Genomic DNA, 144,179 nt, shown 5'->3' on the forward strand with positions numbered 1-144,179 from the left:
AATTTTATGTGTACGTAAGAATCTCATGTCAAAATTCCTTGCAAGAAGTAATCTATAATTTGTCACTTGAATTCTAACGCCCTCTCTAAAGTAGGTCAAATTACTTTCTCTTGGCTTAGTAATATATTATCGACAAAGGCCATTTTTAGATCTAGGTTCGGAATGTAGAGTGCTGTTGTTACGGCTGGACTCCAATTGTCTTCCATGTATGGACTTCCATTCGGACCTTTACCCTTCTTACTACTCACGCTTCCATTTTTTGACGAGAGGTTAGAGATGATTTTGTAACCGAGCAATTCAGTATGCCTATCTTCCAATCTACTTTTGGTATTCTTAGGACATACTTCAGTAAGTAGTGCACAACGCCATCTTCCAAACTTATCACAATTAGTCAAAACTCTACCTTTTTAAAGTAATAATAAACTTTTGTGTAAAAAGCAGGGCAATGGGAGGGGACAGCTCCTTTTATATTAGTACAAAAAACATTTTTTTGTATTTAATTTCTACAAGAATCCTTAGTTTGGCATAATATTAGTATGTTGGAGAAACTTTTTTTTTTTCAATTAATTTCTGTTCGTTTTTAATAGCCTAAGTTTCGAGTTTTTCAAAACTATCATTTCAAAATAATTTTGTATTCCAAAATAAATTAACGGTTTTTGCAAGAACTAGTATTATTTAACTGAATTTTCTATTCCTTGATCCACTAATAAGCACAAATAATATGGATAAGTGTTCATAGTGCTCCCACGTTGTGAGCATGACATTGGAAACACTTTTTGCTTTTTACATAAATTGTATTTATTAATATTCTTGGTATTTATACGGTATTTAAAATAGTATATGGTATATAATTTATACTTACATAGAATATAAATGGTATTAGTTATATGGTATTATTTAATATAATTAATATATTTAATATAATAGTCAATTATATATTATATTATATTTTATAATACGTTTTATAATTTAATATAGTTATATAGTTAAATGGTATTTATTAATGTTCTTGGTATTTATATGGTATTAAAAACGGTATATGGTACATAAATTTATATTTATATGGTATATAAATACGGTATACGGTATATAATACAACTAGTATATAACAAGTATATACGGTATATAATACAACAAGTAATAATATAAATGAATAAATATATCTTAAAGCTAGTAATTCTTTGATTGAATATGAAAATCAAGCTTAAAACAAAAAAAAATATTTTGCCATTGAAGTATAAATGAAACTTAAAACGAACAGAAATTAAGTAAACAATCAATGCCAACAAACCTACAATATATATTAATGTAAATGAATAAATAAATCTTAAAACAAATTAAACTTAAATTGAATATGCAAATCAAGCTTGAAACGAACTAAAATCACTACAAAAAAGAGTTTGGGTATCGCTTCCTTCTCTCACTATAAAAGTCTAAAACCTATTACGTCATTGGCGCTTTAGGGAACACCAATTTCATCATAAATATTTTCTTTTGTACTTAATATTGAAAATAAACATTTGAATTATAGTTAAATTTTGAACTGATCAGCTTTCAGCAAATACTATCATTATACGTCAAATTTTCAGTTTAATTTATTAGTTCTTTCCAATGTTGTTCAAAACGCATATAGTTTCACTACAAACAAGAGTTTGGATACTGCCCCCTTCCTTAATTGTAAATAATAACCAAAAGACTACTGCGTCATTGGCGCTTAAGTGAAAACGAATTATTTTACAAATATTTTCTTTTCCAGTTCTTACAGCCTTGAAAATAAAAAAAATTACAGTTAAATAAGTTCTTAAACCGATGGATCTTTCAGCAATTAATATCATTATACATCAAATATTCAATTTGAAGTTTTTATACTTTCCGAGAATGTTCAAGACGCATATAGTTTTCAGTAAAGCGCCAATGACGCAGTAGGTTTTAGACTTTTACAGTGAGAGAAGGAGGCAATACCCAAAATCTTGTTTGTAGTGATTGTTGGTCGTTTCAAGCATGATTTGCATATTTATTTTAATTTTCACTCGTTTTAAGATTTATTTATTCATTTGCATAAATATCCATTGTATGTTTATTTACATTGATTGTTTATTTAATTTATGTTCGTTTTAAGTTTCATTTATACTTCAATAGGAAAATATTTTTTATTTTAAGCTTGTTTTTCATATTCAATCAAAGAATTACTGGCTTTAAGATATATTTATTCATTTATATTATTACTTGTTGTATGTTTTTTGCTATGATTGTTTAGTTAATTTGTGTTCGTTTTGGGTTTCATTTATTCTTTAATAGTAATTTCTGGTCGTTTTGAGTTTGAATTTTAACAGGTATTTGTATCTGCTGAGCTTAAGTTTAAAATGGCCTTTACTTTAATTGAAAAACTTATTTTTCGAAGAGTTTTTTTTTAAATTATTGTTTTAAAAAACCCACTAATCCATATTATTTGTGCTTATTAGTGGGTCAAGTTTTATCACCATACCAAGAAGTGTTTTATTGTGAAAGATTTTTATTGTTTTAAAAAATAAAGTTATGAGAAAGAGCCAAACTTTAGCGTAAAGAGCGAGGCGTTGAGGAGGGGACAGCCCCTTTCACCAGATGAAACCCTAAACCCCTTTCACCGACTCACATTATAAATACCATTTATTTACCATATATATGTTGTTTACATACCATATAATACCATTTAACTGTTTACCGTTTATAACTAATACCATTTATATACCATATAATTATAAATTTATATACCATATACCATTTTTAATACCATATAAATACCAAGAACATTAATAAATACCATTTAACTACATAACTATATTAAATTATAAAACGTATTATAAAATATAATATAATATATAATTGACTATTATATTAAATATATTAACTATATTAAATAATACCATTTATATTCTATGTAAATATAAATTGTATACCATATACCATTTTAAATACCGTATAAATACCAAGAATATTAATAAATACAATTTATGGCGAAGCTTAAGTTTAAATACAATAAAATACAATTTATAATAAATTATATTTGTATCTCCTGAGCTTAACTTTAAAATGGCCTTTACTTTCCTTTGAAAAACTTATTTTTAGGAAAGTTTTTTTTAATTGATTTTTGTTCATTTTTCATTGCAATACGTTTCAAGTTTTTGAAAATTTCTTATTTCAAAATCAAACTAAAAAAAAAATTGTTCATCGATGTAACAAAACTGGTATCAAAGTAACAATATCAAAGTGAAAAAATCGGCTTGTGTCAACCTCGGAGTTCTTATTATCTGATGTTTGAACTATTTTTGAAAAAATTGCTATCCCAAAATTTGTAGTGGTTGGGTTTTGGCAAAAAGGGCGGGAAGGGGGGGGGTGCTAGTTGCCCTTAACTCTCTTAACTCTAAAAAGTGAACCAAAACTTTCAATTTCCAATAAAATGAGCCCTCTATGAAGTTCATATAAACCTCCCTTTCATAAGAACCATACATACCTTTTGAGCAAAACTTAGAACGCCTTTCCCCGGGCCCTGGGGGGTTGTATTGACGCCGGGATTTTTCTTATCCGACCTTTGAACTATTTTTAACAAAATATCGATCTCAAAATTTTCATCAGATGGGTCTGGAAAAAAAAGGCGTGGGGGGGGGGGGTTTAGTTGCCCTTGGATCCCTTTTGACAATTAAAAAGTAAGCTTGAACTTTCAATTTCCAATCAAATGAGCCCTCTCTGAAGTTTATACGAGCATCCCTTTCATAAGAACCATATATGCCCCAGGGCATAATTTGGGGGTGTGTCGACACCTGAGTTTTGTTATCTGACTTTTGAACAATTTTTAACTTAATGGCTATCTCAAAATTTTTATCAAATGCATTTGGGGAAAAAGTGGCGTAGGGGAAGCTAGTTGCCCTCCAATCTCTTTTGACTCTCAAAAACTGAACTAGAACTTTCAATTTCCAATCAAGTGAGCCCTCTATGAAGTTTTTACGATTATTCCTTCCATAAGAGCCATATATTCCCCCCCAGCATAACTTGCAACGCCTGTCTTCGGGCCCTGGGGGGCTATGTCCGCCCCAGAATTTTCGTTATATGTTTCTTTGAACTATTTTTAAAAAATGGCTATCTTAAAGTTCTTATCGGATGGGTTTGAGGAAAACAGGACGTGGAGAGGGGGACTAGGTGCCCTCCAATCTCTTTTGACTCTTAAAAAGTGAACTGGAATTTTCAATTTTTAATCAAATGAGCCCTGTTTGAAGTTTATACGAGTATCCCTTCCATAAGAACCATATATGCCACCATGGCATAACTTACAACGCCTGCCCTGAATACTGTGGAGAGAGTGTCCTGCTCAAAGATATAATTTCCAAAACTTTGAACTACGTTTAACAAAATGGGTATCTCAAAATTTTGATTGGATGTGTTTGGGGAAATGGTGGGCGTGGAAGGGGTGATAGTTGCCTTCCAATCACTTTCGACTATTAAAAAGGGCACTAACCATTTAAATTTCCAATCGAATGGGCCCTTTGGAAGTTTCTACGACAACGCTTTCTATAAAAACTTTATATGGCCACAGGGCATCACTTACAACGCCTACCCCCTGGGCCCTGGGTTGTTGCGTTGATACCAGAGTTTATGTTACCTAATTTTTGAACAATTTTATTTGCCCTTAAATGTCTTGACTCTAAAAAGCAAACTAGAACTGTCAATTTCCAATCAAATGAGCCATCTATGAAATTTATACAAGTATCCTTTTCATAAGAACCATACTTGCCTTTAGGGCAAAACTTAAAACACCGTCCCCCGGGCCCTGGGGGGTTTTATTGACACCGGAGTTTTCTTACCCTACCTTTGAACTATTTTGAAAAAAATATGTATCTCAAAATTTTCATCAAAAACAAACAGAAGATGGGGGGGGGGCTAGTTGCCCTCGGATACATTTTGACTATTGAGAAGTAAACTCGAACGTCCAATCTATGAAAAAATGAGGACTCTCTTAAGCTCATTCAAGCTTTTCTTCTACTACAACAAAATAATCCCACGGTCACTGTTTGAAATACCTACCTCCAACCCATGGGGGGTTGTGTCGAAACCTGAGTTTTTGTTATCTGACTTTTGAAGAATTTTTACTTTATGATGATTTCAAAATTTTTATCGGATGCCTTTGGGGAGAAAGGGGCGTGGGGAGGGGGGGCAAGTTGCCTTCGAATCTCATTTGACTCTCAAAAACTAAACTAGAACATTCAATTTCCAATCAAATGAGCCCTCTATGAACTTTTCACGAGCATCCCTTCCATAAGAACCATATATTCTCACAGGGCATAACTTACAACGCCTGCCCTCTTGCCATGGGGGCTGTGTCCACCCCGAAATTTTTGTTATATGGTCTTTGAACTGTTTTTAAAAAATGGCTATCTTAAATTGCTTATCGGATTGGTTTGAGAAAAACGGGCTTGGAGGGAGGGGGGGGGGAGGGGCTAGGTGCCCTTCAATCTCTTTTGATTCTTAAAAAGTGAACTGAAACTTTCAATTTCCAATCAAATGAGCCCTCTTTGAAGTTTATACGAGCATCCCTTCCATAAGAACCATATATGCCCCCAGGGCATAACTTACAACGCCTGTCCCGGGCCCTGCGGGGGGGTTGTTTCGACACCGGGGTTTTGTTATATAATCTTTGAACCATTTTTAACAAAATAGCTATATCAAAATTTTTATCGGATGCATTTGGGAAAAAAATGGAGGAGGGGGCTGGTTACCCTCCGATATCTTTTGACGCTTAAAAAGTGAACTAGAACTTTCAATTTCCAATAATATGACCTCTCTTTGAAATTTATACGAGTATTCCTTCCATAAGAACCATATATACCACCAGGGCATAACTTGTAACCCTTGCCCTCAAGACTGAGGGGGGACTGTCCTGCTCAAAGATATAAGTACCAGAACTTTCAACTACGTTGAACAAAATAGATATCTCACAATTTTTATTGAATGTGTTTGGGAAAATGGTGGGCGTGGAAGGGGTCTAGCCATTTCATCACTTTCGACTATTAAAAAGGGCACTAGCCATTTAAATTTCAAATCGAATGAGCCCTTTTTGAAGTTTCTACGACAGCGCTTTCTATAAGAACCTTATATGCCCCCAGGACATAACTTACAACCCTTGCCCTGAGGGCTGTGGGAGGGGAGTCATCCTCAAAGACCTAATATCCCAAATTTTCAACTACGTTTAACAAAATGGCTATACATAATACATAACTTACCTTCCTTGCCCTGAGGGCTGTGGGGGGTCATCCTCATATACCTAATTTCCCGAATTTTCAACTACGTTTAACAAAATGGCTATCTCAAAATTTTGATTGGATGTGTTTGGGGAGAAAATGGGTGTGAGAGGGGGTTAGTTGCCCTCCAATACCTTTCAACTATAGAAAAGGGCACTAGCCCTTTCAATTTCCAATCGAATGAGTCTTTTTTGAAGTTTCTACGACAAAGCCTTCTATAAAAACCTTATATGCCCCAAGAGCACAACTTACAATCCTTGCCCTGAGGGCTGTGGGGGAGTTTCCTCCTCAAAAACATAATTTCTACCTGGAAATCAATTACGTAGAGCAAAATGGCAATCTCAGAATTTTGATTGGATGTGTTTGGGGAAATGGTGGACGTGGAAGGGGTTTTAGTTGTCTTCCGATCACTTTTGACCCTTAAAAAGGGCACATGGGCGCCCATAGGCTGAATTCCAGGGGGGTCAAACCAGGTCTATTTGTACTTTTAATGCTATATAATAGAAATCTCAGAACAAAAATATAAAACTAAGACAGCATAATTCAGCCATGGGGGAGGGCGCCCCCCCCCTTATGGGTGTCCATGAAAAGGCACTAGAACGTTCGATTCCCAATCGAATGAACCTCCCTTGAAGTTTATACGACGGCCCCTTCCATATGAAGTGCCTCTGGGAAAACGAATAATAATAATAATAAAACTTTGGAGCCGTATGGCCTTTACTATAGGTAAAACTATAGCGTTTCCCCTGATATTTTTATTTAATTTCTATAAGAATCCTTAGTTTGGCTTAATATTAGTATGTTCGAGAAACTTCCTTACGAATTTTATTCCTAACACAAATAGTATTGCTTTATTTATTTTTTTTTCATTAATTTCTGTTTGTTTTTAATTGCCTAAATTTCAAGTTTTCCAAAACTACCATTTCAAAATAATTTTTATTCCAAAATGACAGTTTTTACAAGAAGTAGTATTAATAAACTGAATTTTCTCTTCCTTGATCCACTAATAAACACAAATAATATGGATGAGTGCTCATAGTGCTTCCACATTGTGAGCATGACATTAGTAACACTTTTTCTGCATTTTGTAGTAGGCTGGTAAATTATGGTTCGATGACAATAATATGGATGAGTGCTCATACTGCTTCCACATTGTGAGCATGACATTGGAAACACTTTTTGTCCAGTTTGTAGTAGGCTGGTCAGTCATGGTTCTTGCTATTTACATAGATGGTTCTTGCTTGCTATTCAAATAAATTGACAGTTTTTGCAAGAGCTAGTATTATTAAACTGAATTTTCTCTTCCTTGATCCACTAATAAACACAAATAATATGGATGAGTGCTCATAGTGCTTCCACATTGTGAGCATGACATTAGTAACTCTTTTTCTGCATTTTGTAGTAGGCTGGTAAATTATGGTTCGATGACAATAATATGGATGAGTGCTCATACTGCTTCCACATTGTGAGCACGACATTGGAAACACTTTTTGTCCAGTTTGTAGTAGGCTGGTCAGTCATGGTTCTTGCTATTTACATAGATGGTTCTTGCTTGCTATTCAAATAAATTGACAGTTTTTGCAAGAGCTAGTTTTATTAAACTGAATTTTCTCTTCCTTGATCCACTAATAAACACAAATAATATGGATGAGTGCTCATAGTGCTTCCACATTGTGAGCATGACATTAGTAACTCTTTTTCTGCATTTTGTAGTAGGCTGGTAAATTATGGTTCGATGACAATAATATGGATGAGTGCTCATACTGCTTCCACATTGTGAGCATGACATGGGAAACACTTTTTGTCCAGTTTGTAGTAGGCTGGTCAGTCATGGTTCTTGCTATTTACATAGATGGTTCTTGCTTGCTATTCAAATAAATTGACAGTTTTTGCCAGAGCTAGTATTATTAAACTGAATTTTCTCTTCCTTGATCCACTAATAAACACAAATAATATGGATGAGTGCTCATAGTGCTTCCACATTGTGAGCATGACATTAGTAACTCTTTTTCTGCATTTTGTAGTAGGCTGGTAAATTATGGTTCGATGACAATAATATGGATGAGTGCTCATACTGCTTCCACATTGTGAGCATGACATTGGAAACACTTTTTGTCCAGTTTGTAGTAGGCTAGTCAGTCATGGTTCTTGCTATTTACATAGATGGTTCTTGCTTGCTATTCAAATAAATTGACAGTTTTTGCAAGAGCTAGTATTATTAAACTGAATTTTCTCTTCCTTGATCCACTAATAAACACAAATAATATGGATGAGTGCTCATAGTGCTTCCACATTGTGAGCATGACATTAGTAACTCTTTTTCTGCATTTTGTAGTAGGCTGGTAAATTATGGTTCGATGACAATAATATGGATGAGTGCTCATACTGCTTCCACATTGTGAGCATGACATGGGAAACACTTTTTGTCCAGTTTGTAGTAGGCTGGTCAGTCATGGTTCTTGCTATTTACATAGATGGTTCTTGCTTGCTATTCAAATAAATTGACAGTTTTTGCAAGAGCTAGTATTATTAAACTGAATTTTCTCTTCCTTGATCCACTAATAAACACAAATAATATGGATGAGTGCTCATAGTGCTTCCACATTGTGCGCATGACATTAGTAACTCTTTTTCTGCATTTTGTAGTAGGCTGGTAAATTATGGTTTGATGACAATAATATGGATGAGTGCTCATACTGCTTCCACATTGTGAGCATGACATTGGAAACACTTTTTGTCCAGTTTGTAGTAGGCTAGTCAGTCATGGTTCTTGCTATTTACATAGATGGTTCTTGCTTGCTATTCAAATAAATTGACAGTTTTTGCAAGAGCTAGTATTATTAAACTGAATTTTCTCTTCCTTGATCCACTAATAAACACAAATAATATGGATGAGTGCTCATAGTGCTTCCACATTGTGAGCATGACATTAGTAACTCTTTTTCTGCATTTTGTAGTAGGCTGGTAAATTATGGTTCGATGACAATAATATGGATGAGTGCTCATACTGCTTCCACATTGTGAGTATGACATTGGAAACACTTTTTGTCCAGTTTGTAGTAGGCTGGTCAGTCATGGTTCTTGCTATTTACATAGATGGTTCTTGCTTGCTATTCAAATAAATTGACAGTTTTTGCAAGAGCTAGTATTATTAAACTGAATTTTCTCTTCCTTGATCCACTAATAAACACAAATAATATGGATGAGTGCTCATAGTGCTTCCATATTGTGAACATGACATTGGACACTTTTTCTCCAATTTGTAATAGGCTGGTCAGTCATGGCTCTTTCTATTTACATAAATAGTTCTTGCTTGCTATTAAAATAAATTGTCAGTTTTTCCAAGAACTAGTATTATTAAACAGAAAAACGAAAACTGAATTAAACTGAATTAAAAAAAAACTATTAAAAAAGAGAAAATGAAGGGTTATTGCTTGCTATTTAAATAAATTAACAGTTTTTGCAAGAACTAGCATTATTAAACAGAATTTTCTATTCAATGATCAACTAATAAGCACAAATAATATGGATGAGTGCTCATAGTGGCCACATTGTGAGCATGACATTGGAAACACTTTTTCTCCAATTTTTAATAGGCTGTTTAGTCATGATTCTTGCTCTTTACTAGTTCTCTGCCTGGAAAATTATCCTTTTCTAGATACTTTCATTTTTTTTAAAAAGAACTTGTTTTCTATTTTATTTCTGATTATTTTATATCTGATGAAAGGGGCTGTCCCGTCCTCAACGCCTCGCTCTTTTTGCTTAAATTTGACTGTTTCTCACAACTTTATTTTTTAAAACAATAAAAAACTTCAACAATAAAACACCTCTTAGCATGGTGATAAAACTTGATCCACTAATAAGCACAAATAATGTGGATAAGTGCGTTTTTTAAAACAATTTTTTTATTTAATTTCAATAAGAATCATGGGGGGCTAGTTACCCTCCAGTCACTTTCGACTATTAAAAAGGGCACTAGCCCTTTCAATTTCCAATCGAATGAGTCTTTTTTGAAGTTCCTACGACAAAGTATTCTATAAAAACCTCTCGGGGGAAATAATTATACCCCCAGGGTATAACTTACAACCCGTGCCCTGAGGGCTGTGGGGGAGTGTCCTCCTCAAAAATGTAATTTCTATCTGGAAATCAACTACGTAGAACAAAATGGCTATCTTAGAATTTTGATTGGTTGTGTTTGGGGAAATGGTGGGCGTGGAAGGGGTGTTAGTTGCCTTCCAATCACTTTTGACCCTTAAAAAGGGCACAAGGGCGCTCATAAGCTGAATTCCAGGGGGGTCAAACCTGGTCTAATTGGCAATTTTAATGCTATATAATAGAAATCTCAGAACAAAAATATAAAACTAAGGCAGCATCATTCAGCCAGGGCGCTGGGCCCCCTGCCATCCCCCTTATGGGTGCCCATGAAAGGGCTAGAACTTTCGATTTCCAATCGAATGAGCCTCCTTTGAAGTATATACGACGACCCCTTCCATATGAAGTTCCATACTATAAGCAACACTATAGCGTTGCTTCTGATATTTTTATTTGATTTCTAGTAGAATACTTAGTTTGGCTTAATATTAGTATGTTTGAGAAACTTCCCTACGATTTTTAATCCTAACACAAATAGTATTGTTTTATTTATTTTTTTCATTACTTTCTGTTTGTTTTTAATTGCCTAAATTTCAAGTTTTTCAAAACAACCTTTTCAAAATAATTTTTATTCCAAAATGAATTGACAGTTTTTGCAAGAAGTAATATTATTAAACTGAATTTTCTCTTCCTTGATCCACTAATAAAGACAAATAATATGGATGATTGCTCATAGTGCTTCCACATTGTGAGCATGACATTGGAAACACTTTTCCTCCAATTCGTAGTAGGCTGGTCAGTCATGGTTCGATGACAATAATATGGATGAGTGCTCATAGGGCTTCCACATTGTGAGCATGACATTGGAAACACTTTTTCTACAATTTGTAGTAGGCTGGTCAGTCATGGCTCTTGCTATTTACATAAATGGTTCTTGCTTGCTATTCAAATAAATTGACAGTTTTTGCAAGAACTAGTATTATTAAAAGGAATTTTCTATTCCTTGTTTCACAAATAAGCCCAAATAATATAGGTGAGTGCTCATAGTGCTTCCATATTGTGAACATGACATTGCACACTTTTTCTCCAATTTGTAGTAGGCTGGTCAGTCATGGCTCTAACTATTTACATAAATGGTTCTTGCTTGCTATTTAAATAAATTGTCAGTTTTATTCAAGAACTAGTATTATTAAACGGCAAAAAGAAAACTGAATTAAAATAAACTATTAAAAAAGAGAACATGAAGGGTTATTGAAAAAAAGAATATAAAGGGCTCTTGCTTGCTATTTAACTGAATTGACAGTTTTTGCAAGAACTAGTATTATTAAACTGAGTTTTCTATTCCTTGATCCACTAATAAGCACAAATAATATGGATGAGTGCTCATAGTGTTTCCACATTGTAAGCTTGACATTGGAAACACTTTTTCTCCAATTTGTAGTAGGCTGTTTAGTCATGCTACTTGCTCTAGTTCTCTGCCTGGAAAATAATCCTTTTTTAGATACTTTCATTTTTTTAAAGAACTTGTTTTCTATTTTATTTCTGGTTATTTTATATCTGATGAAAGGGGCTGTCACCTCCTCAACGCCTCGCTCTTTTTGCTAAAGTTTGACTCTTTCTCACAACTCTATTTTTTAAAACAATAAAAAACTCCAACAATAAAACACCTCTTGGTATGGTGATAAAACTTAATCCACTAATAAGCACAAATTTTTGGATAAATGCGTTTTTTAAAACAATATTTTGATTTAATTTCTGTAAGAATCCTTATTTTGGTTTAATTTTAGTATATTGGAGAAACTTTTCAACGATTTTTAGTCCTAACACAAATATTATTGTTTAATTTTTTTTTTTATTAATTTCTGTTCATTTTTAATTGCCTAAGTTTCAAGTTTTTCAAAACTACCAATTCAAAATATTTTTTTATTCCAAAATAAATTTAAATTTTTGTTAGAACTACTATTATTAAACTAAATTTTCTATTAAGCACAAATAACATGGATGAGTGCTCATAGTGGTTCCACATTGTGGGCATGACATTGGAAACACTTTTTCTCCAATTTGTAGTTGGCTGGTCAGTCATGGTTCTTGCTATTTGCATAAATGGTTCTTGTTTGCTATTTAAATAAATTCACAGTTTTTGCAAGAACTAGTATTGTTAAACTGAATTAAAAAAAAATTAATTAAACTGATTAAAAAAAAAAACTATTAAAAAAAGAACATAAATGGTTCTTGCTTGCTATTTAAATAAATTGAAAGTTTTTGCAAGATCTAGTAATACTAAACTGAATTTTCTATTCCTTGATCCACTAATAAGAACAAATAATAGGTGTAATGTTCTCTCCTTTGTTTCTTTATTTTATGCATTTAATGACCCAAGCACCTGCAAAAATAAAATAAAACACAAGAATTTAGAATATTAGAATATCTGCACCTCCTCTCTTCCAAAACCAGACAGTCACAGTGTTAGATCTTCCTGTTGCGAACGTAACTTTCCCAATCGATGCTGAGGTTCATATGTGTCACAGGCTTCACCGTCCTTCCGGAACGGGTAGTTGTACAACATCCAGCAGTTGATGTAACCGGGTTGGTCTCGTTGTCGGGGGTAACTTCTCTGCAGTGGTTGTCGAGTGAGTCACGGGGTAAGGAACTGGTTGGTTAGGTGTCACTGATGTTGTTATCAGATAAGTTTGGACAAGAGAAACCTCCGAATGGATATTTGTAGGTTTTTTTTTGCGGGTGTTATTATCCTGGATATCTGTTTTTCTAAAGCGGATATATCGGCGATTGCGCCTAATCCTACCACCGCTATCTAGAAGTACGGTATAAGATCTAGGAGGGTATGGGAGCTGTTCAGTTACAATTGATTTTTTCCATTGTTCATCTTCTTGCAGCTTCACCCCGACCTTTTCTCATGCTCTAGTAGGACTGAGATCTTTGGCTGATCTGTTGTAACACATCTGCTGGATTTTCTGGGCATTTCTCCTTCTTTGTTCTATCTCTACCGGATTTGTGTGTTTTGGTATTAACGCTCGTGGTACAACTGGCAGTATGGACCGAAGTTGTCGATTCATAATCAACTGCGCTGGAGACTGGAATCCATCGACGGGTGTGTTTCTATACTCCAATAATGTAAGATATGGATCGCTTCTGCTGTCCAAAGCTTTAGCCATAATTTGCTTTAATGTTTGTACCGCTCTTTCACTCATTCCATTCACCTGTGGATATCGTGGACTCGAGGTTATATGTTCAATGTTCCAGGTTTCAGTGAATTTCCGGAACTCTTCCGAGGAAAACTAGGGGCCTTTGTCAGAAGTCATTCTTTCAGGTATTCCATTCCTTGAGAAATGTGCTTTAAGCTTGACTATAACTTGATGTGAGCTGGTATAACTCAACTTATCTACTTCGAACATACGGCTGTAGTAGTCAACAGAGATGAGATATTTCATGTTGCCTTATCAGAGACAGAGAATTAAAGATCTAACACTGGGACTGTCTGGTTTCTCTGTCTCTCATAAGGAACGTGATCCAAACTCCACTGTGCTTTCATCTGCTATCAACTGTGCTCCAAAGTCATGCTGTGATACGTCTGTAATAATTTCTACATCGGTAGCACTTTGATCAAAGTATGAGAGGTTGTCTCAAATTGCTTTCTGGATGGCTTTTCTTGCAGCATTCTGCTCTTCTTTCCACTGGAACTCCTTAGCCTTGGTTAGCTCTCTCAGTGGCTGATTCAGGGTTGAAAAATTCGGAATGTAGGCCTATTTAGATAGATAGTTGTACATACCCATCAGTGTTTGGAGCTCTTCTTTGTTTGATGCCGATGGCATTTCACTTATAGCACGTGTTTTGCTTGGATCGGGTCTGACTCCCATGGTTGTCAACAGGTGCCCAAAATAAAGTACACTTTCTTGGTCAAAAGTGCATTTGTCTTTATTAAATCTCACTTCTTGCTCTCGTGCTCTCTGTAGCACTGACCGTAATACCCGACTCTTTCTCACAACTCTATTTTTTGAAACAATAAAACACCTCTTGGTATGGTGATAAACCTTGATCCACTAATAAGCGCAAATAATATGGATGATTGGGTTTTTTAAAGCAATATTTTTATTTAACTTCTGTAAGAATCCTTAGTTTGGCTTAATATTAGTATGTTGGAGAAACTTTCCAACGATTTTTAATCCTAACACAATTACTGTTGTTTTATTTATTTTTTTAATTAATTTCTGCTCGTTTTTAGTTGCCTAAGTTTCAAGTTTTTCAAAACTACCATTTAAATTTTTTTTTCCGAAACAAATTGACATTTTTTTCAAGAACTAGTATTATTAAACTGAATTTTCTATTCCTTGATCCACTAATAGGCACAAATAATATGGAGGAGGGCTCATAGTGCTTCCACATTGTGAGCATGACATTGAAAAACTTTTTCTCTAATTTGTATTCCTCATATTCATCAATAATCTTTTTATTGCTGTATCTGAACAAGCTAAGCGAAGTTGCTGCAGTATTTGTGATCAGAATTTTGCTCCACCCAGTGAGGCAGCTCAAGACCCAGTGCTATTTGCAGATGATAGTACTCTTGGCTTGGGTGTTCAGACATTAATGATACTTCCCTTATCAATAAATGCATTTTGTTTTTGGCTGCCAGTAAAACACCTCAGCAATATATCGAGAACGATGGGGGGTATTAAGTTGAAACTTTTGGGGCTACTACTATTGCTGATTTTGCTCTTTCAATTTAAATAGATAAAATGAGTATGAATGTATCCAGGTTGTCAAAGAGCATAGGCTGAATCTTTTGGGAAAGATATTAAGTTTTATTTTTCAGGTCAACTTAAAAGGTTATAAAATTAAATAAAAAAATCACTGTTCGTACCAGGATTAAAAATTGTTGAAAAAGTTTCTCCAACATACAAATATCAACCTCATACTATGGATTCTTATAGAAGAAAACTGAAAAGATATAAAATATATTTTTTCATGAAAAAAACCATGCCAATAAAAAACAAACATAAATTAATTTAAAAAACTTTCCACAAGACAAGTTTTTCAAGAAATAAAGAGCTACATTAAGACAAACAATGATCATAAATAGCCATTAACATAAGTACTGTTGCTTGGCTTTTGCTAAAATTGTCAGTAATGAGCAGCTGAAGACGACAGTAGTATAGCGTAAACAAGCAACAAGGATAATTTTTAAAATAGATGTAAATATTTCTCTACGTTTTTGTTCCAGGAATCCCGGCCCATCCTTCAGCCACCGCGCCCCTCCGTGGGGGGGGGGGTGTTCTTTCCTAAGTGCTTTTAATCGTGTCGTTGCATTTGTTTAATGTTTTTTTTTCAAGTGCCTATTTTTTGTAAATAAAAAATTGATATACAAATGTTTTTTAATTTTTGTAGTGCATTTATTGTAAATAAACAAACATGTATTACTCTTATTTTTTGTGTTTTCGAACATAGGAAATTATTATTTATTCAACAGATAGATGTATTTTACAGTGAGAGAAGTTATATGTATCAATTTAAAACTCCATTCACATGTTTTTTTTTACGGACCATCAATGTCTGGCAAAATGACACTTTTAATGAACATAATTCAAAATCATAAAAATATGTTTTTAGAAAATCCAAAAAACATCTACAATTGCTACATCGTGTGGCAGGACTCCTATGATAAAATAAAGACTATAGTGCCAGACACAGAATTTATACAGGGGGTTGATGTGTTTAATATTATTGAACCAAACTCATATTTGGGGTCATATGGTCCGTATGGGCGATGGCAGGCTCCCTCATAATGTTTGGTGTTGGGTCCTCCCCCCCGGCATTAAAAGACGTGGACAACTCTTCAGAGGTTGTCGTGGAGAGGCACCGTTGTCGCCTTATGCGCCAGCAGTATGTAAACTCATGGTTGGTTATTGATGATTTAGCTGAATCCATTGAAGAATGGTCTCTGGATATACTACAATTATTCACGGTGCGATCTCATCATGAACCAATTTTCGTAACAGTCGTCCTGCACAATCTCTTTCATCAGAGCAAATTTTTGAGGACACTTGATTTGAATTGTGCTTATTATATCATCTGCAAGGCTGTTCATGATTCAAGTTCCCTCATAACTTTAAACTGACAAATGTGTCCAGTGAAGCGAAATCCTACTCTCAACATATAATCAGGCTAGGAATAAACCCTGTGGTTACATTCTACTGGATCTTAATCAGAACACACCCAAAGATTTACGTTTAAGTCACCTATATTTTCACCTATATCTACCAGTGAACAGTAAAAAGGGTCATTAATTGCCATCATAACACTGAAGAAACTACATGAAAACACATATATTTTCCGTCCTAGGTAATTCAAAACCAAGGCTTTGGAAGGCTAAATTCAAACATGGCCTGCGGCAATGTTTTTGGGGAAGGGACAGTGCTATGAAGGGGACACCGGATTTCCCAGCATTATTTAACAAAACGATCAGAAATTAAATATAAAACAAGTTTTTTGACTGAGAGTAAGGAGCAACATCAAAAATTAAAACGAACAGAAATTATTACGTATATAATTGAGTTCGCCCCAAGTCAATACCGCACTCTTTAAGCTAAAGTTTTTTTTTTGTACTTTCATAAGAACTATTTATTCTAATTAACGGCCTTTGTGATTAAGGCCGTTTCGCTTTGTTCCATTCTTAAAGAATTGGAACAAAGCGTAAAGAGCGAGGTATTGACTAGGGGGCGAATCCTCTAATATACGTCATAAAAATATACGAATATAGAAGTTTGTTACGTAAATTAATTCACAAGTTACGTATATTTATTTCTAATAAAACGTTTGTAAATAAAATTAAACAACTCTCGAGAAAGCCATTTAACCAAAAAAAAAGTAAAATTAATATACAAATTTCGTTTTAATTATTCATGTGCGGTGAGCCAAAATCAAAACCTGCATTAATCCAGAAACGTTCAGAAATTAAATGAAAAAAAGTTTTTTTTAACTGAAAGTAAGGAGCAACATTAAAACTTAAAACGAACAAAAATCATTCCGTATATGAAAGGGGCTGTCCCTCCTCAATGCCTCGCTCTTTACGGTAAAGTTTGACTCTGTCTCACAGCTTTATTTTTTAAAACATTAAAGAATTTTAGCGTAAAGAGCGAGGAGGGGACAGCCCCCTTCATATACGGAATAATTTATGTTCGTTTTAAGTTTTAATGTCGCTCCTTACTTTCAGTTAAAAAAAAACTTGTTTTTTTATTTAATCTATGTAAAAAGACCATATTGGACACTTTGTTGATGAACGATGTAAAGTTCGGATCGACAATGCTTCGAGCACATTCTTTTGGGTGGGTTACGTCACAACGACTCCTATTTCGCTCACTCTCGCACATTTTACCGAAGGCTGAATTTCAAATGAGCTTAAAGATTTCATTTTCAACCTTCGTTTTCGCTTCAGAAGAACGTCTTCAGATAAGGCTTTTCGTGAAATTGGAGGGCCGCATGAGTCTTTGTGACCTTAAAACCGTTGGCTAGTATCAGCTCAAGAGCATGTAGTGTACGACAATGTTTTGTTTCGGATGAAGGTCGGCATTCAATTTTTTTTTTAAGGTGTCCAGCGCACACCCCGGTGGTCTACCAAAGAAACATTATATGAATTCAGTGAGTCTTTAGACACTGGTCTGTTTATGCACGGGAAAACTAGGAAACAGGCATCTACACTCATTTCTGAAGACAAAGCAAGACCAAATAAAAATTTTACAGAGGGAGGGGAGAGCATTCAATGTTTGAAAATTTATTTTATTTTTTACAGAAGTGCCTTATTTCTAATCCTTAGACAACTGCTTACAGTACTACCTAGAAAACATCTTTAGTGGGGCAAAAAAAAAAAAAAAAAAAAAAAAAAAAAAAAAAAAAAAAAACCGTGACTATATAATATCTACCAAGAAATTGCTGATAACTGTAATATAACTAATTTAATTTATTATCTGTAATAAATAATTAGACTAATAAATAAATCGACGGAGAACCAAAGATTTCAAAAAAAGACAGAATACACAACAGTACACAAAAAAAAAAAAACTGGCAAACATTAAAAGCAGCTATTTTTCTGAACCATAATTTAGGAAAACCACTGAAAACTGCAAAGCAGCAAAGACACATGCAATAAAGCCTCTTCTTCCCGAACTCTTGATATTTGTATACCATTAATTTTTTATCATTTTTAAAAAGTATTTCTTATCCAATTAAATTTGATTAATTTATTTAGTTAATTAAATTTATTTAATTAATTAAATTTTAGTTAACAAAATTTAATTAAATATTTTAACATAGTTCCACAAACTTTGCCCATTTTCGCTTGCATTTTTTTTTTTTTTAATGTAGAACTCCCCACAAAAATACACTTCCAGGCAATAGTAATATTTCCAATGTCATCTGCTTTAAGTATTAAAATGATCAAATTAGTCCCTATTCAGAAATTTAATAGAATCTGAAACCTGGCAATTCAACATGGCCGAAAGGCATAATAAATCCTGACAGTGTATCGTTATACAGGCAGAAGATATTTCAGATATTTGCTACCAGTAATTGAAAAGGTTACGACCTTGGCCGGAAAACTTAAGAAGTTTTCAAGAAATAATTTACGAAAGTGATACTACTGAAACATCAAAATTGATTGAAATGACAAAAAAATAGAAACAAAAAAGCAACAAAATGATGTTGAAACATGTTACTATATTTAGTGATGGCATAACATCAAGGCTGTATCCAAGATTTTTTTCGGAGGGGGGGGGGGGGGTATACAAAAAAATTCAAAAACGCATAAAAATTTGAATATCGCATTTTTGCTACTTTTTTTATGAGTCGGACAAAACTTTATGGTGGGGGGGGGGGGGTCAAACTGAATCTTGCAATTGGCTTTACGGTACACACTGAGGCCCATATTTAACAAAAGCTAAAAGCAATTAAAAACAATCCTGGATATTTCAATCACATGCATGTGCAGTGATCGTCATTAGCAGAAATACTGCTGATGATTAGGTATATGATGATTAGAAATACTTTTTAGGTATTTCCGCTGATGACCGTCATTGCACATGTGACCAAAATATCCAGTATTTTTTTATTTTTTTTTTACTATCACTGTCTGTTAAAAGGATTTACCCCTGTTCGAACTTTTATTTACCGTCATGGAAAGGCAGCGTGGTCTTAAATTATATAGGACCTGAAGAAATAAAAGCAAGCGAATTGGGACAAAAAATGTAATGAAATAAACTGATAAAATTTCACTAATATTATTTATATTAATGTTTCATTACTACTATGAAAACCTTTATTAATTTAAATTTTGTCATTAATACCATTAACATAACATATATTTGGCATTTTCTTACAAAATAATCAAACTTTAAAGTCCATTCTATAGTATACGAGAAGGTTATAAATGAACATTAAATTGGCAAATAAAAAGAATAAATGGACCAAAAATAAATTTATACGTTTAATAAGAGGTGTCAAAATAACAGGGTCTGGCAAGAGAGATTATAAATGAAGATGGGGAGAGACAAATAGAGTAACATTGAAATTGATTACACTTGGTGTAATGACCCTGGCATTAAATGATAATTACACAAATACAATATGAAATAATATAACCAGTATACTGAAAATATAATATGATTAGTAAGCTTAATTGTTTATTTTTAAAGCAAGATGCAGAACTATACTGTGTTTACTGTTGAAACTGTACTTGTTGCTTGAATTTAAGTTGCATTAGTATAGGAAAATTCAGAATTAAAGTGGATTAACTGATGGCTTCTGATTCCAGAATAAATAAATCTGATTCAGGAGACAAATTAGCAACATTTGCGCCAACAAAAAAGGTTGGGTAAGAAAGGGACACAGAGGAAGCGTGTGGGGGAGGGGGGAGGGGAATAGGAAAGAGAGTAAGATTGAGAGAATTAAAGTGGCATTAAGATTATGTAAAATATTAAATGCTATTGAATCTGATCATTTAACCTCGGTTCATACTGACGGAATTGGAACATTGAACCTAATAATATCAAATCTAATGATAATAGTATATTAGGAATACATTATAATAACTACGGATGCGCCACATCACAATTAAAATTAACAATGAATAATTCTTTTGACTGATCTGTTCTGCGTCGCTGAACTTAAAGAGATTTGGACCCACCCATTAGTGTTTCTGTTCTGCGTCCATAAAGCAATTCAAGTTTTCCGTATCTAGCCAGGAGTAAAATTACAAATGTGAGGACATAGTAAGTCTTATCCGAATAGAAAGTTGATAGACCTCAGTGTATAGAATATAGCAGCTAAGACTCTTGATGTCCTGCAGTGGCGCGATGGGTTTGATCTCAGCTTGATGATGCGGGAACCCGAGTTCAAACTCAGCTGTAACAACACACTGACTCCGTTGATGAGATTATGCAAAAGCGTCTCCATATTAATCCCAACAAGATAATTTCTGAGACCACACTGGCTAATCATGATAAAACAAAAAATTGCTAAGAAATGAAGAAAACGAGGACAATTAACAGCCTGTGAAAAAATTGAAAAATTATGCAAATATTTCGGTCAAGACCTCAAACACCAAACACCAAACTGAAAATTGGACGACCCTTTCCTAGTAACGGTGAAAGGGTTGAGTTACCCTTTCACCGCTACTAGGAAAGGGTCGTCCAATTTTTAGCTTGGTGTTTTTATTTTAAGGTTTGGTTTTTATATTTTTATCAATTTTAACCTGCACTGAGGACGGTCAAGCGGAGGTCTTGACCGAAACATTTGCATAATTTTTCAATTTTTTCACTGGCTGTTAATTGTCCTCGTTTTCTTCATTTCTTCGCGATTTTTTGTTTTATCCCAACAAGAAGAAGAATCTTGAGATTAATATGCAAGAATATATTCTCTCACAGATTTTATCAGAACACTTTCATCTTCAGTCTGATTGGCTATTTGACAGCAAAAATCTTTCTATTGGGCTAATTAAAGATTTCTAACTGAATATTTATGGGAAGATTCAGCATTAAACTGGCTGAAGTGTAATTGAACAAATTCTCAAAACACGAATACTCCAACACGACTGAAACTCAAGATATTTCAGCAGTTGCTGAAGGGCTCTATTAATAACTTATTTCCTTTCAGAGTGGAACAAATTCATCTGTTTTTTCTATTCTCTGTTTCTAATGGAAGGTTACTGCATGGGAAGTTTCCAATTTCCTCTTTATAGATGGTTTATGTATAGAGAGACAGTCCAGTGTGTTTGAATTTACGATACAGAACTTATCATTCAATAGATTATTATATACTATTATTATCACTCCAACGCAACTGAAAATCTAGATATCTTGCACGTTATTTTTCTTGATTTCGTCATCTTTAATAGTGAATAGTTAATGTTCCGCTTAACATAGATGTACAATTGTATGACAAATTTGGACATATAAGAGAGAAAAAATACAAAAAAAAGAAGCAAAAATAGGAAACTTTAGAATCGACAAGATAATACTGGAAACGAATATTCCAATCATACACTGAAGAACGCAATAACAGATAATATCAATATCGTTCTACCAAATTTGGTAACAGTGGTGTCAACTAACAAAATTAGGGGAGAGGGACGTAATGTATTTTTCACAGTTTGAATAGGGGCAGTTTTGTTGTTTTCTTTAAAATTTTTCCAATGAAAATACCAAAATAAGGCATTTTTCAGGGAAAGTACAAGAATATATTTTTTAAATTGCAGGGGAATTTAGGAAAAGGGTTGGGGAACAAATGTCCTAACTAACCACTCCCTTCCCTTAAAGCCAGTGTTTGGTAATATATTCAAGAATGTTTGTAGTTTGTATGCGCATAAATGTAAAAAATAAATGTTGGTATGCGAAAATGTAAAAAATGAAAAAACAGACCAAGGTCGAAATAGAACGAAAGACCTATCAAGACCCTGAATCCTCCCTGATATTTTTCCCATCAGATATTCTAAGACGAATATGTTATAGAAAACATAAAGATTATTTTTCATCTCCCATTGTGAGGAATATCAAAACACTTATCGTCCAGTGTTTAATTTTTGTATTGATAGTTTCACCAAATACCCATTAAGTGATAAATGAAAGACCCGACAGGACAGGTTAGCTTGGGATCAAATTAAATGAAGTGACTAAAACCTTGAAGTCTTTTAGGCTAGGTAATTAGAATGGTTAGGTGACCTTGAAGATTAGATTAAGTGATAAAAGAAGGAAGCGGGATAGGGGAAGATTGTTCACTACTGTTTTCAGACGCCCGATCATAGGGACAAGTTGCCAATACCTCAACGAGCAGTACCAGTCAATATTATTCACTGTGAGACTTGCTTGGATACAGGACGTCAGACTGTATCTATAAAGATTAGAAGTGGTTGAATTAGCTTCTGTTTAAAATAAACTGAATAACTTCTTTCAAACATCCATTTTTTTTTTTACAAGAAACTTATATGGCTTGAACTATTGTACAGAGACTATTCCCTTATATAAAGGGGATTATTCCTTTGTATTCCCTTAGATCCCCTTATTTTTTTAGGAGGGGCATATTTGAATAAACAGCAAGGAAGGTTCATCATGTAACAAGAATAAGAATTCTCAGTGGAAATCATCAATTTTGGAGGTAGTGGTGGGTGAGGGTATAATCAAGAGACTGGAGACACCCCTTTAGTTTGTTCCAATAAGAACACTTTCATCTTTGTTCAATATCTCTTACTGTACCATATATGATACAGTAAGATAACTGCCTTTTACAGGATATGACATGTCTCGAAGTTATAGTATCAGTTGATAAGATCATACATCATCAGGTTTTTACACTCGACATCTCGTTCCAATAGTCGAAACCAAAATTTGGCTCAAAAGCTATGGTCGGGCTATTTGTAAGTTTTCACTTTTCTCTTGAGGAGAAAGAGTAAAGTTTTGACCATGTATAGTCGCTCTTTTAGTGAAATTTTATTTGCTTCTTTTTTTTACGCGGTGAAAAAAGTTAAAAAAAAATTGTATTGTAGTACGCAGTAATTGGCCAAAACTTCCATGGTATATTGTTTCCAGAGATTATTCTGATTTGTCTCTTGATTTATTGACCTATCTTGTTTTGTAATGCTTCTCTTCTTCTTGTAGCTAAGATTACATTATGGAAAATTAAATAAAAGAAGTCTTGGACTAAAAAAAAAAGCTATGGTCGGGGGCAAAATTGTTGTTCTTCCGATGTTTTCAATGGAAATACTAGGCATTCTTCAAGGAAAATTCAAAATAGGTGTTTTCAAAATCTAATGGAGGGGGACTAGGGGAGCATGACCCACTTCTCCCTTCCCTCAATTGACGCCACTGATTTGGACAATTATAGATATCCGAATCAAATATTGAGCATTATTGATTATTCCTACACAATCATTCAGCGGTCAAACTCTCGTAAAAGAAAACAGGAAAGTGAAAAAAAAAGCTACCAACACATGATTTAGCTAACACCAAGGCCGTATCCAGGGGGGGGGGGGTTACCGGGTTTGAACCCCCCCCCCTCCGAAATTTTTGACCGACTCGAAAATAAGTCGAAAATTAGTAAAACCTAGGTAAAAATCAGTAAAATTAGTCGAAAACTGAGTCAAAAATTAGTAAACCCCCCCCCCCAAAAGTCAAAAATTAGTAAACCCTCCCCTGAACAAAAATCCTGGATACGGCCCTGGCTAACACTGCTTGATTTAAAGACCTACGATTAATACGAAAAAAACGATCAATAGCATTAGAAATAAAAAAATAAAATCTTATCACAAGAAAAAACAGCTTTTCGGATTCTAAAAATACCCTAATGAAATATTTCCTATACCACTCATATCCTTATTCATATTCTAGGATCTGCTTATGATAAAACAGCAAGTACCTGAAAATAAAAAGAAAATGGTTAACATCAAAATCAGACAATATACGCATATTAAAATTATAAATGTAAAACAAAAGCAATGGAAGTAATGTACCTCTAACCTCTTTCCGTAAGAGGCTATGGTCAATGCTTAACACCATTACCCTACGTTAAATGGTAATCATCAAAGACAGGAGACAGGAGAGTTATCCCCTCAGGCCATGTCTGGATAACCCCTGAGCTATTCCACAGGAGCATGTCTCTTGACATGCTCTCTTTAAACGACACTCTAAGGCTCGGGTTTATGTGGTTCTGTAGAATGATAGATATTACCAAAAAAATAGAGTATTATTTAGTCTGAAGTTTTCGAGTTTCCCACAGGGGTGTTTAGGTCAATATTAGAGGAGGAATTCCCTTGTCCTACATCACCAAATAAAACACAATTAGCCAGAGTTGCATCTTTTTTTAATTTTTTATTTATTTTTTTTTTTTTGGGGGGGGGGGTTATGCACCCTCACTCATAGATGTCGTTTTAATGTCGTTCATAGATTTCGTTTTAATGGATAATCAGGCTAAGAAGACACACAGAAAATGAGCTCCAAGTCATTTAAAGGACTATGGTTACTACTATTCTTGCTACCAATGGGATTATCATTTCCATTCTTGACCTCCATGCCTATCAAGTGTCAGACTATCTAATCCTTTCCATTATGATCATTGTTTTCATGGCAATATCATTACCAGTAACACCAACAATATCGTCATTTTCAATGTCGTTATCTTTGTTGGTAAACTTCCATCATTATCAAAAATTGTCAATATTTTTCTACGTCATTGTTATTACCTTATATATCGTTCACGTCATTCCTAGTATCATTGTTACCATCACGATCATTTAACCAACTGAAAAATACATCTCATGGCTTGAACCACCTATAATCTTTTCAATTTTGCCGAGTGAAAAAAAATTCTTAAGTTTAGTTGCCCATGAGTTCACTTTTGCTGAGCTAAATGTTTCTGGATTTGACAAAACATTTACTCATGGAAATAATTAGGGAGGGGGTGAAGTTCTTAGTATTTTACTTTATGTGGATAAAATTCTCCAACATGCTGAATGTCCAGCCAGGGTAAATTCTGTCTCATTTTTTTTCTTGCATTAAGCCCAGAAGAACTGTGACTGTTCAACCAGATTTAGTACAAGCAAGGGCGGATCCAGGATTTTTTTTTATAGAAGGAGGCGCAAAATTGGTGTATCCGATAAACTTGCGTTAGGAGTAAGTTTGATTAACGCAAACTTTTGTTAATTAAGTAAATTATATTACTTTAAACTACGTTAGGGGTGCGCCCGCCCCCCTCCCCCTGGATCCGCCACTGAGTACAAGGGAGCTCTTTCTGATTTATATTTCTGGATTGCGTACAGCAAGATCATATTTATGGGTTGAGTATGACAAAATTAGCTTTCCAAAGTTTATTTTCGTGTAAATAGCGGATAAATTTTTTTTACAAAGCTTATTTTCCAAAGTTTTCCAAAGTTTTTTTTCGTTTAAATAGCGGATAAATTTTTTTTTTTTTTTTTTTTTTTTTTTACGATGGATTTTCATGCAGGAAGTATTACGAGTTAGAAATATTTTGTACTGCTTTATCTAGATTTCTTTATTGACTCGGTCAAGACTATCCTTATAGACTGGGTAATTATTGTTCCTGTCCTATCTATATAGCTTTGATCACAATTCATATGATCCGATAGAAATTCGCCTAGTATTTGATTCTGGGGACGGGAAAGCGTCTCCAGAACAACCCAAACAAGAAGAAGAAGAAATAAGTAAGCAATCCAGATAGCCATTGAAAAAATCCCAGTTACGTTTACAAGCAATTTATACTACAACTGTTTCATACATATTGCTAATAAAAAGTAAAACAAGTTATTATTAAACATTATTACTATACGATATACCCCCCCCCCGAAAAAAACCTCGCGTAACCCCCCCCCCCCGAAAAAAATCCCGGATATGCCCCTCCCCCTCCCCCTAAAAAAGTATTATACTCAATTTCCACGCCATTTCTTTGTAGAACAAATCAACATATACCATGCAATCAGAAAGTGCTACCAAACATGAATTAAAAACAATCCCAATTTCAACAGGTAACTCACATCCCAAGAGTTTCAAGGTTGTCGACTTATTTTCTAAATAATTAAGACAAAAAAAGTCATACCCTTGGCTATCTAGAACCTCTTGCAACTTCACCTTGGTAATCTGGGCGTCATCACATTTGTACCACTCGTTAGCATGAAGGCGTATATAATTTGTATAGTGACCAGAGTCAAGAGAACCGACGTGATTCACCACAGCAAACAAAGAATATCTAGGAAGAAAAGGGAATTTCCATTCATAATCATTGTCAAGGCATAATAGTATAACTGCAGGAGGGGGAGCAGCTACTAAGGTTGAGCCCTAAACAAAAACAAAACAAAGTTTTCACGTTGAAAATACTTATAAATAGTTTTTTTCAGGCTTAGTAATTATTCTACTCAATGACAAAAAAAAGAAGAAAGATGGCAAATGAATCTCGAGACAATAGAAAATATTATTTAGTTTATTGAATATTTATCAGCTTCGAAAAATTTCACTTTGCTATTATTGTTTTATTTTGTTATAAAAAAAAATCAGTACACTTCCAAACGGAAGGGCCGAAGGCCAAAGTGACCAGAAGAAGACAACAAAAGGTTGGTGAAACCGATTTTTGGCAATCTATATTCACGATCCGAGTCTCGACAAATTCGTCAAAACCTCTCACACAATAATCGAACCAGACAGAGAGTAATAAAAACCTTAGGCAAAATTTTAAACAATACAAAACCTAGGAAGGATATTTCTATAGCTTTCCTTTTACCCTGTATAATTGCTTGCTCTTTCAAATTTTGTTGAATTTAGTCTCCCTACGGAATTTTCCCCTCTAGTAAAAAATCCTTAGAAGCATCTGTACCAGCTGAAAACACGCTGGCTGCAGCTGCTTCGGTTTTGAGCTGCTCTTGATCTCTAGAAACAATGTATTCGAGATTCTCTGAAAATTTTTCCCTAAGCAAGAAAAGTACAATTTTGGGGGGGAATAAATATACAATCATCCCTTGTAAACCTATTTTGCCGAAATTAGGCAGAATAAATAACAGCAATAACAAAATAGTAAATACAAAACTAAAAACGAAACAGATTAGAATTTGGAAGCATCAGATAAAAACCTGAATTTAAGCCTAATGATAACAATCTAAATTAATGAATCAGGAACAAGGCCCCTTTCCTCTAAAAACTACATGATCTTTGCGATTCCCAACAAACTCCTATAATTTTTATATAATTATATAAACTTTATAAAAATTTTATTATTTAAATTTAATTTAAAATTTGTATTTCAATTTTAGTATTTAAATTGTTTTAAATTATTATAATTGTTATTATATAAAAACTTATACAATTCGCCTATTGTCATTAATATATGGAGAAGATTTGGCAGTAACGGCTTCAAATAACTAGACGAAGAACCTGTTAAGCAGACAAAGTGAACTAGACGAAGAACCTGTTAAGCAACACTTCAAAGTCACTACTGAATTTTACTGACACTAAGAATTATATTAAGTAATAAAATATAACTTAGCTGTATAACTTAATTAATATAAGTTAATATAATTTAATTAACATAAATTGATGCAACTTAATATAAATTATATTAAGTGGACCTTGAAGCCGTTTTACTACCTCGATATCCTAAACTTTTTAACAAAGATGGTAGATTTAGCAAAGATGAAAAAAGTATAACAGCCATGGTACACGGTTTTGTTTTTTCATAGTTGAAAAAGTTTGGAAGAAAAGTCAGGAAAACAAGAATAGAATATTGGAAACTGCGCTTATGATAGAGGTCAAGCATGGTTCTGAAACTTGGAAGCTTTGAAAGACGGAGTAGCATTTGTTAAATGTATTCCAGAGGAATTGTCTACAGATAGTTTTGGGTACCTTTTTGCTTTCCATATGTCAAACAATATCGTGTTTTGAAAATTCAGTTCTATCACTCTTTTTAGACCTATGATGAAAGAAAGGTTGAGACAGCTAAGCCCCGTTTAGCCGATAAAAGATGACATATTGTCAAAACAGTCCTTTTTTTGCCAATAAAAGATGTCATATTGTCAAAAACAGTCCTTTTTAGCCATCCATCTAGGGCCAAAGGAGAAGCAGGTCGTCCCCGAATGGGGTGGAAAGAGGTCATAAGGAAAAAGTTAAAGGAAATTGGGACTTAATGGGAAGGGGCGAAGAGTGAACCTTTGGAAAGATTGGGATGGAGGAGGAGAATCTGTAACTGCAATGACCTCATACAGCTTGGTGTTAAAGTGAGTTTTCAGCAGCAGTAGTAGTAGAAGATGCCTATTTATTATTACGACTATATAGTAGATGCCCATTGCAAATAATCCTTATTTTTCTAAATGCAATTTGTTAGCAACTGATCTATACCCGACACATCTTCATACTAAGGTACAAGTTTATTTGACATGTAGTAAAATTTGTCTGACACAAAATAATTTTTCTTATTTTATAATACTGACAGAGTACATCGCCACAAGACAAAATTTCTGACAGACGGAACCTATTTTTTATTTACTGAAGAGACAAAAAAGGCTTTTCAAAATCTAGGGGACATGGGGGTAATTTTTTTTATTTTATTAGGATACCAAAAAGAGTATTTTTAACAATGAAGGTGATGGAGAATCCCCCCCCCCCACAGACAAACACAAATAGCGTCACTGTTGTAAGTTATGTTTGGAAGTTGACAACATCCATGGAATATTGACGAGATGATCGATTTGTAGATGAAACAGATGAAAATACAGAAGAAACAGATCACTTCCTGTTTCTTGATGAATCTTGATCCAAATATTTGTTGATGGGTCAAAAATGAATGAGAAGGTAGCAAGTGGTGCTTTCCTGCCTCACCTGAAAATTGCAATGGGCGAGAGATTATATAATAATTTATCTATAATGTCTGCTGAGTTAAATGCCATAATCATGGCATTAGAACACCTTAAGGAAAACCAACCTTTGATTACAAATTCAAATAATATTATTGTATATTCCGACTCTTTATCAAGCCTTGAGTTGCTGGCCTCAGCTCCTCAAGATAAGTTGGACATTGACACTTATCATTGTCTCAGTATTATAGATAATCTTGCTTCAAGTGGCATAAGAACTTATCTTCAGTACATTCCTAGCCACTCTGGTATAAGTGGTAATCATCAGGTTGATGAAATAGCAAAAAATGCTATAAATATTGACCAACCAAGTGGGAGACCAATCCCCATTAGAGATATTTACCGATGGAGACTATCAGATATTAATTTTAATAAGAATAATCCTATCCTTTCCCAATAAGTATCTGTCTAAAATTTATCATAGAATTCGTTCTGGAACAAATGGACTTAATTTTCTTGCATTCTCGTATAAGTTTTCTAATTCAAGTGGTTCAATTCCCCTGTCCCCTCTTTGCAGGCATTGTAATATGAATAATGAAACAATTGACCATTGCCTATTTGAATGTAATATGCTGACGTCTGCACAACATACCTTGCTTTGTAAACTGCTAAATTGCTTCAAACACCACAAAATCTCACTATCAGCCAAGAGCCTAGCCAACTATACCTGCAGAGAGAGTATAGAAATCGACATCTATCATCTCATATTTGAACTCCTAGAGTCGAAAGATCTACTGAAAGATATCTGAAATTATCTAATAAATATGAGTCAATCAAGCCAGTAGCTCTGTAGCCCACAGATTGAATCAAAAGGAAAAGGGCTAAATAGTATTACTGAAAAGCCCGCCTGCTGTTAAATAGAAGAAGAAGATGAACTTCCTACGTTTAATCTTTGTTTTGTTTTCCGATTTTTCTTGCAAAATTCACCACGGTAAGATTATGTGTAATTGTACAAAACCCTGTCGCAGCTATAGTAATAAAAGCAACAATATTCCTCACACAATATTTCCAATAGATAAAACCTATGCTCTGCTTCGCCGATATATACCAGCACCATCTGAACTTCTATGTCGACCTAACAAAAACAAAAGAACGAAAATCGAATTGATTAAGAGACTCATTTTGGGTATGCTACATCAGTAATTAGTTTATACAAAGAACGATCATGTAAATTTCGTATCTTACGATTTCTCTTATTATTCCTGTTCTATATTTCAACCATTAAATGCGGTCGTACCATTTTACAGTGTTTGTGCTTAATATAATTATTCTTACATTCGTAACACAACTGATATACGATAGGTAGCGTCGACACTAGAGTGATGTCTAACTTAACGCAACTTTGGGATAAAAGCAGAGGCGTAGCTTGGGTCTTCAGTACCCGGGACAATATCAATTTTGCCCCCCCCCCTCCCGCCATCACTACCACATTATATGTAAACAAAAAAAGAAAATCAGTTAGCCCCTCTGAGGCTGCACCCGGGGACAGCCGTACCCCATTGCCACTCTAGCTATTTCACTGAATAAAAGAGCAATAACCTCTTGAGTTTCGCCCAAAGGACTCCTTTCACAAAAAAATGTTTATAGAACTTAAGCATAAAGAAGCGATATTTTCGTACTTTTACCCCCGCTCTACAAAGAAAACCCTTCCCCATCCTCTAAAGGTTGAATATCTGAGCAATTATGTTAGCGGGTATCAAGATTCTAGACCCTAGCCCCTATGTAAACAGTTAAAATTTTTCGTATTTAGCTGAGTCGTGATTTAGACTAAAAAAACAGTGAAATATAGGTATATGTGTTTTATTTTTGCGCAATCAATTAGCACTAATAAACAAATAAAATAAACTTACAGTTGATCCTTCCGATCATTCCTGAGATTCCTAAAATTACCATTGTTATTCAAATTCCGTTGATGAGAAAGAAATGGAGTCATATCCAACGTCTCTGGGAATGATATAAATGTTGAAATCTTTTTATGGAAACGATTAAAGTGTTCGAAACGCTAAAATGAAAAACTATTTATTTTAGCTTCAAAAACACTTGGTCGACAAAACATAAAAAATTAATATAGAAATATTAAATTCAATTTAATTTTGAGGATTAGCTAACAGATTAGCTCCCGCTGTTTTCTCACCATCATCAAAAATTGGAAATTTTTGTATTTTACTGTAAATAATAACAAGAAAGTTAGTTTTTGTGGTCAAAATCGTTAATCGTGGGGAGATTTGATCTCCACAACCTAAAGCTTGAAATTTAACAATATTCCCACAATTTACTGTATGTATAAAATTTCCAAGTTAAATCTGTAACTTTTTAAGGTTAAAATCTTTAGTTTTTTAAATTAAAAATTAAGCAATAATTAAACATTATCATAAAACAATGAAATAAGTTAAAGAGATAAATATACAATTAAAAAGTTCAATCTTTAATTTTATTGAATCTTAACGTTAAAAAAAAAGTTATGCAATTTAACAAGTGATTATCTAAATAAGATATTTCAAACTAGAGTAAAGTCAAAAAAGTATTACCTGATTGATTCGGCTGTAATAATTAAAAGGGCAGCATATGCCATTTTGTTCAAACATGCGTTATGAATGTGCCGTGGGCAAATTCAGTACGAGGAATCAAATGGTGTACGCACAATTGTCCTATCTTGTACCGTTACGAAGATAGACAGACGCTACTTTTGACAGAAGAGCATTATCTTCTGGAGCTATAACATGGGGGCCTGCTATTTGTCTCCTTTTTTGTCAAGGAAAAAGGAGACATACACCAAAAAAAGGATTAATTTTGAATTCGCTCAGAATACGTTTGACAGAAGAGGACCACATTATCTGAAGGAGACATACGCCATAAAATAGAATCATCTTGAATTCGCTCGAAATATTTGAATCTAATTTACACTACTGAAAATAGCATAAAAAGTTGGTTTAAAATATGTTCCCTTTATCTCCATTAGCCTCATCCTTAAGAGCGTCCATAGCCGACCAACTTTTTCCATTTTTTGGCTCGCCTGAAAAGTTACAAAACGGCGTATGTCACCCTTTTAATTTTCACAGCCGCATTGCTATTGGTCTTAATTTATCCAATGTTGGCTAGAGATGTTAGGAGTCTTCTGTTAAATTTATTGGAATTACAAGATGGTAATCTTACAATATATTTATTTACGGAACAGGCTAATAAGATACCCTCACAAAATAAAATCCCCCTAGATCTTGAAATTTAAAAATATTCCTGCAATTATCTATATGAAGTAAAATATATGCGTAATTGCCTATCTGTGTATTTATTCCATTATTTCAAATAAAAGGTTCATTGGTATTCTAAATAAGATTGATTAAAATCAGACAACAAATACACGGCACTAATTCCCATATAAGCTCCGTGGCCTGTATAAGAGGGGGAAAATACGCATTCTATTTAAACGTTAATCCATGAACAAAAAGAGAAAAAAAGGGGGGGGGGAGGGGGGTAAGATTTCCTCAATTTATATGAATTTACTTTGATCACTCAGCAAATACTTAACCGATTGCAATGGAAGCTAAACGGTTATTACAGTATAAGTGAAAAGGTTTGTTATTTTTATTTATAAAAAAAAATAAAAAATAATAAACGGAATATTAGTTTAGGAGTTAGGAGTCTAACGGAATAATAAACGGAATAAATAATAAACGGAATAAACTTAATAAAAAATAATAAATGGAAAAAAACGAAACCAAAAATACATTTTATACGTATCTTGAAGGTGCCAGACAAGTGTTATTCTCGAGCTGAATCAGGAAGGGTATTCAAACTAACAAGATATGTAAAAGCCACGCATAACAAGATAGAGACTCAAAGCCAGGGGAGCCAATTCACGAAAATGGGGATAGTTATGAAGATAATTTTTCAAAATCTATGAAGAGCAGTCTTTTTTTTTAATATCAATGAAAAACCAAAATAGTTTTTTTTTAATTTGAGGGGCAGGTGATTACGTAACACATAAGAGCAAATGGATAAGATTTTCAAGCTATAGCACGATATAAAATTATGCGAGAAAAATTAGCTATAACTAATTAATTAGATTTTAAAAACTTGTACACTGAGTGCTGACTAGAGAGTGTACTCAAGTTTGTCTCTAAAAATAATAACTGATACTATCTATTTTACCCAGCCGAATCATAGTTAATAAACGGAAGAAAAGCCGGAAACCAAAAACATATTTTTATAAGGTTTTTGAATGTGTCAGAAGGGTGCTATTCTCGAGCTGAACAAGGAAGGGCATTCAATAGAACAACACTACTAACAAAAGAATTAAAGTCAGATTTTCCTGACTCTAGACTCAAGGGCGGATCCATTACTTCTTTTTTTTTGGGGGGGGGGGGCAAAAGAGGTTTGACCGAAAAACTTGCGTTAGGAGCAAGTTGGATTAACGCAAAATTGCGTTAATTAAGTAAATTACACTACTTTAGACTACGTTAGGGGGGGACGCCCCCTAGTCCCCCTGGATCTGCCATTGTCTTGACTGTAGAGCCTGTTACTGATTGTAGAGTCTGTATAACACGAGGGCTAAGTAGGTCAGACACAAAAGACGAAGTCAATCTGGTAATATCACCGCAAGGTACAAGAAAGCAATATACACAGAGAAGAATACAGAGTTGTTTAAAACAAAATAATGGTTTAGTTGCTGAACAATTTGTTTCCTGGATCAGATTTATGGCTTTATATAAGTGTTAGAAAGCAATTTAATGTAGACATCCATATAATGGGGTAGTAGAAAACATATGAATCAACTGAAGAAGATCCTAGAATTGGCTCGTGAGTACAATTTTTCAGCTTTCTTAGAGTACCAAGGTTTCTGCATACCTTTCATAGTGAAAGGTATGAAATACCTTTCATAGAAAAGGTGTTTAAAAATGGGATTTTCATCGAGGAAAATGCCTAATAAAAGAAGAAATGGCCATCCTTTGGCTATTAATAGAGTCTATATAAAAAAGAAGATTTAGAAATATTTATGTCAAAAGAGTAAATTAAACTAAAGTAAAACAATCTCAAATGGATCAAATAAATTTGTACAGAAATGTTCAAGTGTTCAAGTACAAAAATGTTCTTCTAGAAGTAATAAGGGTTATGCCATCGGCAACAGAAGCCAAGCTAAGGTCATGACTGCGGGAAAGTGCAGCATGACATAGACGACTCATATTTTGGTCTTTAAAATGCAGGTAAAAGACTGTTTCTCCTAAAATACTAAAGAATATTTTAGAAATGATTTTGTTAAAAAAATTGAAAATGCAACAAAATTCCCCTCCCTTAATTTTGAAAAATACACCCCAGTGTATGGGTGTGGAAGTGTTACACAAAAGACAGTTGATTTTTATCATTTCGTTTCTTTTTTTTAACACAAATTCGACAAAAGTTCTCTGAGACGAACCAATTGAGTCTGAAGAAGCTTAATTCTTTAGTCATTCTTCAAAAGAAAATTATCGCCTCTATGGAGAATACGCTAGTGTCATCTCATATCTTATTTTCTACAGGTAGCGCTAGATGTAAAATTATGTCTGAAACTTATTCAGATGAGTGGGCAGTTACAAAAACACCTTTCACAAGTCCTTGATTGCTTTTGGAATTTACGTTAATCTTAAAAAAAAAAAATCATAGTTGTTGTTTTCTAAACCAGAAAATAAGGTACTAGTTTAGTGGCTTACCTAGGAGCCACTGTAAAATTCCGAGAACCATGTTCAAATTCAAACTTGCAAATGTGAAGTATTAATGAAGTAATAACTGTATATATATACATTAAGAACAATTTTTTTTCGAATAATGACACTATAATTTTTCTGAAAATTGGTAAACTACCATTTTCCGGTATAAAAACAACAACAAACGACTAAACTTTTGTCAAAACTTTGGGAAAACTAATTTCCCCTCCCATCCCCTTAAAAAATTTTCATAAATTTTTAAAATAAATTTCAAAAATTTTCGTCTGCTAACTGAAATTAGAGATTCTTGAAGGTTGAAAGTCTTGACAATAAGTAGGAGTAGTTATAAAACAGAATTTGTTTGTTGACAAATCAGCTGATTCTGAGCTTATAGAGAAAGCCGTTTATGTTTGATAGCTTTGAAATGAGTCTGGGATAAGGTCAGCTAACAAAGTAAGTCTGGAATTGCCTACTCCAAGAACAAACCGTTTCGCCAATTCGTTCTTTCCTTTTTACATGTCAGTGTTTAATAAGTTATAGTCTCGTGTTTTTTCTTTTTTCTTGTTTTCGTTGTAAGTATTAGCACCATTTAGTTGGAATTTTTATTCTAAACTATGATTGCTTGTATAAATAAAACTATTCTATTCTATTAATAGATTCATATTAAATTCTAGGCATTATGACAAGAAAAATCTTATTTGTTCAAAAGGTAGTTAGTAAGATAATTCTTCGTTTTCCTGTATGAAAAAAAAAACAGGCTAGATTGGTCGTAACTTCAGGAAAACTCTTTTAGGGCCTCAATAATAATAATAATAATAAAAAAAAAGACACGAATGACGTCACAAATACACAGATAACTAATGCCCAAGTGGTTCTGCTTGATCTGAATAAGTTCAAATGAAATTAAAGTTTTTTAAGAAATATATTTTAAAAACTACTTTCTTTTCACCAAGCAAAGCTCGGTACCCTGGTACTTAATGTTTAAATAATCCCCCCCCCCAAAAAAATGCATATTTATAAAAAATTATAACCGCTACCTTTAAATGAAAACTAGCAACAATAGGTAACTTTTTCATTGTTAGCTGTTTCGTTGACTCTTGATAACTTCCACATCTGGAACACTTTATTTTGGAGGCAGATCCAAGATGTTCAGGACGTGTGAAGCGCTCCAAACAATCAATCAAAGAGGTAGGATATATTGTACCGTTTGATACATAAGTCTCACTGCTATTATTTGAGCCTGAAACGAAAAAAATACAGTTATACCCAAAAGTGAACTTTTGATCACAAAATCTACTCTATGCTGATTCTGGAAATGCAAAAGTCACAAATTTAAAATTTTATTAACACGTAAAGAAATTAAATTAGAAAAAAAAATTGTTCAATAGAAATCAAAGAACGAAACACAAACTCTAAACAAGAAAAAATTATCTTGTCAATGAGGGGAGAGGGGTTGTTCTCCACCTCCAACCTCCGCTCTTTACACTTGATTTTAAATAGCCCTCTATGCCTTGAGAGCCAATACTCCAAGTACAAGCACGATGAGCATATGGGGAAAAATAATTTACAATTCCTTAAGAATGGAAAGGCTTACTGATGCGTATTTGCTATTAGCCACATTTTGTTTTATTTCAAATGTTTTGAAAGGGATCTGGGAATATGTCACTTACTCTTGGCTTCACCTATATTTGTCACACTCAAAAGTAAAGCACAAGGAAAACATGAGCGTAGAGTTGGGCCGTGATAGAGGCATCATATACAGGATGATTTCTCTTGGTCTTAATTTTTTATTTTGCTCTTTATTTTCAATTTATCGAACGATTTCCATAAGTCTAACCTAAACAGTTATCCAAGTTTCTTGACTCGAAAGCTTTTTTTCGCCCTGTTTGGGCCAAAATCGTTGTTTTGCAGGACAAATTGGCATGTTGTTGTGACGTCTCTCATTTGTTACTTTAACAGCTCACGAACTTCAAATTTCTATTTGAATGAACCCTTTCCCGACAATCTACGACCAATGGTTCAATACGAAGCGTTGGAAAAATCAAAAACCTATCCGCGATCATTCGTCCCAGAACCAAACATTAAAATGGACACTTGTGTCGATCTATGCTTTAGATTTCTCGGATATGTTGAATTTCATTCCATAATATTCATAAAGAATCAAACGTCTTTTTTTTAAATCAAGCAAATATACTTAAACTATTTACTTTTGAACTCCACGCTAACATAAACAGTGATCAAGTGGTGGTAGGGTATCTCAAAAGTAACATTCGATAACACTTTGGTCCTCTTTGGGCCACAATTTTGAAATTTCAAAATTTTGGCAGGGAAAAGTCGAAATTATTTTAGCCACCACAAATGGCAGGGAAAATTCCCTTTGCTCTGGGGATATCGCTTTCACTAATTAAAAGCCACTCGAACTTCCCAACTTTAATTAAATACCTCTCCTGATATTCTACAGACACTGGTTTGATTCGATGAATCCTGGGGGAAAAAACAAAAATTAAAAGTAAAACACGCCCATGTCGATCTTCCTTAAAAGAAATCACAGTCTCATTTAAAGCCTATATTATAGGGTTCTTTGAAGCAATGAACTTGATTTTTTTTTTTTTTTTCGCCAATATTATTTAAATTTTCAAAATCTTTGATGATTACCATTAAACTTGATGCATTTCGTATATTCAGAATAACGTAAAAATTATATCTCATTATCAACGTTTCTTCCGAATTTCTTTTACTATTGATTATTCGTTTTTTAGACTTTACAAAGTGCTTGAAAAAGATCTCATAAACCCATCCACTACTTCGTTCTTTTCCCATTAGACATAACATCTCATAAGTTTTTTTTAATAAATTTCGCTTGATTTTCATGTCTCGTTATTATTCAACACTGTCTTTGTATATACTTCGTTTTTTATAGATATCATTTCTACTCATCCGCTTTTATCTATTCATCTTCTATATTACTTTTTTAGAATTTTTATCTAATTAACGCGTTTTTATATATTTCCTATGTGAAGGGACTATAACCTGCCAGAAATCTTCCATTAATTATTTCCGACACTTCCAGTTCTTGTGGAGTTCAATATTCGAATAAAAACCAAATTTCTCCAATAAGATGATATCATACTGGACAAATCAAAACGAAGTATAACTTTAAATCAACAGGTCAAGTGTTCGGTCTTGCTAAAAAGGAGTATTTTTTAGAGGATTCCCGTGTAACACAACTAAATTCACACAGAGTTACAGACAAAAAATGCCCGATGGCCAAAACCAATACCCTCCCATGGCCTCGCTTAATCTAGAAAACAAGAGGAGGCAATTCAGTTGAAGGAACAACTCAGGAAGTTCATTTGAAGTTCATCAGGAAGTTCACCCAGGAAGTTGTTCAGTTGGAGAAACAACTCAGGAAGTTCATTCTTTTCATTAAGGTTCATTAACACCAAAATTAAGCTAACGTTGATATCTCAGTTAATGCCGAACTCATACATATTAATGACTAAGTGCTATCTACTCAATATGGTTTTTGATTTCTGTAATGTCTTGCTGGAATAACCCTACCTGTTTTTAGCTCATCTTTCCAGGATGGTAATCCAATTGTGACTGCAAAAAATTAGATTTTAGTTACAATTAACACCATGAACCTCCGCATTTTCTACCTAATTTACACAATGCCTTGGTAGTTATCACAGTATCCTTTTTACCCAAAAAATGTTTTCCGTCTGGAAATTTAGAAATTTTTCAAAACGGTGTAATTAATGAGTGAAATTTCAAAAAAAATGATGCAATTTATATTCATCAAACAGTTCGTGGTAACGAACTGTAAGTAAGGAGCGACCCGGCTCAATGGTAGCCTAAACTCTAGAAAACGGTATTTTGATACAAATAGATACATCAAAAGAATCAAATTTTAATGTTGATTTCAAATATATAAGTTTCATCAAGTTTAATCCTACCCATCAAAAGTTACGCGCCTGAGAAAATTTGGCTGATTTTCGAAAAAAGGGGGAAAGACCCCCTAAAAATTATAGAACCTTAATGAAAATCACACCATCATATTCCGCTTATGAGAGAACCCTACTATAGAGTTCTCAAGCTCCTATCTGCAAAAATGTGGCATTTTCTATTTTTTGCCAGAAGAAAGATCACGGGTGCGTGTTTATTTTTATTTTTTTTTCCCAGGGGTGATTGTATCGCCCCAGTGGTCCTACAATATCGTGGGAGGGCTCATTCAAATGGAAATTAAAAGTTCTAGTGTGGTTTTTAAATGACCAAAAAATGGAGGGCAATTAGGCCCTCTCCCACGCTCATTTTTTTCCCAAAGTCACCTGATCAAAATTTTGAGATAGCCATTTTGTTCAACATGGTCGAAAATATTATAAATATGTCTCTTAGGATGACTTAATCCTCCGAAGTTCCCGAGAGGAGGGCTGAAAGTTATAAACTTTACCCAATGTTAACATATAGTATTGGTTATTGGGAAGTATACAGACGTTTTCAGGGGAGATTTTCCCTAATAGTGGGGGGGGGGTCGGGGGTTATGTGGGAGGATCTTTCCATGAAGGAAGTTTTCATGGGGGAAGGGACATTGCTATGAAGGGGACGCCGGACTTCCCAGCATTATTTAAAAAAAGATCAGAAATTAAATATAAAAATACAAGTTTTTCAACTGCAACAGCAGCAACATCAAGACTTTAAACGAACAGAAAATATTACATATATGATTGGGTTCACCCCCTAGTCAATACATCGCTCTTTAAGTCAAAGATTTTTTAGTACTTTCATAAGAGCTATTTATTCTAATAAACGGCCTTTGTGATTAAGGGGTCATTTTTAAAGAATTGGAACAAAATTTAAAATTTAGCGTAAAGAGAAATGTAGTTACGAGGGGATGGGCCGTTTGATCTATGTGTGAAAAGTCGATAAAGATAGAAAGTCGCTACTTTAATTAATTCGTAAGTTACATATATTTATTAATAATGGAAGTGTTTGTAAATAAAATGAAACAGCTTCCCAGACAGCCATTGAAACAAAAAAAAGTAAATTAATATGAAATTTTAGCTTTAATTATTCATGTACGGTGAGCCAAGATCAAAAACGCTCAAAAATTAAATAAGAAAAAACAAGTTTTTTTTAAATGAAAGTAAGGAGCGACATTAAAACTTAAAACGAACAGAAATTATTCCATATATGAAAGGGGCTGCCCCTCCACAACGCCTCGCTCTTTACGCTAAAGTTTGACTTTCTCACAGCTCTATTTTTTTTAAACAATGAAAAACATTAGCGTAAAGAGTGAGGCGTTGGGGAGGGGACAGCCCCGTTCATATATGGAATAATTTCTGTTCGATTTAAGTTTTAATGTCGCTCCTTACTTTCAGTTAAAAAAACTTTTTTTTGTTATTTAATTTCAGCTTCAAGATCAGGGAGGATCAATTAGTAATTAAGGAAAATTATTCATATTCTACTTAATCTGATAAATGTAGTTAAAATCATATTAGATGAAATTATTGGTTTATAGTTCAAGGGTGCATCCAGGATTTTAGTTCGAAGGGGGGGGGGGAGGCTACAATCAAAAACTTCAAAACACGCATCAAAACACGCATCAAACTGGGAGAGGGGGGGGTTTCAACCCTCGTACCCGCCTCCTTCCCCCTAGATAAGGCCTTGTCACAGTTTTCTTTTTCCTGCCATGGCCACGCTTAGGGAAACCCCAGTATATTTTAGCAGTTCCAGAACTATTAAATTTTGTGAAGTGTTTTATTCCAGTCATATTAGGATTCATATTGGAATGACATGCAATAAGCTAGAAACTTCTAAGAGCCTTCATTTTAGAGTTATAAAAGTCATTTCAAAAGTACCCTAAAACCCCGTGTGTTTATCGTAAGTTAGTCAAGGCCACAACACTTGCTTTTTTACGATTATATAGGTTTCCATAGCTTAGGTTAACATCTACAATGAAAATTGCAGAGTACACAATTTAGGACATTTTTATTCAAACTTTCTTCCGTGAGCTGAGCCGTATTTTAGACGAAAAACAGAAAACTTGAAGAGCTCAGGCTTTACGCATTATAATACAAGGTGAACTATGCACCTTGTATAAAGTTATAAAATTGTGAAATATGATTAAAAAGGCACAATTTTATGGTGAAAAAAATTCCGCAAATTTTATGTTCTAAATTATAATAACGTATTCACAACCAATCATAAAATAAAAGTGGAAAAACACAATACAGAAGAAAAAACAAACCAAAATTAATAATATTACAATTATCTATATGAAAAACATGGGATTTTTGTTTTTGTTGTACGGGATAAGAACGCAAAACGGGTCAAAATTTTTAAATACACACTCGGACAGTCCCCCATATAGCACGGTTAGTTTAGTCACTTTATCATGAGGATTAAAATTCTATACAAATTTTCTGCTTTATACCCTCGGGGAAGAATTGCTAAAAATCAAAATATCGAAAATACACTAATCAAATACCTAGAATAGCTTTTTCTAGGGAAATATTAAATAAATCTGATAAACATAGCACAGAGATGTAACAGTAGGACAAGTGTAGTTTTTTAGCGTTATAATATTACATTAGTTTCATTTTTGAGCAAAAATATTATTCGCGCAAAAATTATGCTTGTGAACTCGATCTTCAATATAGCGTCAGAAATCTTAATGTCTTAAAATCTTTTTTTTGACTCGACGTCCTAGGCAACCACGGTCTTGGAGAACGAAACGAAAATGGAGAAATGCTTATTGAAATGGCTCAGTCCTTCGGCTTGGTTGTTGGCGGCAATCTCTTCGCCCATAAAGATATACACAAGTACTCCTGGACTTCACCTAATGGACACAAAAAAAAAAACCAGATCGACCACTTTCTTATTGGTAAGAAGTGGCAGATGTCGCTATGTAATGTGCGTGCATTTAGAGGCGCTGATATCTTCTCTGACCATAGCCTGATGGCAGAAAAAATCAGAGTAAATTTGTCAGCCCCGAGAAAAACGGCCCTATGACTGCGAAAAAATTGAGTGACTTATAAGTTCAGTCACAGTTTGTGTTAAAACTCACCAACAGATTTGAAACCCTGGGTCTGCTACGAGATGAAAGTCCAGAGACAGCTTGGACTACTATCAGACAAACCTACAATGATATTATCTACGAAACGCTTGGTATGAGAAGGTCGCCAAAGAATGAATGGATCTTTTTCAAATCGTGGGATCTGATCGAGAAGAGGGCTGACAAGAAAAAATCTCTTCTCGACCCTCTTTCCCCTGATGCTAGACACCCTCTTGAACAAGAGTATGCCATACTTGATAAGGCTATAAAGAAGAGCGTCCGTGCTTATAAACGCCGTAGCCTAGAACAGATGGCTCAGAAGGCTGAAGAAGCTGCTAGACGGGGAGACTCTCGGTCAGTGTACCGCATCACCAATGAAATAGTTGGAAAACATCCAAAGACAAATGTACCTGTCAAAGATGAGTTTGGACGACTTCTTACTGACCCTAATAATGTGAACGAAGCCTGGGCGACGCATTTCGAAAAACTGTTAAATAGACCACCACCTGCTGATCCTCCAGAAATACCAGACACACCATTTCTAAATCTAGCCGTCAATATTAAAGTACCCTCTGGTGGGGAGATACTAAAGGCGGCTAAGAAGCTGAAGTCTGGAAAGTCCGCTGGGGAAGACCAAATTGCGGCTGAAATGATTAAATCCTCAGTAGCTGCATGCATAACTGTGTGGACCACGTTTTTTCTCTATAATTTGGAGAACAGAAGAAATTCCTAAGGATTGGACAAAAAGTACTCTCGTCAAAATATTCAAAAAAGGCGACGCTACAAAGTGCGAAAACTGGAGAGGTATCAGCCTTGTATCTATACCTAGAAAACTTTTGGTGACTATACTCCTTAACAGAATCCAACCAGCGTTGAACGAACATCTCCGAGAGGAACAGCATGGATTCCGGCCAAACAGATCATGCGCTGATCTTGTATTTACTCTTAAAATGCTGCTAGAAGAAGAGAATGAATGGCGCAATAAGTTTTAGTTGGTCTTTATAGACTTCGAGAAAGCTTTCGACTCGGTTGATCACCAAACGCTTTGGAAGGTTCTCCAATACTACGGTATTCCTGATAAGCTCATTGGAATCATTGAAGCCTGCGTGAAGATAAGTGCTGCGTGAAGATAAGTGACGGGAGTACCCGTTACTTTCGTACATGGGTGAAGCAATGCTGTGTGCTATCATCGCTCCTATTTATCTCTATCATTGATTATATTCCCCAGAAGTACAACGGGCATGGGATTCATTTGGATAATAAGAAACTCGAAGATGTTGATTTTGCTGATGAAATCAGCCTCCTAGAGTCCTGCAAACAAAAGCTCCAGCGTTACCTTAACAAAGTCAGAAACGCTACCGAACCTTTTGGCCTTAAGATAAATACCAGCAAAACCAAAAGTATGGCGAACACTGGATCTCCAATCGACCTACGATGCAATAACCAAATGATAGAGAAAGTCGCAGAGTTCAAGTACTTAGGAAGTTACCATCCACAATTCAGGATCGTGTCAGCGAGAAGTCAAGTTAAGAATCGGCCAGGCCAATACATCTTTCAGGAAACTGTCTCAAATTTGGCACAGCCAGAAGTACTCTCTCCGACTCAAGCTGAGGCTTTTCAACAGCAAAGTCCTCTCAACGCTTTGCTATGGTTCTGAAACTTGGCACACAGAACAAATCCTTGAAAAGAAACTTCTCGCGTTCGAAAACATTTGCTTAAGGCGCATTCTAAATATCCACTGGTCCGAAAAAGTAACAAACGCTACCATAAGACAGAAGACATCTCAGTCACTGGTAACCAAAGTGATCAAATATAGGAAGTGGATATATCTTGGTCATGTGATTCACTTGTCCGAAACTCGACTACCGAAGGTCGTCCTTCGTTGGCAACCACGTGGTACCAGAAGAAGAGGACGCCCCAAAAATACCCAGAGACGCATCTACCGGGCTGACCTCAATGCCTCAATCCAATCTGAATGGCAAGATGTCTGGGCGGCCGCAGCAATGAGAGATAACTGGCGACTTTTCTTGGATGCCCTAAGCGCCTCTGGAGGCACAGGAGGATCTAAGGTCTAAGGTAAGGTAAAAGCAATATGATTTGTTTCTTGAAACCAAATTTCATTTCTCGAAATTCACTGTTTCATCCTAGAATTATTCATTATTGCGTTGCACAGTTGTTGTTAGTTTGTTAGTGTGTGGTAGTTTCCACATGTAGTTGTCATTCCATTTTTTTTCGTCCCTCGTAAACTCCATATTTTTGGGTTATATATATATATATATATATATATATATATATATATATATATATATATATATATATATATATATATATATATATATATATATATATATATATATATATATATATATATATATATATATATATATATATATATATATATATATATATATATATATATATATATATATATATATATATATATATATATATATATATATATATATATATATATATATATATATATATATATCATATATATATAAGTGCTTAATTTACAACACAGGACAAGACAAAGCGCATAAGGAAAATGAAAGAAGCACAGATCACACAGTAAAACTAGCAAAGATAGAGAAAGACACCAGAGAAATCACTATATATGTGACATCACCTAAATTAGATAAACAGATAAACTATTAATTCATAACAGATAAACTATTAATTCAACAGATAAACTATCTGTTATATAGATAAACTATTAATTCATAAGAATTTTTTGAAAATACTGCGTTTTCTATGCGTATGGTAAAGGCTAGGCTTATGTATTGAAGGGCTTGTTTGTAGGCTTAATTGGCAGAAGACCTTTTTGTTTGTAGAGTAGGATCGTTTTTAGAGTAAATCTTTGTCAGAAGTTGAAGTACTTTGCCTCGTGGAATGTTCCAATCGAACAGCTACTTCCATATTTTTGAAGCTCAAAGAAACGATGGAAATTCCTAAGAACAATGAAGGCCCCATAAGAAATTGGACTGGGTTCCGTTTTTATAAAACAAGTTCAGTGATGGGATGTATTCCATGACAAAACCGATCAGCAGTAATCGTTCATATGCGGTAGTTTCCACATGTAGTTGTCATTCCATTTTTTTTTCGTCCCTCGTAAACTCCATATTTTTGGGTTATATATATATATATATATATATATATATATATATATATATATATATATATATATATATATATATATATATATATATATATATATATGACATCACCTAATCACTATATTAGTGACATCACCTAAAATCACTAACAACAACAACAACAACGACAAATAAAAATCCTCCAGCGCCATTGCGGGCATCGAACCGACGTTTCAGTAGCTGGGTCTTTTTTACAGGGACAAAGACCCAGTTGTTAGTGACATCATCTAATCACTAACAACAAATAAAGATCCTCCAGAGCCATTGCGGGAGTCGAACCGATTTTTCAGTTGCAGGCTCTTTTTTACAGGGACAAAGACTCAGTTGTTAGTGACATCATCTAATCACTAATAACAACAACAAATAAAGATCCTCCAGAGCCATTGCGGGAGTCAAACCGATTTTTCAATTGCACGCTCTTTTTTACAGGGACAAAGACCCAGTTGTTAGTGACATCACCTAATCACTAACAACAACAACAACAACAAATAAAGATCCTCCAGAGCCATTGCGGGCAACGAACCAACGTTTCAGTAACTGGGTCTTTTTTACAGGGACAAAGACCCAGTTGTTAGTGACATCATCTAATCACTAACAACAACCACAACAACAAATAAAGATCCTCCAGAGCCATTGCGGGCGTCGAACCGACGTTTCAGTTGCTGGCTCTTTTTTACAGGGACAAGTAGAAAGCTTGTCGCCAAAACACTGCGGCGGCAAAAATGCCAGAACACCTCTGATCAAGAGGCAGGCTTTCATCTACTGTACTGTGACAGGGTTCTGATCACTAAACATAATAACAAACAAACAAGTGACGCAAACAGTTATTTGTCACGCAAAAAAGACACATGATACAATAAGTACGTTGCAAGTCCAATCACAGGACAAAAAACTGAATGTGGTGATGAACAATACAGTGCAACAGCTTGAGGTAAAAACTTCAATCAGGTCAGTTTACCTTAAACCATGAATATGTATTATTCAAACCAGACGAAGGGACGAAGAGACTAAGTGTTCAAATTTTCATTCCTTAGCCCCCTTACTGATCATTTGAACAATACGAAGCAATTAGTAGCCACGATCACATGCGTGGGCATCTGCTGCTACCCATGCCGGGTTAAATTCTAAAGGCATGTCATTTCAACGGCACTGATTTTGTTCTTTGTTTATTTTTAAGTCTTACTTGAGCTATAGAAGTAAAAAACTCGAAGGAAAAGTTTGTTCCCAAAGTGTTGTTCCCAAATCTCGTCTCCTTTATCACCGAAATGTCAGAAATATATCTCGCTTTTTCCAAGGTGTTCATTCAGAAACAGTTTGTTTTTACGCGACTATCGCCTTAAATGCTAGCCTGAAAATAAGGGGTTACTAAAAATATATATATGCAAGGAAAAGTAGCACAAAGCCATGTAATTTTCACCTTAATAATTACCAGCTGGCCTTATAAAAATATTGGGCGTAGAAGAAGTGGCAGGTAGCACTGCGATAGGGTTCACTCCTTATAAAGGGCACTAGAACCTAGAATAGTAGAGTTCTAGGCTCTTTATGCTAAAGTTTGACTTTCTCACAACTCTATTTTTTTTTAAACAATGAAAAACTTTAGCGTAAAGAGCGAGGCGTTGAGGAGGGACAGCACCTTTCATATACGGAATAATTTCTGTTCGTTTTAAGTTTTAATGTCGCTACTTACTTTCAGTTAAAAAAAACTTTTTTTTTTATTTAATTTCAGCTTCAAGATCAGGGAGGATCAATTAGTAATTAAGGAAAATTATTCATATTTTACTTAATCTGATAAATGTAGTTAAAATCATATTAGATGAAATTATTGGTTTATAGTTCAAGGGTGCATCCAGGATTTTAGTTCGAAGGGGGGGGGGGGTTACAATCAAAAACTTAAAACACGCATCAAAACTTCGCATCAAAACACGCATCAAACTGGGGGAGGGGGTGGGGTGTCAACCCTCGTACCCGCCTCCTTCCCCCAGATAAGGCCTTGTCACAGTTTTCTTTTTCCTGCCATGGGCACGCTTAGGGAAACCCCAGTATATTTTAGTAGTTCCAGAACTGTTAAATTTTGTGAAGTGTTTTATTCCAGTCATATTAGGGTTCATATTGGAATGACATGCAATAAGCTAGAAACTTCTAAGAGCCTTCATTTTAGTGTTATAAAAGTCATTTCAAAAGTACCCTAAAACCCCGTGTGTTTATCGTAAGTTTGTCAAGGCCACAACACTTGCTTTCTTACGATTATCTAGGTTTCCATAGCTTAGGTTAACATCTACAATGAAAATTGCAGAGTACACAATTTAGGACATTTTTATTCAAACTTTCTTCCGTGAGCTCAGCCGTATTTTAGACGAAAGACAGAAAGCTTGTAGAGCTCAGGCTTTACGCATTATAATACAAGGTGAACTATGCACCTTGTATAAAGTTATAAAATTATGAAATACTATTAAAAAGACAAAATTTTTGGTGAAAAAAATTCCGCAAATATTATGTTCTAAATTACAATTACGTATTCACAACCAATCATAAAATAAAAGTGGAAAAACACCATACAGAAGAAAAAAGAAACCAAAATTAATAATATTACAATTATCTATATGAAAAACATGGGATTTTTGTTTTTGTTGTACGGGATAAGAACGCAAAACGGGTCAAAATTTTTTAATACACACTCGGACAGTCCCCCATATAGCACGGTTAGTTTAGTCACTTTATCATGAGGATTAAAATTCTATACAAATTTTCTGTTTTATACCCTCGAGGAAAAATTGCTGAAAATCAAAATATCGAAAATACACTAATCAAATACCTAGAATAGCTTTTTTTAGGGAAATATTAAATAAACCTAATAAACACAGCACAGATATGTAACAGTAGGACAAGTGTAGTTTTTTAGCGTTATAATATTACATTAGTTTCATTTTTGAGCAAAAATATTATTCGCGCAAAAATTTTGCTTGTGAACTCGATCTTCAATATAGTGTCAGAAATCTTAATGTCTTAAAATCTTTTTTTTAACTTCTGAGTTTTCAAAGATAAATCTTGGGAGACTGCTCAATTCCAGGAATTGCCTCGTCACAGCTTTTTGGCTTCAATTGAGTACACCAACAGTACACCTGCCCAGAGTTTCAGGCAAATGACCCAAAAATTTGAAAAATTTGTGAAAAGTTGAAATTTGCTCAGAATGCGGGGCTGAGCTTAGGCAATGAATAGGTACTATTTGGAAGATGAAGATGGATTTAAACGATTGTTTGCCTGTTATTCCAAGCAAATTAACGGTCCTGTGTCAATTCCCAGTAAAGCAATAAACGGGAAAATTGAAAACCCAGAAATCTCGATCACAAGAACACTCTGTGGAGACTCGAAACGTAACCTATTATACTAAGATTGTTACAATGATTCATAATACCAAGATTTAGGCTTTCAAGAAAGGTTCCGAACCGTAATTTGTGGTCCACCATTAAGGATAGAAGGGAAAATTATTCGTACATTACTAATAAAAAAAAAAAAACGAGATAAAGATTGTTTTAGTTTGGAAACCGAGATATTCAAGAAGAAGGCTCAAATTCTCAGCGACCTAACTTATGGATATGAATTTAGTTATTATATTTTATATTAGTCAAAATGTGAATTATATAGTTTATATATAATATTTATATTTTAGTAATATTGTTAATTTTAAATAATTTTATAAAATATTTGTACTTTATATTTAATCAAAAATCGAGAAGAAGGCTCAAATTCTCAGCCACATAACTTACGGGTATAAGTTTACTTATTTTATTTTGTATTATTTATAATTTGTATTATATTATTTACATAATTTATATATTAATATAAACTAAATAATTTCATAAATTATAATCTTATATAATTTAAATCTAAACTATATTAAATTTGTATCTAAATTATGTTTATTTATTATAATTTACATTATTTACAGAAGTCTTCCAGTCTCAAGCCTGGATAAAGGAGAAGAGTTTTGTGGCGGTTTAGCAATCTGCCCCTGGGAAAAAATTATGCTAAAAGAAATATCCAAGGAAAATATAACCGGAATTCCCTTTACAACGACGACCCCTGCACCCGCCCAACGGACAAGATTTTTGAAAGCGAAAATGCCACTAAAAATTGGATTTTGGAACGTTCGAACGCTAGCACAGTTGTCGAAGATGGAACAGCTAGAGAAGGAGATGACCCGCTATCGGCTAGATATCATGGCCTTCTCGGAAGTGCGATGGCCGGGAAATGGAAAGCAACTGCTCAGCGGTGGAAACACTTTAATCTTCAGCGGCCATGAAACACGACGAGAAGCTGGAGTAGCCGTAGTCATTTCAAAACCTGTGACAGTCACTGATTAGCTGGAAACCCATGAGCAGCCGCATTATGACTGCTCGATTCCATGGGAAACATGCCAAAATGACCTTGTTTGCGTGCTATACACCCACTAACGAAGCCACAGACGATCAGAAAAAGACTTTCTACAATGTACTCTGTCCTTAAAGACATCTGTCCTTAAAGATGTACCCAGACATGACATTCTGTGTGTCATGGGGGATTTCAACGCAAAGGTTGGCAACGATAGAGAATATTGTGTCGACGTCCTGGGCAACCATGGTCTTGGAGAACGAAACGAAAATGGAGAGATGCTTATTGAAATGGCCTAGTCCTTCGGCTTGGTTGTTGGCGGCACTCTCTTCGCCCATAAAGATATACACAAGTGCTCCTGGACTTCACCTAATGGACACAAAAAAACAAGATCGACCACTTTCTTATTGGTAAGAAGTGGCAGATGTCGCTATGTAATGTGCGTGCATTTAGAGGCGCTGATATCTTCTCTGACCATAGCCTGATGGCAGCAAAAATCAGAGTAAAGTTGTCAGCCCCGAGAAAAACGGCCCTATGACTGCAAAAAAATTGAGTGACTTAGAAATTCGGTCACAGTTTGTGTTAAAACTGACCAACAGATTTGAAACCATGGGTCTGCTACTAGATGAAAGTCCAGAGACAGCTTGGACTGCTATCATAAAAACCTACAATGATACTGCCTACGAAACGCTTGGTATGAAAAAGTTGCCAAAGGATGAATGGATCTCTGTCGAATCGTGGGATCTGATCGAGAAGAGGGCTGACAAGAAAAAATCTCTTCTCGACACTCTTTCCCCTGATGCAAGACACCCTCTTGAACATGAGTATGCTATACTTAATAAGGCTATAAAGAAGAGCGTCCGTGCTGATAAACGCCGTAGCCTAGAACAAAAGGCTCAGAAGGCTGAAGAAGCTGCTAGACGGGGAGACTGTTGGTCAGTGTACCGCATCACCCATGAGATAGTTGGCAAACATCCAAAGACGAATGTACCTGTCAAAGATGAGTTTGGACGACTTCTTACTGACCCTAATAATGTGAAAGAAGCCTGGGCGAATCATTTCAAAAAAGTGTTAAATAGACAACCACCTGCTGATCCTCAAGATATACCAGACACACCATTTCTAAATCTAGCCGTCAATATTAAAGTACCCTCTGGTGGGGAGATACTAAAGGCGGCTAAGAAGCTGAAGTCTGGAAAGTCCGCTGGGGAAGACCAAATTGCGGCTGAAATGATTAAATGCTCAGTAGCTGCATGCATAACTGTGTGGACCACGTTTTTCTCTGTAATTTGGAGCAAAGAAGAAATTCCTAAGGATTGGACAAAAAGTACTTTCGCCGAAACATTCAAAAAAGGCAATGCTGCAGAGTTCGAAAACTATAGGGGTATTAGCCTTATATCAACACCTTAAAAGCTTTTGATAACTGTACTCCTTAATAAAACCCAACCGGCGTTGAACAAAAATCTCCGAGAGGAGCAGGATGGATTTCGACCAAACAGATGATGCACTGATCTTGTATTTACTCTTAGAATGCTGCTAGAAGAAGAAAATGAATGGCGCAATAAGCTTTACTTGGTCTTTATAGAAATCGATAAAGCTTTCGACTCAGTTGATCGCCAAACGCTTTGGAAGGTTCTCCAATACTACGGTATTCCTGATAAGCTCATTGGAATCATTGAAGCCTGCGTGAAGATAAGTGCTGCGTGAAGATAAGTGACGGGAGTACCCGTTACTTTCGTATCATTACAGGGGTGAAACAAGGCTGTGTGCTATCACCACTGCTATTTATCCTTATTATATTCTCCGGACGTGCGATGGACATGGGATCCAGTTGGATAATAAGAGACTCGAAGATGTTGATTTCGCTGATGAAATCAGCCTCCTAGAGTCCTGCAAACAAAAGCTCCAGCATTACCTTAACCAAGTCAGGGACGCTGCCGAACCTTTTGGCCTTAAGATAAATACCAACAAAACCAAAAGTATGGCGAACGCTGGATCTCCACTCGACCTACGATCAATAACCAAAAGATAGAGCAAGTCGCAGAGTTCAAGTACTTAGGAAGTACCATCCACAATTCAGGATCGTGTCAGCGAGAAGTCAAGTTAAGAATCGGCCAGGCTAATACATCTTTCAGAAAACTGTCAAATTTGGCGCAGCCAGAAGTACTCTCTCCGACTCAAGCTGAGGCTGTTCAACAGCAAAGTCGTCTCAACGCTTTGCTATGGTTCTGAAACTTGGCACATAGATCAAATACTTGAAAAGAAACTTCTCGCGTTCGAATAGATTTGCTCAAGGCGCATTCTAAATATCCACTGGTCCCAAAAAGTAACAAACGCTACCATACGACAGAAGACATCTCAGCCACTGGTAACCAAAGTGATCAAATATAGGAAGTGGATATATCTTGGTCATGTGATTCACTTGTCCGAAACTCGACTACCGAAGGTCGTCCTTCGTTGGCAACCACGTGGTACCAGAAGAAGAGGACGCCCCAAAAATACCCAGCGACGCAGCTACCGGGCTGACCTCAATGCCTCAATCCAACCTGAATGGGAAGATGTCAGGGCGGCCGCAGCAATGAGAGATGACTGGCGACTTTTCTTGGATGCCCTAAGCGCCTCTGGAGGCACAGGAGGATCTAAATTCTAAGGTAAGGTGAAAGCAATATGATTTGTTTCTTGAAACCAAATTTCATTTCTCGAAATTCACTGTTTCATCCTAGAATTATTCATTATTGCGTTGCACAGTTTCCTAAAAAATAATGTTAGACTGTCTCGGCCAGGATTATTCTAGACTCTCCAATAAACCATGGCTCAGTTTATTTACTATTGCGCCACACAATAACCATGAAACAATACTTGAGTTAAATGGCTGATACACTGCGCTTACCTAAGTATTCTTTGTACGAAAGGATATTCATACCCAGTGCTTCCCCTATTTTCAAATTTGTGAAGTTTTCTTGGAAATTCCCTGGTTCTCCAGAAAGAAAAATGGTCAAAATTTCATTTACAATTTTCTGGATTGGTCACAAACATTCTACCAGTTGACACAATTTTATTGTGCCAATTTATTCAACCAATACCATTGAAAAGGCTCAATTGGGTTAAAGAATCCACAAACCAAAATATGGACAACGACTGCAAGACTGTTTTTTTTTTTGGGTCAATACTGCACGGTGCATGTAAAAAAAATAAAAAAAATAAAAATAGACTTTGGCAAACCCTTTTCCCCTATTTTGTATATGGGTATAACAAGCCGTAGTGATTTAATATATGTGTAAGTTTTTTTTTTATTGTTACCTGGAGAAATCTGGGGAAGGTAAAGAGGAAGAGTGTCCGAAAGCCCAGGATGGTTGGCTCCCAGCCCCCCATTGCACTTCCTGGCTGAAGAGCCAAGAAACGGAGATCAGCACCGCCGGTAGGGACTGTAAAGTCCAATGCCGTATTCTTTCCCTTTTAAATATCTTGCTAAATCTTGCTAAGCTTCAAAGATTCGCTGGTGTGGAATCTTTGCCTTTTGTTTTCTTCTTGCTTTGCATAGCCAACCAAAGTGTGGGGGTTCTTAAATCGGGTTGACCCTATTAAACTAAATTATTATGCCTCATCAGTGAATGATTTTATGGTATCATTTTCTTTACTGATAACTTTATATTCGGTAGATCACTCATGCCTAGCTTTAACTTATAATCTTCAGTAAATCGCCCTTTGTTGTCTGTGACAAGTATACGGAAGACATGATCAAACAGATAAACTATTAATTCATAAGAATTTTTTGAAAATACTGTGTTTTCTATGCGTATGGTAAAGGCTAGGCTTATGTATTGAAGGGCTTGTTTGTAGGCTTAATTGGCAGAAGACCTTTTTGTTTGTAGAGTAGGATCGTTTTTAGAGAAAATCTTTGTCAGAAGTTGAAGTACTTTGCCTCGTGGAATGTTCCAATCGAACAGCTACTTCCATACTTTTGAAGCTCAAAGAAACGATGGAAATTCCTAAGAACAATGAAGGCCCCATAAGAAATTGGACTGGGTTCCGTTTTTATAACACAAGTTCAGTGATGGGATGTATTCCATGACAAAACCGATCAGCAGCAATCGTTCATATGCGGTAGTTTCCACATGTAGTTGTCATTCCATTTTTTTTTTCGTCCCTCGTAAACTCCATATTTTTGGGTTATATATATATATATATATATATATATATATATATATATATATATATATATATATATATATATATATATATATATATATATATATATATATATATATATATATATATATATATATATATATATATATATATATATATATATATATATATACATATATATATACATATATGTATGTATATATATATATATATATGTATATATATAAAGTGCTTAATTTACAACACAGGACAAGACAAAGCGCATAAGGAAAATGAAAGAAGCACAGATCACACAGTAAAACTAGCAAAGATAGAGAAAGACACATTGATTGCGATACACGAGACTCTCAGCCCAGAGACTTGAAGAGATAAAATAATAGTAAAACAGGTGATAAACAAATAAAAGGAATTTTGTCACGTATGGGAGTCAAAATAGGTGAAACGTATAGAAGTCATACCAGACTAAATAGGCTCAAATTACAGGATAACTTTTACAGTGGCCTAAAGGTTTACTGTAACTACTTCTGCTACTACTACTAACAACTCACTGCAGCCCTAAGCCACCTAAGGCCAACATAGCTACGCAACCTCCTTCTCCATCCCAATCTACTCAAAGCCTCCCTCTTTACACCCTCCCAAAAAGTTCTTGTTTCCCTTAAATCTTTCCTTACGACATCTTCCCACCCAATTCGGGGACGACCCATTTTTCGTTTGGCCCTAGATGGTTGGCCGACAAGCACAATCTATCATCCTTCATCCGCAGAACCTGTCCTATCCATCTCATCCTTAATCTTATTATAGACCTACAATGGGGGATTGAACCACATTTTTCGTGTAGGTTAACGAATAAACTTGTATTCTTTGATTATATTCACAATAGACTTAAGGTATACTATGAAAACTTGCCAAAAAATATGAGGATTGCACCAGATTTTTTTTATACAGTCAAGACGAAGCAAATGTATTATGATATTTACTCTCGAGATATTCAACTTACTTTTGAGATTTACGCGTACTAAAAGATTTATTAAGGTGAGATGTGGCGAATTCGGTATGATATGGTAAGGATATGGTTTAAAAATATACATTTTCACAGAGAACCTTAACTTTACCCAAAAGTACAAATTAAATTGGATAGTCAAAAGCATGACAGGCTCTAGCGCATCAGAAGCTAGACAAGAAATATGAAAAGAGAAAAGAAGAAACAAGAATATTTGTGATATATTTTGAGGACTCCGATGCATGAAGTCAATAAGCTGTCAAATGTTTTTATAGGGAATGATATCATTTTCTATGTCTTAATTTGCCATTGGTAAATAAATATAGATATAATAAATACAAATAAATATATAACTAAAGATATTTAAATAAATTAAATTAAATAATAATTAAAATAATTTAATAATAAATTTAATCAATTAAATAAAAACAATAATTTAAAAATAAATAAACAAATTGGATAAAATATAAATTAAAAAGAACCTGATGGCGATGAAGGCTCACTACTTCCTTGTGAGGAAACAGCTGAATTTGGCCCCAAATCCAGAGAAATATCCCAGAATGGGTCAACTGTAGTCGATACCCCATTACATGCTTGGCAAACAACATCTGATTGTAGACCACCCGTAAATATTTGATCAATTATACAATCGCAAGAAGTTTGATTCTGACCATTGACGATACTCTTTTCGTCAAAAGTGCACTGGCGATGGAGTACGTCTAAAGTTGTAATGAAGAACTCGTGGGCATCTTGTTGTTCGTACCCAGCTAATTGTTTGGCATGCGTCCAAACCATGTGAAGTAGCTTGTGGAGAGACAGTGGATTTTTCTTTCCAGTATAGAACTGAAAAAAGGGCAAGCATAAATAGCTATCCTGAAGGTGTAGTTTGCACAGACCTTGTGGAATTTTTTTGTAAAGAATTGATTCGTCATATACTGTTGCTAAGGCTACAACAAATGGCATATCAACTAAAGTATCCAAGATTTTTACAAACGGATATAAAAAAAAAATCCCATCGTGCCATCGATTTTACCTTTAAGTTTTAGGAATCTTGCACACGGAGGGGCGTATTCATTATGAGTAATCTGAACTACATAATCAATTGATATCAATGATTATTTTGATATATTTGCGCAATTACCCCGATTTTTTGGTGCATTATTCGTGTTCATCTCCAGCAATACGGACAAAACTACTAGAAGTCCTACTAGATTTCCTACTAGAAATCTACTATTTTCCTACTAGAAATCCTGGGGTTTTCCATAGGATTTGTGACCGCAATGACCATGATGTGTAATTCTCGATTGTTTTTCTTCTTTTTTTAACAGCAAGTGTATATTTTTTCGACATAACAGGGTATCAGGTGTTTCATGAAAGAACTTAAAATGTCAGTCTCTTTTTCTTTTCTTTTACTTCAACAGATTCTTAGGGAGTAGGTAGCTTGAATTTAAAAAGAATTTAAATTCTAGCTTTAAAATCCACATTTGTATTTAACATTGAATGGTTGCTTCGTGTGACGACTTCGTCATTTTTATTTATTTTTCTTTTAATTACTACTACTACTACTACTAACAACTCACCGCAGCACCAAGCCGCCTGAGGCCAACACAGCTACGCACGCTCCTCTGCCAACCCAATGAAATTTTTCTTTTAATTGGCTCTAGTTATCGATGTTTATGGATGAACTATGATGGTAAACTGCCTTTAATTGATTGTTAAGGGGGAGGAATCGATCGTATTAATTTGACCATACCATGGGTACGTTCCTTATTCATGACTTGGTGAACGTTCAGTGTTATGATGCATGATAATACTGAACTTAAAGCTTTTTTCAGGTTTCATTTTAACGGACCAGTGTTCAGGAAATTTTTAGGACCCATTTGCGGTTAATTTTCCAGTAATAAATAAATTTTATTAAGTGAACCTTTTTTTCTAACTTCTTAATACAAGGTGTCAAGGATAACCGTAAGGAAACCGGTGCCAAGGAAAACGTGTGTCACCTTTATGAACACTTTTGAATATTGAGACACCAAGTAATGGCATTTTAAGCAATCTCCATGCATATTCTTTGCAGGCAGAATCCATCGTGTATACAAGAATCTTATAATTGAGACGAACCAGAATACTCATAAGCCAGCGGGAAATATAAGCCAACTGCTAAAAAGCCCTCTGCGTATGATGTACCATACGTCTTTCCCCCCTAACACTGCTCTGTATCCCAGTGTCCTGCAAGTAGTGTCGAAAAAAAAAAGAAAAAAGAAGGCACATCAGTGCTACCCATGTAAAAAAGCGATTTTTCCTTATAGTTCAAGCCAAGGGACTCTAAGTCTACTGAATAGGATTTTCGGCCATAACAATTCCAAAAATGTACCTTTTGTTTCGATTCGACACCATTTTTATGGGTTTCCCACTTAGAAGAAGATGATGAAGATGAAGATAAAAACAAAAGAAAGAGAATAGGCAGAACTAGAAGAGAATAGACAGAATTAAAGAAAAGAGAAGAACAGTAGAGTGCGCATAAGCACAAAGGGATATTGAATTGCAGTTCCTGAACATATTCTACCCACGATAGATCTAATGTCCCCAAAAGACCCAAAATCTAGTAAAAGTCCAGATGACAGTTTGCAAATAAATGATAGCAGGTGACTTAAATCAGAAGTAAGATATATAACTATAAGATGAGCCGTTTCAAAGGTAGTACAAGTTTGAGTTTGTTTTGAGCAGAGCAACATATAAACTAATTCGTAGAATTGGTATAGTTCTCATATTCTCATATCCGTCTTGAAGAAATAGAGGAATAAGAAGAGAAGAAGAAGCGAAGAAGAACAGACAGAATAGAAAAAGAGAAAAGAACAGTGGCTCATGTCGTAGTAGTTTTGTGTTTCTGTTATTCAGGCTCTTTTGTGAATTGGTAGAATCCTCATATACGTCTTAAAAGAAGATGATGACTTAGAAGAGAAAAAAAAATAGACGAAGTAGAAGAAGAGAAAAGAATAGTAGAATCGTTTTTCTATTATTCAGGCTGTTTGGTGAATTTATTTGCGAAAAAACAATTGGTAGAATTTGTAGTCTAAAGCATGCACGTACGCGGATAATTATCTCAGGGAGGGAGTAAATAAAAAAAAGAGGCAAATTCTACGCTAAGTATAAGAAATTATAGAGAAAGAAGGAAAAATCAAGAGATTACAGAGAAGGAAGGTGGGCTAGAAGAGCCCTTAGAATTTTGACTGATTTGAGATAACTGGCTTACACATGGAATAATGGCACCTATTGCGTTTTCAGTAAAAATGAAATACGAATATATTCAAGAAAACATCAAGCATTACATATAATATTTGAATTTTTTGAAAATAAAATATTTTTGGGGAAGTATAGATTGGATTACCGTCAGTTCATGTTCCACCGAAACCTGAATTGTGCGTTTGTGCATAGACCTTAAAGACAGCTATTGATACAACCTATTGAATGGGGTACTCTCTCTTTGTGTCCAGTGTATACATACCAGCTACGTTCGACACAGCTGCCCAGTCTTGAGTGTTACACAAATTACTGGAACGTGGAGTTAATGTTCATGTCGTAGCAGTTCTTTACTGATATTCGGGCAGTTTTTTTAAAGTCAGACTGATAGGAGATAACCTTATCAGACCAATTAAACTTGTAAAAGGTCATCGAAAAGGACTGTATTGAGTCCCATCGTGTTTAACACCAAGACATCCGGTTTAACAAACAATCTTGCAAGAAGATTCAGCACCGACCTTTACGACGTAAACCAGCTTTAGCATGCGGCCGACCTGCTAATGTTAAGATGAAACCAAGCTTCTCTACAAGAGAAAATTGACCGCTTGATAACTGGATACGAAACCATCGGTCTAATAGTCGGTGCACTAAAGATAAAAATTGGGAAATGGAGATGGTGCACTAAAGATGGAGTTTTGTCGGTGCACTAAAGATGGAAATTTCGCCCAACGGCAAACAAACAGAAAAGCAGTGATCTGATATATTAAGGTTGGACAAACAAAGATTCTCCACCGAAAATCCATGAAGTGATGGGAATAACGCACATTCATGGTAACAGAAGTTCTTGTTTACTGGTAAATGAGAAAATTATGGACAGTATTTGCTCAGATTACGGCAAGCTTGTTTCTCTAGTCTGAAGTTTAGTCTGAACAGGAAGATTTGCACCACTGTTGCATTCCGTCATCTATTTTATGTATCGTCGCTATGGGACTGGTTCACACAAACTGAATGACTTAAACTCCGGTCTGTAGAACCAATGGTCGGCTGAAAACTTCCCTAAAAAACGTATTTGAAACGTTATTTGAGTTTTGGCATCTATACCCGATTCATGAGTACAAATGAAATGTTTAATTTAAGTCTTTGGTACTGAAGTGTTCTTGTTTTTGTTTTTCCTACTACTCCGCTTTTCTCTCTTTTGTGCGAGCAGGCAAAAATCAAATAACAAATATTAGTAATATTCTCTACCTTCAGAGAGTAAATTCCGAATATAATGTTTGGCAATAAATACAAGTAGAGAAATATTTATATATAAATAAACTGTAACCAAACTAGGGTTTGTGATTTGCTGGGTATTTTTTATTTCTGAGTTATAAAAGGCCTGTCCAAACTTCTGGAGGTCAAACCCACTCGAGAACCAATGGTTGCAAGCTAATATGATACTTGTTAGACTGAGAGATGCCGTAGACAAAGTTTTAAGAGAAGAACAGTGCGGTTTTAGAAAAGGTAGAGGATGTGTCGATCAAATTTTCACTCGTAGGCTAATAATTGAGAAGTGCCTGAGTTTTCAAACACCTTTGGTCTTCAGTCTAATAGATTATGAGCAAGCGTTCAATTCTGTTGATAGAAGAGCTTTAGTAAAGGTTTTATCCTTGTATACCAGACAAATACATTAAAGTGACTATTGCTATGTACGAGAATAACACTGCTGCGGTTAAGGTAGGAAATGAGGTTGTGTTCTATCCTCCTTTACATGGGTTATTTTGATGAACTTTCTCTTAATAAGCAAAGGAAAGGCAATAGGAGAACACAGAATCAAACTGGGGAAGAAAAATTCTTCTGAACTTAGATTATACTGATGGTTTAAGCATCCTAGATGAAAATGTAAGCAAAATGAATGAGCTTTTAAAGGTTTTGTGAGTTGAGGGTATTAGAATAGGTTTAAAAATTAATGTTAAGAAGACTAAGTCACTAAGGCTAGGAATACGTGAAGGTGACGTTGGGTAATGAAAAGATTGATCAGGTCGGCAGCTTCACTTACCTTGGTAGTATTATTAGCAAAGATGGTGGGATCAGTGAAGATGTTAAAAGTAGAATATCCAAGGCTCAGGGTGTTTTTTCACAGCTAAAAAACGTTTGGAAGGATAGGAAGATAAGTCTGCAAACCAAGATCAGAATATTAGAATCTAAAGGGACGACAATGGTTACATATGGCTCTTAAGCATAGACACTCCGAGAAGCGGATGAAGATTTGCTAGATGTTTTCCAGAGATATTGCTTAAGGACTGTTCTGGGTACTCGGCTGACTGACCGTATTTCAAACAATAGGCTATACGAAAAATGTGGTTCAATACCACTCTAGGGCTATAATGAAAGAAAGGTTGAGGTGGATAGGGCACGTTGTGTGGATGAAGAATGACAGATTGCCGAAGATTGTTCTTTTTGACCAACCGTCTAGGACTAAACGGAAAGCAGGTCGTCCTCGTCTGGGGTGGGACGACGTCATAAAGAAAGATTTAAAGGAAATGGGAACTTCGTGGGCGGGTGTAAAAAGGGAGGCTTAGAATAGATTGGGGCGGAAGAGGAGCGTGCGTAGCTGTGTTGGCCTCAGGCGGCTTGGTGCTGGGGTGAGTAGTTAGTAGCAGTAGTAGTAGTAGTATTGGAAACACAAAATGTTAGAATTCCATATAAAAAATTGACATTAAAAAAAAAAAATATACTAAAGGATTTATTGACTTCCTTTTTATAGATGCTTTAATTAGGGCACTTTCATTTTAGAATTTCACAAAGCGCTTGTTTAAAAACGTTTCTTCATTCCTCCATTGACATTTTTGGCAATCGTTCGACATAGCAAATTAACATAATGGTTTCATAGATCCCCTCAAAAGCGTGTAAGCTGATAGCCCCCCTATAAAAATAAGTCGTTTCAGAGAACTTTTGTGGGTGTTCTCAAAGAAAACCAACGATAGGACAGATCTTAGAAGGAATGCTTACACCCCCCCCCCCCGATATTGGTTACATCAATAACATAACGTCAGAAGCTACAATATTTTTTGATAGGGTATAAAATAGGAGAAAAATTACAAATTAATAAAAAATAATAAATATTATAACCTCTTGAAATAATCTAGAAACTTCGCAAACGAGACAACTGTCAGATTTCTCAGGAAGACGACACATATGCCTATCGGATAAGAAATAGTCTCGTAGTAACGGGGTATGAATCAACGTTTGCACGATGCAACTCATAAAACATGTATTGCCCAGATTGATCAGCCCTCGGAGACCTGCAAAAAAAAAAAAATTAAAAAAGAAAAGCAAAAAAAAAAACGGTGTACAAAAGTGAAAACAGAAAAACCAAAAGGAATAACAAGCAGACTAAACGTCCATACACTCCCTACTCTTAACTAAAAAAAAGGTGGGGTGTCAGAGGTTATTTCCTAGGGGGCTAAAACTAAAAAAAAAACAAATTTTTATAAAGCAAGGAAAAAGCTTTCCGGTAGTGTAACGGATCCAAAAAGACTTGTACAAGTTTTGAAGGGTAAATATTATTCCAGTTTCAAGTAGACTATTTCAAGAGCGTTCAAAGTCATTCTAGGCAGGAGGAGGTGGTCAACTATTGAAAAGACACTGTCAAATCATTTGCCGACGAAGAAGTACGCTGTTTATTACTATTTTGGCTCTTCCAAGGGCAGTCTCAACCCCCCCTTATATATACCACTGCCCAAACCTGTATAACGAACAAGGCCGTATCCAGTGGGGGTAGGGGGGTTTAGGGGGTTTGAACCCCCCCCCGAAATGTTTGTCTGACTCGTAAAAATGTAACAAAAATGGAAAAAAAAATTTTGTATGCGTTTTTTTTAGTTTTTTTGTGTAACCCCCCCCCCCAAAAAAAAAAATTTTTTTTTAGTAAAACCCCTCCGAAAAATAATCCTGGACACGGCCTTGATAACGAATTTAGAATCGGCAGCAACAAAAACTAAACATTTCTAAGGTCACAATACAAGATAAAATACTAACTCGTAATACTAAGGACCCCCCCCCCACCATGAAGTAGAACTACTATAGGATTCAAAAATACTAAATCCTAGAATTTGTAATCAGTCACCCAATAGGACCTTATCAAGCCAATTACATTATTTGATTTGTTATTTTGTATCCACAGCTAAAATTTTGAAATTACGTTAGATTTTTCTTTTCTCATAATGTAGTCCACGACCTGATGTCGCACACTTAATTTGGTCCTTCATGATCAGCAAGTTTCACAATATTTTATTCATTATCATAATTATCTTATGGCAAACAAAGGGGGAAACCAAGAAGAAGGTGGAACCAAATAGTTTTTTGGGTGAGGGGTCTGATGTCTTAATGTTATGTGTGTATCCATAACTATAATTTTGGAAAGACCTTAGGCTTTCTTTTCTGATAATATATTTTAGGACTTGATGTCGCACAGTTGTTGGCCCTTCGTGATAAACAAGTATCACAAGATTTTAATCACTGTCATAGTTATCTAATGGCAAACGAGGGGGGGGGGCAAAGAGAAGGTGGAACCGAAAAATTTTTGGGTGAAGAGCCTAGTATCTTAATGTTATTGTGCATCCATAACTACAATTTTGAAAAGACCTTAGTTCTGTTTCTCATAATGTGTCCCAGGACTTAATGTCGCACAGTTATTGGCCCTTCATGATGAACAAGTTTCACAATATTTTATTCATTAGTTATCTTATGGCAAACAAGGGGAGACACCAAGGAGAAGGTGAAACCAGAAGATTGTTTGATGTGAGTGGAATCCTGCTACTTTTTCTAAAGGCACTCCTATCGCACTGCTACCAACCACCAGCAAGTAAAGTTTGCTGCCAAATGCTGCCAGAGCGCTGCCAAGAATGATTCTTGGCAGCATTCTAAAGCTTATGCAGTGTTTGAGGAATTTCGGTAGATGGTTTACTAATGACATCTACTTCGGAGCAATTCCATATTGTTAATATGGAAGTTATAAATTTTTAAATCTCCATTGCCTGCAATGCAATTGCAAGTACTTCCTGAATTCTAGCAGAATGTGAGTCATAACGTCTTAACTTAATTCAAAATCATATTTTAATGGCTGGTGGGTGGTGAATTACCTTACGTAAAATGCATGTCAGATTTTTGTAATACATCTGCATTTTTAAACACCTTTCCCTCCAAGCTATATTTTATGCTATTTCTAGCCGTTCTGATTCTGACTTCCTTACCCCATTCTCTATTCAATTTTAGAGTTACCCATGGCTCTCAATTAAGCCTCTCTAGCATCTTACCACCCCCCTCCCTTTGACATATTATTCCTCTATTTAAGAATAAAAATACTATTCACATGTACAAAGTCTAAAGTATCATTAACTTGACCTGAACAATCCTCAAATCAGCCCTTTGACAATTTATTTGTCCACTTGTATGCCTGTGGCCAGAGTTGAGAACACGTCTCTGATCTTCTGCTTTTTGGTTATCATTTACTGCAAAAAGACCAGGTATCCTGACTTCCTTTGGCCAGAGTTAAACAAGAAGAGTAAAAAAAAAAAGACTCAAACTAGTCCTACTGGGTGACATAGATCAAGAGGATCTTTAGTCACAGTATGAGAAAATAACAATTCTTAGCGAAGACAACATAACAATAACAATTCATGACAACATACCACTTCTTAGTGAAGAAAGCGGCAGCTAAAATTGTTCATTGATATAATTGACAAATACAGACTTTTACACTCTAAGTCTTTCCATACAAACATAGTCAGTCCGGATCAAACAATACAATAAAAATGAGAGACTATGATAGAAAAGGAAAAAAAAGTACAATTACCCATAACAAAATTACTTAATTATCTAAGAAAATTACCTAAGCAACTCACCAATTAACGGTGAGCCTAAGATCTGCTTCTTTCTAAAATTTGCTTTCGATAGACCTATACTGGGACGTTGTTAACTCAAACTTTGATAAATCAAATTCCATGATTTTTAAACGTTTTCTGGCCCCTCAAACTTTCGATGGGACCCAACAGCAATTCATTTTAAATCAGAGGCAATAGACAAAAAAAAACATACAAAAAAGAAATATTTGGCAAAAAGCCTTATGGCTTGTGCCTGTGTGCGGCCATTCTCGCAACTATAAAATAAATCACTCATCAACGGATTCCCTAAAAAAAAAAAAAAAAAAAAAAAAAATATAAAGATAAAATCTTCTTTTTTTACCATCTGAGACCGATCTTCTCCCATTGATTTTAGATCATTTTTTCCCATGCATCATGCAGAATATAAACTCTCTCTCTCTCTCTCTCTATATATATATATATATATATATATATATATATATAAACTCGGGCATAGAAAACTTTTAACATTGCTCTTAATTAGAAAGACGGTTGCATTTACCTCATGGTATTTAGATTTCTGTGTTCAGCATGTCAATATTTTTTTATTGTAGATTCTAAAACACGCTAATTTGCAACATTCATATAATAACAACAACAACAAAAATGAGAAACAGCATGTTTATATGCACAAATAAATGAAAAACCCTCCAGTTTTATAAAAGAAAAGGCCAGATCTCCATAGATAAAAATTTGCGCGATTTTTTTATGATTTACCTTCCTTAACGATTTTGACTGCTGAGTTTGTATAGGAATATTTTATAAAATTTATGTTTGCTTCCAGCTGATTTCTTCAAATATATGGAATATCAATTACCGAATCATTTATTAATTCACTGATAAGAAAGGAAGGATTTATTAAAAAAAAAACATAATAAACCAAAAACTATTGCTACCTCCCCGAAAAAGCAAAGCCTGTGCGTGGGGGAGGTAGAGAAAAGAAAGTCCTTAGAACAAAAAGAACACTTGGCCACCGACACCACTAATACCTTCACACTAAAGAATAAATACATAAAAAAAAACATCATTACTTTACTTTTCCTCCAGGAACATCATATAAACATAACCCCCATAATAAACAAATAAATAAATCAAAACTCATATTCTGCAAAAAGCAGATCCTTAATGGAATTCTAAATATATGGGGATCTCCAATAATCCTTATATCACTAGTTAGACTATTCCATTAGTTAAGTTCCATTATAGTTAGACATCCGTGTACCTCCATAAAAAAAAAAAAAAAAAAAAAAAAAAAAAAAAAAAAAAAAAAGCATAAACAGGAATAAATGCCTCTAGGTACACAGATTCGAAATAAGATTCAATAATTCAAAATATGAGTTTTGTTTACGAATTCAAATTAAAGGTCTGACAGAATGGTAAAGTTTTCCATTTTGAAGATAATACCACAGAAATAAAATGGCTAATCTTACCATAGAAAAGGGGAGAGCAGCGCGATTATGTAAATCTTACCATGAATACATGAATACTTACCAATTGTCGACAAGCCAGAAATTCTCTTCCTTTTAGAATTTTGTCTGAGTAAATCCGCCTCAACAGGACTAGGTTCCCACGGCTTGAATGGCTCACCTAGACCAAGGGCTTTTAAAGCCTTCCTATTATGAGCGTGTGCAATAATCTCGAATTCACGATCATATACGTAATCACTGCACTGAGTACAAAATACTGCGCCATAGCAAAGGTCCACAGCTAAAACAGAGGAAGTTTCATTATCTAAATAATTGTTTTAATAGCAAGATTTGCAGAATAGTCAGTATCACTACCACCGACCTCATTGCACCACCAACCCCTACCCGGACAGAAATGTAGCTGCAACGCTCCTTCCTGCCCATATCTGTTTCGCCCATATTTTGCCGCGAAATGGCTTTTTATACCGCATTTGTTCCCGTATGTAAAATTTGTCCAACTTTAAGTTTCTTATCTTTCACAAATGTCTTTGTTGCATAAAATGGGGATTTCAAAGACGCGTCCGACTTGTTTCGCGGAAGTCAACTACGGACCTTAATTAATGACCCCTCGGCGGTCGGCAGCTTGTCCCCTGGGAGGCCAGTGTGTTCGAAGGGGGTTGAGCTATTTTTGCGGGTTTGACGAAACTTTGACGTTTGAGTTTCTCAGTTCATCTCATGAATTCATGACCTCTGTCAGCTCAGCCCAAGTGTTTTCAAGTTAGCAATAAGGACCAGACAGACTTGTCTTATTTCACAGGATTGTCTGATGGTATTGATGGTAAGTAGTAACTATATTTAAGTAGCCTAGGTGTCGTAAGAACCGTTATTAGCCAAAATGTGGGGGGAGAGGTATTTATCGATTGGCTTGTCATTTTTACCGACTGTTTTATGCAGACAAAAACGAATATTATTTAGAAAAAACGACTGTGTTGACAAAGAGTCGGCTGATTTTAAGAAAAATAACTATTTTCAAGAAGAAACCGACTTTTTTAAAGAAAAATCTACTGTTTCCAAATAAAAAATTGAGTGTTTTCACGAAAAATAGCGGCGCGGCGCGTTGACTCGGCTACTTTTTAACGACTGGCCGACAATATTTGGGAGGGGGGCGCCCCGCCTCCTACCTAGTCGCTATGGCCCGGGATATAATCAGGTCAGAAAGAGTTTACTGAGCCAAAAAGTACTGGCCTATCCTAGGGGGTGGGCGGCTTCTATGATCTGTTTTCTGTTTACCAAAATGCGTGTTTTAACTAGTTGCCAGTTCGTTACTTCATCATTTCAAAATTCGAATTCATCATATGGTATCAACGAGAGGTGTAGCCTAGTTCTTACGGAAAGTTTTGAAAGCCCGATTCTCACTAGAAGAGATCATCAAAGTCAGGATGATGAAACAGCTAAGAAATATAATTTTTTTCGAAATTAGCAATTTCCTTGTTAGCACTTGTCGACTGTGTCCAGCCTTTCTACTCTCCGACGCGGTTGGCTGGACGCAAAATATCTGATAACTGAATGTGCCTCTGTGAAAGTGAAAAACAAGACCAAAGGTTCTATGGGATCCCAAAAATTCAATATTTAATCCACACATTGGGTTTTGTCTTCGCTAGATCCAGTCTTTGCCAGAATCCTTGAACATTTTTACTCTTAAAGATCTAGAAACAGATTAAGGCCAAATAGCTAATCCTCTGAGAAAACCAAGTTCAGATTTGGATTCAGCATGTGTGTTTACCTATATAAATCATATCCATTTTGACGATACCGATCGAAACGATCCTGCCTTCTACCAATTTTCCAGTTTCACCGAAATTCCGGAGCTACTTGTCTGGCGAAAAATTGAAGCTCAGAAACGAATTTAGTGTATCTCCTTACCCCTATTTCCAACATCTAGTCAACTTCAAATAAAAAATATACGGATAACAAATTATCTGATTTCAGACAGACTCCGGACAAAATATATGTCCAGCTTAAAAACAATTGTCATATACGGCTTCGGCATGCCCTCTTACCCCGAAATTGAACATCTTATCAACTTCAAATAAAACTTTTACGTTTAACAAACTTTCTGGTTTTGGCCGGATTCCGGGCGAACAACTTGCCCGGCGAGAAGATGGTTTTCATTACCGTGTTCAGCATGTTTTCTTACCCCATAAACGAATATCTCATTAGCTGTTTAAAAATATTTTGTCTGTCCCTTAATTTGAATCCCCACCCCTAAGTGTAGGGCTACAGAGCCCATCTACAAACTCAACCTTTCCCTTGACCCAAAGGATCCTCCCACCGAGTTTCATCAAAATATCTCATTCCCTTCGACAGTTATCGTGCTTAGGCTACAGACGGACAGACGGAAACCTTTTGCAATGTCATAGGTATCCCTCCACTTACGTTTTGGGATCCCGACAAGCAAAAAAATAGAAGTCCAAAACGGATGATAGTTGACCAGGCATCCAAAATGAACAAGACCAAAATTTTCTATGGAATCCCAAAATTTAATCTGTGATCCAAACAATTGGCTCATGTAGGTATCCGTTCTTCAGCGGACTCCTTAAAATTGAACTGAAAAGCAATTTTTTGTATGTGTATTTTAAGTGAATACAATGGATTGTGTTAAGAGGAGTTTTGGAACCTCAATACAAATTTTGAACCTCAATACAAACTCGGCTTTTCAGTGGCCCCATCAAATGAGCTTGGTTAACACTGCTCAGTGCGTGAACGCCTATTTGTCTTAAATCGTTTTCATCAAGCATGCAACACAGTTACTAGCTGTAGAGGTACCCCAAATATGACAGGGAATATCACTGTATGGAATTTTATTAATCGCGAATATATTCAAGTAATGCATACAACGGATATTTCGGCCCTTCTTGGCAAGGGTCCTCGTCAGGCTGTCAAACTTCATGATCAACCTCAAGGAAGGATACTTTCTCTGAATAGGATCGTAATTGCCGTATCCGTTTAATTCGCTGCTTGAATATGTGTGTCCAAGTCAGCATGGGCCCAAGTCATAGCAACGAAATAACGCATTTTCATTTGGTCTTTCAGCCCTTTTCGGGGAACAAATTTTACTATTCAGATTTAGAAACAGAATTTTTCATTGAGTGGTTTTTGTTGTTGTGTGTGCTATTTTGTACTCTCTCTATTTCTTTCCTTTGATTACTCCACTATCTTAAACTTATAGAGTGGGTCATAAATATCATTATTATACAACAATAATTGCGTTTTCGCAGATACCATGGTATTCGATATACGGTCTAAAGTCGTTTCTGCAGCTACCGTGGTATCCGATACCATGGTCAAAAGGCCTTTTTGCAGTTGTCGTGGTATCTGGCCAGCTACCACGGTAACTGATATTCAGATATCACGGTCCGACCGTGGTATCTGAAATGTCATCTCATTTTCATCAAATTTTGTCAAATTGGTGAGAAAGAAGTTCAGCACTTAGTTATGTAATTTGATATCAGTTTTTCTTTCGGGATGACTTTTGAAAAGTGCAATTTCGGCAATATAATAGTCGTTTTTGCAGTGGACCGTATATCAGATATCACGGTAACTGCAAAACGACTAACTGCAGATCCGCAGTTACCGTGGTAACAAGGGTATCAGCAAAAACGCAACATATGTATGTTTACGTCATATCTACTGTGATTTGACGTCATATCTGCTTTGACAAAAGTGATCAAAACTCCCTGCCTTACTTCTGCCAAATTTCCGACTTCAGCCGGATTCCCGGCGAAGGATTTATTCGGAAAGAACAAAGGGTTCTCAGCAGGCTGGCGCTGGAAGAAATTAAACTGATGCAGATTTGTTTTTTTCACCAGCAAGTCAATCCATGAAAGAAAGGACATAATAGCTAAATATTTCTCTTGTTTATAGACCAGACTTGTTACAACATAATGGCAGAAGTAATAGATATCGATCAGGAATATGAGGACGGTGATAAAGACTCGGACGATAGTGAAACCTCTAACAAAAAACCGAGGATCACAAAGAAAAGGGCAGAACAAAGATACAAGACTGAGTGGGAAAGAGAATCTGACTTTAATGAATGGTTTCGAAAAGGAAAGGTGCAGACCGGTCAAAACAGTGGATATTTAGCTCACTGTCTTTACTGCAAATAGGATTTCGTTTGTAAAAAAAGGAAACACGACGCAAAAAGGCACAAACAGACCAAAGCTCCCGAAGAAAATAAAAAAGCGTGGATAACTTCGTCTTCTAAGACCATGCCATTGAGTCTTCATTTTTCTGGTGATTCAAAAATCGAAAGCGTGGCCACTGTTGAAGCAAAGCTAGTGACATTTCTCGTTGAGCACGATCTACCCTATTCGCTTTCTGAAGACTTGCTGAGACTTGCGAAAAGTATGCCCGGCCCAGATCTTCTAAGCCAGGCCACTCTTGGTAGAACTAAAGCAACTAATATTGCTCGACAAGTGGTGGCCCCTCATTTTCATGAAAAGCTTCTTGAAAACCTGAAAACGAATCTTTTCTCAGTAGTAATTGACGAGACCACAGATTCCTCTGTAGCCGAACAACTTGCTGTTTGTGTCAGCTTTTGTGACGAAGCAATGAATGTGCAAGTAGATTTGCTCGCTCTTGTCGAATGCAGCGACGGATCAGCGTCTGGTCTATTCAACCAGCTAGTGAAGATGATGGATGATGTCAAGAAGGCAGGTGTTCCTCAACAGAACTGGTTCGGATTCTGCTCTAACACAACGAATGCTATGAGGGGGATGATCCACTGAGTCAAAACACTTGTTGAAGGGAAATATCCCTGGATTACAGATGCGGAGTGTAGCTGCCATCTGTTTACTCTAGTAGCAAGTCATGCTTGCAAAAAATTGTCCAACAGCCTCAAAGATCTATGTCGGACTGAATGCAATCACTTCAGGCACAGTGCAAAACGCCAAGATGCATATAGGAAGGAATTTCAAGTCTTTAATCAAGTGGAACAGCACAGATTCCTTGCTTTGGCTCCAACACGCTGGTCGTCCTTTCAAAACTGTGCAGGCCGTATTCTCGAACATTGGGATACTCTTACGTTGCACTGGGACTCGTTGGTACTTGATGATCCCTCGCATGCTAATGATCATGTAAGAATGACACTAAACAACCCATACTCGAGGGTTATGATGTTTTTTGTCGAGTACGTGTTGGGAGAGCTGAATGAGTTCAACACCATCTTCAAGTCTGAAAAACCCCTTTTTCACCTCATGAAAACCCAGGTGGAAAAACTTCTTCGGACATTATCTCCGAATCCGTCGCTCTGCGAGGGATTTCAACGTCGAAGCTGTTCAACAAATTCTTGACCGTTTTCCATTCTCTGAAAAGATCTACGAACTGGTACACTTGCTTACCCCAAGCTCTAGTTATGAACTGAAAGTTCCCAGTCTTCGTCAGTTCTTCTACTACTACGATTCTGCGCTTTGGAATAAAGCAAAGCTAGAGCAGGAATGGCGGTCTGTACCGAGTGTAGCTCTATCTAGTACTGTCGATCTTCCTGACGTAGATAACATGGACATTGTCGTTTACTGGCGCCACATCTTGCAAACGAGGTCACCAAATGGTAGTCGGATGTTCCCAAATGTCGGGAAAATGGTTCAGTACTTTTTCTCACTCCCTTTCTCAAACGTTATTGCCGAGCGTCTCTTCAGTTTGCTCATGGAACAGAAAACTGATAAGCGAAACCGACTGAGTGCAGTGACTCTTTCGGCAACACTAAAAACCAAGTGTGGCCTTAAGCGCAATTCTAAAGGAGGGCTTGACTCGGGCAAGTCAGTGCTAGAGCTAGAACCCGGACTAGCCAAGCGTGTACTCAAAGTGAAGGCTAGTGCCTCTTCTCGTGACTGTAATGTTTTGAACCAAAGCATTGTGTATGGTCTGGCCAAAGATATTGTTTTTGACACACGTGAACAGTCCGATTAATATTGTCTGTTTGTCTTGTATTATTTATCTGCAATTAATCTTGTCTGTTTGCCTTGTATTATTTATTTGAATGTTCCTTCTTGAACCTTTTGATATTGATTTTGATTAAACATTAATCGAAAAAGGTTAAGATACTAGAATCTAGTTACCCATCAATTATTCTATTGGATAGGCTTGAAGGCCCAAGGGAAAATCGCTTTTAATTTCTTCACTATTCACTTCACATTTATACGGTTTTCCCACCGTGGACTCTCCCTGCTGTGGTACCTCTGCATTTTTACTTCGGTTGCGTGCTTGACGAAAACGATGAACGACAAATGTGTGTTCACGGACTGAGCAGACCATGCTTACCTTTGACCGCTGAAAAGAAGGATAGATAGCACGTGTTTTCTCAAATTTATGACAGATCTTCACCACACTTAACTTGACACTGAATCAACATTCATATTAAAGCGAGATTTTTTCACCCATTCTCTCAAAAATACAAAACACAGCTTTTCCAAGAATTTCGGGCATGCCGCGGTTTTTACCGCATTTTGGTTCAAGGATGCCGCGGAAATGCCGCTTTTTGACGAGGCCGGCACCGCGGAGCGGTGCAGGTCGAGTGGCAACACTGGTTCCGAGGGTTAACCCGTGAAGATTCTATTTTCTTTGAGGATTCGATACCTAAAAGAGATCACCTTATCTCGTCCATCAAAAAATTTGTTTAGTTTATGTCGCTATTTAGAATTGATTGGGTGATCTTAACATAAATGGCAGAGCTTAGATGAGAGATCCGTATAAAAGATAGAAAACTAAAAGCCGACATCTACTTTCTCAAAAATCGTGGAAAAAGCAATTAGTTACTCCCGTTTTATGCCCAAGATATAGATATTTCTATTTAATAAAACTTACATAGATAGAAAGGGTGAATTTATTGTTTTTTTCAATTGAACGGGCTATAATTTTCTTTTTAAAGTTCAAGAAAGGACAATCCCTAAAAATATTCTAGTGTACCTGCTTGAAAAAGATTAAAAATTAGCTCAAAAGAAGTACCATTTGAATAATTTGATAGCTTTTGGGAGTTCCCTGTTGTGTTAACCGCCTTGACTGAAAACCTTGCCGATACAGGATGCATATAATTTATGCTGTATGTACACTGGATAGACACCACTTTGCTTAAAATTAGTAAGAAATCTTATATTTTCTTTTTTAAACTGGCCTCTCGTTAGCTTTTCAAATTGTTGAAACATTTGAGATCCCTATCAATTTTTACCAAAATTGCTTTGGGAATTTCCAGTGGTAATGGGAAATTTTTCTAATGGGTCTTTTGTCTTTGAGACGGTCAGCCGATGCTGAGACTCGAAAAATGATTTTTAAGATATCAAATCCCCTTAAATCCTTTATTATTACCACTCCATCCTAAGACTTCAAGCTTTTCACTAGGCCTCGAATGGATTGCCAAAAAGCGCTATTTTTAACCACTTATTACCGTCTATTTTTACTGTAGCCTTGTCATTCTGACTATTTCTTTCAATACAGCCCTAGAATATGGGATTTATTACATTACAATTGACTTTTACTATATCCGAGTGTATTGTTTAATTCTTTGCGTTATTTAAAAACTTTACTGGTTGTTATTTCAATATTTAGTCCTAGGCCTAGAAGGACTTGATGCCAGGCGACACCAGCTTACAATGGCCTTTGTACAGAAGCTTTTGGATTCAAGCAGGCATCGAGATTTGCTCCCTGAACCGGCACGAACAGAGTGCAATACAAGGCACCAGAATAAACTCGAGCCTTGTAAGCCCGTGGCTACCAACCGATACAGATTGTCTTATCGACAGTATTTTGTGTCTGATTTTTAAAAAGTCAGTGGCAAGGAAGTGGATTTTTGAATTATATTGTGTCTCATTTAATTCTTGTTATTTGACATAATAAATTCGTATCGTATATTTTAATTTTATAAATGAAAGGGCTGTGTGGTCTACGGAATTATCTACTAATGCACCGGAGAAGTTTTCCCCTACGATTTAAAACCGCAAGCTACCCCTTCCTTGGACCATGCAAGCTACACCACAAAAGACCACGTTTCCTTGGTAAATATTTTAAGATTATAACACAGGGATCATCAAAGAAAAAAAATATTCTTTTCGCCCATCCACTAAGTAGCATCACTAGTACCATCAGTAGTGGCACTGGTGGCACTGTGCCCGAACACTGGGGGCACTAGGAAGAAAATACTTGGTAATTGTAGATAGCATTGTTTTGGCACTATTTTACAATGATTCTAACTAAACACACTTGATCTGCTTCTCCTTTCCCATATTTTTTCCTAATTTCAAGACATATTGAGAAAAACTCTAGTTTGCTGAATATGTAGCCCTTGAAAAATATTCTTGTAGGCATGCTGAACAAAGCGCTTTTTCATATTGCATATTAATTATGAATAACATCATAATAAATACCTTGATTCATAAGATTCCCCCAATACGACACATGACATTCAAGTAAACGAAAATTTCATTGGGCTAATCCAAGACCGTACTCAAAGGTACCTGAGAAGCTATCCTCCCTCCTCAATAGTAGAAACTAGGCGAAAGTTTACTCCAATCAGTTTAAATTGTCTTGTATATTTTTTTTCAATATCATCCAAAATATTTCAAGATCATTCATCCCCCATATAAAACCTAACGAGGTCAAGGTCGAGGCCGAGACCGAGTTCATTTATTTTTCAATTGAAACATTCTTGGCTTGGTTCACACACACTCAAACATAATTTTTTTTTTCATCTTCCTGTTATAACAGCAACTGAAATTATGGGCAAAACATTTAGTTTGTATTTCGATTTGATTGATTGACATCAACGATGAAATGGAAATTCCTGACTATTTTTTTTTTCTTTTAATAGGTACCATGGAAAAAAGTGTTATTTTTGAATCATTATCTTTATTTGAACAGGTAGTCGGATGTACCCACAATTGGTCCCAAGGGGGAGGGAACAGATGAGGATGAGCTCGGGAAGAGCAATGAAACATGAAAGAACAAACCACTCTTAGACCAAAGCTTTTTATTTTTCTATGTACTTAAGATAATCTCTGGGGATGGGGGATTATCCCCTGCATGTACATATAAAGAAGTACATCAATGAAAAGTTGCGGTTTGTTAAGCCCTAGCTACAGAGAAAACGGAAGAAGTAGGATAAGTTACTATATAAGTTGTGCTTTTTGCCTTATTTTTCGCTTTTACATTTTTATTTCTCAATTTCCTCTTTGGTTTGACACGACAGTACAGGGAAGAGCTGGCTCCCAGAGGCAAAGAAATATAAAAATATATGCAAAAAAAACGAATTACATCTAAATAAAATGCTTCAAGAGTAATTTCTTATGCATTGGTCCTTTTACTAGATAAAATTTGTGACCCCCCCCCCCCGCACCACAAAAATCCTGGATCCAATAATGGTCTCCTCAGTTATTTTCACCTTTTGAAGAAAATGAGCATAAACTTTTTTTAATAAGTGAAATTTAAATTAAAGTGACTGAAACTGAAATTAAGAAATAAACGAAGTACTTAAAATGGAGGAACTGCCACTGATTTGATTGACGGCCTGTTGAACAGAATCCAGCACAATTGTAGTATTACTAACAGAAAAAAACAAATTATAGCAAGTTTTGAGCGCTGTACCAAATGGCTTCTAGTTCCAAAGTGGAACTTTTCATGACTCGTTCTATTTTTTTTTTTTTTTATGACCTGACAATTACTTACTCGTGAAACCCCTAATTGAGAATATATACTATAATGCGTTACTAAGATCGTTCTACACCGTATAATTTACCTATTCACCTTTTTAGAATTATGAATCAGCTTTTATAAACTTCTAAATTGGATATTTTATCACCTTAAGGTATTGGGAACAAAGCTTTTATTTTATGGGAGAATTATAGCTCACCATCTTCAATATAGCTATAATCCAATCTAAAATAAGCTATCTATGCATTTAAAAAGTTTGTCCTGCGTTTGCATCCAAGTTTTCCTTGCGGGGGTTCAGCCACCTTCCCCTCCCCCAAGCGTCATTGCGGGTTCCTGCTCTCCAAAATGTGGCGCTAGAGGTTTAGGCATGGCACCATCGATAGAATTATATGATTGTCAAATGTGTCCAATTATTCTGATCATTAATTGCGCTTAGAATTTGAAATCAACTTTATCAGGGAAATATGTCCACTTTTTTATTCATTTTCCAGAATTTCGAGTTCTTTTATGCTTTCAGTAAAATTTACTTCACTAGGTTTCAGCAGATTATCTCTTAGTATTAAATAGGCTTAATTGGGACGAGAAACATGTTTTCTTTTCTGTATCAGGCGTCATGAAAATCTCTTAAACTTATTTTTTGGTTTTCTTTATATTCTCAGCAAAATCGATTTATCGTTCCAGTAAATAGGCCTATGTTTACTATAGCAAGCTGTGTCGTTGCTTACAGACTATCTTTTTGGCTAAAGCGTTGTCCAATCTCTTCTTTCTATTAGTTAAAAAAACTTTTTCCACAAAATAAGTTTTTCAAAGAAAAGTAAAGAACTCCATTAAACAAAAAATGAGCAAAAATAAAATCAAAACACCTACCAAGCATGAAACTACCACAAATCAGCATCGATAAATCAATGAAGCCACAAACAAGCAGAAATTACAATAAATAACGAAGTTAAACTCAAGACGAGCAGAAATTAACATAAGTTGGGCTCAAAACCCCTATGCTTTCCCAAGGCCAGAACATAATTTGCACTTTACTGAAAAAAAACACAAATGAATGTGTATAGTTAGTTTAATATACATTTACTGATAGTTAGTAATCAAAATCTTAATATTATTTGATTTATTAAAGTTATAAAATTAAAAATATTTATACATTTTTTAGTAAAGTGCAAATTATGTTCTGGCCTTGGGAAGGCATAGGGGTTTTGCGCCCAACTTATGTTAATTTCTGTTCGTTTTGAGTTAGACTCGGTTATTTATTGTAATTACTGTTTGTTTCGGGTTACAGTGATTTATCGATGCTGATTTGTGGTAGTTTCACGCTTGGTAGATTATTTGATTTTATTTTTGCTCATTTTTGAAAAACTTATTTTGTGGAAAAAGTTTTTTTTAATTAATTTCTGTTCGTTTTATATTGACATAGGCTTTTCAGAGAAAAAGAAAATAATACTTTAAATCTTTTCGTTTTTTAAGAATTTATATAGTTTGGCCTGCTATTTGTACTCTGGAGGAAAATTTTCAGCATTTTTTAACAACATACACCCTCTTAAAAATCTGGACACAAATAGTAGTGTTTAATTTATTTTCATACCTCCTCTAGTGGACCTGAAATGGAAAACTTGATACCATTCGCAAAAAATTCTGTTTACTTTCTTTGATAGCTTGGATAGACTTACGCTATTTTGATTTGGTTAAATTTTAAGAGCAGAAGCAGCCCCAAAAGTTTGAACATAATACCCTCAGTCGTTCTTGGGATACTGGTGAGATGCCTTATTGGGAATTAGCATTAACATAGTGCATTTTGATTTAATCTATTGGCAACATTTAGTATTTAAAGATAAAGTAAAATGGGAGGGTGGGGGTGGGAGGGGGATTAGTTTCCCTCCAATCACTTTCGACTATTAAAAAGGGCATCAGCCCTTTCTATTTTCAATCGAATGAGCCTTTTTCGAAGTTCTTACGACAACTCCTTTGATACACAGTGCCCTGGTCTAAACAACAACAACAACAACAAAATAATACATTATATCCACATCGATCTTTACTGTAAAAATGTCAAGCCTTCCAATTACTTTCGAATATTAAAAAGGGCATTAGGTCTTTTGAATTCCAATCGAATGAGCCTTTTTCAAGTTTCTACGACAACACTTCCTATAAACACCTTATATGGCCCCAGGTCATAAATTACAACTCTTACCCTAAGGGCTCTGAGGGTGATTATCATCCTCTAAGACCTAATTTCCAGAACTTTCAACTACGTTACACAAAATGGCTATCTCAAAATTTTGATTGGATGTGTCTGGGAAAATAGTGGGCATACGATGGTTGTAAGGCTTTCTGCAATCACTTTCAACTATTAAAAAAGGCACTAGCCCTTTCAATTTCTAATCAAATGAGCCCTTTTGAAGTTTCTATGACAACGCTTTCAATAAGAACCTTATATGCCCCCAGGGGATAACTTACAACCCTTGCCCTGAGGGCTGGGGGGAGGGGGGTTTGTCATCCTCACAGACCTAATTTCCAGAACTTTCTACTTCGTTGAACAAAATGGCTATCTGAAAATTTTGATTGAACGTGTTTGGGGGAATGGTGGGCGAGAGAGAGGGGTTAGTTACCGTCCAATCCCTTCAACTATTAAAAAGGGCATTATCCCTTTCAATTTCCAATTGAAAGAGCCCCTTTTAAAGTTTTTACGACAACTCTATCATTAAAAACCTTATATGCCCCCTGGGCATAACTTACAACCTTTGCCCTGGGGACTCTCGTGGGTTTATCATCCTCAAATACAGAATTTCCAGAAATTTCAACTACTTTGAACAAAATTGCCATCTCTAAACTTTGATTGAATGTGTTTGGGGAAATGGAGGGCGTGAGAGGGGGGTTAATTACTCTCCACTCACTTTCGACTATTAAAAAAGCCAATTTCAATTTCCAATCAAATGAGCCCCTTTTGAAGTTTCTACAACAACTTTCTATATAAACCTTATATGCCCCCAGGGCATAACTTACAACCCTTGCACTGAAAGCTCTGATGGGGTTTTTATCCTAAAAGACCTAATTTCCAGGACTTTCGACTACGTTGAACAAAAAGGATATCTCAACATTTTGATTGGATGTGTTTGGGGAAATGGTGGGCGTAAGAGGGGGGTTAGTTGCCCATTTCAATTAAAACCTTATATGCCCCCAGGCGTAACTTATAACCCTTGCCCTGAAGACTATGGGGAGAGTGTCCTGCTCAAAAGTATAATTTCCTGAACTTTAAACTTCGTGGAACAAAATGGCTATCAAGAAATTTTGATCGGATATGTTTGGGGAAATGGTGGGCGTGGAAGGGGTGTTTGTTGCCTTCTAATCACCTTCGACTATTAAAAAGGGCACTAGCCATTTCAATTTTCAATCGAATGAGTCATTTTTGAAGTTTCTACGACGACACGTTCAGTAAAAGCCTTATATGTCCCCAGGACATAACTTACAACCCTTGCCCTGAGGGCTGTGGGGGAGTGTCCTCCTTAAAAACATAATTTCTATCTGGAAATCCAAAACACTGAATAAAATGGCTATCTAAAAATTTTGATTGGATGTGTTTGGGGAAAAAGTGGGCGAGAGAGGGGGGCTAGCGGCCCTCAAAGCCCTTTCGACTATTAAAAAGGGCACTAGACCACTGAATTTCCAATCGAATGAGCTCTTTTTCAAATTTCTACTACAGAGATTTCAATAAAACTTATATGCCCCCAGGGCATAATTCATAACCCTTGCCCTGAAGACTGTGAGGAGAGTGTCCTGCTCAAAGGTATAATTTCTTGAACTTTAACTGCGTCGAACAAAATGGCTATCTCAAAATTTTGATTGGATGTTCGGGGAAATGGTGGGCGTGGAAGGGGTATTAGCTGCCTTCCAATTACTTTCGACTATTAAAAAGGGCACAAGCCATTACAATTTCTAATCAAATGAGTCCTTGTTGAAGTTTCTACGACAACGCGTTCTATGAAAACTTTATATGCCCCCCCGGGCAAAACTTACAACCCTTGTCCTGAGGGCTGTGAGGAGGTTGTCATCCTCAAAGACCTAATTTCTAGAAGTTAATACTACGTTTAACAAAATGGCTATCTCAACGAAAGCGATATCGGCATCCCCACCTAACGTTGCGCTCGAGTGACAATGGCGCCCTTGGTCCAGTGCCCAAGTTACATTAAAAGGCCAGGTCATAATAAAAGCTTTCAATTTGGGAGGCTCAAGGAAGAGTCTTTGACAGTCTTATGACCTCAGGGTACTAGATGTTGCAACGTTCTTACGTATCTACAGTGGTTTAAAAAATCGATCACCCCACAAATGATTACCAAAAATATGCACAAATATAAGAAATGTAACATCTGGAATATTATAACACTTTTTTCAAAGCTTTGAAGAAAAGCAAAAAAGGCCTAACTACGCTTGAAAGCTATTTTAAAAAGAAACTCTTTGGAGATTTCTATGGAAATGACCATAGCAGAAGCTTTGAGCCTGGATGGGGATCAAAGAGGAGTCTTTGAGTATTTTGACCACAGGTGACTTGTTGTTGCGACTTTCTTAAATTTGGTAATTTTTGTGAGCATTTGGAAATCAAAGCTTAAACTCAATAACTGATACTAAGTATCCTAACATTTTGCTTGGATTAAAAGTGACGAAACTAGGATGAAAATCTCAACATCTTCCTGGAGCTACTTCAGTCTGCATATTATTTCATTTAATTACATTTAAAACGGATGAGCTTTTCATTTTTTACCTAAGAAAATAGCTGGCACTTCATTTTTCTTCATACCGAATAAACCATTAAGTGTTTTTTGTTTCATTGTAATTGAAATGTTCTCATGTGAAGTGTTCATCATGTATTTTTCAATTTGATAAATTTACTCCTTTTAGATGCAGTTTATAATTTGACTGATATTAGGTATTTATCTGTTTATAATTTGGAATGAATCCCCAAAAGAAAAAATGAACAATATCCAAAAGAGCAGCCAAAACCAATAAAAAAAGCAGCAGTTCAGCCTTAGCATACATGAAATATATTCTATAAAGAACCAAAAAAAAAATTTAAAATGAATTTTTTTTAAATTGTAATAAAAAACAAGTTTTTAATAAATTATGGCTTCTTTGGAGACCAAAAGAGCAAAAAAAAAAAAAAACAATCAATATCAAAGTCACCAATTTAAACTGTTTTGAATGTGATAAAATAGACATAGGCAAAGGGCATTATGAAAAAATTAAGCTTCTAAGTTCAAAGTTATATTCGAAGTTTTTAACCAAATAACTGACGAATTTTGTGATACGGTATTTGAAGTTTTGTATGTAGTAAGGCTCGATGAAAAAAAATACTAATTTTGATACTTATTTATGTTAAGAATACATAGCTAATAGATACTTCAACTACTCGTATTATGCAAGGGTTCTGAAACACCACAGACATTTTGTTTCTATCAGATTTCTACTTCTCTTGATGAATAACGAAGAAGACCAGTTTACATCCAGCGACTTGTGAATTTTTGAACTCATGAATAGGCTAGAATCTGTTGTAAATTTAAGCTGTTATTTGAGAAAGACTGATGAAAATATTAATGTTTGCGGTCAACATTGATCGCGCCGGAGGCGCGGCATGGCGCGCTGTTTTTGGCCCCGCCGCCCCCGGTCTTCTGGAAATCAACTACGCTGAACAAAATGACTATCTCAAAATTTTAATTGGATGTGTTTGGGGGAATGATGGGTGTGGAGGGGGGGGGGCTAGATGCCCTCCAATAACTTTCGACTACTAAAAAGGGCACTAGTCCTTTGAATTTTCAATCGATGGAGCCTGTTTTGAAGTTTCTATGACAACGCCTACATTAAAAACCTTATTGCCCCCAGGGAATAACTTAAAACTTTGCCCTCAGGGTTGTGGGGGAGTATCCTCCTCAAAAACCTATTTTATATCAGGAAATCAATTACGCTGAACAAAATGGCTATCTCAAAATTTTGATTGGATGTGTTTGGGGAATGATGGGCGTGAGGGGGGAGGGGGCTAGTTGCCCTCCAATCACTTTCGACTATTAAAAAGGTCACTAGCCCTTTGAATTTCCAATCGAATGAGCATGTTTTGAAGTTTCTACGACAACGCCATCTATAAAAAGCTTATATGCCCCCAGGGCATAACTTAAAACCCATGCCCTGAGGGTTGTGGGGAAGTGTCCTCCTCAAAATCATATTTTCTATTTGGAAATCAACTACGCTAAACAAAATAGATATATCAAAATTTTGATTGGATGTATTTGGGGGAATGATGGGCGTGGGGGGCGGGGGGGCTAGTTGTCCTCCAATCACTTTCGACTATTAAAAAGGGCACTAAAACTCTCGATTTCCAGTCAAATGAGCCCCTTTTGAAGTTTATACGACGACCCCTTTCATATGAAGTGCCCTGCTCTAAAGGAAAAAAATAATAAATGATAAATTGTGTCAATATCCTTCTTCAATTCCCTCTAGGAATAACTTGAAACACTTGCACCGAGGGTTGTGGGGGAGTATCCTCCTCAAAAACATATTTTCTATTTGGAAATCAACTACGCTGAACAAAGTGGCTATCTCAAAATTGTGATGGGATGGGTTTGGGGGAAGGGGGGGCGGGGGTGGGGGGCTAGTTGCCCTCCAATCACTTTCGACTATTAAAAAGGGCACTGGCCACTCCAATTTCCAATCAAATGAGCCTTTTTCGAAGTTTCTACGCCAACGCCTTCTATAAAAAGTGCCCGGGTGGAAAAAAAAAACACATTGTGCCTAGACCCTGGCGCCGCGTCGGCGGATCGACCGAACCCCGCCGACGAAAGGCCCGGGCGAACGCCACCGAAGTGACGTAACGCCGCAGGCGCGCCGCCCCCCGCAGAGGCGGAGGCGTTCGGTCGACTTCAAAATAATTTTGCGGCAAGTCTTTATTGCGTCAACCGCAAAGTCGGAGCTTTCCTTCTCGTGTGGTTTAGTATTTCGATTTTCCTGATTAGAAATCAAGCAGAGCTTGCACTATCCCCGAATTTTCGGGTATTTCCCCGAAAATGACGGTGCCACCCCTAGCGATTTATCACCAGTGACTCTCCCTGCCAAATATTACTTTGCATACCATAATTCTTCACTACTCTCTTGTTCATTAATTTTCGTCTCTTTTGTTACTTTGCATAAAAACCAGACAGATGTAGTATGCAATTGCTAATATTGCAATATACACAGTTCTTCATATGTTGACAAAAAAAAGTATCGTCTTTATGAAATGAGTTTGAATCATTTCGAATGCAGTTTCCTAATCACTATTTCTTGCATCATTCGTAGTCAAGAATTTTATTTTCAAGTTGAATAGAATTATAGAACGCATTCACTACTATGCGTTGAGCCCTTTTCGGACGCATTCACGAATGAGCCCTTTTCGAAGTTTCTACACCAACTCCTTTGATACAAAGTGCCCGGGTATGGATAAAAAAAAAAAACATTGTGCCACGTCGTTCACTCCAACTTCCAACTGAATGAGCGCTTTTCGAAGTTTCTACGACAACCTCTTCGATACGAAGTGGCCTGCTCTAAACGAAAAAATTAATAAATAATACATTGTGCCAACATTGGTCTTATATGCCCCCAGGACATAACTTAAACCCTTGCCCTGAGGGTTGTGGGGGAGTGTCTTCCTCTTTACTTAGTCCCCGTTTCTTGTCTCGTTCTCGAGTGTCCCCGTTCTTTACTTAGGCGATGATTTATACAACAGCTATATAAACCTTATATGCCCCTAGGGCATAACTTACAATCCGTGGAGTGAGGTTTCTGAGAGCATTATCTTTGAAAAAAGTATAATTTTCTGAACTTTAAAGTATGGTGAACAAAATGTATATCTAAAATTTTTGAAAGTTAGTGCTTGCCATATCAAAGGGATCGAGAGGGGCTTTATTCGCAATCTACTCACTTTCAACTATTAAAAAGGGACTAGCCCTTTTAATTTCCATTTGAATGAACACTTTTGAAGTTTCTACGACAACGCTTTCAATAAAAACTTTTATTGCCCCAGGGCATAACTTACAACCCTTGCACTGAGGGCTCTGAGGGGGTTATTATCCTAAAAGACAAAATTTCCAGAACTTTCAACTACGTTGAACAAAATGGATATCTCAAATTTTTAATTCGATGTGTTTGGGAAAATGGTGGGCGTGAGAGGGGCGTTAGTCGCTATCCAATTGAATGAGCCCTTTTGAAGTTTCTACAACAACACTTTCAATAAAAACTTTATATGCCCCCAGGGCATAACTTACCACCCTTGCCCTGAGAGCTATGGGGGGAGGGGTTGTCATCCTTAAAGACCTAATTTTCAAAACTTACAACTACGTTGAATAAAATGGCTATCTAGAAATTTTTATCGGATGTGTTTGGGAAAAGGTGGGGGTGAGAGGGGGTTTAGTTGCCCTCAAATCACTTGACTATTAAAAAGGGCACTAGCCCTTTGAATTTCAAATCGAATGAGCCCTTTTTCAAGTTTCTACGACAGAGATTTCAATAAAACACCTTATGTGCCCCCAGGGCATAATCCTTGCCCTGAGGGTAGTGGGGGAGTGTCCTCTTCAAAAATATGTTCTCTATCTGGAAATCAACTACGCTGAACGAAATGGCTATCTCAAAATTTTTATTGGTTGGGTTGGTGGGACGTATGGGCGTGGGGGGGGGGCTATTTGCCCTCCCGTCTCTTTTAACTGTGAAATAGACCAAAAGCCCTTTCTACTTCAAATCGGATGAGCTTTTTTTTAGAAGCTTCTACGATAACGCCTCCAATAAAAACCTTATATGCCCCCAGGGCATAACTTAAAACCCTTGCCCTGAGGGGGGAGTGTCCTCCTCAAAAACATATTTTCTATTTGAGAATCAACTACGCTGAACAAAATGGCTGTCTCAAAATTTTGATTGGATGTGGTGGGGGAAATGATGGGCGGGGGGGGGGGGCTAGTTGCCCTCCAATCACTTTCGACTATTAAAGGGTACTAATCCTTTGAATTTTCAAATGAATAAGCTTTTTTTGAAGTTTCTACGACAACGCCTTCTATAAAAACCTTATATGCCTCCAGGGCATAACTTAAAATCCTTGCCCTGAGGGTTGTGGGGGAGTGTACTCCTCAAAAACATATTTTCTATCTGGAAATCAACAACGCTGAACACAATAGCTGTCTCAAAATTTGGAGTGGATATTTTCGGGGTAACGAAGGGTGTGGGGGGGGCTATTTGTCCTCCAATCACTTTCGACTATTGAAAGGGGTACTAGCCCTTTGAGTTTCCATTCGAATGAGCCTGTTTTGAAGTTTCTACAACAACGCCTTCTATAAAAACCTTATAGTCCTCCAGGGCATAACTTAAAACCCTTGCCCTGAGGGTTGTGGGGGAGTGTCCTCCTCAAAAACATATTTTCTATCTGGAAATCAACTACGTTGAACAAAATGGCTTTCTCAAAATTTTGATTGATGGCGTTTGGGGGAGGGACAGGTTTGGGGGGGGGGCTATGTGCACTCTCAACCCTGTTGAATATTACAAAAGACACAGGTCATTCCGAATTCCAATCGGAGCAGTCCTTCTCGAAGGTTCTACGGCAACATCCTCGATACGAAGTGCCCAGGTATAGAGGGAAAAAAAACGCACATTGTACCCACATCGTTCTTTACTTAGGCTCTTTACTCAGCACTGCATTAAAACCTATTTGTAAAACCATTAAAATCTCATATTTTATAAAAGAAAATCCGAATTTTTAAACAATAAACCAAAATTTTACAAAAACTGCATTACAAAACGTAATTGTTGGTCAAACGTTAAAAAAATGAAATGTTTTATTTAGCATAATTCACCCTTTATTTTGAATATTAAAAAATTTCATGACTGCAGCTAGAAAAATTACTTGAATGAAAATCGTTTAAATTTTACTTTTCAACATGATTTTTGAAACAAAATACAGAATTATCAAAAGGAATATGAACTCTGTAAAAACCAGCTAACATAACAGGATTGTCGGATTACAAGGTATGAAAGTGTAAAATTTATAAATCTGAATCCAAAACCCACAATCTGCTAAATCCATAATTGAAAACAACAATGTCAAAAGCCAGATTGTGAATCATGGTTCCGATTTTCATTGGAATAGAATGCTCATAATCTAGTATGTCAGTGGAATAGAATATTGAATAATCAAACTATGAATTTAAAATCTGGTTTGTTTCAGGCAGCCGACAGGTCTCGAGGGATACGTGAGGGAAAAATTTATAGCTACCCTAGCAAGGGTTAAAGCGGCCATTTTTGCACTACCTAAAGACAGCTTTAGGGAAAGCCTTATAATCTGTTATTGTACATATAATTATGAACTTGTTCAAACTTTGGTTCAAACTTTGTTCAACCTTCACATTCTATTAGTTTGGTCCATCCATTTGGTCCAGACTTCAATCCACCACTTTACTTGCAAAAAAAATCTAATTACCCAGCTTATAATTTAGCAGGTATCTTAATGAAAATAGCTCTTTTTATATTACTTCACTTTTACAAATTTGGCAAATCATTTTTCTCTTGAACTATATTCCGAAACATGATATTATAGCATATTTAATTACATTGTGCAATTTTTTTATTGATGTAATTTTAGTTATTATTAGAAAGAACAAAAAAAGGAAAAAAAAATTATAAAGTCCTGGATTGTCAAATATGATATTTTTATGTGTTTGATTATTTGTGTTTAATTTGGTACGTGGTTTCACCCATTATGTCTTAGTGCTTAAGGTAAACAAACAATAATTACATATTTGTCTGGAATTTTTTTTTCATAAAAACGGCACTGCATTTTTTCTGTTATTGGCATACTACCATTTCTCAAGTGCAAAAAAAAAAATGATCAAGACAGGTCACGACTATGGGAAAAGTTGTTCCCTCCAAGCTAACTTGGTATTTTTCATAAATTGTCTTATGCCTGAAATCAGAGGCCCCTGAAGGTTGAAAGAGCCTTGACCATAAGTAGCTGTTCCAAATAGCAATTTGTTTTTTGACAAATCAGTTAATTCCAAGCTTTTAGAGAGACTTCCTCATCTGATAATCGTAATAAGACGAATGTTCGTTTTCTGGTGTGAAAAAACGAGCTAGATAAGTCAAGACTTTGATACAATTCATTTAGGACCTTAGTTAATTTTGGGAAAACATTTTGCATATAATGGATGCCACAAATACCCAGACAACACTTTAATGGTTTTACTTTCTACAGCAAATAAAATGTAAATAAAGTAGTTTTGTGAGAGAGATTAAAAAAAACTGTCTTTCTTTTCACCAAGTAAACCTCAGTCCCCTGGTATTAATTTTAAAAATCCCTTCATTACATTTATTCCATTCTATATACTCTTTGTTTGTTTTTCTTTATTGATTTTGTAGTATGTCCTTGCAAGCTTAGCGTTTGGTTTGTGCTTTGCTCCTGAAAAATTGTTGCATTTAATAAATTATCAATTACACATCCACAATTTTTGTTTTATATGTAATAGCATAATACCCGATGTGTTACAAAAAAAAATCAACAAAAAAACAGAAACACTAAGCTTAGTAGATTGTAATATTTTCTGTTACATTAATTTTTTTATTTTGATACAACTTTAATAATATATGTATGATTTTTCTGTGATGTTTCATAATATATAAATAGTTCAAAGGTGATGTTTCATAGAGAAACATCATAGTTCTCTGTGATGTTTCATAATACCGTATATAAAGTTGTATTGTTCAATATAAAAAAAAAATATAACAAAATACCAATATCAGGTGTGTTACAAAACGAACAGGTATTGTTGAATTTCGTAAATTATAATTTTTTTATTATTAAAATGCTTGTTCCTATCTTTTTTTTTCTTTTCAGTGATGTTTCATATTAACATAAATCCCCCCCTCCTTTAAAACTTTATGGGCTGCCTCAATTGCCTTATAGTCAGGTGTATAGCCACATTATGAGTTACAATTTTTTAAGACTGTGCATTAGATTAAATTAAATTTAGCCAAACAGAGTTTTTTTTACCATATTCGGAGGTACTTCTACACAACATAGGAAAAAAGGACATCAGAGAGCAAATGACCTTGAGGGGTGGCATAAGAGTTTCCATATTTATTTTTTTGCAATCAATTATTGATAACAAAAAAAAAAATCCCCCCTACCCAGAAAAGGTTCTCTAATACCCGTCTTTTAATTTGTGTCCTAATTTCTGGATATACTAAGATACATATGGGAGAACTTATGACAATGGATTGTCATTATTGCTCATGCCTCAAACTCACCCACTTTGAAATTTAGGAAACATTTTTCATCAATCCTAGACATTGTGACATCCTGCTACCCACATGCACTCAAACGTTCATACACCCAACCTTGCACCCAAACATTTAAAAAAACTTCAAACTCTTCCTGCTAACAAGTAAAACTTTTTATTTAACAAATAAAAATCCAATCAAGAACTTTGCCAGCTAGAATTTTGTCATCTAGATGGCTCTGTTATTCTGATAATAATCATTCTTTGTCATTTTCTGGCTACTTTAAAATTATTGAGCCAACAATGTGGAGCAAATGCTTTAAAAATCTGAACTAAAGACTATAGGATTTTTGCCAAAACTGAAAAAAAAATCACAGCTAATCAACCCTGCTTTGGAGAAAGTTTCACGCCTTGTTTCTTTGACGAGACAATTGGATTCTGACTGAAATAAACTTTAATTTTAAGTTATCTTGGTTACCTTACCATCTACCTTTACCTTTGCCTTTTACCATTTATCAAGTTTCCTTACCATTTTAATTTTAAGTTAATTGGGATTCTGACTGAAATAAACCTTAATTTTAATTAACCTTGAAAGAGGTTTCTGAAAAATAAAGGATTTGATACACATACTAATACGGCAAACAATTCATGATAGCACTGATCTGCCTCAGGCCAACATAGGTGCATATATTCCTCCTGCAGCCAAATCTAGCCAAACCTTCACTCCTCCCATGAATTTCCAATTCCCTTTATATCATTTCTGGTGACCTCTCCCCACCCCAGTCAAAGACATCCCAATTTTTATTTGGCCCCACATAGATACTAAAAAGAACAATTATTTACACCCCATTATCCTTCACAAATAAAATAAGACCTGATTATTTTAACCTTTATTTAATTCAAGAAGTAGAAAGGGGAATCAGAGTTTTAAGCAGCTTACTTCACATACTTCTCACATACATGTACTTCTACACGTCTATGTATTCTTGTCAAATAAGCACTACACGTCTTCACGTCTACACGTACTTCTTGTAAAATAAGTACTCATGACCATCCTTAATAATTTCCTTTAGAAAATAAATAGTACATCTTCCTCAACCTAATTTTAGAGGCATTTTTGACCATTACAATAGTTTCCAATATTATATTCTTGGTATTGGAACAGTCCTATTTGATATCTGATACACGTACCATTGATAAAACATCAAACATACCTAGGTAATGCTTTCTCTGTTGACAATGCAGCTGTATATGGCTTTTAGTGAAACAGCCAAAATAGATACAATGTAGACATGCATGCAGTCTTGAGCCATATCCTTGACATGTATGGCAGACACAAGATTTAGCCTGTAAAAAATAAAAATTTCAGGAGCTTTTTTTAGTGAAAACGTATTTTTAGTTTTTGCTTATTTAAGGGGGCATAAAAGAAGAGCAACAGAATCTCAAAAAATTAAACTATGGACTATTACGTTGGCTATAAAATTGCAAACAATTCATAAGAATGTGATTATTTTTCTAGTTGAATTTAAGCTGATTAAACCTTACTAATTGTTGAGATTTCCAACATAGTAATTTAGAAGGGTGAATGAAGCTGTCAGTAAGATATTCAAATATAAAATCCTAAAAATTTCTGAGCATTTCATTGAATTAGACCTCTGATGTTACTAAAACCCAGGGTCACTCTAAGAAGATTCGACAGCAAACTAGCTCTATTGGACTTTGTTATTCCTTCTTAATTCATCCAGTATCAGCAAAACAGTTTAACAGAGCAAATTGTATCTTTAGACAGTTTGGAGAAGCTAAAGATTAGAAGTACAAATACGGTTCACTCAGCTAATTTCCCTTCATCATGAAGAAGATAGATTTAAGATATCTTTGAAAAACATAAATAAGATGTAAAAAATTACCGAAATTGTATCCATCTCTTACCAAAGGGATGCCTGTAAAATATCCAAACAATCTTAAAAGTAACATTGTAGGTTATCTCCCAACTAATTACATTTAGAAAATTTCTGTTTATCAGATTTTCAGAGCCAGTTCCAATTTAACTGTATCCCAGCGCTACTCCTCCCTAATTCCGTGATATTGACCTAAGCTACACACAATATCTGGTAAATTTGTATTGTGAGAAACAAAAAGAAAAGATAGCATATATACAACCAGATTCCCCATTCAAAGCTCATTCCTAATATTATAATTACTGTGTTCGCAAATGCATTCGAGCCTCCTTTCTTCCAATTAGGGTGGAATTAGCCATAGGCTGTTTGCTGATTTAGTTTGGTTTGTTGTTTTTTCAAGTTTACTGCTTTTGAGAGCTTTCTTCAAATTACTTTTATTAGACATTATAAACTGACTTTTCATGAGAGACAATCAGAAAATTTAACGCAAAATCTATAAAACAGCAAATTTTCATAAGGGGGGGGGGGTAGTTGCCCTCCAATCTCTTTTGACTCTGAAAAATCGAGCTAGAAATTTTAATTTCGAATCAAATGAGCTCTCTCTGAAGTTTATACAAGCATCCCTTCTATAAGAACCATAGTTACCCCCAGGGCATAACTTACAATGCCTGCCCCTGGGCCCTGGGGGGTTGTGTCGACCCCAGAGTTTTTGTTATATGATCTTTGAACTATTTTTAACAAAATGGCTACCTCAAAATTTGTATCTAATGCATTTGGGAAAAAGAGGACATGTGTGTGGGGTGGGGGTTAGTTGCCTTCTGATCACTTCTGACCCTTAAAAAGTGAAATAGAATTTTCAATTCCCAATCAAATGAGCCCTCTGAAGTTTATACAAGAATCCCTTCCATAAAAACCTCATATGCCCCCAGGGAATAACTTACAATGCCTGGCCCCGGGCCCTAGTTGGTTGTGTTGACACTGGAGTTTTTGTTATTAGATTTTTGAAATATTTTTAACAAAATAGCTATCTCAAAAATTTTTATTTGATGGATTTGGGAGAAAAGGGCGTTGGGGGGGGGGGCTAGTTGCCCTCCAATCTCTTTTAACTCTAAAAAGTGAACTAGAACTTTTAATTTCCAATCAAATGAGCCCTCTCTGAAGTTTATACAAGCATCCCTTCTATAAGAACCATATTTGACCCCAGGGCATTGCCCCTGGGCCCTGGGAGGTTGTATGGATCCTGGAGTTTTTGTTATATGATCTTTGAACTATTTCTATCAAAAAATCTATCTCAAAATTTTTATCTAATGCATTTGGGGAAAAGAGGGCGTGGGGGGGGGGGCAGTTGTCCTCCAATCTCTTTTGACCCTGAAAAAGCAAACTAGAAATTTTGATTTCCAATCAAAAGAGCTCTCTCTGAGGTTTATATGAGCATCCCTTCTATGAGAACCATAGTTACACCCAGGGCATAACTTACAATGCCTGACCCCGGGTGGTTGTGTTGACCCCTGGAGTTTTAGTTATATGATCTTTGAACTATTTTTAACAAAACAGCTACCTCAAAATTTTTATCTGATGTATTTAGGGGGGAAAAGGGCATGGGAGGGGGGGGGGTGCTAGCTGCCCTTTGATCACTTTTAAGTCTTAAAAAGTGAAATGGAAATTTCAATTTCTAGTCAAATGAGCCCTCTCTGTAGTTTATACAAGCACCCCTTCCATGACAACCTTATATACCCCCAGGGCATAACTTACAACGCTTGCCCCAGGGCCATGGGCAGTTGTGTTGTCATAAAAGTTTTATTATCTGACCTTTGAACTATTTTTAACAAAACGTCTATCTCAAAATTTTTAGCTCATGCATTTGGGGAAAATGAGGGCGTGTGTAGGGGGAGGGTAGTTGCCCTCTAATCTCTTTTGACTCTTAAAATGTGAACTAGAACTTTTAATTTCCAATCAAATGTGCCCTCTCTGAATTTTATACAAGCATCCCTTCTATAAGAACCATATTTGCCCCTAGGGTATAACTTACAACGTTTATACAAGCAATAAAAGGGCCCTGGGTGGTTGTGTTGACCCCCGGAGTTTTAGTTATATGATCTTTGAACTATTTATAACAAACTTCAGCTACCTCAAAATTTTTATCTGATGTATTTTGGGGTAAAAAGGGCGTGGGAGGGGGGGGGGGGGTGCTAGCTGCCCTTTGATCACTTTTAAGTCTTAAAAAGTGAATAGAACTTTCAATTTCTAGTCAAATGAGCCCTCTCTGTAGTTTATACGAGCATCCCTTCCATAACAACCTTATATGCCCCCAGGGCATAACTTACAACGCCTGCCCCAGGGTCCTGGGTAGTTGTGTCGTCATCAGAGTTTTGTTATCTGACATTTGAACTATTTTAACAAAATGTCTATCTCAAAATTTTTATCTGATGCATTTGGGGAAAAGAGGGCGTGTGTGGGGGGAGGGTAGTTGCCCTCTGATCTCTTTTGACTCTTAAAATCTGAACTAGAACTTTTAATTTCCAATCAGATGTGCCCTCTCTGAGGTTTATACAAGCATCCCTTCTATGAGAACCATATTTACCCCCAGGGTATAACTAACAACGCCTGCCCCTGGGGGTTGCGTCGACTCCGGAGCTTTGTTAATTCATCTTTGAATTATATTCATCAAAATGGCTATCTCAAAATTTTTATCAGATGTATTTGGGGGGGAAAGGAATTGGGGAGGGGTTAATCTAAGAGTTAATATTTATTTGAAGCATCCTCTCCCCTTCCTAAAACCAACCTATTCTTCTCTTAAAACCTTATCTACAACATCTCTAAGTCTAAAAAATCATCATAAAATCATAAAGCCTCTATATGATTTTGTTTATACGCCAGTGAATGGAAGTGTTTATTTAATATATGAGTTTTGTTTCCTATTTATTTATATTTTTTCTTTTGTTGTTTTTTTTTTCTTTATGTGCTTAGTATGTTTTTATTTTGATGTAAGTTAAGGTTTTAAACATCATAAAGGTTTCTCATCATAAAGCCTCTATAATTACCAAACTCATATCACCTTTCTTATAGTAGGGTTTAATCAAAGTTTTCCTAAAAGTTTTCACTCTTTTCTATATCATTTCCTGCAACTTTATTATGGCTTAGCAGATTTTCAAAATATTCTGCTTATCTCTCTTTAACTCTTTCCTCACCACTAATTTTGGCCCTACTTAACTTTTTTTATTTTCACCCAAAATGGTAAGCACTTAGTGCTTGTTGTAACACAAAGACAATATAACGAAAAATTTAGCAAGAAAAACGGGTTTTAATTTTTATAAAGCAGTGAATACAATAAAATAAAAACTTAATAAAAAAAAAATACTACGAATATTTCGGCCCCACGTACGGGAGCCTTTCTCAACAGAAAAAAAAAGAAAAGAAAAAAAAATTAAACAAAAAATGTTCTTTTTAAAAACCTTAACTTACATCAAAATAAAAGCATACTAAGCAAATAAAGAAAAAAAAAACAAAAGAAAAATATAAATAAATAGGAAACAAAACTCACATATTAAATAAACACTTCCATTCACTGGCGTATAAACAAAATCAAATGTCTATATTGATTCAAACACGCCTCCTCACAGTATATAAATGGAAATCTATCAAAAAATTAAGAATATATTTATATCTAAACCAAAAAAATAAGGGTCAGCTAACCCCCGCCCATAACCCCTAATTAAATCTCACAAGTTCATCAACCAATGTTTGAATTATAAATTGAACGGATTCTTTTGCTTGCAAGCTTAGCTGCAGTTCGTTTACTTTTCCCGACATTTAACCCATTCTGACCTTTGTTCACAAGGTCATCTTTCGTTTCAGAACTATTATTAAAATCAGTTCTGGTTGAAAATCTTACCTGCTTTTTAATTAAACTATTATAAATTGAATAGATCCTAAATTCTCCTTCATCTCTATTGATACTAATACCCCCATAAATTATCTTTTTTATTTCTATAATTTCCCTGAAGCTTTGTAAAAGTCCTACAGACGTATCTACTATTTTTCTTTGATGAAATAAAATACTATGATGAGGAAAATTATATATATGTTCTGCAACAGCTGACTCCAACGTTTGTGGTGTTTTATTATGTTTTAAAGAGAGCAATTTATGGCATTCTTGTGTTGCTAGACCCTAATTCTTAGGATCTGTTGCGTTATTCTCACATACAATTTATCACAAGAGCATGGAATTTTGTATGCTCCCTTTTGCAAATTTCTCAGTACCTTGTTTTTCACTTAATTTAATAACGAGCCTATAGTTTGTCCTGCTTTAAATGCTGTATTTACATTATGTTTTTTTAATTCTCTTCTTAATTTTTGTGACAATATTGGGATAAAAGCCAAAGTTATGTAATTTGTTTCTTGATTTGACCTATCTTCTTTCAATATTTCCGGTTTTATCAACTTTTTTTTCCTTTTTTCAATTATTTGAGATATCATATTTTCTTTATAGTCATTGCGTACTAAAATATCCTGAATAAATATTAGTTAATTGCTTATGTATCATGGGCATACTAGCGTTAATACCCTATCCACTAAAGAAATAACCACACCCCTTTATACGTGGATTGGATGATTTGATGCAAAAGACAAGTAACAGTTGTTATCAGTTGGTTTATGGTAAATTGAAAACGCTAGTTCGTTATTATTTCTATGGATCAAAATATCTAGAAATGGTAACTTATTCTCTGTTTCCTTTTCAATTGTAAAAATTAATTCTCCTCCCAGATTATTTAAATGTTCCAAAAAACTTTCAATTTGTGATTCCCCATAATTCCAAATAACTAAAATATCATCCATATATCTGCCCCAAAATTTTTTTTTTAAATATGTTTCTATAGCTAAATTTTCTACATACTCTACATAAATATTTGCTAACAACGGACTTAAAGGCCCTCCCATTGCCAATCCCCTAATTTGATGGTAAAAATTATCTCTAAACGTGAAGTAATTACTATACCTGCTAGTTATTTTAACTAAATTTAATATAGTTTCCAGTTCGATTCCCAGAGATAATTCTTCTATCTCATTTTTATGTTCCTCAAGTTTTTTGGATAAAATACTAAACGATTTATCAAAAGAAATATACGTACACATTGATTTTATATCAAAACTAAACAATCTAAATTCTTCTGATATTTCTACACTTATAAGTTTATCTTTTAAGAAAAACTTATAAGTGTAAATAATTCTTAAAAGATAAACTTATAAGTGTAGAAATACAATATGTCTGTAGGACTTTTACAAAGCTTCAGGGAAATTATACAAATAAAAAAGATAATATATGGGGGTATTAGTATCAATAAAGATGAAGGGGAATTTAGGATCAATTCAATTTATAATAGTTTAATTAAAAAGCAGGCAAGATTTTCAACCAGTACTGATTTTAATAATAGTTCTGAAATGAAAGATGACCTTGCAAACAAAGGTCAGAATGGGTTAAATGCTGGGAAAAGTAAACAAACTGCAGCTAAGCTTGCAAGCAAAAGAATCCGTTCGATTTATAATACAAACATTAATTGATTAACTTGTGAGATTTAATTAGGGGTTATGGGCCAGAGGTTAGTTGACCTTTATTGTTTTGGTTTAAGGATAAATATATTCTTCATTTTTAGATAGATTTCCATTTATATACTGTGAGGAGGCATGTTTGAATCAATACAGACATTCGATTTTGTTTATATGTCAGTGAATGGAAGTGTTTATTTAATATGTGAGTTTTGTTTCCTATTTATTTATATTTTTTCTTTTGTTGTTTTTTTTTCTCTTTATGGGATGAGTATGTTATTATTTTGATGTAAGTTAAGGTTTTTAAAAAGAACATTTTTTGTTTCATTCTTTTTTCTTTTTTTTCCATTGAGAAAGGCTCCGGGACATGGGGCCAAAATATTCTGAGTATTTTTGTTTAATTAAGTGTTTATTTTATTGTATTCACTGCTTTATAAAAATTAAAATCAGTTTTTCTTGCTTAATTTTTTGTAAATGGAAAAGCAGTGTGGTCTAAGAAATTAAAGATAATATAATAAACAAAAAGAAAACAAATGAACAACATACAATAGAAACAATGACAATAAGCGTAAAGAAACCATTGCTAGCACTAAAGAAAAGAAAACAGCACTAAAACAGAAAAAGAAAACATGAAAAATAATTCTATTTGAATCAACAACCTCTAAGAAAATGTTTCAATATACTGTGCTGAGTAAAATGGTTTACCTACAATACCTTCCTTAAACAACAACAAAGTTTCAGCACAAACAAGGTCATCTGGCAAGGGGTTCCATAACTGGTAGACCATTTTAACAAAACTAAAAACTCTTATGCATTGGCCAGGTTTTGCTGGGTAAATTTCATGCACATGCTGGTGTGTTGTCTGAAAACTAAAATAATACTGTTAACATTATCAATACCATGGACAATACTTTAAGCATTAACAAGTTCAGTCAAATTTTGAGAGAACTGGTCTTTTAGGTTTTAGACAGTTCTGTAATAATTGGATAGTGCTGACTACCAAGATTATCAGGGAACTTGGTCACCTTACTATAAACAAATAGTCTGCTACTAACAATACAAAGGTCAATGGTTGAATTTTTACCATTGAAGGAATACACAGAAGTTCCCAAGTTCTTGAGTTTAATTAGCATGTGGGAATGTTGACTGACAGAAATTGAAACCAATAGCAACAATGATTGAGGGTCTCTTGGGTGGGTTGAGTCCCACAAAGGATGATGAAGATTAAAATCTCCAAGTATTAGTTGGTTTGAGGAAAGGTCTAATAGTTTTGTAAAAGCAGGATTATTGAAAGAAGGTTGATTTATATATAAATCAACAACTGAGAGAGGAGGCAGATTATCCATCTCAACTTTTGTAACTAGTACTTCCATAGATGGCTGGACATCAACATTAGCAACTGAACTGATCAAATCGTTTCTCACAAGTGCTAAAAGACCTCCCCCTTTTTGAGAGGAGAAACTATGATCCCTATCTTTTCTATATATTGAATAATTTTTAATATTAAACTTTCAACCAGAGGACAAATGAGATTCTTAGATGTATACAATTTCTGGGCATTCAACATCCAAAAACCTCTCAACTCACCAAGAGGATCAATGGGTAAACCTTTTGTGTTAAATTGGAATATTTTCATTTTAAATTGTGTACTGTCTTTGGTGCTAAAGGTTATTTTTGGTTGTTTTTAGTTTATTTCTGTTTTGAAATTGGTGAGAGTGCACTTGCAAATCTTTTGAAGAATTGATTTTTTGTTGAGGTAAGGTCTTTTGTGATTCCTGATGATGATTTTGAAGGTGAATTTGAGGTTGGAACAGAATCAATTGATTTCAAGTCATCCTCAGAAATAGAATGACTTGGAGAGGGGTCTATAACAATTTTATTAGATGAAGCATGTGTGGAACTAAGATCCTGAAACATTTTTTAAAGACAACTTGAGATTGAACCTTAAATTTATTTAAATTTTGTAGATAGAAATGAATTGATCATTTCAGGAATTCTTTAAATTAAAATATCATCAACTGTTTTCTTAATAAGGGGTTCTATGACTCTGTTGTATAGATATGATTGGGGTAAGAGTAGGGGTTTCGGGGGTTAAAAGTGGATGGAAATCTTCATTAGAAAAAACTGGAGCCAAGTCTTCCAGTTGTGTACTTGATTTAAGGATATCTGCATACTTTTTTTGCAGCACCAATGGTGATTTTTTCTTCTACTGCCTTAACAATAACTTTTTCAACATTCTTTGTGATGGGACATGCTTTGTCTTTAGCATGATGGTTATCTAGACAATTAGGGCACTTAGTGAGTTATTGTCTCTTTTAATAGGGCAAGATGATATCAGATGGCTATTGGCACACCTTAAACATCTAGGTTTACTCTAACATACTTTGGCAGTGTTGCCATGTCTTTGGCAGTGATTGCAGATCATGACATGGGGGATATATGTCATAACCATTTTTGGCATACCCAGAACAGAAATAAATTCAAGGAGGTCAAGTGAGGGAGTAATGATAAAACATTCATCTTTTCAGATGTATGTTAACCAAAGAGTGGATGTACTTGTTATATCTTGGTCCTTAAGTTTCTCTAATAAAGTCTCAAGTGTAAAAATACCCTTATCAAAGACAAGCCCCTAAGGCATGTAGCCTTTGGGGAGGTTTGAGTGCAATCCCTGTGAACTTTGGACAGGGAAATCCTTTTCAAAGGAAAATGTTAACATTAGATCATCAGCCAAATCTAGCTTTCCTATCTCCAGAACCTTGTTCAGCACTGTTTGATCCTTGATCTTAAAACAGTTAGCACTATTAATTGACCCTACCAATATTGAGTCCTTTTGGCAGTCTTTAACTTGCATTCTTAACAGCATGATTGCTTTCATGATTATCCCCAATGGGGGATTGAGGGGACCAGGCTGCCTAGTGTTTGTTGATCAGACTCTGATGACATTGTCTTCAACTGTGATAACAGCAGATGAAGCTGTACCTCCTAAATCAGGGGGGTCAGACATTTCTAATGGCTTTCAAAGCACTACAGATATACCAGGAAAGAGAAATTTCCCACTACCAGTCACAAGATGAAAAGAAGAGAAGGAAAAAAGGCTTAAATACCTTAATATAAACTTTTAAACTAATAAACACAAGAAAATCAAAATTTAACAAAGTGCTTTAATAATTTAATCTTTTCATATTCTTTCCTTCCTTCCACTTCCTGGGCAATTTATGAAGTTCTGCTCTGGGTAGCCTACATTCCTGAGGTTTTCATTCCCTTAACTCAAATACTTGCCAAAATAGCAAAAAGCTCCTAAACTAGAATTTTACCCCTCTATGCAATCTTCTAAGCTCTACAAAATGGAAAGGGTAGAAATAATAGCTTGAAAACACCCTCCAGAAGTATATTTTAGATCCTGGATTCATTTCTAATAATTTTATTTTTCAAATTAAACTAGGCTACATACCAAGATGGCAACAACCCTTGTAAAATTTTTTTACCCCATATCCTCATAACAAGGTGGGTAACTCTGCTGTTACCCTCTTAAATCTTGAATGAGAGACTTCAGAAAAACATTCAAGATTTTGCCACCTAGGCTTTTTAAAACTGAAAGAGGCTTTTATAAAGTTAAGTTATGGAAAAAATTAACTAACTTGGGCTAAATTAAGTAACAGAAAACAAACTAATACCATGGTTGGAAAAATTTACCTTCCGCTGTCTTGCTTCTTTTGACGGACATGCAACAAAATAAGCATGAACAAGCCTGTAAGGTTGTGTTCCTTTAACTGCTTTGAAATTATTCAAATGTGTGCAACCATTATTGTTCATGTCTTAATATTTCACCTCAGAAGCTTATTCAGGCCTGCATAAGCAACTGAAGAAAGCAGCTTTATTCCATACGACGTTACTTTTAAATTTCTATAATTATTTAACATTCAGACCCAATTCTCTTTGATTCAGACTGCTTCTGTAATGAACATTACAAAAGCTGCAAAAGATAGTAGAGCCATCTAGAATTTTATTTCAAATTTGTCATTAGCGGGTGGAAATTTATTGAACACGGCTTGAACATCGAAATGAGTTTCTTACAAAGAAAAAATTCCAAAAATCCTTGTAAACCTATGAAACCTTGTAAAATAATACACACCTGGTAAAGTGCAGAAAAACATCAAGGCTTAGTTTATTTAAATAAACTGTCAAGGACTTTTGAGGGGAATGATGACTGAAATCAAAACACACAATACGCCTGGGAGTTATCAAATTGGCATATCAACAATGTCTAGGGAACCACATAGAGTATTAAGTTGAAATATTCAGCAAATGTTGATGGAGATATTGAACTAACGAAAATACTCTAACCAACTAACCAAATATGAATACTACTGCTATTACTAAAACTACTGCTACTAATAGTGCCGCTACTTTTACTACTACTGCTGTGACTATTACCACTATTACTGCTACTGTTACTACTTCTGCTACCACTACTACTGCTACTCTTAGGGTCTACAAGTACTGCTACTACTACTACTGCTACTACTACTACTACTAATACTACTACTACTACTGCTACTGCTACTACTACTACTGTTACTTCTATGGTTAAAGGTATTAAGGTGAAACTTTCAGGGAAGATTGAATGGGATATGGAACTAAATAGAAACAGACTATGTGAGTGAAGGGAGTCTTAAGGGTGTATTAGCAATATACAAGAGACAGCATTGATGATTAAGTGAATTATACGTTAAAATCAATGCTAATGTCAATTATAGTAAAGATCCAACTCTAGCCCATAGTAAATAAAATATGTAAAATAAATCATCATAGGTATGATGATGCAACACAATTATCTTTTGACAATATAATATGACGCAAGAATCTTTCAAAAAGTTGCTTTTTTGGGGTATGGTACCATATTTGACTGACTTTTACACGTGGTTCTTCTCTTACTATTCAAACTAAGAAAAGCCATAAGCTTTTTCATATGTGTAAATATCTGTATAAAAAATATTTCGACAAATAACAGTTCAAATAGGGATAAATATTTTTAGTGGACAGTGAAAAAAAAAATATCAAAATACTGAATATTTCGATTACATATACAGTAACTGTCATCAGTGGATATACTAAAGTAAAGCAAACAAAACCAAAGATGTATATACAAAATAAATAATTACATAGTATTTAGTGAACTTATCTTGACTTCCTGAGAGGTCAAAAGTATTGGCTGAAATTGATCTTGCTTTATCTGACCTTGGTGCATTATTATAAATTGACAAATTCACCCGCATCTCTTTTCCGAACTAGGTTTTTAAATAAAATTTTCTTAATTTCAATAGTTTCCCTGAAAATTTTCTTTAGGGACCATGATTTTTAGGGACCATGGTCCCTAAAAATCAAAAAGACATTATCGAACAAAATAAAATGAAGTTTACAACTCAAGACTTTGAATCATCTTATTGAGGATGAAATTAGAAAAAGAGCTTTGATAGTGATAGATAAACTTTCCCAGGAAAATCAAATATTAAACAAGGTTAGCGCAATTGACTTTTAGTGCATTCAACAAACAACAAAAAATCACTTCAATCAGCACTTTCGCCACTTCAGAGAAAGACAACTAAAAAAGTCTTCGAAATTGTCTGAAAATAAAATATCACACCTCCGTCAATTCTTGGACCAGGTATAATTAATTTTTCGTCAAGAATTTTAATAGAACAAGAATATTTAGTGTTGGAGAAAGGTCAAAATTTTGTTTTTGGACTTTGAATTATCTGGACTTTGATAATGATAGATAAATAAGCTTCAGCAAGAGAATAAGCTTCTAAGGTCGAAAACGGGCTGCTTAGATCTGAGCATGTAAAAGTGAAATCGACTGCTCTTCGCTCCGAATTTTACTCCAGAAGGAAGAATCTTGTCATCCACGGCCTAGAATCTTCAGTAGACGATGATCTCCGTCAGAAAGTATTCGGTTTCTTGTAGTCAAAATTTGGAATAGCTACCGCAACCCAGATACGCCTAAATGTGGAATGCAGTATCTCAAAGAAACCGTCAAACACTGAGTCGTCTAGTTCTAGTGGTCTGACACTGAGAAATAGCAGGCAACGTAAAAATTCTGCTGGTCCGATTTTTGCTAGCCTTGAAAATCTCGACCAGTCAGAAATAATGAAAGAGTGTGGTAAGCTTAGAAAATCGGTTTGACTGTATCTGTCGACTTACCAGCTGATCTCGCGTAACAACGTAAAGAACTTTTATCGCTTGGTTACAAGTTGCAAAATTCAAGATTAGCAAGTGAGAGAGTAGCAGAAACGTGTCTGATTCTAAAAGGAATCAAGCTTTGGCTAGAAACTAAGAAATCAAATACGGCCCAGTAGACAAAGTTTCTAGATGGCTGCTACGATCCTCTCAAGCTTCCTTGCGCTGGCTCGGACTCAGATAATGCAAATGATTCTGACTCGGACGCATCGAGTTCTTTTGTTTATTTATATTTTTTGTATTATCATGGGCAATTATAGTACTGGTGTAAGTATTAATTAGATGAGAATGTTGGTAAATTTTAGATATTGGTAAATTAGATGAAAAAATACAAATTATTAAGTGTTATAACTGTACCTCCAGACAGTGTTTATGTGTAATTTGCCGCTTGCATAATCTTGAAGTTGTTTTTTTTTTTTTTAAGTTTAGGTGCTTTTCCTGTTCGTGTGTTGTTGCTTTGTTTTCCTTTTTTAGCGCAATAAAAAAAAGTTTGGGTTTGCGCAAATTTCAGAATGGTCTGTGGCTCTTCTCAAATGTACAGCCATTGCCTCTCCTCAGTATGTTGGTAAGTAATGAATTTCTGTTCTAATCTCCCAGGGGACGCTTCCTCATCAACTAGCCAAAGTAATGCTAGATTAACAGAGCTAGAAGAGAAATTTTTGGATTTTAAAAAATTTTGATTTTGAAATTAATAAAGAATCAGATTCTCCGTTATTTGATAAGAGTAAATTTCCTAGAAGCTGATATCAAGAAGTATGTAATTTAAGTAGGGGGCGCTCTGAGTCTCAGCTTACTGTTCTACAACCGAACTGTGAAGGATTATGCTCTTCGTTTTCTGATCTAATGATTTTCTGCCAACGGTTACAGCCAGACGTAACCAGACTTCGCGAAACTTTTCTAACAGGACAAACAGATACCCTTTCGGAAATGCCTGGATACACTTCCCATTTTTGGCACAGATCGACTATGAGTACGGGGGGCTTAGCTATTTACACACGGGAAGACTACTCAGTTAGTATTAGTAAAGACTTAACTCAGAACGTCGAAGGCGTTTATGAATCACTTTTCCTTGAAACATCCTTTCCTTCACAAAAGAGAATAACAGTTGGAGAAGTATACCTTCCACCAGCAGGATCCGTCTCTGCATTCCTGGGAAATTTAAGCCAAATAACTGGTATGCTGGAGAAACAAGGGAACGAAGCTATCTTAATGGGAGACTTCAATATTAATCTAACTCTTCCTTTGTCCTCCAGTTCGGCAGATCTGCTTAGTACAATTTCAACCTAGAATATGTACCCCTCTACGACGATACCTAGCCGAGTAACTGCCACTTCAGACTCATTCAATTCAATTCAATTTATTCAAATAAAAATGAAACATAACATCAATAATAATAAGGATCCTGGAAGCGAACTTGTTGAGGACCATAACAACAAAAATTGAAAATTAAGAAGAGAGAAAAAAAAGAAAAAAGAAAGAGAAAACACGGGTAAATTAAAGCAAATTGATTAAAATTTAGGGAATTATAATATCAAAGTTTAGTAACATTGTTATACAGCGTGCGAAAACTTGTGGATAGCTCGATACTGGAGGGTATTATATTCCAGTGAAGTATAGATTTATAAATAAGGGATCACTAGGTGGAGCTAGAGACACACTTGGGGACAATAAAGAAACAGTTGGATGAAAGGAGACAGAGGCCTTCAGAATTATTACAATTAAAATAAGATAATAATTGGGGAGGAAGATTTTTATGGTAAGGGGAGTATGCAAAGGATAGATTTAATTTTTTAATGATTCTTCAAAAGGGATAATACCAAAATCAGAGTACAAGTCCTGGGTGGGATATAGTCGAAAAACTGCTTTGATGGCTCGGTTTTGGGCAGATTTCAATTTATTGGTAACTGAAGGATAAGTGTTGCCCCAAACAGATCCGCACTATGAGATATTTGGGTAAATAAAAAAGTAATAAAGGGTGATAAGGATATCAGGAGGAAGAAAATTATTCACACGATTAATCATACTTACCTGTCGCAAGATTATGGCTCTGATGTAGGAAACATATGTTGCAAATTATAGGGAGGAGTCTATGTGGACACCAAGAAACTTGGCAACTTCGACCTGCGGGAGGAGGTTGGTGGAATATTTTAGGCCAAGTGCTTGCTGAGCTTCATTTTTTTCCAAGGGGTTCGGAATAATACAACCTGACTTTTCTTGCTGTCAATGGTCATGCAGTTAACGAGACACCACTCCTGTGCTCTATTCAGAAGGATTTGAGTAGAGGTGACGAAAGATGGTAAATTAGGGCCGGTGATGAAAAAATTGCTATCGTCAGCAAAAAGTACTGGGTGCACTGATGGACCCAGGTCCGTAACCAAATCATTAATATAAAGGAGAAAAAGTATTGGACCAAGAACAGAGCCCTGCGGGACGCCCCTCCAGACAGGTAGGGGATGCGAGGTCATGCCGCCCAGACTCACACTCTGTACTCTACCAGAGAGATAAGAGCCGAACCATGAGAAAGGAATTCCACGAATTCCTATGTTCTTGAGTTTACTTAATAAAACACTGTGATCAACCATGTCAAAGGCCTTAAAAAAATCCAGAAATAAGCTCAATTCAGTATTCTTAAGGTCAAGTTGGGAACGTATAAACTGTGTGGCGTCGATTATTGCATGAGCAGTTGAAAATTTGGAACGGAAGCCATATTGATGAGAAGAAATCAACGAATCTGAAGGATTAATGCAAAAAAAGGGAGAAAGACGTCGGAAGATAATTCTCTCGAGCACTTTGTATATAACTGGGAGAAGTGAGATTGGACGATAATTACTTATCTCAGACCAATCGCCTTTTTTATGAATCGGGATAACAATTGCTGATATAAATATTTCTGGGAAGACTCCATCATAGACAGGTTTGCTGTGTGCACAATAGGTTCACAAACATAGGAAGATGTGGTCCTAAGAAGCTTATTACTTATGCCAAAGATGTCAGGTGTACTACTATTAGAGAGAGATTCGATAACTTGAAGCACCTCTCTACTATCAGTCGGAGAGAAAAAAACGGATCTGGGATTCTTGCTAGGGTGTACTGACTCGGAGGGGGAACAGAAGTTAGCATTTGGAATATTGGTGAAATCTGTCTGTCTTGGCTTTTATTAAAAGCCTTTTATTGAAATCTGTCTTGGCATTACTAAAAGCATCCGGTACTGAAATTGGATCAATTAATCTGTCACTGATGTCCTTAAGGTTAATAGGTATAGATCTTGCATTACCTTTTTTTTTTTAAAGAATTTCATTTATTGTGAACCAAATTTTTTGCAAGTTACCTTTGCAGTGAATAATTTTTGAATAATAATAATTTTTTTTGCTTCCCGGACGAGTTTGGTATATAAGTTTTTGTATTTTTTTATAATTAGTTGGGTGAATAACGCTACTGGTTTTGCAAGCTAAATTATATAGGTCAGTTTTACGGTATGAAGAGATTATCAGGCTATTGGACATCCAGGGGCGTATATGGGTAGTTTTTCGGTTTGATTTATGGACTGGAAAGGTTAAACGAGAAGATCACTCATTCCCTGTGTTAAACCATTTGTGGCTGAATTAACATCCTGATAATCCAAAATTTTGGACCAGTCAAAGGATTTTGAACGATTCGTGAACCGGTTCATATTCACAATATTATATATTCTATTAGACGTAGGGGTATTAGTTCTAGAGGGTTGAGTAGTTGGTAGGGAGGGCAGGGAGAGATAGATTGGAAAGTGGTCTGACAGGTCAGAGAATATTATTTTGGAGGACAGGTGGTTTCCCAGGGAAGTGGATACAAAAATGTTATCAATTGCAGTAGCGGTAGACCTCATAGGATCAATTCTAGTCGGAAAAAGGGTTGTTGGAAGAAGACCACTTGAGGTAAATGTTTCAAAGAAGGTATCACAATCATTATTATTGCTAACATTTAGTAAATTACAATTGAAGCCCCCAAAAACTATTGCCTTCTGTGGTAAATTAATAAAACTAGTAAAAATCATCAAACAGATTACAAAAGAAAGGTGTCGGAAATAAGGGTGGTTTATAAAACAATGAAAAAGTAAAAGAATTGTCGTCAACACTTATGTCTACAATTATTGAATAAATGCATCTATTATTTATAGGTTGCGAAAGTAAGGATTCACAGTCTAATAGCCTGGTGAATTTTAGACTTGACCGGATGTAAAGAGAAATGCCACCAGAAAACTTGGTTAATTTTCTTTCAATATGAATAGCTTGAAACCCAGGAAGGAAAATTTCATTAGTATCTTCAATTTCTGAAAGACACGTCTCCGTTATTCCAATTATGTCGAAAGGGCAGTAACCGTTAATTAAAATTAAATCTTTAAAATTAGTCCACTTGTCTCGTGTGCTTCTGATGTTAAAGCAAATTACATTAAGTTTGGTCTCTTCCATTCGCTTAGGTTTTACATTTTTTACAAAATCAAAAGTGTCGAGATACTCACAGTTAATTTTGTTTAAGGGGCTATCGGGGCTAGCTAAGGGGTTGGTGGGCAAATTAATTTGATCATCGTAATAGTTAAAAACAACATTATTGCACAGTGATAAATTCGTGAGAAACGTAAAATCTTGCATAGTACACATTTGAATATTCATTGTGCTCAGAGTTTCATCATTTGCTTGATTTGAATATTGAAATTCTTCTTCAGCCGACGAATTATCATTGGTGGTAATTTTGGACTGGGATGGAAAGTTGGCCGTTTTTTTCTTAGATTTCATGCTTTTGACTAGGGCAGTGGCACCGATTGGATTTGCAGTTGCGTCGACAGGCTTAACTAGCTTCATTGTGAAATCTATGTCCTTTTTTATGGAAGATAGTTGAGCTATAGCTGTTTGTAAGATGTCATCATCCAGGAGTTCAGTGATAGCTTTCTTCTTGAGAATATTTTTGGTTTCCTCAGGGTCATTACTAACCTCAATTAAGTGACTGACAGTGAGATAAGTTGCAAGTCTTTGCCATTCTTGGCAACTCTCGGATGAATCTTTTGGAGGGCAGGATGTTGAAGTAAACTTAGGCAAGGGATGGGGGATTGACTAACACCTTGTGTATGAACATTGTTTGCCTCTTTAGGAAATGATACTGTATTTGCATCTTCTACAACAACTGTTGCTTGGCTTCTACCGGGCCGATGGGGTGTGGGTTGCCGAGGGATTCTTGCAGCTACAACTGAAGTAGGGTAGGTTCATTTTATCCGATGTTCTAAGAATTACGACTCGCTTTTGGTGAACGGGGTAAGATTGTTTTTGGAGGGATGTGTGTCCCTTACAGTTACAATTTCTGCAGAAAGGGCATTCACTAATTGCGTGGCCTGTTTTAAGGCCCACACTTAAGGCAAGACGGATGGGACTGTTTGCAGTGTTTTTTGCTGTGGCCGTGGGCCAGACAAGTGGAGCATTGTAGGGGCATAGGCTTATAAATCTTGTAAAAAAGGGCCATACCGTACAAGAATATTTCTCTGTTTAGCTCAACTTTGCAGGAAATGAGGATTCAACGGCTTGGGTGAAGGACTCCTTCTTTGTTTAAACTTAGCCTAATTGCAGTTGAAGGACTTATGAGAAGGCCTGAAGAAACTATTAGTTCAGTTTGTATTTCCTCCACTTTTACACTGGTATCAACACCATAAAGCACATACTTGTGTAACTTTTCCATACCTTTTTTTGTGGCTAAAATTTTCGAGCCATCAAGTATTATTTCTTTAGATTTTGACAGGACATGATCTGCAGCCTCAGAAGACGTAAAGTAAATAATAATAGACTCGTCCTGCTTGAAACAAGTTCAAAATTTACTTTGGCGAGCAGAAAGACAGATTTCCTAACTTGCATTATTCAATCTTTTGAAAAGGGTTGGCCATAGGTTTTTTTATTGAAACAGTATAATAATTGGGGTAATCTGTAGTACTAGTTTCTGGGGCACTTGAAGGGAGGGGTTGCACTATCACTGGCGACCGAGTTTCACCCTTTTTCCTCTTTTTGCCAGGCGTCTCACCTCTTTCATTAGATTTAGTTGCGGCTAAGGCCTGAATTCCTGACAAGTGACTAACTGTTTGGACCGTGTAGTCGGGGGGGGGGGGGGGGTTCTAGGAAGAGTTTTAGAAGTAGATTGGAAGGGCGACTGGCCAAGGGTTTCAGTGGGAGTATCCTTCTAAGGTGGTAGCCTTAGGGGCTGCTTTTTTCCCGACATTTATTCTGACGAGACACTGCAGATTCACGAACTGTTAATCAGTCTTAATTCAAGGTTACTTGACCAAAAGTAAATATTCAGTTGTGGAACTAAATTATTCACTATGATAAATAATAACTCACTTTGTATGAAGTGAATAATCCCTCATAATTAAATCCGCAAGTTAATTGCGCAATCTAACACAGTACAGCACAAAAGATAATCCGATTAGATTCATAAGTTAGTTCCTTTTAGTTCAGATACTAAACTTATACTGATTGACAACATTTTTTTGACGCTGCACCCAATATCGACCTCATTTCTGCTATCTGACACTTCTGATCACTTCCCTCTTCTTACGATTTTCAACATTCAGCATCAACAAACTAAGCCTAATGGTTTTGATTAAGCAGGATTTACAACTTGGAATTTGAATGATAAGAACTTGAAAACCCTTAAACAAAATCTAGAGAGCACTTCTTGGGAAAGTGTTATGAGCCGAGATGATGTTAATAGAGGACCCTAGAAATTCCACAGTATTTTTAAGAGTACATATACGGACTGTTGCTACGAAAAGCGTACAAAAATTACTGGATGGAAAAATCAACCTATCAGCCGTTGGATTAGTCACGGATTGCTCCAGTCTATTAATAAGAAAAATAAACTATGGACTGATCACATTAATTACCCATGCATAGCGACACTTGAGAAATATGAGAATTACAATATATGTCTTCGATCAATTCTACGAAAAGTCAAGAGAGTTTATTTTAATGAGAAAATAGATGAAAGTGGAAAGAACTCTCGGAAAATATGGAAGGTTGTAAATTCCATAATGCGCCCCTGCAGCCCTTCCCCTGCGCTTCCATCATAATTATCTGTTAATGGGAAAATGTAAAGGGACCAGAAATTGTTGCCAATACACTGGGGACATTTTTTGCTGAGGCTGACAAAAAACAGCAGATTCTGTTGGAAAGCACAGCAAGAGTTTTATAGATTACCTTGGTCCGGCATGCTTCAAGTCAAGGACACTCGTACCTGTCTCTCTATCTGAAATTCTGTTAATCATACGAAATCTGCGAGGCCCTTCGGCTTCTGGGTTCGACAAAGTTCACACAAAAGTTTTAAAAGTAGTTGCCCTGTCTATCATTGAGCCCCTTACTTACTTAATAAATTTGTCGTTGCAAAAGGGTACTTTCCCAGAATTACTAAAAAAAGCTAGAATAATTCCGCTGCACAAAGGAGGTTCTCGACTTGACCCGGCTAATTACAGACCTATTTCTATTCTGTCAGTATTTTCAAAAGTTTTTAAAAAACCTATTCAGCAGCAGCTACTCCTGTTTCTGGAGAAGAAAGGGCTTCTTAATAATCGGCAGTTTGGGTTCAGACCAGGGCACTCCACCTACGATTCACTGCTTTAAATTTATAAATTAATAAAGCTCTGGACTCTGGCCAGAGTCCAGAGCCATTTATATGGGAGAAGATTTAAGGAACGATATACTCGTCAACTCTGGTGTCCCCCAGGGCTCAATATTAGGCCCACTACTGTTCCTGACCCACGTTAACGATCTAAGTCAAGTTCTGAACCCCGCACGCACTATCTTCGCTGCTGTAACCTATCCCACGATGGAGATTATTTTCAGTCCGAAGATGACGATGATGAGCTAGTGGCCTTTGCCGAAGATTCTATGCTTGGCTGTTGTGAAAAAGATAAGACAATATTCATATATAAGTTGAGGGATGTTCTGGAGGAAATATATCTCTGGATGGATGCTTACCGACGAGTCATTAACGTTGATAAATCTTGTGTTTTATTTTTTCCCGGGTTGGAGGTGTTCATCCGGAGATGTGTGGTTCCACACACACCCTTCAACCCGACTCTACGATCAGATTTTGCTCCAAATATAACTTGCGCAAAGATATGTAATCTGATCCCGGAAGAGCTGAGAGGTAGGAGCTCCCTTGCGCGATTTAAAAAAAGAGTGAAAAATCATTTATTGGCATTACAAAAGAAAGTTAAACTAGAGTGTGATAAATAATGTAATGGAGTGGCTTCCCCTGGGGAAAGGAGCAGGAAGGTAAGGGTTATTTGTTATTTTGATTAATGAGAGGTAATTTGTGTCGGCGAGTAAGAGCGGTGAGCACGCTGCTCATTATGTTGAAATAATATTGATTGTGGTTCTCGGCGTCCAGAAATGGACTGAGTATTTTGTATTAAGTGCGATTTACTTTTTGTTTTTGTAAATAAACCCATTGAATTGAATTGAATGGAAAAAATATAAAAACAGGCATGCAGCGCTAGTAAACAAGAATCCATCAAAAAAGCAATGGCTGACCTGAACAAAAATACAAACTGTTACATGGATGCTTCTACTAGCCTTGAAAGATCTTAAGCCGAACTGGCCAGCCATGACAAAGAACAACAAAGATAGAAGAAAACTCAATGAAGAAAAAACAAACGAGACTGCGGCCAGTAGAGAGAAAAGAAAAAAAAAACTAAAACGACACGGATATTTCACCTGTATGGAAACGAGGCGTCTTCAGCAGAGAAGAAACAAAGATGAAAACTTCAATAAATCAAAATCGAATAAAACCACCACCAATATTAATAAAATAAAATTGTCACAACTGATCCACATAGGTCACAGAAGCTAATAGAGTTGCCTCGATGAGAACATCGAAGCAGTGGTTTTATTTGTTTTTACTTTATTTTAGTTTTTATCTTTGTTTCGTCTGTGCTAAAGACGCGTTGTTTTCATACAAGCAAAATATCAGAGTCGTTTTAGTTGTTTATCGTTTCTCTCTACTGTTCGTTTGTTTGTTCGTCATTAAGTTTTTTTCTCTCTTTGTTGTTCTTTACCAGCCTTGGAATTGAGAAAGAAGTACGGCTTAAGATTTATGAACTAAGAGTGGATATCTTGTACGCTAGTGACTTAATTAGTGATCTTGTTAAACAAAATATAGCAAAGGAGCTGGTTTAGGTCAAACTCTCTCAAGATGAGTGGCGTATCCGTATTTTGCTTCGGGGGGGGGGGCGTCAGTCTAACTTTTTATAGCAGTCATGTGAGCAAGAAAATTATCTATCATAGTGTAAGATTTCAGGCGGAGGTAGGGGGGGGGTAGCTAGGTAAAGAAATAAAAAGTACATACTTGTCATGAGTATTTCTAGTTGTAGACTTTTTTTGTTTGAGAAGGGATGACAAAATTTTGCCAACAAAGTCAAAATTTAAAAAAAAGTTAGAAGCAGTGAGAGTTTCTATTTTGGGCGAGTAGATGTTTTGGAACTGCCACGATACAGCAGAATTTAGAACATATAAAAAAAAGAAGTGCATTCTTCCTTATATTTGCCTATGGGACCCTTGTCTTAGAGAACCAAATAAATAAAAAATAATATTATATCAAAGACAATTGCCCAGAATTTGGTTTCGGAGGGGTGGGGGCCTCAGTCTACATATTATAGCAGCTATGAAAGCAAGAAATGTATTGATATTAACATTGTTTACAGAGGATGAAGCCCAATTAAAGTTTAAAAAACAGAATCAACTCTACGTAGAGAAACGAGCAACGAAAAACAACCTAACCTCTCACAGTAACAGGCGCCGGTCTTTTTTGGCTGCAAATCGATCAAAAACTTGGTCAGTATCGACCTGGACATCGTGGTTCAGGGTCATCTGAGCTAGTCCGTTCAGACACTCTTCACCCGTGGAGCTCCGCAGATAGGTTTTTAATCGCTTAAGACAGCTAAAGTTCCCCTCAGCAGAAGCGGTAGTCACTGGTAATGTCTGAAAAATCATCAAAAGCCTTCGAATGCATGGGAAAAATCTTTCATTGCATGACGCAAGTGTTGAAGCAACAGTTGATGGTTTCTCAGGCATTCCGAGCCACTTCTGTTTCCAAAGGACTAACTCACATTCGAGCGCACGTCTACCCCTGTGAAATCCCTCGTAAACAGTAACAGCGTTCACAAATTCATTCATGTTTAATGACTCACTGTTAGCTGACAAAAGCCTTCCGATTTTGGAAGATGCCTCCTGATGGCGCAAAAATCTTTAATCTTTTAATCGATAAAAAACCTTGATGGACTCATTATCGTTGATGGATTTTCGGCGGATAGACCTTGGAACAGCCGGAGCCACATTTAACTCTTGTGCAAGCTCATAGGCTTTCTGAAAAATTTATTTCAAAATCATTTTGTTTTGACTGCAGTAAAGTATCAGAACACAGCAATATGCTGACAGCACTCAACTAAGTCTAAATCTTCGGCTTGCAGTGACTTAGAGACAGAGAGTATTATGGCACTTACAAACTCTAGCATAGCCATCGTGAACATAAAACTAAATTCGGTTGCTGCTGAAACCGATACTTCCGTATCGCACCGTATGCTACCAACCATTTCCTCAAGTACGGAAATAATCGCACAATGCAAAGACATAAAAACTAAAATACAATCGTAACGCTCCACCCATCTCGTTTCGCACAACTTCACAAGCTTTCTCACAGAACTATCGGGACAAACGACAGCGACCGCTTGTTTATATACATATTTGTTCTTTTTGGTGAGGATGATAAAAATGATATAATCTGCTGTATAGTAGCAAAGGTTGACCTAACAAGTCCTAATATACTAGTTTTACATAAAGCCAAATTTAAGCTGTGCGATGCACAGTGGGTGTAGATCACATGCGGATAGTTTTTTCTAATTTCTGCCTGTGCACCAGAATAGTAGCCTGACATTTTGATGGCCCCATCAAAACCAACCACCACAAATTTCTCCATTTTTAAGCCAAACGCCATGTATTGGCTGATGATTTATTCCGCTACTACAGAGCCGGTGAGATTTCCACAAACAGAAAACCCGAGAAAAAACTCGTCAAGTAAAGCACAAGTTTCATTGTAGTATCTGACTACAAAAACTAACTGTTCCTTATTGGAAATGTCTGTAGTCTCGTCGGCAAGGATTGAAATAGTTACTGAACTATTTACATCACTCACAATGCTTAGCACAACAATGGAGGTGACACAATCGATCAGGTTGTTTTGAATGATGGGAGATATATACTGCGCATGTTTTGCGTCATTTTCGAAGTGTTCTTTTAGACATTGCTCTCCACTCTCTACCATTAAACGCAAAACACCACGAAAAATGCCTTCATTTACGTTTGTTTTGTCGCATAGTTTACTCCCCTCTCTGTGTCCTCGCAGAGGTAACTCATGCCGCCCGCAAAAAAGGACCGCGCGCAGAATTGGTGTTAGAATTTCATGATTTTTCTTTTTTATTTCAGCCTCTGCACTCGATATAGCAGACACAATGCTCTTAGTTCGTTTTTCATAAACGGAGACAAAGCTTTCGGCTCTAATCATTGAATCAAGATGGTAACAAGAGTTCTGATGCGCCCGCATGTCTGAAAGGAAATCCTTGAGTCCTGTGTATGGTTTCGAGACTAGAGAGCGATGAACTTGATGGCTACCCTTCCCAGCAGCTTGACAAGCGAATAAAACGCATTTTGCACAAAAGAATCCCATGCACGATGGACTGAAGACCAACCATTCTGGGAAAGTTTGTAACCAAGAGTACTGAAAGGATCGAATTTTCGTTTTTCCCTTTTCGATAAATGTTTTCGAATGAAATGGAAATTTCTGGTTCGGCTTGAAATGACTAGTTAAAAGATTGTATTTGTCTTCGTCTGAAAGCTTTTTGAGTTGATCTGGTTTTCCGGCATACAAGCCGATATCAAACTTAGAAAGAACACGGGACAAGTCTACAGCATCCTGTTCAGTTGGCTGGTGAAATTTGGTCATATGTAAGCCCTTCGAGCAAGAAGCATCCACACCGCTCATAACATAGTCAATACTACTAGAAGTAGAGGTACTACTGCCATCGCCAAAATCCAAGTCTAAAATAAAAAAAGACGAAATGAAGTGACGAAAAGAAATAAGCAAAAAGTAAAAAAAAGAATAAAAGATAGTGTGATTTACAAATTATTAGATAAATCATAATTAATCATAGTTATTTTAAATATCTTGGTCTTTAATGGACGGGAAATAAAAAACACAGATACATCAATTCAGCTTTAGATCCAAAGCTTCTTGGAAAAACATACAAAAAACGGTACAAAGATTAGTTGCTTATTTTTGGCAAACCCTATATTTTCTTAAAGTAGGACCAAAGATATTATCTATATTTTAAAGTTAGATTTCCATTTTCTAGATTATTATATACTTCAAAACCGAAACGCGTGAATTATTGTGCTAGTCCGAGTTTCTGAGTTTTGGGTTCAAAATTTTTTACGCGTGAAACAAGACCCAGGTCAAAAACCGTGCAAAATTTCAATCCTTCAAAACATGGGATCTAGAGAATAAATCTAGTAATGTGGAAACGCTGCGTTTTCCGCACGATTGCCTATTCAGCAAAATACCTTAATATGTCCAGTCATTCAGAAGATGTCTATTTTATATGATCTATATGCTTTTCAAATTGAAATACTCTGGATATTGTTGAATTCGCATGAAAAAACGTATGATCACTTCCACACGGAAGCGCTAGTTGGAGCATCATGTAGTGTGACCTTAACAGTAAAGTGCCCAGAAAATGCTGTCTACCCGACTATTCCAAGGCTTCAAAGATTGCCCTTGAATCATTAAAAGACTCATTTTATCACTTATTTTGCTGTTCTTGGAAGTAGAGAGGGGTCAGAAGGTCCCACGATTACACCACCCCTTCGAATCCCGATCCGGACACTTTTTTTTAAAACTCCCACGATTCCCACGTGGCTTATGGTCCAAATAAGAGCCGAGCCTCCAAAGGGAGAATGATTGTGTAATCGGTCAATGACCTCTTTTTCCAAGGTTGAGGTATTTGATGTTTCTATGTGTAATAACTCAGGAACGAAGATTGCACATGCGCATTGAATTCTAACGGGAACAATGTTATTGATCTAGGACTCGAGGGGGAAGTGAATTTCCGAGAACTTGATTGCGTAATCAAAGTGTGTCAACAACAACAACATCGACCTTGACATTCGCTGAGAGCGTGCACTTACAACAACAACAACATCGACCTTGGAACACCTGTGCTGTCGACCTCAATTCACCTATCGTGAATCAATAATTCCCCTTAGAAACAACAAATTAATTTCCCCTTTCTTGACAGATCAATCAATCAATTACATCATCTGTCAGACTTTAAAAATTTCCGCCTAGAAACATTTCTCCAGGAATAGATTCAAGTCATTAATGTCTTTGCCTCGGGAATAGTTCTACTGGTCGAACTCCAAAGGATATTAATAACACAAGGCCATGGAAACAATTAGGCAAGAAACATCTTAGCGATGAATTGTTTTAGCGCGCGAAAAGGTTTCTTATTAATTTGAAATGCGTTAGCGCAGAGATGCCAATAACAAAGGAACACGCTGAATTTACGTTTATGGATTATTTGGGCGAAACCGTTTTAGACAGGTTATGGAACTATTTCGGCGAAACAGATAGAGACATTTTAAAAGAAGATTTTTGAAGAGATTTTAGAAGAGAATTTAATGGTGAAACTCTGTGGTCGTTATAATACACAAGTTTCATTTGAAGAGTGTTGTGAGGTCCTCTAACCCAACCCCAAAGGTTTCCAATCCTCCTACCCCAACCCCGAAGGAAGCCCCCAGTCCTCAAAGCCCCCCAAGCTCCCAAAGGGCCACCGGCGCCCCCCACAGGCCCACCCAGACCCCCAAAGGCCATCCCCAGGCCCCAAATGTCCCCCAGGCCCCCAACTGTCCCCCGGACCCCCAAAGGCCCTCCATGTGCCCCAAAGGCCCTCCCCCGGTCCCCAAAGGTCCCCCGGGCTCCCAAAGGACCACCGGCCCTCAAGATACCCACAGACCTCAAAGGCTCTCCCCGAGCACCCGTCTTTCGTTGATGTGTGTTGTCTGAAACCTATGATTTGGGATGTGTAGTTTGCTACTTCAGGCTTTTCTGAGCTAAGGTTTCCTAGTATTTCCTAGGTGAATATTGTCTGAAACCAATAGTTTGGGATGAGTAGTTTGCTATTTCAGGCTTTTATGAGCTAGGTTTCATAGCCTTTCGTTGGTGTGTGTTGACTGAAACTTATGATTTGGGATATGTAGTTTGCTATTTTGACTTTTCTGAGTTGGATTTCTTAGTCTTTCATAGGTGTGTGGTGTCTGAAACCTATGATTTGGGATGTGTAGTTTGCTATTTTCGACTTTTCTGAGCTGGATTTCTTAGCCTTTCATAGGTGTATGCTGTCTGAAAATTATGATTTGGGATGTATAGTTTGCTATTTCAGGCTTTTCTGAGCTAAGGTTTTCTAGTATTTCGTAGGTGAATGTTGTCTGAAACCAATAGTTTGGGATGATTAGTTTGCTATTTTTGACTTTTCTAAGGTTGGTTTCTTAGTCTTTCGTTGGTGTGTGTTGACTGAAACCGATGATTTGGGATATGTAGTTTGCTATTTTTGACTTTTCTGAGCTGGATTTCTTAGTCTTTCATAGGTATGTGGTGTCTGAAACCTATGATTTGGGATGGGTGGATCGCTACTTTTGACTTTTCTGAGCTGGATTTCATAGCCTTTCATGGGTGTTTGTTGTCTGAAACCCATAGTTTGGGATGACTAGTTTGCTATTTTTGACTTTTCTGAGCTAGGTTTCTTAGCCGTTCATAGGTGAGTGTTGTCTGAAACCTATGATTTGGGATATGTAATTTGCTATTTCCGACTTTTCATAACCGGATTTCTTAGTCTTTCGTAGTTGTGTGGTGTCTGAAACCAATGATTTGGGGTGTGTGGGTTGCTATTTTTTTGACTTTTCTGAGCTGGATTTCTTAGCCATTCGTAGGTGTGTGTTGACTGAAACCTATGATTTGGGATGGTTAATTTGCTATTTTTGACTTTTCTGAGCTAGATTTCTTAGTCTATCATATGTGTGTACTTTCAGAAAATTATGATTTGGGAGGTGTAGTTTGCTTTTTGGACTTTTCAGAGCTAGGATTCTTATTCACTCATAGGTGTTTGTTGTCTGAAACTTCGAGTTTGGGATGAGTAGTTGGCTATTTCAGACTTTTCTGAGCTAAGGTTTCTTAGTATTACCTAGGTGAATGCTGTCTGAAACTTATGATTTGGGATATGTAAATTACTATTTCGGGCTTTTCTGAGTTGGATTTTTTAGTCGTTCAAAGGTGTACGGTGACTGAAACCTATGATTTGGGATATGTAGTTTGCTATTTTTGGCTTTTCTAAGCTAGATTTATTAGTCTTTCTTAGGTGTGCTTTGTCTGAAAAGTATGATTGTGAATGGTTAGTTTGCTATTTCAGTCTCTTATGAGCTATTGTTTTCTAGTATTTCGTAGGTGAATGTTGTCTGAAACCAATAGTTTGGGATGAATAGTTTGCTATTTTTGACTTTTCTGAACTAGGTTTCTTAGTCTTTCGTTGGCGTGTGTTGACTGAAACCTATGATTTGGGATATGTAGTTTGCTATTTTTGACTTTTCTGAGCTGGATTTCTTAGTCTTTCATAGATGTGTGGTGTATGAAAACTATGATTTGGGATGTGTTGTTTGCTACTTTTTAATTGTCTTATCTTGTTTTAATAGCATTTCTTTTGTGTGTGTTTTCTGAAACCTATAGTTTGGGATGACTAGTTTGCTATTTTTGACTTTTCTGAGCTAGGTTTCTTAGCCGTTCATAGGTGAGTGCTGTCTGAAACCTATGAGTTGGGATAGGTAATTTGATATTTTAGACTTTTCATAAAATGATTTATTAGTATTTCTTAGTTGTGTGTATTCTGAAAAAGATGTTTTGGGTGTGTGGTTGTTTATATATTTTGACTTTTCTGAGCTTGATTTCAGAGCCATTCTTAGGTGTGTGTTGACTGAAAACTATGATTTGGGATGGTTAATTTGCTATTTTTGACTTTTCTGAGCTAGATTTCTTAGCATTTCATAGTTGTGTCATTTCAGAAAATTATGTTTTGGGAGGTATAGTTTGCTTTTTGGACTTTTCAGAGCTAGGTTTCTTAGTCACTCTTAGGTGTTTGTTGTCTGAAACTTCGAGTTTGGGATGAGTAGTTGGCTATTTCAGACTTTTCTGAGCTAAGGTTTCTTAGTATTTCGTAGGTGAATGCTGTCTGAAACTTATGATTTGGGATATAGTATTTCGTAGGTGAATGCTGTCTGAAACTTATGATATGAGATATGTAAATTACTATTTCGGGCTTTTCTGACTTGGATTTCTTAGTCTTTCATAGGTGTGTGATGTCTGAAACCTATGATTTGGGATGTATAGTTTGCTATTTTCGACTTTTCTGAGCTAGGTTTCTTAGCCTTTCATAGGTATGTGTTGTCAGAACATTCCGATTTGGGATGTGTAGTTTGCTATTTCAGGCTTTTCTGAGCTAAGGTGTTCTAGTATTTTGTAGGTGAATGTTGTCTGAAAGCAATAGTTTGGGATGAGTAGTTTGTTATTTTTGACGTTTCTGAACTAGGTTTATTATTCTTTAGTTGTTGTGTGTTTTCTGAAACCTATGATGTGGTATGTGTGGTTTTCTATTTTTTACATTTATTATATGTATATCTTAGCATTTAATATTTGTTTGTTTAATGAAAACTATGATTGGGATGAGTGGTTTGATATTTTTGTCTTTTCTGAGCTAGATTTCTTAGCCGTTCATAGGTGTGTGTTGTCTGAAACGTATGATTTGGGATGCGTGGTTTGCTATTTGAACTTTTCAGAGCTATGATTCTTAGTCCGTCATAGGCGTTTGTTGTCTGAAACTTCTAGTTTGGGATGAGTAGTTTCGCTATTTCAGGCTTTTCTGAGCTAAGGTTTCTTAGTCTTTCATAGGTGAATGATGTCTGAAACCTATGATTTGGGGTATGTAAATTACTATTTCGGGCTTTTCGGAGTGGTATTTTTTAGTCTTTCATAGGTGTGTGTTGTCTGAAACCTACGATTTGGGATGGATGGATTGCTACTTTTGACTTTTCTGAGTTGAATTTCTTAGCCTTTCATAGGTGTTTGTTGTCTGAAACCTATAGTTTGGGATGACTAGTTTGCTATTTTTGACTTCTCTGAGCTAGGTTTCTTAGCCGTTCATAGGTGAGTGTTGTCTGAAACCTATGATTTGGGATATTTAAATTACTATTTCTGGCTTTTCTAAGCTAGATTTCTTAGTCTTTAGTTGGTGTGTGTTGTCTGAAACCTATGATTTGTGATGGATGGATTGCTACTTTTGACTTTTCTGAGGTGTATTTCTTAGCCTTTCATAGGTTTTTGTTGTCTGAAACCTGTAGTTTGGGATGACTAGTTTGCTATTTTTGACTTTTCCGAGCTCGATTTTTTAGCCTTTCATAGGTGTGTCCTTTCAGAAAATTATGATTTGGGATATGTAAATTACTATTTCGGACTTTTCTGAGTTAGATTTCTTAGTCTTTCATAGGTTTGTGTTGTCTGAAACCTATGATTTGGGGTGTGTGGGTTGCTATTTTTGACTTTTCCGAGCTGGATTTCTTAGCCGTTCATAGGTGAGTGCTGTCTGAAACTTATGATTTGGGATGGTTAATTTGTTATTTCGAGCTTTTATTAGCTAGGTTTCATAGCCTTTCATAGGTGTATGTTGTCAGAAAATTACGATTTGGGAATTGTAGTTTGCTATTTGAACTTTTCAGAGCTAGGATTCTTAGTCCATCATAGGTGTTTGTTGTCTGAAACCAATAGTTTAGGATGACTAGATTGCTATTTCAGACTTTTCTGAGCTAGATTTCTTAGCCACTCATAGGAGTGTGTTGTCTGAAACTTAGGATTTGGGATATGTAAATTACGTTTTCGGGATTTTCTGAGTTGGACACTTCTAAATTTTTCCACACAAGAAAACTTACACACACACACGTCAAAACTTACACACACAAAAGCTTAGACACACAAAAACTTACACACACACACACACAAAAACATAAAAACACACTCAAAAACAAAAACACACACGCAAAAACAAAAAACCACACAAAAAATTACATTTACACAAAAAATTACACAGACACTAAAATTTACACATACGCACAAAAACTTACACACACACACACAAACTTAAACACACACACTAAAACTAACTCACACACACACACACACACACACACAAACAAACAAAAAACTAACACCTGCACACGAAAACGAACATTAACATAAAAACTTACATTAACACAAAAACTTACACACACGCACAAAATCTTACACTCACACACACAAACTTACACACACACACACTAAATAATACACACACACACTATAACTTACACACACACACACACAAAAACTTACACACACACATTAAAAGTTACACACACACACACGATAACATACACACACACGCAAAAACTTACACACACACAAAAACTTACACACACACACACACACAAAAACTTAAACAACCACGCGAAAACAAAAAACCACCCAAACACATACAACCACCCACAAACATACACACACAAACACACACACACACACACACACTCACTCAAACACACACTCACACGAAAACTTACACACACACTCCCAAACTTACACACACACTAAAACTTATACACACACACACACACACACACACACAAACTTACACATGCACACTAAAACTTACATGCACACAAAAACATACATGCACACAAAAACTTACACACACAAACACAAACAAACAAAACACACACAACAACAAAAACATCAAATAAAAAAAAAAAACGAAAAAACTTACAAAAAAAAAAACTTACACAAACAAACACACTCACACACAAAAAAAAAAAAAAAAAACAAATGAACAAAAAACAAAACTCACACACACACGCACAAAAACAAACAAACACACACACACACACACACACAAAACTCACACACACACACAATAAAACTCACACACACACGACAAAAATTACACACACTAAAAATTAAACACACACACACACACACACACCCACAAAAATAAACCCACAGACACACAAACAAAAACTAAAAAACACAAACACACACACACAAAAACAAACACACACACAAAAACTTAAACCATCAAAAAAACTCATAGAAAAACAAAAACTCACACACAGACAAATACAAAAAAACTTACACCCACATGCAAAAACTTACATGCACAAAAAAACTTACATGCACACAAAAACTTTTACACACGCACAAAAACTTACACACACGAACAAAAACTTACACACACACAAAAACTTACACACACACACACACACACACACACACATACACACAAACTTACACATGCACACGAAAAAAGACAAGCACACAAAAACAAACACACACACACACACACACACACGAAAACATACACACACACACGAAAAAACAAACACACACACAAGCTTAGACACACAAAAACTTAAACACAAACACACAAAAACTTACACACACACTCAAAAAATTACATTAACAAAAAAACTGACATGCACACAAAAACTTACACACACAAAAACTTAGTGACACTCACAAAAACTTACACACACACACAAAAACTTACACACACACACACGAAAACTTACGTACACACACGAAAACTTACACACACACACGACAAAACTTACACACACACAAAAACTTACACACTGAACATCTTGCTATTACAGTGTCTTACTTTTTATTATTTCCTTCTCAATTTCTGTCGTTAATTAAAATTGTCTAAATATATAAGATCAAACTTGTGACGATTCGTCTTTTCGCACCAACGGTCTCTTAATTTTTCAAAGTTCTTTTTGAATATATGTCATGACTTGCGAGAGTCGAAAAATTGGGGTCTTAGTCCACCAGCCCGAATGATGGAAATCCACTAGCTCAGTATTGGGGTCCCAGTCCACCAGCCTGAACGGTGGAAATTCACTAGCTCAGAATTGGGGTCTTAGTCCACCAGCCTGAATGGTGAAAATCCACTCGCTCAATATTGGGGTCTCCGTCCACCAGTCTGAATGGTGGAAATTCACTGTTTAAGTTAGGTTAGGTTATCTTATCAGGTGCGCTCATTATAAGTTAACCTAACCTTTTCCGGCGAGTATGGTTAGGTTAGACTAGATTAAGTTAGGTTAGGTTAAGTTAGGTTAGGTTAGCCCATGTACGCTTCACTTAGGTTAGCTTAGGTTAGGTGAGAGACAGGCAAAACGTTAGGTGTATGATTAGGTTAGGTTAGGTTGGATTAAGTTAGGTTAGGTTAAGTTCGGTTAGGCTAGGTCAGCCTACGTACGCGTGCGTTTGTAGGCTAAACTAGCCAAACATAACTTAATCTAACCGAACTTAATCTAACCGAACCTCACCTAATCATACCCCTACCTTTTGGCCTGTCTCTCACCTAACCAAAGCTAACCTAAGTGAAGCGTACATTGGCTAACCTAACCTAACTTAACCTAACCTAACTTAATCTAGCCTAACCTAACCATACTCGCCGGAAATGGTTAGGTTAACTTATCAGGAGTGCTAAAGATAAGATAAACTAACCTAACTTAAACAGTGAATTTCCACCATTCAGACTGGTGGACTGAGACCCCAAGATTGAGCTATTGGATTTCCACCATTCAGGCTGGTGGACTAAGACCCCAATTCTGAGCTAGTGAATTTCCACCGTTCAGGCTGGTGGACTGGGACCCCAATACTGAGCTAGTGGATTTCCATCATTCGGGTTGGTGGACTAAGACTCCAATTTTCCAACTCTTGCATTTCATGTCAGAAATTCAAAATGAACTTCGAAAAATCAAGAGAATGTAACTCTGAGAAGGTAAAGCACAACACGTCACTACTGAAATATTACAACTCTTGCATTTCACGACAGAAATTCAAAATGAAATTTGAAAAATTAAGAAAATGTAACTGTGATATGGTAAGTGTGTGTAAGTTTTTGTGTGTGTGTAAGTTTTGGCGTGTGTGTGTAAGTTTTCGTGTGTGTGAATAGGTTTTAGTGTGTGTGTGTGTAAATTTTTGTGTGTTTGCGTAAGTTTTTGTGAGTGTGTGTAAGTTTTTTTGTGTGTAATTTTTTGTGTGCATGTAATTTTTTGTTTGCTTTTAATTTTTTGAGTGTGTGTTTAAGTTTTTGTGTGTGTTTGTGTGTATGTTTGTGTGTGTGCTAGATTGTGTATGTGTAATTTTTTTAGTGAGTTTGTGTATGTTTTAGTGTGTGTATGTGTGTGTGTGTCTGTGAGTTTTTGTGTGATTGTTATTTTTATTGTGAATGTGTTAGTTTTAGTGTGTGTGTTTGTTTATGTGTGTTTTTGTGTTTGTGTGTGTGTGTGTGTTTAAGTTTTTGTGTGTGTTTAAGTTTTTTTGTGTGTGTAAGTTTTTGTGCGTGTGTGTAATTTTTTGTGTGAATGTAAGTTTTTGTGTGAATGTAAGTTTTTGAGTGTGGGTGTAAGTTTTTGTGTGTGTGTGTGTGTGTATGTTTTTGTGTGTCTAATAGTTTTTGTGTGTGTGTTATTTTGTGTGTCTTTGTTTGTTAGTGTTTGTGTTTTTGTGTGTGTGTGTGTATGTTTTTGTGTGTGTGTGTGTGTGTTTATGTTTTTTTTTTTGTTATTTTTTTTGTTTTTGGTTTTGTGTGTGTAGGTTTTTGTGTGTGTAAGTTTTCGTGCGTTTTTGTTTATTTTTTGTGTGTGTGTGTGTGTGTGTGTTTGTATTTTTTTTTGAGATTGTGCTTTTTTTTTTTTTGTGTTCTTGTTTTAGTTTTTTTTGTTTGTTTTTGTTTGAGTGTTTTTGTGTCATTGTTTGTGTTTTTATTTTTTTGGGTGTGTGTGTAAGTTTTGATGTGTGTGTGTGTGTGAGTGTTTTGTGTGTGTGTGTGTGTTTGTTTGTTTTAGTTTGAATTAATATTTTTGTGTTCTTTTAATTTTTCGTGTTCTGGTGAATGTTTTTTTGTGTGTGTGTGTGTGTGTGGGTGTATCTTTTTGAGTGTTTGTAAGTTTTGGAGTGTGTGTGTTAGTTTTTGTGTGTGTGTGTGTTTGTGTTTTGTGTGGTTGTGTGTGTGTGGGGTTTTGTTATGGTTTTTATGTTGGTTGGCGCATGTTTGTGTTTGTTTTCATTTTTTTTTTCTTTTGATTGTGTTAGTTTTTGTGTGTGTGTGTGTGTGTGTATTAGTTTGTGTGTGTATGTTTGGTAGTGTTTGTGTATGTGTTCGTGTGTGTGTGTGTGTATGTGGTAATACGTGCGTGTGTTTGTTTTTGTGTGTGTGTGTGTGTGTATTAGGTCGAGTGTGGTTGTATTTTTTCGTGTGTGTGTGTGTGTATTAGTTCTTTTGATCGATTAATATTTTGTGAGAGTTTTTATTTTAGTGTATTCAGGTATTTTTTTATTTTCCTGTAAGTTTTCGTGTGCATGTGTCAGTTTTTTGTGTGTTTGTGTGTGTGTGTTTGTGCTTGTGTGCGTATTTTTTAGTGTGTGTGTGTAAGTTTTTGTGTGTGTGTGTAAGTTTTTGTGTGTGTGTGAAATATTTAGTGTGTGTGTAAGTTTTTGTGTAAATGTAAGGTTTTGTGTGTATGTAAGTTTTTGCGTGTGGGTGTAAGTTTTTGCGTGTGTGTGTAAGTTTTTGTGTGTGTGTGTGTGTAATTTTTTGTGTGTCTAAGCTTTTGTGTGTGTAAGTTTTTACGTGTGTGTGTGTAAGTTTTCGTGTGTGAAAAAATTTAGAAGTGTCCAACTCAGAAAATGCCGAAAACGTAATTTACATATCCCAAATCATAAGTTTCAGACAACACACTCCTATGAGTGGCTAAGAAATCTAGCTCAGAAAAGTCTGAAATAGCAAACTAGTCATCCAAAACTATAGGTTTCAGACAACAAACACATATGATGGACTAAGAATCCTAGCTCTGAAAAGTTCAAAAAGCAAACTACACATCCCAAATCGTAATTTTCTGACAACATACACCTATGAAAGTCTATGAAACCTAGCTAATAAAAGCTCGAAATAGCAAATTAACCATCCCAAATCATAAGTTTTAGACATCACTCACCTATGAACGGCTAAGAAATATAGCTTGGAAAAGTCAAAAATACCAACCCTCACACCCCAAATCATAGGTTTCAGACAACACATACCTATGAAAGACTAAGAAATACAACTCAGAACAGTCCGAAATAGTAATTTACATATCCCAAATCATAATTTTCTGAAAGGACACACCTATGAAAGGCTAAAAAATCTAGCTCAGAAAAGTCAAAAATAGCAAACTAGTCATCCCAAACTATAGGTTTCAGACAACAAAAACCTATGAAAGGCTAAGAAATCCACCTCAGAAAAGTCAAAAGTAGCAGTCCATCTATCACAAATCATAGGTTTCAGACAACACACACCAACGAAAGACTAAGAAATGTAACTCAGAAAAGCCAGAAATAGTAATTTGTATATTCCCAATCATAGGTTTCAGACTACACTCACCTATGAACGGCTAAGAAACCTAGATCAGAAAACTCAAAAATCACAAACTAGGCATCCCAAACTATTGGTTTCAGACAATAAACACCTCTGATAGGCTAAGAAATTCAACTCAGAAAAGTCAAAAGTAGCAATCCACCCATCCCAAATCGTAGGTTTCAGACAACACACACCTATGAAAGACTAAGAAATCACACTCAGAAAAGACAGAAATAGTAATTTACATAACCCAAATCATAGGTTTCAGACATAATTCACCTATGAAAGACTAAGAAACCTTAGCTCAGAAAAGCCTGAAATAGAGAAAATACTCATCCCAAAATAGAAGTTTCAGACAACAAACGCATATGACGGACTAAGAATCATAGCTCTTAAAAGTTCAAATAGCAAACTACACATCCCAAATCATAAGTTCCAGACAACACACACCTATGAAAGGCTAAGAAATCTAGCTCAGAAAAGAAAAAAATAGCAAACCACTCATTCCAATCATAGGTTTCAGACAACACACACCTATGAAAGGCTAATAAATCAAGCTCAGAAAAGTCAAAATAGCAAACTACATATCCCAAATCATAGGTTTCATTTAACACATACCAAAGAAAGACTAAGAAACCTAGCTCAGACATGTCAAAAATAGCAAACTACACATCCCAAACTATTGGTTTCAGACAACATTCACCTAGGAAATACTAGAAAACCTTAGCTCCGAAAAGCCTGAAATATCAAACTACACATCCCAAATCATAATTTTCTGACAACACACAACTATGAAAGGCTAAGAAACCTAGCTCAGAAAAGTCGAAAATAGCAAACTACACATCCCAAATCATAGGTTTCAGACATCACACACCTATGAAAGACTAAGAAATTCAACTCAGAAAAGCCCGAAATAGTAATTTACATATCCCATATCATAAGTTTCAGACAGCATTCACCTACGAAATACTATATCCCAAATCATAAGTTTCAGACAGCATTCACCTACGAAATACTAAGAAACCTTAGCTCAGAAAAGTCTGAAATAGCCAACTACTCATCCCAAACTCGAAGTTTCAGACAACTAACACCTATGAGTGACTAAGAATCCTAGCTCTGAAAAGTCCAAAAAGCAAACTATACCTCCCAAATCATAATTTTCTGAAAGGACACACCTATGAAAGGCAAAGAAATCTAGCTCAGAAAAGTCAAAAATAGCAAATTAACCATCCCAAATCCTATGTTTCAGTCAACACACACCTACGAATGGCTATGAAATCCTACTCAAAAAAGTCAAAAAATAGCAACCCACACACCTCCAACTCAGAGGTTTCAGACATCAAACACCTACGAAAGACTAAGAAATCCAGTTATGAAAAGTCAAAAATAGCAAATTACATATCCCGAATCATAGGTTTCATACAGCACTCACCTATGAACGGCTAAGAAACCTAGCTCAGAAAAGTCAAAAATATCAAACTAGTCATCCCAAACTATAGGTTTCAGACAACAAACACCTATGAAAGGCTAAGAAATCCAGCTCAGAAAAGTCAAAAGTAGCAATCCACCCATCCCAAATCAAAGGTTTCAGACAACACACACCAATGAAAGACTAAGAAATCTCGCTCAGAAAATTCAAAAATAGCAAACTACATATCCCAAATCATAGATTTCAGTCAACACACACCAACGAAAGACTAAGAAACATAGCTCAGAAAAGTCAAAAATAGCAAACTACTCATCCCAAACTATTGGTTTCAGACAACATTCTCCTACGAAATACTCGAAAACCTTAGCTCAGAAAAGCCTGAAATAGCAAACTACACATCCCAAATCATAATGTTCTGACAACACATACCTATGAAAGTCTAAGAAATCTAGCTCAGAAAAGTCAAAAATAGCAAACTACACATCCCAAATCATAGGTTTCAGACACTATACACCTATGAAAGACTAAGAAATCCAACTCAGAAAAGCCCGAAATAGTAATTTACATATCCAAAATCATAAGTTTCAGACAGCATTCACCTACGTAATACTAAGAAACCTTAGCTCAGAAAAGTCTGAAATAGCCAACTACTCATCCCAAACTCGAAGTTTCAGACAACAAACACCTATGAGCGACTAAGAATCTTAGCTCTAAAAAGTCCAAAAAGCAAACTACACCTCCCAAATCATAATTTTCTGAAAGTACACACATATGATAGGATAAGAAATCTAACTCACAAAATTCAAAATAGCAAATTAACCATCCCAAATCATAGGTTTCAGTCAACACACACCTACGAATGGTTAAGAAATCCAGCTCAGAAAACTAAAAAAAATAGCAACCCACACATCCCAAATCATAGTTTTCAGACACCACAAACCTACGAAAGTCTAAGAAATCAGTTTATTAAAAGTAGGAAATAGCAAATTACATACCCCAAATCATAGGTTTCAGAAAACACTCACCTATGAAAGTCTAAGAAACCTAGCTCAGAAAAGTCAAAAATAGCAAACTAGTCATCCCAAACTATGGGTTTCAGACAACAAACACCCAGGAAAGGCTAAGAAATCCAGCTCAGAAAAGTCAAAAGTAGCAATCCACCCATCCCAAATCATAGGTTTCAGACAACACATACCTATGAAAGACTAAGAAATCCAGCTCAGAAAAGTCAAAAATAGCAAACTACATATCTCAAATCATCGGTTTCAGTCAACACACACCAACGAAAGACTAAGAAACCTAGCTCAGAAAAGTCAAAAATAGCAAAATAATCATCCCAAACTATTGGTTTCAGACAACATTCACCTACGAAATACTAGAAAACCTTAGCTCAGAAAACCCTGAAATAGCAAACTATACATCCAAAATCATAATTTTCAGACAGCATTCACCTATGAAAGGCTAAGAAATCCAGCTCAGAAAAGTCGAAAATAGCAAACTACACATCCCAAATCATAGGTTTCAGACACCACACACCTATGAAAGACTAAAAAATCCAACTCAGAAAAGTCAAAAATAGCAAACTACATATCCCAAATCATAAGTTTCAGTCAACACACACCAACGAAAGGCTAAGAAACCTAGCTCATAAAAGCCTGAAATAGCAAACTACTCATCCCAAACTATTAGTTTCAGACAATATTCACCTACAAAATACTAAGAAACCTTAGCTCAGAAAAGTCTGAAATAGCCAACTACTCATCCCAAATCATAGGTTTCAGACACCACTCACCTATGAACGGCTAAGAAACCTAGCTCAGAAAAGTCAAAAATAGCAAACTAGATCTCCCAAATCATAAGTTTCACTCAACACACACCAACGAAAGGCTAAGAAACCTAGCTCATAAAAGCCTGAAATAGCAAACTACTCATCCCAAACTATTGGTTTCAGACAATATTCACCTAGGAAATACTAGGAAACCTTAGCTCAGAAAAGCCTGAAGTAGCAAACTACACATCCCAAATCATAGGTTTCAGACAACTCACATCAACGAAAGCCGGGTGCTCGGGGAGAGTCTTTGAGGGTCTGTGGGTCCCTTGGGGGCCGGTGGTCCTTTGGGCGCCCGGGGGACCTTTGAGGACCGGGGGAGGGCATTTGGGGCACATGGAGGGCCTTTGAGGGTCCGGGGGGACAGTTGGGGGCCTGGGGGACATTTGGGGCCTGGGGATGGCCTTTGGGGGTCTGGGTGGGCCTTGGGGGGCGCCGGTGGCCCTTTGGGAGCTTGGGGGGCTTTGAGGGCTGGGGGCTTCCTTCGGGGTTGGGGTAGGAGGATTGGAACCCTTTGGGGTTGGGTTAGAGGACCTCACAACACTGTTCAAATGAAACTTGTGTATTATAACGACCACAGAGTTTCACCTTTAAATTCTCTTCTAAAATCTCTTCAAAAATCATCTTTTAAAATGTCTCTATCTATTTCGCCGAAATAGTTCCATAACCTGTCTAAAACGGCTTCGCCCAAATTATCCCTAAACGTAAATTCAGCGTGTTCCTTTTTTATTGGCATCTCTGCGCTAACGCATTTCAAATTAATAAGAAACCTTTTCGCGCGCTAAAACAATTCATCGCTAAGATGTTTCTTGCCTAATTGTTTCCATGGCCTTTGGTTATTAATATCCTTTGGAGTTCGACCAGTAGAACTATTCCCGAGGCAAAGACATTAATGATTTGGATCTATTCCTGGAGAAATGTTTCTAGGCGAAAATTTTTAAAGTCTGACAGATGATGTCATTGATTGATTGATCTGTCAAGAAAGGGGAAATTAATTTGTTGTTTCTAAGGGGAATTATTGATTCACGATAGGTGAATTGAGGTCGACAGCACAGGTGTTCCAAGGTCGATGTTTTTTTTGTTGTAAGAGCACGCTCTCAGCGAATGTCAAGGTCGATGTTGTTGTTGTTGACACACTTTGATTACGCAATCAAGTTCTGGGAAATTCACTTCGCCCTCGAGTCCTAGATCAAAAACATTGTTCCCGTTAGAATTCAATGCGCATGTGCAACCTTCGTTCCGGAGTTATTACACATAGAAACATCAAATAAATCGACCTTGGAAAAAGAGGTCATTGACCGATTACGCAATCATTCTCCCTAGGGAGGCGATGCCCTTATTTGGACCATAAACCACGTGGTGATCGTGGGAGTTTTAAAAACAAGTGTCCGGATCGGGATTCGAAGGGGTGGTGTAATCGTGGGACCTTCTGACCCCTCTCTACTCTTGGACACAAATCAATTTTGGCAAATAAATCACAATCAGAACATTTTTTCTCCCAATTTTACTAATGGTCGCAAAAACTCGTTTTTCTCGTAAAACTCGTTTAACTCGTAATAAAAGAAAACAATTAACTTTTGTTAATTAAATGATTTGCGTATATGACTTGTTTGGTAGGTCAAAGTTTGCCCACTCCTTAAAAGTATTGAATTTTAGAGACACGGCTAAAAATTCTGGAACGGCTCTAAATGATCAATTCACTCGGTAAAATTACCGTTTTTGCGGGATTTTACTTTTTTTCTGGAAATACGGGAATATGAAGGTATTCCAACATTAACCATGCTCATAGTTACGCAAGAAATAAAATATGAAATGAATGAACTAGTAATAATCCTATGTTGGGCTCTAGAAAAAGATTCAGCTTCATAAAAGTTTGATCCCACCCAAATAATGATCATTTTTACTGTTTCCTCTAATTTAGTTAAATTAAAGATATCCAAATTTAGTTTTAGCTTTGGTTGTCTTCAATCTAAATTGGTAATTGCATTTTAATAACAAGTGACACATGCGTGCTTCAAAACCCACTAAATACAAACTATCGTCTGAATAGTAGTAAACTCCTTACCGTCATTGCTGGTTTTTGCAAGCTTTAAGAAATGCTTAATGCTGGGCTGGTGTCGCTTCATTTTCTTTCTTTCCTCTCACGTGGCTTTTCCGTTTCAATGCTTAGCTTACACTGAAATTATAGCAGCGTTTGAATGAACTATCGCCTCTTAGTCCGATTCCTTATCGCAATTCATTCATTGTAGAGAAGCTAGTGCTTGTGGCTGCGGGGGTTATATAGTAGGGGCGTGTTTTCACTCATCAATGTGGTAATATCTTACATCTTTTGTCAGAAAACGCTTAAAAGTGAAATCTTTGAACAAAGATCTTACATCTTTGGTCGTTTTTGTGCAAACGTCTTTCATCATTTCGCTCTGATCAGCGGTCTGAGAACAATGATGAGTAGATCATCAAAGTTCTCTCATCATTGTTCTATATGGCAGAAAGATTGCGTCTTTCAAACTTTTTGCTAACAACAGTGGGCTGTAAGATCTTAGAATAAGGACGAGTTGAAAAAACGATAATCTTTGCAGATAGATGAAAGATCTTAGATGTAAGATCCTTAGTGCTAAAAAACGGCCCTAGTGAGAAAAATTTCTTGACATCTTGTTTGATTACACGAGGGGATTGCATGTTTGATGATAAAATGATGATATAAGCTTGCCGGAGAAATGGATAGTCATTTAACAAGAAATGAAAAAAGGAACGGGTGTTGCAAATAACTTAAAATCGTGAATATTTCGGAACTTACTATATTGGCACTTAAAAAAAAGAAATTTCGGGGGGGGGGGGAGCTCCCCCCCCCTGGATACGCTACTGCTGAAGATGACCTTGAGAAAATAATGTAAACTGTTTTCTCATTTTTTGTGTTGGAACTTGAAAATAGCCCAGTAGTAACACACTTCCCCAGTTGAAATTGAATTTAAAAATTGTAACAATTACACACGAAGTACTGAAAAATCGGAGCACGCTGAAGGGATTACAGTGCTTTGCGAGTGAAAGTCTTACTCGTCGTAGACAGGAAGTTCTGAATGCTGATAAAGACGTAGATGGTATGAAGAATTTTTGGTTAGGGCATAGCCATATTTTTGCAAAGACTGGCTATCAAGTAGTGTAGCGATAAAAAAGAAAAGGACTGGGCTTGATTGTGGTGATAAAGGTTGACAGCGTCAAATGTAATACTGTGCTTTAAGGCTGTGAACTTACACCTTATAAGTTCTCCAATAGCGCCACTTAGAGCGCCAAGGGCTGTGCCATATGTAATATTATGATTTAAAGCGGTGTACCGATCGCTCCAGTTCTTCCGGGGTGATTTTTCTTAAGCTACTTAATAGGCTAGGCAAGCTATAAAAATAATTAGAAAATTAAGTTTATGATCACGCCACAGCAATGGGGAGTGAAGTAAATTTATGACCGCGCCACCCTCAATTTTTGGGAGAAAATAAAATGTGTAGCTATATAAATGTAACCTCTTTTCCTCGAGCTATCTGGAGATCAGATCCCTGGGAGCGCTACCTTGGAAGTATGCGAACCAATTACCTGTCGTGTGACTAGATATTGACATATAAAATAAACACAAGTAGAAAGCAATAGTTTTATTATGACTCATATATTTAGGTGTACAGCAGTGGTTCACATCAAATGACAACGACAAAGGCAAGGATAAATTGGCTCTCAAAGATAATGTTGATGGCAATAGAGACAATCCATAGTTGTAACGAAAAACAGTTTTTTTTTACTATATCACGCAAATAGAACTCCTGCGCATTACTAGCTTTTTTCACGATTGGCCCAAGTCCTGTGGAGGGGGCCGCTCTTTTGTAATTATGTTCGCAAACTCTCTACATTATGTGGACTATTTATCCAATAATTTTGTTTTAAATATTTCGATGATTTCAACGTTCACACTCTCTTATAACTTAGAGTTCCTGCGAAACATTGTATCTATCATTTTTTTATTACCAAAGATCTTAGCGAAATTCAAAACCGTCTAGCGTCATTGTTTGACTGAAGCTAAAATGCAATTTCTCTTTTTGCTGATTAAGAATTTAGACTCTTGGAAACAGTATTCGAACTCAATTAGGGGACGTTTAATTTCTGTCGGAATTGTCTTTAGAAAAAGGAATTTTATTTTTTGTATTTTAAATATATCACATTTTACTCACGGTACATATTACCCTTCCCATGATTTAATGACGTCCCGTCATTAGGACTTGCTTGCCCTCGGGCTTTTGAAACATTCGCTATTCATTTACTATTTGTCCTACGTAATTTTAATTGACATTGTATAATTTTATACTTTTATATAAGCTTAATCAGGAATGCTAAAAATTTTCTCTATTACTTTTCTTATTTTATAATACATCCCTATCAAAAATTCATCTACCAGACTAAGATTATTTATGGTTCTAGCCTAGCTACTCTACTAAAGATTTTTTTTCTACATCTAACACTGATGACTTTTATATTTCCAACAAGTTTGAGGCTATTCTACCTTTACATAAGATTTCTTAGAATTCAACTTTTTCAAGTTTTTTTTTATTTTGCTGTCCATAGGGTACACTGCTTCCTATTTACACTACATTAAATGAATACTACAACAACGCTGCATATAACTCTATCTGAACATCTAACACTACATATAAGAACGATTTAAAACACGCAATATTATGTTTACCACGTTTACTGGTAAACATTAGGACACTTTCACTGGGGATGTTTGCTATGTAATACTAATGATAGAAAATTGGAATTTTTGAGTTATCGAAATTATTAAGATGTAACATATATAAATTCGCACCTATTTCATCACCTACGTGCCTCTTTAGTGTACTCAATCCTTCTGTTGTAAATTATGGACCTTCACTCCAAAATTTTTAACGCACTTACAATATAGTTTCTTCATGAAACAGTTCGATCATGGTTGTGTTCACACGACAAGCTTTCTTTAATTGTCAAATGGGAAATGATAATTCAAACTACAGGTGTGGGAATATGCTATCAGAGTTCATTCTCTCCTGCTTTTTGATAGTTCATATCGTGCCTTATCATTAAGGGGTCGAACACTGGGAGTGCGTTCATTTTCTTCTCAACATATCATTTTTGGGATATTTTAAGGCACATAGAGAATGTATTTCTCGTATAAAATTGTTCATTCGTGTACTTAGGGATCACAGTTCTCTTATAAAATTGTTCGTGCATGGCTTGCGTCTATTAACGTTTGCGGTGATTCCTTGTTTAATCACAGGGGAATTGAAGGTTGGATTTGGAATGGGTCGACATCAAACTTTAGTGACTCCTTCAACATATTGTCTTTAACTTGCGGGAGGAGTATATTGTCACTAAGGAGTTAATCACTGGGGTTAATTTTGGTTTCCGTAATTCAGTGGCTGGTTTCCAGGTCCATTTGTCAGAAATTATCTCTTAACATTTATAGGATAACAGAAATATGAACTTTTCACATAGAGGGGCTAGGATGGATTCCGAGAGATGGTCGAAGGGGATTCGGAACTCGAGTCTGTGACACATAAATAATTTTTGGGGTCATCAAATATCATAACTATACTGTCATATGGTATATGGATTCATAATGAGTATCAAAGGCGATATTTTTGTACTTATATCTTGTACTGGTCGATGAGGTTCTCATAATTTATGTAATTATATAGTTCGATAATGCATTGGATACTGAGATTCAAATATAATGTTACCTGATACGTAATATAGTTCATGGTCGAGGAAACAACGATCAAAAGGTAACTGTAATTTTCGTAGACGAAGCTGGGATGAAAATTGGCTGGAGTCTATGGTGAGTACTCTTCGTTGGTTGAGGTATGATGAAAATAGATGCTACTAGGTTGTATCTGCACTGGACAACTCATTGTAATGATCGATATCCAATATGTCAATCCACTTCCTGTAATAAAAATAACGAGGCAGAATCACACGTTCTTTAAAATCAAGTAGTCTTAATACATAATAAACAAAAAATGACATTGTTGCTGTAAATAAGGTCTCTTATTATTTTACTTAGTATGCTTTAATACACACATTTCTCTTAAATTTCCTTCGGCACTTATTTAATACTACGTTAGATTTAAAATAACCATTTAACATAATTTACGCTACATCGTTTAGTTTGAGGTCTCAATTTACAACATTTTTTCATGCCTTCATTGTTCACGCACATCCTTGCTGTTTAAGAAACGCATGTTGCAGTATCGTAACCACACGGTTTTACGTAAACGATACTTACAATGAGGGAACAAGACATAGCAAGTACGAGTGGAGACCTCTTTACCCACTTGTTTTCTAATGTCTTCCCTTTTTCTTGGCTTAGACGTTCTCATGGGGTTCCGGGTTTAACCTCTGCATTTCAGCCGTTTCCCCGTGTTCTTCTCTTGGTTTTCGCCTTCTTAGTCTCACTATTTTTCCATAATTAAAAGTCAATAAGGTTCTTATGGTCAGGGAAGTCGCGAATACGAAACATACGGTCAGTAGAATGTTCCACCAGAAATTGGTTGAGAATACTCCGTATTTATTATTCATATACGTTGATACTTCTTTCATTTTTGTAAGCCTTAATGTTCCCTTATTTTGTTCTATTTTGGACCATATCGAGATTTTCATTTCCTCGTTTTCTATATTCGGAATAGTGTATGACAGGTTAATTGCCTTGAAGTTGGTTATCTTGGGACTTATTATCTTTGTGCTCGTGGTAATTAACGGCGTTCGAACAGTTGGCTCTTTAGTTACAAGTCGACATCCTTGTTTATGGTTATCGTAACCACATCTTGTAACAGGAATTCTGTTTTGTAACTTGGGTCTATTCTTTCTTTATTATTATAACAAGACAAAGTTCCAACAGTTTCTCTTGGAACAGAAAATAACCAAAGATCATTTCTAAGGTGTATGAATATTTTTCGTTTAGTACTTCCTAACAAGGCTTCTTTCAGTTGTACTGGATACATCGTACTGTAATGATACGGGTAGACTTTTTTTATATTAAAGGAAATTATTTGAATTAATTATATGTAGTGTGACTTTTTAATTAGAATTTGTTTTCAGGAACTGATATATGTTGAACAGACAGTATCAGATGGTTTCGATTCATGCGAAGCCTTGATATATGTTGAACAAGATTTTTCTACAGCATTTATATAGTTGTATGATTTTTACTTGTGAGCTAAAAGTTTTTAAATTATTATTCCTTTATGACGCCTATCCATTAAAATCTTTAAATCCTATGCTGATTAAGTGTAATTCCATCTATCGGGTTTTTTGACCGTTCTACCCGATTGTGTCGTCACTTCCTCCTTGACTTTTTGCGGTTCTTTCTTTTTCGGTTTTTCTAGCGAAATAAGATCAAACTTTTTGTATTGTTTTTTTTTTTAAATTCTTGCCCTTTTAATTTTGTCTCTTTCGCGTGTGCCGCTGCTGAAGTCGGTTTTGATTTTCCTATTCCTTTAATTACCATATTGTCTGATTCATCGCCAGATTCTTCGGAACTGGTTTCCGACGAATCCAGATTCGAACTTTTAGAGGTGGCACTTTTTGAGGTATCACCTGCCCTTCCTTCGTAAATTTCTACTCCTCTGGAAGTAGAAGGTTTATTCTCTAAGTCCTCGCTTTGAGTTTTCAACTTGGGAGATTTGAAAGACTCTTGAGAGCTTTGAAAGGAATCAAAAGTTTTTGCGGGGTTAATCCACTGCTTAAATGCCATGTCTTCAGGGGGGTGGGGCATTCTTTGCACTAGTGTTTCCCTCCATGAAGTGCACTGTTTAGGCTTGACCTTGGACACAATTATAGCATGATATTGTCCTTGCTGGTTATCCTTCGGAGTTTTATTCTCGGGTAATGTACTTTGACTCGTTTTTTATGGGGAAATTTATTAAATCCATAGCTTCTCGCAGATTTGTTTTAGTTGAATCTTTGGGAGAAGTTTTCTTTAAAGTAATATCGGGGGTTTCTACAGCTCTGTTCAATTCTTCCTGCAATGACAGGGGCCTTTCTATCGGTGTTGCAGGGGAATCCGTATCGTCTGGAAATCTTTTGGGGGACAAGGGGTTGAAATGCTATCAAGGAGAAATTGGTTTTACGGAGATATAGTATAACCTAGTTCTCCTCCGCTCTCCGATGATGAAATTTTTGGATCTTTTGGCGTTTTTATTCTTACTGATATTAGGGATTTTTCCTTGGGAATAACTAGATTTTTCAATGAATAAAGTTTTCCTCATCACTCTCATCCTCAAAATAATCTTGTTTAAAATTAAAGGGTTTTAGCTCTGCCAATCTTGATTCAGGAGGTTCATTTTCTGCATCTGACGAATCAGTAGAGGAGGGACGTGATACCCATCTCTCTGGAAATTTTGCTCTTTTTATTCGGCTAACATGCGCCTTGTGAGTCCTTCCACTCTCGGGGTTTACCATTTTAAAAGATTAATTGTTATCGTACTTTTTGACTATTCTGTACGGTCCAGAATATTTATTAGAATGCTTTTTGCCTTCCGTTTCTACCTTATTCTGTAAGTAAACGCAATATCCTTTCTTAGAAGCCGGATTCCCCTTAGTTTTGTTTATGTTTCTTGGCTCTTGGTTTACCTTTAATTGTTTTAACTTTTGCCTTACTATCTTATAAGTTTTCCTCATCCCATTTATGAACTCTTGTTTGTAATCCTCCAAGTTATTGCAATATTGACGGGATTCAATAATCTCGTCATAGGGGATTCTAAAATCACGACCAAAAAGTAAATACAACGGATCGTGTTTAGTTGTTTTCGAATAAGCAGTGTTGATTAAATTAAGTAAATTGGGTAAGAATTGTTTGCAATTGGTCTTGTTGCCTTTTGTATCATTCTTAAAAACGTTGGAAAATATTTTATACCTATTTTCTATTGTAACATTAGCTTGTGGGTATACGGAGTTGTCACCAGCTTCTCTATGTTAAGAAAACTCATTAAGTCTTTTGTTGCTTTTGAAACAAAATTGCTTTCGTTGTCACTTAAAACCTTATTTGGAATAACCAAATTTTAAAAATAATTTCGCTAACGCCTTACTTGTGGCGTATGCGCCTTGATTCTTTAACGCTTTTGCAAAAGTAAAACCAGAAAATTGGTCTATAACTGAAAGAATACAGGTGTGGAATCTGTTGGAGACAGGTAATCCTCTACTGGTTCCATTTAAATCATATGAGACAATATCAAAGGGGTACCTTGCTACCGGGACCCTTCCCATTGGAGGATTAGGATAAGCTTGGGGTTTTTTTCTTAAGTTACACACTTCGCATGTACTTACAAATTCCTTGAGTTTTGTTACTGCCGACGGCAAGTAAAAATATTGTTTTATTTTATGGAAGGTTTTCATTACTCCTAAATCACCACCTATATTTGAATGAAAATATCTGAATGCAGGTGTTATTGAGTTTTGAGGTAATGCATGTAGTATTGATGTTTAGTTTCTACTTGCCTCAGCAGTCACGATTCTACATAGTATTTCTTCCCCAAGATCATAGTAAAAATTGCCTATCTCTTTTCTAAGAGTTTTGAATTTATCTGGTAACGCATCATCATTCACAAAATAATTAATAAGTGCTGAACACATTTCGTCCTTTTTTTGCTTTCTTTTTATATTTTCTGAGGACAAGGGGCAATAGTTAACCTTATTTTCCTTTACTGTGTCTTTATCTTTATTTTTCTTACATTTATGTTTACTTTTAGCATTAATAGCGGTAACTTCATTTTCCTCAGTTTCCGACGGAATATTTTCTGGGTATTTACTCAAAAAGTTGCAAGCTGCATTTTATTTACCTTTTAAATATTCAAATTTGTAATCTAGGTCTTGGATTTTCATAATCCATCTAGCTAGAATTCCCGTGGGGTTGTTAAATGTGCGCAGGTACTGCATGCTCTTATGGTCTGATCGTAGTATAAATTTTCTGCCAATTAAATAGTGTCTAAATTTGTCCAAGTGGGGGATTATAGATAATAATTCTAAATTTGTGGCGGAATAACTACTTTCGCCTTTTGATAAGGTTCTACTCGAATAGCATATAACTTTTTTTATTTTTTTGTTTAGGCGTTCCCTCTAGAGTATTAGGGTTTTCTACCGGGATTATTTTCGAAAGAATAGCGCCAATGCCCTTTGAACTAGCATCAGTTGTGACCACAAATTGTCCGTTTTCGAAATCAGGTAGTAATAATATTGGTTCAGAAATGAGTGCCTTTTTGAGACGGTCTAGGGAAGTTTGAGCTTTCTGGGACCAGGTGACATTTTGGGAGTTCCCTTTAGTTAGTTCCGTGAGGGGTTTTGCAATTTGGGCGTAATTGCGCACGATTTTCCTAAAGTAGCCAGTAAGACCTAAAATTCCTCTTAATTCTTTCATAGTTCTTGGGGGTTTGAGGTTTTCAACACAGTTTACTTTATCTGGGTCTGGGGATATCTCTCCTTGTGTTACTACTACTCCTAAAAATTTAATTTTTGGTTGAAATAAATTTACTTTTTCAGGCCGGCATTTTAAGTTATCCTGTCTGAATTTCTCGAACACCTTAGCTAATGTTGCTAAGTGCTGCTCAGCGTTTTCTCCCACGCATATGACATCATCAACAAAATGAATGATATTTTATAATCCTCTTAATAGATGTAATAAGGGTCTACAAAGCGCACTTGAACTTGTTTTAAGTCCAAAAGGTACTCTTAAAAATTCGTATGAACCACATTCAGCCGTAGAAAATGAATTTTTATGGACATCTTTTTCGGCTATTTTCACTTGGTGGTAGCCTTGGGTAAGGTCCAAAGAAGTAAAAATTTTGTTTTTGCTTGAAATTGAGTCAAGAATTTCATCTATTCTTGGTAGAGGGAATTTATCACTAACTATTTGTTTGTTAAGGGCTCTATAATCTACTACAAGTCTAAGGTCATCATTCTTTTTTGGTACCAAGATCACTGGTGCGCTATAAGGACTTATACTGGGGCGTTTAATTTCATTTTTTTTCTAATTCATGAATTTTATTTTTTAACCACTCTTTGTGCATATACGGCACATGATATGGCTGTTTCGCTACAGGATTACCAGTCGTTAAAATTGAATGTTCATAAAATGGTATCAGTCCGATGTCATCTTCGGATGCGGAAAATACATCTTTAAAATTCCATAATAATTCGCATAATTTTTTCTTAAGTTCCAAGTCCGTAATATGATCCATATTAAATTTATTTAAAAATTGCGATTCAGTTAGAGGATACTTGTTATTAGAGGTTTTAATGCCGTTAACTAGGTTTCTTTTAGAGTTTTCCCATCTATTTAAATCATTTTCCGAGATAACTTGGATTTGGACTAAACATGCCCCCTTTTTTATTGTAATTGTATCATTTTCGTGGTTACTAGTTAGCCAGATAAAACTTTCTCATTTGTCGTAAGATATAATCTGTTCCTCGCATAACAGATTTTCAGGAATTCCATTCGACGGGGTCGCAAACCATATTTCAGATTTGCTATCCACTGGTTCAATCATCTGTGATATTTGAATTCTTTGCATCGTTTTGGGAGGGATTTTTGTTTTCCGTATTGCGAATCCATAATATTTTTCTTTATTTTCATTGTCTATTAAATTTAGACTGGTGCTATCCGCCGATATCATTGGCTCTGCCTGAACTGCATTGGGTTTCACTTCTTTGTTCCATAATTCCACTATTTTCTTGATTTCGTTTGACCTGTACTGTTGCATATCTCCTATTTTTATTTTCACAGATTCAATCCACTTATTATTTAAATTTACTTCGTTTCTGCAATGTCTCTCAGAATAATTGAACAAATTTCTGGTCATGCCATGTCCTCCTTGCGAGACATCAGGTTCAAAAGATTGTGACAATATACCGCTAGAAATTTTATTTACTGATAAGTTCTCTTCGTAACCTCTGTTGCAATTTCTTAAGGTAGAAATTCCTTCCCCTACCTTAGCCGGGTAGACAAGCCTTTCGTTCGTTACGTCTAATAGTATTCTATTAGACCTTAAAATATTTGCGCCGATAATGGCTTCATACGGAAAGTTATCGCATATTATAAAATTTGTCGGAAAGATTTTATTATCCCTTTTTATGTTTAAGCGAATTGATCCTCTTGCATCCAATTTATGCCCTGTCACGCTAGTTAAATTAGGATTATTAGAATGTCTTTGTTGCCTAATATGTGGAGGCAACATATTAAATACGCATGAGTTTATGATGTTCGCAGTAGCACCAGAGTCAATCAAAGCTTTAAAGTAAACATTTGCTACACAAAAATCATTAAATATAGGTAAATTGTTATTGCTATCACTACAAGACGGTACTACTATCGGTTTGGACCTATAAAACATTCTAGGTGCCCTCTGGGTCCAATTTATATTTCTGAGGGGCCTGAAACGTTTCCCTGATAATCTATTTCATGCGTCGGTGCCTGCAATAGGTATTCGGATATGTTCGTGGAATCTCTAGCTGTGGCAGTACCGGCTGCTGGTGCTGACTGCCAATGCTGTCGGCTTGAAAAGTTTTCATTTCCCGTCGGCCAATTAACTATTTGCCGTCGGCCTGAAAAATTTTCATTTCCCATTGGAAAATTTTCGTTATTTCTATACACCATTCTAGCATTATATTGGCTTTTGCGAGTATTTGGGTTTTCAAATCGGTACTTAATTTGTCTATTGGGGGAGGATTGTATAAATTTGGTTGGTACGCGTTGTAAGGTACTGATTGCCACAATCTTCCCTGGCTGTAGCCTAGTGCACCACTGGCGCTAAAATTCTTTCTTCCGAACAAATGGTTGCCATAGTTTTGCGTACTACTGACAGCCATTCTTGGTGTGCGATTGGGGACATAACAGCACTCTCTCGCGGTGTTCCCAGGTCGATTACTAATATAGCATCTTATTATTGTAGGGTTATTTTTATAACTAAATTGTTTGACGGGCTGAAAACATACTGTTTTCTACCTAGCGGGTTCTTGTGTTTTATTTCTTTGTGGCAGTGGGGAGTTATCCCTTGAAAAGAATTTGGGAGACGCCTGATCGCCCTTGAAGATTAGGCTCGCGTTTGAATCAACTAGGCTATTTATTTTTGCATTACTGTGATTAGACACCATCTTATCAACTTCGATCAATTGATCTACCTCCTGAACTGCAAGATCCAACGTCTGAATATTTTTGGATATTACCATTCTATATAGTTTTGGGGGTAGCCCCTGTAAAAAGGTATGTAGTATGACTTTTTCATACAGCTCTCCTGAACCTTTTCCGTATTTTTCCTCTACTGAAATGCGTATATTATCAAGATATTCTCTTATGTTTTGTGAATGGTCAAAGCATACCATTCCGTGTTTTAATTTATTTGTGGAACTGGTCTCGATGATCTTTAAATGCCGTTAACAATTTGTCCACTGTATGTAACAACTTCGATCAATCGATCTACCTCCTGAACTGCAAGATTCAACGTCTGAATATTTTTGGATATTACCATTCTATATAGTTTTGGGGGTAGCCCCTGCTAAAAGGTATGTAGTATAACTTTTTCATACAGTTCTCCTGAACCTTTTCCGTATTTTTCCTCTACTGAAATGCGTATATTATCAAGATATTCTCTTATGTTTTGTGAATGTTCAAAGCATCCCATTCCGTGTTTTAATTTATTTGTGGAACTGGTTTCGATTATCTTTAAATGCCGTTAACAATTTGTCCACCGTATTTGGTGGCAAGCTAGCATTGTCACCTGTACAATGTTCGATATTCTGTGGAAATCTTAAGGCATGGCCTTTTTATCTCAATAGAAGCATGTTGAGGTAAGTTACCAGTTTTGTTTGTGTTAACATTAAGAACTACATCGATTGGATATTACATTCATCGACATCTGACGGACCCTTATATTGTGGAATAGACTTCGCTATTTCTGTATTTCTTGTGACCAACTTTTGCACCATTGATATATCGCTTAGTTCTTTTAATATGTTTTTGCGTTTGAATTAACTCAATTTGAATCTTTTTTTTCAATTAACCTATTTTGGGGGAGGCTATTATATTACATGAGTTATTCCAAATGGTTTTTCTGTAATGTATTAGCGGCTCTAGGCCAAATTACTTTTTTTATATGTCTCTACCCCTCCAATAATTAAATATAAATTACAAGGTTTACAGCCTAATTAGTTCGCATGTTTTTCTCCATTTTCCGACCGTGCCATTCGTAGCGATAAAAAAGAAAGCGACTGGGCTTGATTGTGGGGATAAAGGTTGAACGCGTCAAATGTAATACTGTGCCTTAAGGCTGTGAACTTACACCTTATAAGTTCTCCAATAGTGCCACTTAGAGCGCCAAGGACTGTGCCATATGTAATATTATGATTTAAAGTGGTGTACCGATCGCTCCAGTTCTTCCGGGGTGATTTTTCTTAAGCTACTTAATAGGCTAGGCAAGCTATAAAAATAATGAAAAATTAAGTTTATGATCACGCCACAGCAATGGGGAGTGAAGTAAATTTATGACCTCGCCACCCTCAATTTTTGGGAGAAAATAAAATGTGTAGCTATATAAATGTAACCTCTTTTCCTCGAGCTATCTGGAGATCAGATCCCTGGGAGCGCTACCTTGGAAGTATGCGAACTAATTACCTGTCGTGCGACTAGATATAGACATGTAAAATAAACACAAGTAGAAAAGCAGTAGTTTTATTATGACTCACATATTTAGCTGTACAGCAGTGGTTCACTTCAAATGACAACGACAAAGGCAAGAATACATTGGCTCTCAAAGATAATGTTGATGGCAATAGAGACAATCCACAATTGTAACGAAAAACAGTTTTTTTTATCACTATATCACGCAAATAGAACTCCTGCACATCACTAGCTTTTTTCACGATTCGCCCAAGACCTGTGGAGGGGGCCGCTCTTTTGTAATCATGTTCGCAAACTCACAACATTAAGCGGACTTTTTATCCAATAATTTTGTTTTAAATATTTCGATGATTTCAACGTTCATACTCTCTTATAACTTAGACTTCCTGCAAAACATTGTATCTATCATTTTTTTTATTACCAACGATCTTAGCAAAATTCAAAACCGTCTAGCGTCATTGTTTGACTGAAGCTAAAATGCAATTTCTCTTTTTGCTGATTAAGAATTTGGACTCTTGGAAACAGTATTTGAACTCAATTAGGGGACGTTTAATTTCTGTCGGAATTGCCTTTAGAAAAAGGAATTTTATTTTTTGTATTTTAAATATATCACATTTTACTCACGGTACAGTAGTTAGGATCAAGAACCTGTCAGAAGTTGTCTCACTGAGCCGTCTTCAAGAATCCCGGGTTAGTTTTCACTGTCATTTTCACTTGATGTAAGGAAATTGGCTCCATATTTGCCCCCCCCCCAAAATTTTCACGAACTTAAAACACTGTATGCATATACTCGTGTCAGTCGCAAATATAAGATTTTAACAAGTCAGAAAAAAAGAAAGGTGAGGGATCATGTATTTATTCTCTTATACCGCTGTCATTCTTTTATAATCTTTCAATTATTTTTCCATGAGAGTTCTCTGCTTTGATCTAAGATCTCTGATTGAGACTTTCTTGAGTGAAACTTCACCTTTAAGTTGGAATTCATTAGGAGGTTATTTTTTTTATTGTAAAAATAGGACGTAGATGCAAAAAAGATCAATTAGGGCCATACGTGCAGGATGATATTTTTGTAACTGCAGAAGATACTTTAGGTGTTTGGGTCGACAGTCTGTTTGAGACTTTCGTTGTTAAGTTTTAAAAATGTGATGTCAAAATTTTGATTGCAATTGCTTACTGGATACCTAGTTCTAACTCTTTAGAAACGTCTCAGCATTTTGAGAATCTTTGTCAGAGATTAGGGTCAAAGAAAAAGCCATGTATGCTAATTAGAGATTTTAACCATAATTTGCTGAAACTTGGAAATAATGTGAATACAGAATTTCTAACAACTATGCTATCATTTAGTAATTTCACGTCTACTAAAATGCCGACACGTATCATGAAACGCACGGCCACGCTTATTGACAACATATTAATTAGTGAAAATATTTTTGAACGGCTGAAATCATCAAATGTATGAATTGTACCAGATTCGGATCATTTCCTTGCATTCATAGTGCTGCCGTTTAGTAATTTATCATTACATCCAAATTAGCATCAGCCTGAAGTAATAGCCCATCGCCCTGGCCATCGCCCTATGTTCAGTGTTGCCAAATTTTGAAGAAAACATCCCTCACCGATCGCCCAATCTTTCAAATTAATTACAGTGTTGCCAGATTTTATCTCCTTTAGCCTAAAGGACAATTAAAAATACTTTAACAAAATTATTTCAGAACGAAGAAGATTTTAAGGGGTCAGATGCTATCTTTTGGAATTAAACCATGTATGATCGAATAGCAGCTCGT

General features: G+C 35.8%; 1 protein-coding gene across 2 annotated transcripts; it reads right to left on the reverse strand.

The window, feature by feature from the left end:
• Positions 1–23,919: 23,919 nt before the first annotated feature.
• LOC148941972 (ubiquitin carboxyl-terminal hydrolase 22-like) lies at positions 23,920–98,574 on the reverse strand. Of its 2 annotated transcripts, XM_089103560.1 has the most exons (10): positions 98,322–98,574; positions 88,401–88,533; positions 65,298–65,513; positions 61,018–61,190; positions 55,152–55,512; positions 38,505–38,546; positions 35,981–36,183; positions 31,116–31,267; positions 26,466–26,615; positions 23,920–24,272 (listed from the first exon to the last, which is right to left on the reverse strand). In XM_089103560.1, the coding sequence occupies exons 1-10, from the start codon at positions 98,439–98,441 to the stop codon at positions 24,230–24,232; spliced, it is 1,593 nt and encodes a 530-aa protein (XP_088959686.1). In that variant the 5' UTR covers positions 98,442–98,574; the 3' UTR covers positions 23,920–24,229. The 2 variants fall into 2 exon arrangements, with proteins under 2 accessions (XP_088959686.1, XP_088959687.1); XM_089103561.1 differs by lacking the exon at positions 38,505–38,546 and having other exon boundaries at positions 23,997–24,272.
• Between the last annotated feature and the right edge of the window lie 45,605 nt (positions 98,575–144,179).

This window comes from Artemia sp. Qi Xiang Cuo, chromosome 17 (genome assembly GCF_049724085.1).
Source record: "Artemia sp. Qi Xiang Cuo chromosome 17, ASM4972408v1, whole genome shotgun sequence".
Lineage (NCBI taxonomy): Eukaryota > Metazoa > Arthropoda > Branchiopoda > Anostraca > Artemiidae > Artemia > Artemia sp. Qi Xiang Cuo.

Coding starts and splice junctions, on each gene's coding strand:
- LOC148941972 (XM_089103560.1), bottom strand. CDS start 98,441: ATGAACAATAATGGTTGCACACATTTGAATAATTTCAAAGCAGTTAAA. Junction 61,191..65,297: donor TTCTGGCTTGTCGACAATTG/GTAAGTATTCAT, acceptor TTTTTTTTGCAG/GTCTCCGAGGGCTGATCAAT. Junction 31,268..35,980: donor TTGCTAGTTTTCATTTAAAG/GTAGCGGTTATA, acceptor TTTTCATTTTAG/CGTTTCGAACACTTTAATCG.